Source organism: Cryptomeria japonica, chromosome 4 (genome assembly GCF_030272615.1).
Source record: "Cryptomeria japonica chromosome 4, Sugi_1.0, whole genome shotgun sequence".
In the NCBI taxonomy this organism is placed as follows: Eukaryota; Viridiplantae; Streptophyta; class Pinopsida; order Cupressales; family Cupressaceae; genus Cryptomeria; species Cryptomeria japonica.
The window spans coordinates 38,780,381-38,906,648 of NC_081408.1; the positions used below are offsets into that span (position 1 = coordinate 38,780,381).

General features: G+C 37.5%; 1 protein-coding gene across 1 annotated transcript; it reads right to left on the reverse strand.

The window, feature by feature from the left end:
- Positions 1 to 51,368: 51,368 nt before the first annotated feature.
- On the reverse strand, positions 51,369 to 105,498 carry LOC131047845 (protein RER1B). The gene is made up of 3 exons (XM_057981631.2): positions 104,691 to 105,498; positions 51,883 to 52,063; positions 51,369 to 51,750 (listed from the first exon to the last, which is right to left on the reverse strand). The coding sequence occupies exons 1-3, from the start codon at positions 105,035 to 105,037 to the stop codon at positions 51,697 to 51,699; spliced, it is 582 nt and encodes a 193-aa protein (XP_057837614.1). The 5' UTR covers positions 105,038 to 105,498; the 3' UTR covers positions 51,369 to 51,696.
- Positions 105,499 to 126,268: the final 20,770 nt, after the last annotated feature.

The following is a 126,268-nucleotide window of genomic DNA, read 5'->3' on the forward strand; positions in this document are numbered from 1 at the left end:
GAATGGCAAGCCTTGAAAACAACAATTCAACAATTTTGGTATCATCAAGTAACGAGTAACAATGCATGGCATATTTCTCATGATCATTTCAAATAACATTCAAGTTCCTATCATGTTTCTCCTTGTGCTATGTGACATTGATAGCTTACCTATTAGGGAGTTCATTATCATTCATGGTGGTAAAATTTCATGTGAAATCATACTTGGAGAGAAACATAATAGTTTATTTATTTTTTGTTTCCATGCTTGGGGAAAAAGAATAGTTTTCAATCATATCCCCTTTCTAAGTATTCACCTTTTTTTGGTTGAGTTTTATCTTTCATAATTTGATGTCATTTATTGCATATAATTATCCTTCATTTGAGTGCATGCATGTTCCTTGATTAGGACCTATTCCTTGCTTGAAATGGTACATATTTTATGAATAATCTCTCCTCAGAAGGTGTGTAATACTTCATTGTTATCCTTGTCTCTATGTTTCGGGGGCAAAGATAGTTTTTCAATCATCCCTTCTTCTAAAGGTTCACCTTTTCTTTGTTGAGTTGAATCTTTCATAATTTGATACATTATTTCTTTCATATAATTATCCTTCATGCAAGTGCACGTGTGTTCCTTGGTTAGGACCTATTCTCTATTTGAAATGATACATCTTTTATGAACAATGTCTCTTTAGTGAAAGTGTGCAATCATATACTAAAAATCCACTTTTTCCTTAGTTGAGAAGGTGTGTACTCTTAGTCTTCTTCTCCTTTCAAAGATATAATCTTTATAAATATCCCCTCTATTTTCAGAGGTGGATGTATTTGGGTATATATGTCTTCCTCCTTTGTCAATTATGCATCCCTCAAAAGGACCCCTTTACGCTTGTTGCAAGATATCTCTTTTATAAACATATTTTCCTTGCTCATAAGAGTTATGCCTCTTCAGCTTGGAGTTATGTATATCATTTCCTAAAGGATGTATCCTTGGTGATGAAGGTGTGTATCCTTGTTTCTAATTCCTTAAGACATCAACATAGGTCTATGTTGACATCTCAAGGGGAGGCATACATCACGACCTCCTTGTAACATATGTTCAACTCAAGTTGTTGATTTCCTTGCATAATTTCTTGCTTGGTTATCCCTTTCAAGTTGTGGATTTCTTTGCATAATGCCTTCCTTGGTTATCCTTTTCAAATTATGGATTTCATCTGCATAATATCTTGTGTTTCTTGGTTATCCTTTTCAAGCTGTGTATTTCCTTGCATGATGCCTTGCTTGGTTATCATTTTCAAGTTACATATTTCCTTGCATAATGCCTTGCTTAGTTATCCTTTTCAAGTTGTATATTTTATTGCATAATGCCTTGCTTGGTTATCCTTTTCAAGTTGTATATGATGTCCTCCTAAATGGCACAAGGTTAGCGAATGATAAACAACATCAAAGATGCAAAAACAGTTAGTGTTAGTCAATCAAAAACTAATCTAAAAGGCATACCAAAAGAGACACTAAAAGCATGTTAATATATCTAATAAACAAAACAAAGATTATGAGACATCTCCAACTGCCTCTTAGCATGGCCTTAGCTCCTTCTCCCGTGTTCCTCTCCTCTCCAAGTTCCAAAATAGTGTAGCTCTCAGCAGCTTTTTGCACTATGGATGCTTATGGAGGATTGAGATTGTATTACAGCTCTAAATGTGAAATGAAAAACTAATGTTATGCTATTGATGCTAAACTGATATATTTTAACCAAAATAACAAGATATTAGATGATTATGCTAAAATGCTCTCTAAAAATGACTATAGCTTAAATGCATGCAAGTTTTCAGGATCTGGATTATGAAGGAATGGGCTCTATTTATAGGAAAAATGGAGCAATGGATGGTTGGATTGAGTAATCTCAACAAGGGTCAGGATTGAATGATTTCAAATCCATGTGAGGGCTTTCAACCCAATCCCAAGATGACAAGTGTCAATGTGAGATAGGTTGAGAGGAGAGGGAATAAGCATTAAATGTCTGACATGACTTTGGGATTTTGAGTCAAGGTTGGTTGAATGAATAAACTCTTTATTCAAAGAATAAAGCTTTTATCCAATGGATAAATTCTTGTGCAAATGTGAAATGGATGAATATGGTCAAAACAATAAATGTTTGGGGAGACAAGATTGAAATAACCATAAATGGTTATGTAAGAGCCATAAATGGTCATGTAAGAGCCATTAGTGGTCTTGGAAGACTTTGGGGGTTAATTTGTTGAACACACAAAGCATTAAATGCTTTTCAAAGACTTTGGAGTCTTTGAGAAGTGACTCCATTTTGCTTAGGAATGTGACAATAATTAGGGGATGGATTAGGTTAATTAGGAAGGGGTTTAGAAGAATCTAGAAGGGGATTAGGTTTTGCAAGTGGATTTGGTGGGTGAGGAAAAATAGGATTTTATTAAAATAAAAATTCATTTATTTCAATAAATGTGTGCAAGTTGCATTTGTAGGAAAATGCAAGTGGGGGGGATAATGATTTAAATAAATGTTTAATTTAATTTATTTAAAAGAGGAATAAGGGGATTTAATTAAATAAATAGATTTTATTTATTTAATTGATTGAAATTTGATTTAATGAATTAATTAAAATAAATTGAATAATTTATTTAATTAATAGAAGAATGTTTGGGGAATGAATTAATTAAATATTAATTTAATTAATTGATGGCTAGTGGATTTTTAATCAAATAAATAGCGAATATTTATTTAATTAAGCTGGATAGATTTGTGTGACTACATTTGCCCCTCTTTGAGACGGTGCGGTTTATCGCGTCATTTCAAAGAAAGAAAAATTGGTGTGTGAAATGCCCCATAAAATGTAAATTTAGTGGATGGTATGCCTCCTCGAAAGATGGGCCGAAAAATTTTGAAAAATCGGGCGATCTCTCGAAAAAGAATGAAAATTGGCAGGGTGATAGAAGAGAAGGAGTTAAGTATATTGGTGAAAAATAAAAGAAAACGGGGATAACAAGGAGAAATGGGGGGCTTGGGAAGTTCACGGGGACCACGGCGATGAGCGGGGAGAAGTTATGGTGATGGCGAAGGGTATAAATGGGGTGAAAGGGGGGAAAACAGGATCATTTGTGACCGTGACCATTTGAAAACCAGAGCTCTGATAGTGACATTTGGAGGAGCGAGTAGCAGGGATGATGCCGATTTCAATCACCGAGCACAGATTCGAGAGAGTCTGACGGTTCCAGCGCCCAGATGACTACGGACCAGTGGTACGCAAATTCGAAAACTTAACTTTTGTGCATTTTTGATAGGTTTTTAGCTGAGTCCAAGTCAAGTCGGAGCAAGAGCGCTGAAACTGTTGTTTTGGCGTTTTTGCTCCATAAACTAGCATTTTTGTGCCGCAATGGCGCTATTGTGCTCTTGTTTGAGTGTTTTTGCTATGAATTAGCGCTATTGTATGCAAGTTTGAGCGCTATTAGTCCAGTAGCGCTATTGTAGGCTTAATTGAGCGCTATTGAGTTAAAGTAGCGCTATTGCTCAGTTGTGTTAGCGCTTTGGTAGTTGTCACGCTTTTGTATAGTTTATTGAGCGCTTCTGTCAGGGTTGCAGCGCTATTGTTGAAAACTAGCGCTTTTGTTGGTTAAATAGCGTTATTGCCTTAAGATAAAAGATGCCCCAGTTTGGACAAAGAAAATCTCCTGATGCCAACGAGTGATGGATGGCGAGGTGAAGTGGGAGTTGTTTTGAACCATAGCAGCCTGATGAGACTTAGGTCATTTGTTATAGGATAAATGCCTGTTAAAGTCTAGGTGGCCATGATTGCTTACCTGTTGAGACCCGAAGATACTTGATCAAAGTATCTGATGATAGTCTAGGTTGAAACTTAAGAAAGTTTGAAAACAAAACAACTGATGGTGATTGATGAATGTCCATGTGCAGGAGGATCTGCGCGTGTTGCAGTTACGCAAGCATCATCCTGCGACACAAGGGTTGTGGGACTGATTGACTCAGGCGGAGATTGACTATATTGTTGCGGCTGGTTTGTACGAGGTCATGCACATGCCCATGATTCGTATGAATCACGGATTGATCACAGCACTGGCGGAGCGGTGGCACAGCGAGATGTGCACCTTTCATTTGGCGCAAGGAGAGATGACCGTGACGTTAGAGGATGTGTGGCGGATCTTACGGATTCCGATCCGAGGAGAGCTGGTTACGTATGATAGATCCTGGGGGACGGTGGCAGTGCAGAGGATATTTGATGAGGATGTTTTTATTGATGATGGCTCCATTGCTTGGGAGGACATAGCGGCACTATATGAGTCACTTCCAGCAGTGTTGGCAGGGATTGTGGGAGGACTTCTGTGTCCAGATCGGCGGTCTCATGGGTTGGCGGTGGGATGGGGACAGGTTATCAAGATGATGATGACCGAGGGGACCCGATTTGCATGGGGGTCGTGCGTGCTGGCACACATGTACCAGGAGCTGCACGAGGTAGTGTACTGAGAGAGGGGTTCCTTAGCAGTGGGCATGACACTGCTACATATTTGGGCGTGGGAGCACCTACCAGTGACTCGACCAGTGAGTCTGAGATTCAGGGCCGTGGACCAGCCGTACATGTTTATGTACAGTGGTATGATGAGTCAGCCCCACTTGGGGAAGTTAGAGTGGTGGCAGCGGGCACTGGATGATTTAGATGCAGTGATATGGCGGCCATACTTGGAGTGTGAGCCATGGGATGATGATGCAGAGGCACTGCCATATGTGTTCATGACCCGATTCCTCATTGGGAGGACCTCCTACCATGTAGAGAGACAGGTGCCAGGGAGAGTGATGAGGCAGTTCGGTCAGCAACAGGGACTGCCTAGCGGATCTGGAGAGTATGCTCGAGTGATTCGAGAGAGGTATGCATGGGGTCCAGTGCTACCTTATGATCAGGCACTAGCAGAGTTTCAGACACTGCAGGCGAGGCCATGGGACCTACGACTGAGAGTCATTGATGCAGGGGTTACAGATGAGTATACGCAGTATCGGGCGGCGCACTTGATCCTACGGATTTCGGACCCAGCAGAGCCGATCCCAGCATTTGAGGATGAGAGGGGACGGAGACGGAGGAGGGCAGGAGGCCGAGGAGATGGAAGAGGTGGAGGAGGTGGAGGTGGTGGAGGAGGAGATGGAGGAGGAGGTGATGGAGGAGGAGATGGAGGAGGATTGGGGATGCGGAGGTAGCGGAGAGGGAGAGGTGGACTTCCTCTACAGATCTCACAGGGACCACTGATTCTGAGAGGAGTGCAGCTGAGTGGGAGGGGGATGGAGAGGGAGATCCCGATGGACAGAGGGGAGGGGACTACTAGAGAGGGAGGTGTAGGGGAGGCTGCTATGGACACAGGGGAGGGAGCCACTGGAGATCTGCGGGACCATATCATAGTGCGCTTGCAGATGCAGATAGAGGACTTGGAGGCAGAGGTGGCAGCTAGGGATGTGCAGCTTTTTGCACGGGAGTCAGAGCTGGCGGTGGTGCTGTGGGAGAGAGATACTGCAGTGGAGAGATTGGCGGAGCTGCAGGAGAGAGTGCGGGTTGGAGTAGGAGCACAGGGGCATACGGGGGAGGTGATGAGGGAGATGCGACAAGCACAGGCAGAGATAGACTACTGGCGGGGTTTATATGAGCAGGAGGTGTCAGTCAGTCAGCGAGCTCTTAGCTATTCGCAGATGCGGTAGGCTAGATTAGAGCAGTCGTAGAGGGTGCAGAGCAGTGGGGGTGTGATGGGTCCTTTGAGGAGGGAGAGATCAGGGGATGCAGGAGGGAGTGGTGGTTCGATGAGGCCTCCACGAAGAGATGGATCAGGTGGGGCAGGCACCAGTGGTGGAGCAGGGGGAGGTGTGGGGACAGCATCCGGCCAGAGCGGCATTTGAGAGAGCATTTTTGGCATGCATATATGTATTGTATCATTTATTATTTTGGACTGTATCTTGGATGGCTCTTGGTAGCCGATGTTGTAGACTTCATTGTACTCTGATAGATGAGATGATATATATGAGGAGATCCCCTATTTTGATGAGATGCATTTGATTTATGTATGGATGTTTATATTTGTGATGATATGCATTTGATTTATGTATGGATGTTTATGAAGGATGATGAGTGATTGCTTAGATGGATGTATGTATGTATGCATTTGATGAGATGTTTCTTTTATGCATGTTTTTATGAGGTTGGATACTGACATATGAATGCAGGTTTATATATGTATGATTTCTTTTGATTTTTGTTGGATGCAATGCTTTATATATGTAATGCCATGACGATGATGTATGCATATGATGATTTATGAAAAGGTTTTTGGTGTTTCCTATTTTGATATAATGATGAGATGATTTATGTGATGATGTTAATGCAATGGTTAAATAAATGATGTTATGTATGAATATGCATTTTGATGTTTGTTTAGATGAAATGAATAAACAAAATGTAAAGGACAAAAGGTGTATATGATAATGTTTAAATGAATGCAATATGGATAAACAAAATGTAAAGTACAAATGTTTATATGATGATGTTTAAATGAATGCAATATGGATAAACAAAATGTAAAGTACAAATGTTTATAGGATAATGTTTAAATGAATGCAATACGGATAAACAAAATGTAAAGTACAAATGTTTATATGATGATGTTTAAATGAATGCAATATGTGTAATGGATATATAAAATGGTAAGAACCAATGGGTTGTGGAAACAAATGGTTGTATGGTTCTAAATGCTTTTAAATATGATTTAAATACAAATGTCAATGGGATGATACTATAATTAATGGGTATAATAACTGTACTTTAATGCAATTAAAAAGAGGCTAATAAATGCAATGTGAATGAATCCTAAAATGAGCGTAATAAGATATTTAGTTAATGGATAAATGAATGCCCCTTTTTCACTAAATGGATGAATGAATGTATGCAATAATAAATGATAAAAGTTGATAAGATGATAATGGATAATTGACACTAAATGAATGCCTAATAAATGAGTTAAAACAATCAAAGACAAGGTGGTTTTATGAATGAATTGAATTACCTATTATGGATGCAATGATGTAAATGATTAATGAAAACTAATGTCTAAAATGAACTAGATGCAATGTTAAGTTAAAAATGACATGAATGTTCTAAATGCAAGATGCCACTAAGTGTTTAATGCAAGATGCAACTAAATGTTTAATGCAAGATGCAACTAAATGTTTTATGCAAGATGCAATTAAATGTAAGGATGATATGAGTATGAGGAATGTAAGGTTTTGTAAGAATTTGCATGATGCAATGATGATGTATCAGAGTACTCGATCGTGATTGTATCCAAGACCAGCTTAATTTTCCCATTTTGCATATAAAAGCCTATATATATATGAATGAGTGAATGGATGGGTGATATGCAACGGAATGCAATATAGAAACAGATGAGATGAAATGACGATCCATAGTGCTCTATTTTCATCATTGAGCTTTAAAATGTTGGAAGAGAATACAAGCATCTTGACATAATGATTCAAGATGACCTGAGTATTCCTTTCATGGATTTTATATAGCAAGTTAATACAAACGACTTGATATAAGGGTCAAGTCGACCAGAGTATTGCTTGCGGAACAGACAAGGATTATCTCCTTTCATGCATGACTTGGATCGTCCTCCTTGATCTTAGGCTGATCATATCCTAAGACAAGTGCATACCGTACTAAGAGATAAAAACCTTTATCCGGTTTGGAAGAGGTAGGAGGAACCAAAGGAAGAGCTTTGTACCTGCAAACAAACAGTATATACATAAAGAATAAAGAATAAGGATCCTTGGTAATGATGCATGTCCATATGGTCGAGGTATACGCTGTAGTCAGCAAGCCGTAATGATCTATGACTGTATTTTTGCCTATGATCACATAACATAGTGAACTTCCCATGTAGACACCATTAGTACATGCCCCAGAACTTCATCGGAAATAATGCACAAACGATACAAAACAATCCTAAAAAGATCCCGATACAGATAAACAACTGATTATACTCATAAATCAACCAAGCATTTGATAGCTAACCTAATTTTCTTGTCAAAGAAAACGTCCCTATTGTCTTTGTTTTGGTAAGGAAGGATGCATCCTTGTTGAAGACAGTTTTGAGTGTTGATGTTGATTGTGTGGTTTGATTGATAAATGGTCATTGTGTGAGTATTTTGTCAATGTTTGTTTTGGTATCTGCATGGATGAGTATGTACAAAGTGCTGCCATGTTTTTGTGTGATTTTCGATGTGTTTTGGATGTTTTTAGAGTTGTTGCGAGATATTTTCCAATGTTTTTGGTATTTTGTTGAGACATTTTCCAATATTTTTGGTATTTCTGATGATTGCTTGAATGAAGAACTTAATGAATCATAAGACAATGTAGAATCCACTCCCATCAATAGGTTAAGGGCATTGCCCCCAGTTTTTAGACATGACTATGAAAAAGCGGGATGCAAGACGCATGAAGTACTATCATAATTGCAGATGAATAACAAGCCATGGTTGTGGATGGATGGATGTATGGATGAAGTAGATGTGTTCGCAACAAGTTTGAAAGACAATGGAGCCATAGACTTTACGAGTGGCGCCTGTTTGCCAGGTTTTCACCATCGTACTTACCCAAGGTGCCACCGGAGTGGTTGTTCACCGTTTGGATGCATGATTTTTCTCTACTTTTCTGAATGTTTTTGTATTTTCTACAGGACATTTTTCTGAATGTTTTTGTATTTTCTGCAGGACATTTTTCTGAATGTTTTTGTATTTTCTGCAGGACATTTTTCTGAATGTTTTTGGTATTTTCCAGTATGCAGGGGAGCCTGATGCTCTGTTCATCTTAGGTATAAAACCGTTTGAGGTGTATGCTGTTGATTGGATTTGCAAGTGGTTCTACTTCTGATGTAGCCAACTAATATGCCCAGACCCGAATACAGCAGTGACAACATATGGGCCCAGCCAGTTTGATTCAAACTTGCCCTGATGTTCTCGGTTTGGTTGGTTGCGAGGATTCTCTCGTAGAACAAGATCACCTACCTCAAATGTACGAGGTCTAACTCGGTGATTGTAGCTTCTACTCATGCGATGCTGATAGGCTTTGAGGTGATTGTATGCAGCTTGTCGTTTCTCATCAAGTAACTCTAAGTCCTGAAGGCGTGAGACTCTGTATGCTTCATCATTGATGAGATTGTGCAAGGAAACCCATAAGGATGGTATCTCGACCTCAATAGGTAAGATAGCTTCAGCACCATAGACCAATGAATAAGGAGTTGCACCTGTAGGGGTTCGAATGCTATTTCGATATGCCCATAGTGCTAGATTCAGTTGAACATGCCAATCACGGTCGGCATCATTGACTGTCTTCTTTAGGATTCTCAATATGTTTTTATTGGATGCTTCGGCCTGACCATTGCCTTGTGGGTAATAGGGAGTGGAAAAGCGGTGTTGGATATGAAATTTCTCACAAAGTTCACGGACATCCTGATTTTTGAAAGGAAGACCGTTATCTGTGATGATGGACATGGGCACACCATACCGGCAGATGATGTAGTTGAGGATGAATGAGGCGATCTTCTTGTCGGTGACTCGGGTAAGTGGAACAGCTTCGATCCACTTTGTGAAATATCCGGTGGCGGTAATAATGAATTTATGGCCGTTGGATGAAGATGGATGAATCTTACCCACAAGGTCAAGGCCCCATTGACAAAAAGGCCATGGTGTTGTGATTGGTTGCAATTCCTAGGCTGGTGCATGTATCAGGTCACCGTGAACTTGATATTTCTTGCACTTTCTGACAAAGTAGTAGGAATCCTTTTCCATAGATGGCCAATACTACCCATTGCGTAGGAGTTTCTTGGCAAGTGATGGACCACTTGAATGAGTCCCGCAAATTCCCTCATGTACCTCTTCCAAAGCCTTTATTATCTCATCCTGTTCCAGACATCGAAGGAGAGTACCATCAAGACCGCGTCGGTATAGGGTTTCTGCAATAATGGTATATCGAGCCGTTTGGTGAATGAAGGTCTTTCGTTGGTTATTTGATTGGTTGGGAGGAAGGGTATGATCGCGGAGATAGGTGTAGAATTCACCATACCATGGGGATTCAGAACCGACAAGGTGACATATCATTTCAGATTCAGGGATATCATAAGCGGGGATCCAAAGCTGTTCTACCAAGAACTCATAGCGTGTTGAATTCTGTGGAAGATCTAGTAGAGATGCGATGGTAGCCATGGCGTCAGCAGCTCAATTCTGATCTCTTGGTATCTGCTCAAAAGTGATAGTAGTAAATGAGGTCTTTAGAGTGTCCACCATTTGCTTATATGGCATGAGTTTATCATCCTTGGTCTGATATTCATCGGTTGCTTGTTGAATGACCAGTTGTGAGTCGCCATATACTTGCAGTTCTTGTAATTTCCATTGTACAGCTAACTTGAGTCCTGTAATCAAGGCTTCATACTCTACGATGTTGTTGGTACATGGAAATGTGAGCCTGTAAGACTTCGGGATGCTATCACCCTGAGGTGTGATAAACAGAATGCCTGCCCCTGAGTCGTGCCTAGTGTATGAACCATCAAAATATAGTTTCCATGGTTGTGCTGTTGTGATCATGAATATCTCTTCATCTGGAAAATTGGAAATGAGAGGATGATCACCTATGAGTGGTGCATCGGCCAACTGATTTGCAATAACTTGACCTTTGGTAGCTTTACGGTCCACATACTCAATGTCAAATTCACTTAGAATCATCACCCATTTGGCCAAGCGACCTGTCAATGCTACTTTGCTAAGTAAATACTTGAGTGGATCAATCTTTGTGATGAGTTGTACCTTATGTGTCAACAGATAGTGCCTCAATTTTGTGGCTGCTAAGATCACTGTCGGGCAAGCTCGCTCAATGGGTGTGTAATTGAGTTCATAGCCAACCAATGTGCGAGAGATGTAGTATACAGCACACTCCTTCCCTGCTGTATTATGTTGTGCCAGTAGTACACCCAATGCTGTACTTGTTGCTGAGATATAGAGTAACAACGGTCTACTTGGATCCGATGGCGTCAGTAATGGTGGATTCATGAGATAGTCTTTAAGCGTCTGAAATGCTTGCTGGCATTTGGCATCCCACTGAAAGCGGATGTTCTTGTGTAGCAGGTGTGTGAATGGGTGACACTTATCAGCCAATTGTGCAATGAATCTTTGAATGGACTGAAGTCGCCCTTGTAATGTCCTTAGCTGACTGATATTCTTTGGAGGTGGCATATCCATGATTGCCTTGACCTTTGCTGGGTCGACCTCAATACCTTTTCTTGAGACAATGTATCCTAGAAGCTTCCCGGAGGTCACTCCAAAGACACATTTCTTTGGGTTGAGTCGAACACGGTATTGTTCCAGTCTATCAAAGATTTGATCTAAGATGTGGAGATGACCTTCTCTGGTGAGTGATTTGGCGAGTAAGTCATCAACATAATCTTCCATCATAGTGTGCATCATGTCATGGAAGATGGTGGTCATTGCTCTTTGATAGGTTTCTCCTGCATTCTTTAGACCGAAAGGCATTACATTCCAGCAATATGTGCCCCATGGACAGGTGAAGGCTATCTTGTGTTGGTCCTCTGGTGCGATCTTTATCTGATTGTATCCTGAAAAGCCATCCATGAGTGAAAGCATGGCATGTCCTGCGGTCAGATCCACTATGATGTCGATATTTGGTAGAGGGATGTCATCCTTAGGACAGGCCTTATTTAGATCTCTGAAGTCAGTACAAATGCGGATGCCCCTTTTTGGTTTGCCAACAGGCACAATATTGGAGATCCATTCTGCATAATCAATTGGTCTAATGAAACCAACATCTAGGAGCTTCTTGAGTTCTGTTTTGACTAGCACTGCAATTTGAGGATGCATCTTACGAAGCTTCTGCTTGATAGGTTTGGCTCCTTCTGCGATGGTGAGGTGATGCATGACTAAATCAGGATCAAGCCCAGGCATGTCTGCATATGACCATGCAAAGTTGATCTAACGCTGTTGGAAGAACTTTATGAACGTAGGCTGTTCCTCTAGAGTGAGAAGAGATGCCAGATGTATGATATGAGGATTTTCAGGAGTCCCCACATTGTATTCTTTGGTTTCCTCGATGAGAATCGTTGATCGTTCCTGTTGTTTACTATCCGGGAGAATGTCAAACCCTTCATCCTCAGGCACCTCAGAGAGGTTTTCACCATTGGATACGCTCGTTCTTTTTACTTTTGTTGGATCAAACAGTGCCACGGTGTGGTTTTCACTGGAAGATCTATGTTTTATTGTTATATTTTTGCAGCTGAAAGGTTTGGCATCCGCCCCGAAGTATGCTATTCTATTAAGTTCAATGGCGAAGCCAGCTTTGTGATCCCCGCTTGGTATGTTATCCCTTAATTCCAAAAATTCAATGATAGCCTCATCGTTTTGGAAGAAGTCAAGACATGGGGGATTCGGTTGGTTCCATTCAATGAGTTCTGGGTGGATAATGGGCATTACTTCATCGATGAGGTTAAGTTCGTTAGATGTATCAGTGAGGGTTAAGACGTTATGGTAAAGGTCGTTGATGGTACTCTCCCTGTCAGAATCAGGCGTAGGATGAGACGTAGGGTCTGTGGAAGATGTTTCCAGTTCAGGAACCCAAGTGGTCTTTATCTGTGCTTCTCCGTAAACAGGGATATCTTTGCGTGGTGGAGGCGGTGATGTGTCTTCCTCATCTGAAGTGTTAAGCTGCACGGAATCAAATTCCCACTCATGTGAGTCGGTCTCTGAATCGCTTTCTAGCATCCGATTACTATACCATACTGGGATTTCCTTTGAGTTAAATACTGCAGGTGTGATCGGTTTATGCACCTTTGTAGTGATCGGTGCTGCAGGAAGTTTGATGGGGATCAAGGAATCCAATACGGGGAGTATCGGTAGTGTTGTCTCAGTGGTTTTTGCTTGAACTGTTGAGGCCATAGATGTTGTTGCGGGTTCGGATACAGTTGCTGCTGCTAATGGTGTTGCTGGTGGTTTTACAAGTTCATTGGGTGGAATAAATGGCATTGGCGATGGTTGCGTTAGGTTTGTGAGCCTCGACGGGGCAGTTGGTATGGTGCTTGATGGTGCTTTGATGATGAAAGGTGTCTTCTTTGCAGGAGGTGTACAAAATGGTTTGTTGGGTTTTCCTTTGAATTTGAGTTTAGGAAAGACCTCTTTTTCAAAGCCTAAGCCTGTATTACCTTTGGGCTTTAATTTCGGAAGCAGAGGTTCATGTCGTCCTTGTTTGCAATATCCCAAAGCACTCTGACCGTCATACCCCATTCTTTGCATAATGAGGAGACCTTTACCATACTAATCTGTAGGAAGCGTAACTCGCGGTATATTAGTGGTGATGGGATCTTTATAGATCCATTCCGCTAGGTCCTCATCTTGTGTCTCTTCTTCTTTACTCTTTCCAAGAACGAAAGGCGTCAAAGTACATGTTGGTGTGATTAATGGTTGCTGAAGTACTTGCTGTGGTTTACCATGTGTTCTGGGAGAAGTGGGCATCTGTCCCACACAAAAGAGTTGACTCAAGTTGTATTCTCCGAGACCTTCCTCTGCTACCTTCATCTTAAGTTTTTCTTGCTTGGGCATAGTGGTGCTTGAACTGGTAAGAGAGGCAGGACTTATATATGATGTAGAGGAAATGGCTTCTCTATTATTAGGAACAGTAATCTCTGGTTGATGGTTGATATTATGACAGTAGGCAAAGGGGTTTGCATCGCCCAGGATTGTGATCTCTACACCATTATGTGGGAACTTGATACATTGATGGTAGGTAGATGGAACGGCCTACATGGCATGTATCCAAGGTCTTCCTAACAATAGATTATACGGTAGAGGAAGGTCCAGAACCTGACAAATGATGTGTTTTACCACAGGGCCCACTCGGATTAGTAGTACCACAGCTCCTTTGGATGACCGTTCCGCATCATCATAGGCTTTTATTGTGATCTTTTGATGAGGATCCACTGATTCTACTGCATAGCCCAATGCTGTGACCAACTGTAGTGTGCAAATATTTAGGCCTGCTCCATTATCGATCAAGACTCGCTTGATCCTGTGTTGGTTGATAAATCCTTCGATGTGGAGTGAGGCATTATGAGGTTGCTGGAAGGAAGAGTTGTCGCTTTCCGAAAAGGTGAGACAAGGTGATGACTTGAGACTTCCAACCATGGCTTGAAATTGGTCAGTATTCAGATTTGCAGGGACTGATGCCTCTTGGAGTGCTTGATCCAAGATAGTTTTATGAGAGGGCAATAGGCGCAAAAGCTCTAAAATGGATATAAGCGTAGGGGTTTTGTCTAATTGTTCCACAAGATTGTACTGCTTTGGGATGGAGGTGGTGCCTTGTGGAGCTGCCTTGATGGTGAGCTTGCCCCGACGTGTAACAACATTGCAATTTGAGTTGGGATTTTTGAAGGTTATGGTTGCAACTTGTTCACTGGCATCATACAGGTGATTTACAGTGTAATTATATGCAGCCTATGTATAATCAGTGGTATCAGGGCCTCGCCTAGAAGTGGAAGGACCCCTTTGATCTTGTGATGGAAGTGGATTTTTGAACATCAGATAATCATTATTTGTTGTTTTTGGGTCATGTCCTTCAATTTCAATTTCTCCTCGATCGACAAGATCTTGAATAAGATCTTTTAATCGGTGACAATTACTTGTCTTGTGTCCTCTTCCTTGATGGAATTCACAGTGTTCAGTATCTCTCCACCATGCTGGTTTGACCTGAGGCTCATAGTTTGACAGTTTAGGTAGAGTGACCAGATTTTGAGAAATGAGTTGTCGCAGCACCGTTTCAATGGGTTCCCCTAAGGGAGTGTATGTGCATTTTTGTTTTTGTTGGCGAGGTCTAGGTTCATCATGAGATGTGATGCGACCTTGATTGGAAGGAGCATTTGTGTTATTCTGAGGTGGAGGATGTTGTCCTACAAATCGAACCACAGGTTGTGCATTTTGGATAGTCCGGGCATCCACAACCCCATCATTGACGATATTCTTGTTTTTGTTCCAGAAGTTTGGTTTATTGCTATTGAAGCGTGGGCGAGGACCATCTTTTGGTTCATTAAATATTTTGATGTGCCCTTTCTTGATGAGTGCCCTTTCACATTTTAAACCCTTGGTGATCATATCATTAAAAGAGTCTGTGTCTTTGACATCCAGGTGAAATTTCATTTCTTCGTTTAAGTTGGAAATGAATATTTCCACTAGTTCTCGTTCAGGTTACTGAAGAGAACGTCTACTAGACATTTGACGCCATCGTTGCAGGAATACTGAGAATAGTTCACCTGGTTTTTGTTTGGTGTTGCACAGATCAGCCATGGTGATGTCACGTTCAATATTATGGGAGTAATGAGCTAGAAACTTCTGGATGAGTTCCTCAAATGTTCGAATGCCACCTGTTAGTCGGGAAAACCATGATGTGGTTGGTCCTCCCAAGCTTTGGGGAAAAAGGCGGATTAGGTAGGTGTCTTCATATGCCACTTCAAGACAAGCGGAATGAAATTCTCTGACATGATCGCGGGGATCCCCCTTTCCTCTATATTTTTCAAATTTGGGTGTTTCGAATCCTCGTGGAAAGGGTGGCATATAAAGGTTCCTATCAAAAGGATAGGGACATATGTCATTGAGTGAGAATTGGTTAGTCTTGACACCACTATGAAGTTGTTGGGCGAGATTCTCGACTTGTTGCCGCAACATCTCCATTTCATTTGGAGGAGGAGGTGGTGGGTTACCTCGAGGAATGTTATATCGGATGGGATCTCGACCTCTTTCCTCTTCATGGTGACTTTGTCTTTCTGATGCTTGTCTTAGTTGGGCAAGATCAAAGTCTGAGGGGAGTTTGGCTCTTTCTTGAGCGAGTTTTAAGAAGTGAGCATCCGCATTGCTCCTGAGTATTTTGTCAAACAATCTGTTAAAGAGAGGGTTATGTTGAGCCCTTTCTATTGTTGCAGGAGTGGGAGTACTTGGGTTTTCGTCATTCGCATTTCCTCCAAGTGCTTCTTGGAATTCATTGAGATTTTCCTCTTCTTCTTCTTCTATTTCGATTTCTCGTTGCCTGGACTGTGATCGGGTTTGAGCCATTTTGTTTACGAGTCTTTGTTGAAATTGCATGAAAATGATGATGAGTTTCTGATGAAATGAGAGATTGAGGATTGGTGATTTGTGTGGTATGTAGATCTCGAGCACTTTTAAGGTAGGTGTAACCGAAATTCCTTCTTTGAATTGCTTGCTTGTTTTGATAAGGTTGGATTGTGATAAGGTGTAGAGAAATCTGAGATGTGTTACAGATTGGACTACCTAGCAATGAGAGGATGCACTCATGAACTAGTTTTAACCTGCGTAGATGTGTCTCTTAGGATGAGCTTATCCTAGATGTAGAAACAATCTAAAAAGTTATGTGATTGATTTCAAGCAATATCTAAAAGAGAACTTTGGGACAAGAACCTCTTAATGTTTTGAGAGTTGGAACGGATTGATGATGGAGTGAGGATGGATGAATAAGATGATGGATGGAATGTTTTCAACTTCAATAAAAACTTTGTGTGACAAATGGGACAAACTCTATCTCTTCCCTTTCAGGTGTTGGCGGTATTTCTCGAGCTGTGTTGTAGGTGATACAGACGTTTGGGAAGAAGTTTGGATTAATCTTTCCTCCTTGGTTTTTGTGATAACTCAGAGCTCTATATTGCATAAAAGCTCTGCGGTTCAATGGTTCTGAATCAAATTCATTTTTTTTACCTTGAAGGTATAGACGCATGCGATGTAGAAAGACTCTATGTGAGACAAAGATTTGTCTATTGAGATAGAAGAATTTCCTCATTTTGATCAAAGCCTTTGAGCTTAATGGTCTTCTTTTCAAGGTGATATGACTCTTCTTCTTTCGCGGGATGTGAAGAATGGTCATAAAATGTGATTCTTTGTTGTTTGTACCTTGTTTTTGATGTGTTTTTTTGAGAAATGTTTGGTTGGATGAATACTTTATTTTGAAAGTGATTTTTGATTTTTCTTTGACAAGAAAACAAAGCAAACACACAAACACAAGATTGTAGCCTCAAAGGCACAAATGAGTATGGGTCTAGATCAACCCAATCTTTGGACTTGTATATGACCCTTCCTTTAGATGTATTTTAAGGTGTATTTCCAAAGCTTGAAGTCGGCTCAATTTGCATTTGGTCTGTAAAACGAACACACTTCAAACACTTTTTATCCCTAAGGTCAAATGGCCAGTTGTGATAAATTTAGCCCACATCTTGATATTTCTTCGACTTTGGTACTACATACCTTATGAATCCCGCCATGACGGGTAAGGATGTGATATACTAAGTCTTGCACGAGCATAACAAATAGATGATCCCTATGATGGGGGAGTCACCACTTTTATCAAGCCACAAGTGACTTTTCAAAAAGCTATGTTTCTACTCAAGGAAATATGTATGGTGAGTATCTTGGGAGCAAAACCATCTATGCTCTTGCACTAAATTATATCGCAAATATTCTCAATCAATAGAACGGGTGGGCTACTACTTAAAGGTGTTTAGTCATGTTCGATGTTTTTGGACATAAGTTCATTCTGCAGTGACTCACTTAAGAGCCTTGTAACTGGTGGTGGGGCCCATTTGTCCTTTCGGCCAGTTACACTGTAGGAACAGCTATACCCAAGGCTACAGCTTTCGCTCTCACCTGATTTCTATAGCGGCTCGAAGGATTTACCGCGCGAGGTCGTTCCCAAGAGTGATGTGTCTCTTGGCAGGCCTCTCTTAAAAAGATAAAAATTTTGAGCGTTACTAACACTTTTCTCTTGCACCTAGGACCACGAGAGCCAAGGGAGAGGATAGTGTGTGTTAGAGGTAGGACCACTCGACCGACTTTGTGCACAAGCGTGCCAAACATGAAATTCACTTGTTCTTTTTAATCCATTTTTTTGCAATATGATCTAACTATTTGGAGATGTTGCTCCAACAGTCATGGTGTTCTTTTTAACCTTCAAAGGCAATGTGTTTTGTATTCTAGAAATTGAAATCCTGGTCAACGTAATGAAAACACGTTTGCTTGAAGTAGTTCACTTTTGCAAAATTGAGACAAGTTGATTGTGAATTTTATTTGCACCAAAATTTTGAAGTGTGGATTGTAAATTTTAGGTCCGAATTGATGCAAGGAAATCAAATTTGTGTTGTTGATTTTAAGCACCAAAAGAAAATGAGTCCTAACTTGCAATGAAAGCAAATTTGAAGTTGTTGTTCTTTTTACCTTGCAATAAAGAAAGATGAATTTTCTTTTAAGCACCAAAAACAAGTTTGAGGTTCATTTTATGCACTCCAAAATAAAATGTGAGGTTTATTTTAACTTGTACAAGAAGGGAGAATGGATTCTTTTTAACCAACTTTTGTTGAAAGAAAGTAAAAAAAGAAACTTAAAGCCTCTAAACTAACTCCTTCCCCTGCACAAAACAGATTAGAACCTGCACACAATCAGTGATCAAATGTTAGTGTGGGCTTACACAAGCCTAAATTCTGATTTTGGTTACAAATTTTACAAACCCTGATCCTGAAATGCCCTGAAATTTGACTAAGTCTGAAATTTGGAGGATCTTCCAAAAACTAGATTTTGCATTTCAACTCCTAGAGGTCTGAAACCCCTCTCAAACATCCTGACAATATATATGGAATATAACTTAAAGTATAAGAAAGAGAAACGAGAAGAGGAAATGTCACTTATACTTAAATGTTATATTCCATATATATTCTGCCTCCCACAAACCTAAGAAAAATAATTTTATTGGTTACAAGGCTTTTTTTTTATAACGTTCTGTTACAATAGCGCTAGTCTGTGTGAAAATAGAAGCGCTACTTTAACACAAACGCGCTAAAAGAAAAGATTTTTACAGCAATACAAAAGCGCTAATATACATACAAAAGCGCTAATTCATGAACAAAAGTGCCAAAATACTGGCAAAAGCACTTATTGTAAGAACAAAAGCGCTAAAAGACAAAAAACAATAGCGCTAAAACGCGACAAAAGCGCTAAAGCGCGACCTGTGTGTCAAATTCAACATTCAAACATGTTAGTTAAAAAAAAAAGGATATGTTTTTGGTGCTTCGATTCACGTCGGGTTCACCAAATGATGCCCTCCTAAATGGCACAAGGTTAGCGAATGATAAACAACACCAAAGACGCAAAAACCGTTAGTGTTAGTCAATCAAAAACTAATCTAAAAGGCATACCAAAAGAGACACTAAAAGCATGCTAATATATCTAATAAACAAAACAAAGATTATGAGGCATCTCCAACTGCCTCTTAGCATGGCTTTAGCTCCTTCTCCCTTGTTCCTCTCCTCTCCAAGTTCCAAAATAGTGTAGCTCTCAGCAGCTTTTTGCACTATGGATGCTTATGGAGGATTGAGATTGTATTACAGCTCTAAATGTGAAATGAAAAACTAATGTTATGCTATTGATGCTAAACTGATATATTTTAACCAAAATAACAAGATATTAGATGATTATGCTAAAATGCTCTCTAAAAATGACTATAGCTTAAATGCATGCAAGTTTTCAGGATCTGGATTATGAAGGAATGGGCTCTATTTATAGGAAAAATGGAGCAATGGATGGTTGAGATTGAGTAATCTCAACAAGGGTCAGGATTGAATGATTTCAAATCCATGTGAGGGCTTTCAACCCAATCCCAGGATGACAAGTGTCAATGTGAGATAGGTTGAGAGGAGAGAGAATAAGCATTAAATGCCTGACATGACTTTGGGATTTTGAGTCAAGGTTGGTTGAATGAATAAACTCTTTATTCAAAGAATAAAGCTTTTATCCAATGGATAAATTCTTGTGCAAATGTGAAATGGATGAATATGGTCAAAACAATAAATGTTTGGGGAGACAAGATTGAAATAACCATAAATGGTTATGTAAGAGCCATAAATGGTCATGTAAGAGCCATTAGTGGTCTTGGAAGACTTTGGGGGTTAATTTGTTGAACACACAAAGCATTAAATGCTTTTCAAAGACTTTGGAGTCTTTGAGAAGTGACTCCATTTTGCTTAGGAATGTGACAATAATTAGGGGATGGATTAGGTTAATTAGGAAGGGGTTTAGAAGAATCTAGAAGGGGATTAGGTTTTGCAAGTGGATTTGGTGGGTGAGGAAAAATAGGATTTTATTAAAATAAAAATTCATTTATTTCAATAAATGTGTGCAAGTTGCATTTGTAGGAAAATGCAAGTGGGGGGTATAATGATTTAAATAAATGTTTAATTTAATTTATTTAAAAGAGGAATAAGGGGATTTAATTAAATAAATAGATTTTATTTATTTAATTGATTGAAATTTGATTTAATGAATTAATTAAAATAAATTGAATAATTTATTTAATTAATAGAAGAATGTTTGGGGAATGAATTAATTAAATATTAATTTAATTAATTGATGGCTAGTGGATTTTTAATCAAATAAATAGCGAATATTTATTTAATTAAGTTGGACAGATTTGTGTGACTACAGTATATTTCCTTGCATAATACCTTTCTTGGTTATCCTTTTCAAGTTGTGGATTTCAATTCATAATGTCTTGTTTGGTTATCCTTTTAAAGTTGTGGATTTCCTTGCACAATGTCTTGCTTGGTTATCCTTTTTCAATTCAAGTTGCAGGTTTTCTTGCATAATGCCTTGCTTGGATATCCTATTGCATATTTTTTCAAGATGAGTGTAACTAGCATAAAACAACATGCTAGACTATTTCGATGCTTCCTTCCTACATGGATTGCATAACATAACACTACTAGTTGTCTTGTCAGAATTCATGTTCTCTAGCCCTAGAATCCATGTTCCCTCTTTGTCACTCATGGATCACCTAGCATAACACAAATTGCTATCCTGGTGGAGTAAATTTTCTCTCCTTCCTCTCTCTCGTATGAACCCATAGCATAACACACTTTTTTAGAGTTGGATCATGGTCTTTTCTTCTTTCAACTGGTGTGTTTCCTTGTTCTTTCTATAATTCCATTTGTGTTCTTGCAATAACATGTCGAGAATGATATTGGCGATTGAGATATTTTGATTATCGACGTATCTTCAACTAGTTGACTTGGAACTTTGTGTTTTGGTACTAGCATTGTTTTCTTTTTGAAGGTTACTTGCATGGATTGATAGGATCCTATTCTTCGGGGCTTGATCACCCCTCAAATTTAGTGTTCTCCTATACCTAGCTTGTCTTGCTCTCAAATTCTCTATGTAAGGACCACCATAATTTTAAATTAACATAATTCACAAATTACACCTCAATAAGCATACTTTTATGCCATGTGTACAAATACTCAAAATAGAAACATGAAATTACATTTCAACATATGAAGTTAAATTGCATAAGCTGACATCAAGATAGACATAAGGAAACATATGCCTTTACAATAGACCACAAGGTCAAATGCAAAGAAAACATAATGTACAAACATGAAGACCACCCTGATAGGAACTCCCAACATTTGTCTTAAGAACATCATGGGCGAGAACATTGTCGAAGCTCGTTTCCACCCTACCATAAAGTAGTTACACCTCCCCAGAATCTTTCATGACACGAAAAATACCAAGCCCAGCATGAGGCAGGCTAGCAATGTGATACTAATAAGAGTAATGGAATATTGTGTAGTGTGACATGCATACATATAATACTAAAGCATGAACCCAATATACACAAATTGCATGTAAAATACATAGGAAGATAGAAGCAACACTCCTTGCTTGACTATCTAAAAATCATACCAACTTAGATTCTCATCTCAATCACAATTGATCCACAATGTACACATAACATGATTTTATCACAACATTAAGGAAGAACCAAAAGGTATATAAAAGCACCTCAAAATGTACATGATCGTTCACATAAACACAATAGCACATAAGTGCATATAAGAGTATACAAGAGCAACAATCCTTGCTCTTAAAACCTTATTAAGGATCTCATTATCAAGTAGATCTCAACTAGTCTAAATTCATTTCAAGTTCACGGTTCCATCTCAATCACATTTATTCTAAGAAGTAACATCATATCTATTTATCCCAACATTGAGACATACAAAAATTCATAAAGCATACATAAACATATAGGAACTACATAGGCATTAATAGCATACAAGTACACATGCGGCATACAAATACACATAAGCTTACAAGCGTATACAAGAACATATAAGTGCCTCAACCTATACTAGACTTTTTATCAAGAATTGAAAAGAACAACCCTCACTACTAATCTAAATGATATCCATGTCAACAATTGAAGAGTTTTTAATGGATATTTATAGCACCAATTGTTTACAAAAAGTCAATCATAATCCAAAATAATATTGTCTAAGAAGAAATATGATATTATAGTGGAAACTTATATACTAAGATCAATTTGCTAGTCTATGTTAATGAATATATACATAAAAATTATTCGTTTACCCATTTCCTCCTATGGTGAAAATATGCTTACTCAAGCCAATTCCAAAGGCTAAATGCACACTTAATTATTCAAAGTGAATGGCAAATGGTAATATTCATATGAATCAAAATAGGGTCTTTGTCAACAAATTAATTACTCAGCGTACGTTATTCTCTCCTTGTAGCATATGGCTTAACATAGGGATAAATAAACATGAATAAAATAAAAATACAGGGATCATTTTTTTTTAAACAAATTGACTAACTTTTTATTAATCCAACCTCCATTTATAGGTCTGAGAGTTGCTAAGTTGTTTTTTTTGTCTCCCATGCACCCCTATAGCATAAAGTTATTTCAATTTGAGTTTTCAAAATTTCAGGTGCTAAGGATCACTAGGATTGCAAGATATGCACAGAATGACCAGTAAAACTTCATCAAAATTTTATGCAAAATAGTGTTGGTCAAAACTTCAAGGTAGAGATTAGCAGGTTACATAAATATTTGGAAGAGAATTTAGATACCGTCATGTAATAGCATCTACAAAAGATGATGAGGAATATCTCTCTATTCTCATATCATGAAAATCAATAGGGCTATCAATAAGTTGTGTTTCAAGATATAAGTTTGGGTGATCATACAATTAAATCAAGAAGAGAAAACGAGATCAAAACCCACAATGGTAGAATATTGTGTCTTTATTCTATTCAAATTTACCTAAACATATGAAAAATAGAAACAACAACTTTTCTTAACTAACTCTTCAAGATTCTAGTGCCATCTTAACCACAATTATCTCAAGGGTTAGACATAACAGGAATTCATAAAGAAAACACAAGATAGCATCACGATACATGTAATCATACTAACTGAAACTTAATTGACTGTGCACCAAATCATTCCTTTAATATATATAAAGAGAATTTTTTTATAGATTTTAGATATAAAGACATATGTAAGTATTTGTATGTATATATTTAAATGTATTCTCATACATGTATATATATTCATACATTTACTCCAACCATTAAGTTGGATTTAAAATCAAATTTTCAGATTTAAAATAAACTCCATATTTTCCATAAAATTCTAAATAATTTAGCAGATTAACATATATAGGAATAAACGTACAAAATTTAGATTGGGTTAAATAAAGAATAACACTACAAGAAAATCAGAAAAGTAGATATACATAAAATATTTCTTGGACTTGACGATGCTTCAAATCAAATTCCCTGTCAAAAATTCATTTCTATTGCTGCTCCAAATCAGCCAATTTTCTTCTATTTATGACATCTCTCTGTTGTATGTCAATACCCGGTGGGTTCTTTAAGAATACTTAATTCACCAAGGGAGCTGCTACTATTTTACTCTTTTTAGTAGCTATATTTGGCTCAATACTTTCATGCATTAAAATCTATTTAATAAACCTATAGTTTCATATATTTAATTGTCTGCCAAAGCCGTATAAAAATTTTGTAGCTTTCTTTACCATGGCTAATAATAATTCTGAAAAAGAAAATTCACTATTAAAATCGTTCTCATTGATCTCCATGTGATAAATAAAAAATATTGTAAAAATCCGTCAAACTTTAGTTTGACTTACGATTAATAATATTCACATTCGACTAGGTTTTAAATAGCCTCCACAAAATTTCATATTCTTAATAAGCATTGAATCTTTATTAAAGAAACTTATATCCTCTACTTTAGTTTTCATAAAAGAAAAAAAAACTAAGCATGCATTGATTATTATAAGAGAACTATACTTTCCAAAAACTCACGTGGTGAGTTTAGTTTAACAAATTTACTTTAAAGAAAATTGATTATTTTTATTTTATTTTTATAATTTCTTTTTCTTAAAAAGAAACATTCTCTTATTTCAATATTAATAAATTTTAGTTTTGTTTTATTTAAAACATGCATACAATTAATAAAGCTACTTTTTCAGGCTCCAGGTTCACATGGGTTTACTGCATTATTTTTTCAGAAATGTTGGGATTTCATCTGTCATGACCTGTTGGTTGCATTGGAAGAGTCAAGAAAAAATGCATCTATTCTTAAGAACTTTAATGCAACCAATATTGCTATCATTCTCAAAGTTCAGGACCCCAAGACATTTCCAGATTTTAGACCAGTTTCTCTTTGTACTATAATATATAAGATATTCTCTAAGGTTATTTACATGAGGCTCCAGCATCTAATTACAAAGATAATCTCTTTAGAACAAGGTGGCTTTATTCTAGGAAAAGAGACTATGGAAGGAGCATTAATTGCACATGAAGTCTTACATTCTATACATGAAAACCAGTCCTCTAACTTTGTGATAAAATTAGATATGATGAAATCCTATGACAAACTCAACTGGTCATTCTTATTTAAAGTTCTTCAAAAGTTTGGTTTTTCTGCTAAATGGTGCGAATGGATTAAAGAATGTATATCAGGGGCATTATTTTCAGTCATTATTCATGGGATTCCAGTAGGGTTCTTTTCATCATCACAAGGTGTTAGACAAGGACACCCATTGTCTCCATTCTTATTCATAATTATGGTGGAAGCATTCAGTAGAATAGTTAAGCTTAAGCATGAATAAGGTCAATGGCAAGTAGTATCCATCGCAGGAACTTCCCTATCAGTCACACGTTCCTTATTTGTTGATGATACTCCTCTTTTTGGTAAGGCAAACATATAAGAGGCCAAGCAAATCAAAGCAACTTTAGACTTATACACTATGGTTTCAGGTCAAAGGATTAACTCCCAAAACTCAAAGATATATTTATTCAATGTTAATGTTGTCATTTCAAAGAAAATTGTCAAAATTTTAGGATTTTCTCTGGAAGAACTCTCATCTACTTATCTTGGTATTCCCTTCTTTGTGGGCTCTAATAAAACCAACTACTGGAAAAACATCATTGAAAGAATCAAAAATAGTATTTCAGCTTGGAAAGCTAGGTGGTTGTCCCTCTCTGGAAGGATTTTCCTTGTAAGATCTGTGTTATCAGCCATTCTAAATTATTACTTATCAGTTTTGAAGGCTCCTTCCTCTATTATCCAACAAATTGAAAAATTAATCAGAGGATTCATATGGAATGGAAATATGATAGGTGCAAAAATGATACATTTGATCTCATTTAAAAACATGTCCCTCTCTAAGGAAATGGGAGGAGTAGATCTACATGATTTGCATATAAGAAACAAAGCCTTTGGGGGTAAACTTATTTGGCAGTTATACAGTCAGCTACACAAGAAATGGTATAAAATCATGCAAGAGAAGTATTTAGATTTGGTTGATCCACTTAGAATTATCACCACTTCGAATCCCCCTAAGGGATTGGCAATATGGAACTTTATGATTTCGTCAAGAGACGTGGTTACCAACTTTGTATCCTAGGAAGTGCACAATGGGGAGAATGTCCATTTTTGGGAAGACTCATGGAATGGGTTCCAACCCTTAGTACAAAATGCTAAAATTGCAGAGGCAAGATTGTCAATTATTAATAATTGGGGGCATAAGCTGATAGATTATGTTAGTGCGGTTGAGCTCTTCTCAGGTAAGGCCATTTGGAAAGACCCAGCAGATCTCTTGGTTTTAGTGGAACACAAAAGTGTGCTACGATATATTTTTTTCAATAGGGTAGTTTATTTGTCAAGGGAAAAGGATAAGATGATATGGGCTCCTCCGAAGAATGGTAAATATATAGTAAAAGGTGGATATCATGCAATTCAGCAACTAGAGAATCAAAACTTAAAACATAGAGAATTTCTATTTTGTTGGAATAGTGTTGTCCTTCCTAAAGCGGGTTGTTTTGCATGGTTAGCATTGAGGAAAAAGATTCTAACTAGTGATAAGTTGGAGAAATTGCAAATTTCTCCACCATTTGGACGTGTTTTATGTGACAATGAAAATGAAACGGTAAACTACCTCTTCTTACAATGCTCTTTTGCCCAACAGTTTTGGTCTTTCATTATGAGTAAGCTTAATTTATCTATGTCATTGCCTTCCACTTTATGGGACTTATTTCAGTCCTGGCCAACTCTTTTCACCTCATCATTGTTTGCATGTATTTGGAAATGTACACCAGCATTAGTAATTTGGTCTATTCGGTGGGAAATAAATAAACGGATTTTCAGACAAATTGTCATCCCAGATCAAGAAGTCTTGGAAGGAATAGAAAAGTCAATTTCAGAATTAGTAAATGCATTTATCTATAAGAATGTCAAAAGTAACTCTATCTTCTCTCATTGGGATGAATTACTTATCAAGGGTTGGAAAAGATTGGTCATCCCACCTTTGTTTGATGGTAATATGTATAACAAATAGGTAATTGATAGGACTAAGGTTAAATGGCTACCACCACCCTCTAGTTATGTGAAGATCAACTTCGACGGGTCATCAAGAGGTAATCTAGGTAAATCTGGAATTGGTGTGTGTATTAGGGATCATGTGGGAGAGGTAAAAGCTATTAAAGCTTCATCTATTCCTCCAAGCACAAATAATGTAGCTGAAGCACTTGCCCTCCTGAATGGTTTAATATTAGCGAAGAAGATGGGACTAAAAAAAACATACATTGAAGGTGATTCAAGTTTAATTATTAGTGCTTGCATTAATAAAAAATCTTCTAACTGGAGGATAGACTATGTTTTAAAGAAAATATGGGCATTATTAACTACCTTCAATGAGTATCATATTGCACACATTTCCTGAGAGGGAAACAAAGCAGTGGATGTTTTAGCTAACTTGGGTTGTGATAATAATAATAATATAGACTCATCCAATTTTGAGCCTAACTTAGCTAATTTTCCACAACTGGCGGAGGTCATTGGCAATGAAAAAAATTTAACACGTGGGATGTGACTGCAAGTGTGGGAAACCACTTGATCCATCATCACAGAGGCTTTCAGAGATTTGACATCAAGAATATGCAGGTACAGAGGACCTCATCGTCTTCTTCACTTCGTCAAAGTCAGCTGCAATTCAGGGATATTGTGGCTTCAATGGAGTATGGGCCATGGAATCTCAAGGTAAATATTCAGGTGGAGAAATGGGAATATCTTTTCGAAGACCATAGGCCATTAATCCGGACAGTATAGGGGAATTACTCCCTATTTGCAGGTTTAAACTTTGCTAAGTTGTCATAAGCTCTTATCATATATGATGTGTCTCAAACCATATGATATAGTTCTTTGTGGGTTGATAGAGTAAATGTAAATCTATTTTTCGGGACTAATATGGCATCCCTTTTTGTTATTGTGGATGCAATGTAACAAAGGATATGTGTTGTTTATACTCTCATATTTGTACTTATTAGCAAGGAATGGAGGTTTTCTTGTTGGTTCTTTCTCCAAGAACCTTTGAACCAAATTATTTATTTAATTAATATTATTTAGTGGCTTGCCACTTTCAAAAAAAAAAAAAAAAAAAACTACTTTTTCTTTTATTAAAAGAAACATGCATAATATTAAATTAATATATATATTTTTAGTTTATTTTTTTTTTAATTATGTTATCATATATTAAAATAATAAAACAATATATAATTTTATTTTATTTTTATTTTTTTTCATATTTTTAAACTTAATCCATTACTTTTCTCCTTTTTTTATTTTAATACATATAAAAATTAAAAAATAATTACTTCTATTTTTACTCCTTAAAACATGCATTGTAACATGCACCAGTTGTTAATAATAACAAGCTTTATTTAATTATAAAGAAATCGATTCTTAATTTTTTTTAATAATTTCTTTCTTTTCTTTTATTTTTTAAATAGAATATTAATATATATTAGAGTTTATAATATTTAATTTGGAACCAAAATATGTGTAGTAAAATATAATTATTTAATTTAATAAAATAGTATATATATATATAAAGAAAAATAATTATATAAAATAAATAAATAAATCTTTATTTTCAAAATAAATAATTTACATAATTATGAGAAATCAATAAAAGAAGCGTTTTTTAATTTTCCTAACAACTTATTTTCAAACAAGCACATTATAAGCAAATACTTAATATACTTATTTTATTTTCCTAACAAGTCATAGTAAATTTATTTATTTATTTATTTATTTTTAAAGAAAAACATATAACAAAATATATATACTAATATTTCAATTTATTTAAATATAACAAACTAAGGAAAAAATAAGGGTTGTGACACTCTATCTCTCCATTTCTACTTTACCGAAAGTAGTAAGACCATACTTTGCTAAAGTGGGGGGCTAAATGTAGCATCGTAAATTGTACACCTTTATTAGTGTATTCAATTTCACACTCTCCTAGTAGCTATTTTAGTATTTTCCTTTCTTCTATAAATTATAGGACCTTTATTGATTTAAATTAATATTATGGGTCTTAATTCACTTTATTAAATTATCACACTCTTATTTGGGCCCTTGATTCTAGGTGTGCCCTTTATCCTTTATTATCATAATTCATACTTAATCCTACTCCAAGTTCAACTTCCAAAACATGTTTTGCATATCTATACATCATATTTTGAGCCATCAAGCTGGAATTAGATTAGAACCTCACTATCTTGTATTCCTAAAAATTCAAGAAAAAATTATCAGGACAAGGTTGCCCATACCCTCTTAGTTTGGCACTTTTTGCCCCAAATCTCGAGAGAATAATTAGTGGTCCTACATTATCCAAATCTAGCTCCATTTGAAAATACACTAAATCTAAGTTGCCCTAAAGGTGATTTAAATTGTCAAATCCCTATATAAGGCATCCTCGTCAATTCATTTCAACATCTAATCTAATTGACTATTATGGCATCCCATCACTCTAATTCAAGAGCAATTCTTCGAGAGAGAGAAAATTGAATTTAAGGAGCAGAAAACTACAACAAAGCATCTTCCAATTATGTTTTATCTATGATTTCATGATAGATTTTATGTGATTTATCATGTTGTTACATCAACACATGGAGGACTTATCCTAAGAGCATTGCATCACTAATTGAAGGTATAAGCATCTATATTCAATCATTTCAATTCTAGATTTAGCATTACCCTCAAAAGGCAAGCTTTCCAATGCAATTCAAGTTCAACTTCTATTTTAATTAGGGTTAATTCCAAACTTGGGTTTGACTTAGGAAAACCCCTATCCACAACACAATTTCCCTTCTTTTTGGTGTGTAGGTGATGGATTGGGAGCTGGGAAAGAAGAATTAGGTAGAGGAGACAAGGACAAATAGAATTGGCTTTTGCAGAAGTTCTAAAGACCTCTGAGGACCAGGGCACTCTAGATGGACCAGGACGCTTCGTGAGGACTAGGATGCCCATACCCTCCTGGTCCCAATAATGTCTAATGAGATTTTGACGAGAGATTCTATATGTCTTCCCAATCCTGAAAAGATTGTGCATATTTATTAGAAGTATTCAAATGCATAGGAGTTTGCTTGTGTTTTATTTATTTCATTTGTATTCATTTATTTTTATATTTGTTATCTAGTATTCATTGACAAATTTCTAACTTTTAGGTTTTGTAAGTTATCTAAAAAACAGAGTTGGGTTTTCATGTTGTTGAGTCTTTTCTATTCATGGTTGGTACAAGACTATAGCACATTGCACTAGTGTCCTTGACCAAGATGCTCAGACTTATACCGAATACTCTTTGTGTCTACTCTTTCAATTTCTCTAATTAGATATCTTCACCAGTTCCACTAGTTGGAGATATCTGAATGTATGTTGTGAAATTGGCTCTCAAGGGAACATAGTTCTTCCCTTTGTAGGGTCAGTTTTGCACCATTACGGGAAGGAAAAAAGAGTCACCTTTAAAATTAAAGGATATTCAACTTCCAAGACATTGGAACTCATCCATACAAGCCTTTATGGGCCAAATCAAAAAAAACCATGTAAGGTGAAAGTTACTTCGTGTTATTAAAATGATTATTAGTCTAGATTTACTTGGTCACCTTTTTGTTAGAGAGATTTAAAGCACTAGAAAAGTTTAAAATATCTAAGGGTTTAGTAGAAAATGAGATATTAAATGCCTAAGATAAGATGAAGGGGGTGATTTCACCTCAAAAGAATTTCAGGTATTTTGTGAAAGACATGGAATTAGAAGACACTTCTTAGCTCTAAGAACACCACATCAAAATAGAGTTGTGAAAAGGAAAAATAGGACAATGTGAGAAACATCAAGGAATATGCTTAATGACTCCAAATTATCATACTCGTTTTGGAGAGACACAATACATATAGCACTGTATATCTTAAATTGAGTACAAATCAAAGTTAATCATGGCAAGACTCCATACAAACTTTAGAAAGGTAGGCCTGCCATGGTTAAGTACTTTAAAATATTTGGTAGTAAGTACTACATAAGTAGAGATGAAGAAAACTTAGGGAAGTTTGATACTAGAGATGATGAAGGAATATTTATTGACTAATCCTCAAGAAGAAAATATTTCAAGTGCTACAATAATAGGTTACAATAAATAATTGAAGGAAGAAATGTTTGCATAAATGATAACATACACCATAAAGAAATAACTCAAGAAGTTGATCATGAAGAGGAATATATTTGCAAAGAAGAAGAAAAAGAAGTTGAAAATGAGAAATCTATAACACCAACAAAGGCACCCAAAACACCTTTTAAAGGTTTGTTCAAGGAAATCATTTAGAAGGCTTAGTTATTGGTGACATGGATACAGAAATGCAAATAAGGAGAAGATTGGTCACCACACTAGGACATGCACCTTTACTTTTTAAGATTGAACCCAAAGATTTTATTAAAAATCTAGCAAAGACACACATTGGTTAAGTACCATGGAAGAAGAGTTAAACCAATTTGATAAAATCAAACTCGGGTTCACTTGTCTCAAGACCTGAGGATAAAAATGTAATCAGTACCAAATGGGTTTTCAAAAATAAACTAAATGAATATGGTCAAGTGGCAAATAATAAAACAATATTGGTATGTAAAGGCTATACATAAGTAGAATGGGTTGACTTTGAAGAAACATTTTCCCCAATTGCACAATTAGATGCCATAAGGATGTTTATAGCATTTTCTTGTCACAAAATACTTCAAAGTTTACCAAATAGATGTCAAATCAGCATTTCTCAATTGTCATCTAGAAGAGGAGGTTTATATTGAACAAGCTAAAGGATTCATCTTGTCAATTAACAACAATTATGTATGCAAACTCAAGAAGGAACTTTATGGATTAAAGCAAGCTCCTAAAGCTTGGTATTCTAGATTGTATTTGCAAGGTCAAGGATTCAAAAGAGGTTTAGTAGATAACAATCTTTATTTCAAAGTTGAACATGATCATCAATTTATTGTTGTGGTATATGTAGACAATATCATCTTTGGAGCTAGCAAAAATAGAATGTGTCAAAATTTTGTTGATGCAAAAGAATTTAAAATATCTTTGTTGGGTGAACTATCATTCTTCCTAGGATTACAAATCTCTCAACTTAGCAATGGAATCTTTATTTCACAAACTAAGTATGTTAAAGAGATGCTAAAACATTTTAATGTGGAGGATTGCAATTTTGTGAGTATACCAATGATTATAGGGTGTAAGTTAAATAAGGATGATGAATCTCCTAAAGTAAACAAAACTCTCTACAAATCTATGATAGTTTTTTATATGTGACAACCTCGAGACCAAATATTCTATATATGACAGCCTCAAGACCAAATATTATGTAGGCAATTAGGATGCTAAAAAGGTTTCAAGTAGCTCCTAAAGAAACATGTGTGTACAAGCAATGAAAATAATCTTCATATACTTAAAAGAAACTTTGGATTTTGGTTAATGGTACCCAAGAGGTGAAGACTTCACCTTAATAGCATATACATATGTTGATTGGTCGGGTAGTTTAGATGATAGAAAGAGTACTAGTGGTAGTGCATTCTTCTTGGGCAACAATCATGTTTCATGGTTTAGTAAGAAACAAACTTCAATCTCTCTACCCACTATGAAGAAAAATACATAGCAATAGCTCCATGTTGTACTCAAGTTATTTGGATGCATAAAACTTTGAATATATCAAAGTGTAGAATGATCAACCGATATCTATATTTTGTGATAATACAAGTGCCATTAATATATCTACATGAATCCAATGATGCACTCAAGAACTAAACATATTCTCATCAAATACCATTTCTTGAGGGAAAAAGTTGCAGAACAAGTGAAGATGGAATATGTTACTACCAAAGAGCTAAAAGGAAGCCAAAGTGTTCAATAATGCTTCTAAATGCTAAATCTAACAAGAGACATGATGTAGAAAAATTTCTTATAGACTCTTAAACTATTGCATATTAGATAAACACATATGAAATCAGATTTAAACAAATAAAACCACAACAATAGTTAGATATACATAGGAAAACCCTTTCGAGAAAAAAACCATACTCCAAAAGCCAGACTCAATTTTACTATCAGCAACACCAACAGTTACAATACAATGCCTAGAGCCAATCCTCTTCAGGAGTAAATTCAACAGTATAGAATTGTAGAGAATATTTGGCACATCAAAGCTTCTTAGAAGATATCCAATCTATCATACAAAATACACTAAGAAGCAACATATTTATACAACTCAACACAACCAAAAAGTGCCCACGGTTTCCAAAACCAACTCAAATGCCAAAGAGGTATGTGGTGTCATAAACAACAATTTGCTAAATATGTGGCATGTTGCACATAGCAACTTACAATGCAACAATGCATAACTTATCCATAATGATCAACTTGCCATATGCAACACCTACCTCACATCACTTGTCGAAAGTGAACTCCACCATAAATATCAATTGTCCAATAATTACTCTCTATGGCTCTTCCACTAAACTAGTAGCCATCATAGTAAATACCAAAAAATTTCATAGTTCCAACATAGAAACCTATGACACTAGTCCCCTCTTTTTAGGACTTCCAAACTGAGTGCAATAAAATAAACATGTTTGGACTCTAAGTTGGAGACACCTTAATCCCAACAAGAATGGGTAGAAAATATATGTACAAATCCTCTTCCCAAAGAAACTTTTGAGTTACTTAGACAAAAGTTAGGTTTTCTACCCTATCCTTCTAAGGAGAAAAATACATAAGGGAGAGCTCTTTATTGCACCATCATACCTTTGTCATTAACGTCAAACGTAGAGAATATGAGTAAGGGGGAGTATTGGAGTAAGGGGGAGCATTATTGAAGCAGTCACCGGTGAGGACGGACCTCGAAGAGATCAGTCCAAACCGGTCAGCAAGAGTTAACACAACAGAAACACACAGATATGATGGAGGCAATGCAAAATAGATTGTTTTATTGCATGAAAAGTTAATTACATCCAACTAGTAACAAGTGGGTTACAACATGCCGACACACCGGCCTGGTAGAATAGGTCGCACAGGGACCTTGAGTCAAAATATCTATCTTCTAGGCACTATCTATCTAATTCTCCTTTATCTCCAAGTTGATTATTACATTGCCAAGCATGATTACAAATATATATATATATATATTGATCCAAAGGATCAGGTCGGCCCAAAAAGATCAAAACCCTAACGTGCAGAAATGAATGAGGTCGGCGTCCGAAAAATCCAAAGGATGAAACGCAGAAGGTCGGCCACACATCAAGAAACATCAAGATCAACCTCCAAGGCTCCGCAAGCATCAGAATGGGTTCTGGTAGATCACCAAAATAGGTCTCAGGCAACCGGTAACAACAATATGGTAACAAGAAATTGTCAAGGAAACTGGTAGCGATAACTTGCCAGAAAGTGATCCAAATGAGATGCGGTTAGAAAGAAAGCATGGTGATCAAGTCTTCAAGAAGAATCCAACTCCATAAGAAGCCAATGTACCAAAATCGGGACACACAGAAAGGAAAACTGAAACTGTAAACAAAAAATAAAAATGTTATTGGTTGATTCAAGATTGCTATGAACCGAGGATGCTCCTGCATCAGACATCCTGGGTTAAAAGAAAGTGAGCCTCTCACTTTGTCGGGGTCAAAGGAAAACCAAGGCGGTCTACCTCTGCCTGAGAAATCCAAGATGAGTCTTCCACTGGTATGTTCTTCCACTTCACAAGGTATTCTTTCTATTGACTGCTTCGGGTACTACGCCCGATCCTATTGTCCAAAATCTCTTCAATCTGATCTGGTTCCTTCTGGGGAAATTGTTTCTCCAAATCTACAATACTGTCCTTACTGAATTCTGGTTCATGGTACTCATGAAGATCTACAATGTTGAGTATAGGTGAAATACTTAGACTATTTGGTAGCTCCACTTCATATGCATTTCCAAAACAAAACTTTCTGAAGATCTTACAGGCTCCAAACTTCTTCATCTGCAACTTATTATAAGTTCCAATCGGGAATCTCTCTTTTCTCAAATATACCATCACTTCATTGCCAATCTCAAATTCTTTATGTCTCCTCTTCTCATATGCCTTCTCCTTGTATTTGTTATTCATGTCTTCCAAATGTTGTTTAACCTGAATGTGCAATGTTTCCATGTGATCTACAAATTCTTCTGCTTCTAAACTCTTCCGGTCTTCACTGCTAATGTCCCTTAATTCTTCTATTCCTTTAGGATGTACTCCGGTAACAATCTCAAAAGGTGTTTTTCCAGTACTTCTATTTACTGAATTGTTATAGGCAAACTCTGCTTGTGCAAGGATCAAATCCCAACTTCTGGTTTTATCTCCTTCTAAACATCTCAACAAGTTTCCCAAACTCCGGTTAACTACTTATGTCTGTCCATCAGTCTGTGGGTGAAAAGTAGAATTGAACTTCAAATCTATCTTCATCTTCTTCCAAATTGTTCTCCAAAAATAGCCAACAAACTTAGTGTCTATGTCTGAAACTATGCTCTTAGGTAATCCATGCAATCTTACCACTTCTTTGAAAAATAGGTCTAGTATATGCAATGCATCTGATGTCTTCTTACAAGGTATGAAATGAGCCATCTTTGAAAATCCATCCACTACCACAAATATAGAATCATTCCCTTTCGTTGTCTTAGGTAAGCCAAGTACAAAATCCATACTTATATCCTCCCAAGGTCTTACCAGTATTGTCAAAGGTTTATACAATCCCACATTTTGACTACCACCTTTTGCAACTTGACAAACTCTACAACTTTGTACATATCTTTTAACATCCTTATGAATTTGGGGCCAAAAATACTGCTCAATTACTAAGGCAATTGTTTTATCAATGCCAAGGTGTCCAACTAAACCTCCACTATGCTTCTCTTTTATCAGGTTCTCTATCATGGAACTTTTAGGTATGCACAATTGAACTCCCTTAAATAACATCTCATCCTGAATGAACTAATCCAACCATTTTCTCCTATCAACCATAACCGGTTCTCTACAGGCTTTCCAAGGTTCTGCAAAATCCGGGTCTTCATCATACAAGGTCTTCAAATCCTCAAAACCTAATACTGTCACTCTCATCTCTGTCAGCAAACTCCTTCTCCTACTCAATGCATCAGCAAATTTGTTAGATTTCCCACTTCTATGTTTCAACACAAAGATGTAACTCTGCAAGAACTCTACCCATCTCATATGTATCTGACTCAACTTACTCTGGCTTCTCAAATATTGCAAAGCTTGATGATCTGTATACAACACAAACTCCTTAGGCAACAAGTAATGTCTCCATTTCTTCAAGGCTTGAATTATGGCATAAAATTTATGATCATATACTGAATATCTCTTCCGTGCATCATTCAATTTCTCACTGAAATATGTTATTGCTCTCCCTTCTTGGCTCAAAACTCCTCCTATTATTGTTCCACTTTCATCACAATCTACTTGAAATACCTTATTGAAATCCGGTAAAACCAACACAGGTTGCTCAGTCACTTTTTGTTTAAACAACTCAAAAATTTTGTTTGCTCTGATGGTCCACTTGAATTCCTTCCTATCTCCCCTCATGGTCTCAGCCATAGGATTACAAACTGAACTAAAATTTTTAATAAACTTCAAGTAAAAACTAGCCAAACCGTGAAATTTTGTTTACCTCTCCAATGCTTTCTGGTGTATGCCACAACAATGGATTTCACTTTCTCCTGGACCATCTTCAAACGATCCTCAGATATCACAAAGTGCAAATAGACTAACTCATCCTTCATGAAAGTGCACTTCTTGATATTGATCAGTAACTTTTCTTCTCTCAACCTCTACAAAACTTATCTTAACTGTAACAAATATTCCTCTTTTGTTTTATTGAAAATCGGAATGGCATCCAAGTATACAATAACAAACTTGCATAAGAATTTCTTCAAAACCTCATTCATCAACCTCATGAAAGTACTCGGTGCATTAGTCAGTCCAAAAGGCATCACCAACCATTCATATAATCTTTGATTGGTCTTAAATGCAGTCTTCCATTCATCACCTTCTCTGATCCTGATCTGATGATATCCACTCTTCAAATCTATCTTTGTAAAGTACTTTTCTCCACTCAAACAATCCATTATGTCATCCATCCTAGGCAAGGGAAACCAGTATTTCACTATGATCTTGTTTATTGCTCTTGAATCAGTACACATCCTCCATTCTCCATTCTTCTTAGGTGCCAATATTGTTGGTACTGCACAAGGGCTCATACTTTCCCTAATCAAACCTTTCTTCAATAGCTCCTGCACTTGTCTATTCAGTTCTTCATTCTCTATCAGTGTTAACCGGTGTGCAGCTTTGTTGGGCAAACTGGCTTCAGGAACTAAGTCCAAGCAATGACTAATACTTCTAACAGGTGGCAGTCCATCAGGTACATTATCTGAGATGATGTCCTCATATTCTGTCAACAAATCTCTTATCTCTATCGGGTGTTCTCTTTTTGGTTCCAGTCTCTCAGTCCTCTTAGGAATTAAGGAAAAACACACATTCTCATGTCTCAATCCATCTATGAACTTCCTTCCATTTACAAGACAAATTCTGGTATTTGTACAGACTTCATTCTTCAAAGGTTCCTCCAAAGGCAACAAGGTTTGCTTCATCACATTGGCCACAATAGTGTAAGTATTCTTCCTTCCATCATGTATTGCCTATCTATCAAACTGCCAAGGTCTTCCCAACAAAAGATGACGAATGTCCATAGGCATAATATCACACAAAACTTCATCATGATAATTCCCAATTTTCAATTTTACTAAGCACTATTCACTTACTGAAAACTTATGTTCATCCTGAATCTATGCTATCTGGTAAGGCTTGGGGTGTTCCAATCTCTCCAATTTCAACTTATTCACCATCTCTTCTGAAACAAGATTATCTAAACTACCACTATCAATAACAACTTTACAACACTTATCAGATACCTTACATCTGGTCTTGAACAGGTTCTTCCTCTGTAAGGGTTCTTTATCTTCTCCGGTATGAAACAAAGCTCTCCTCATCATCAATAGTTCTCCATCTTCCGGTTTATTGTTCGATCTGGTGGGGTTCTCTTCCGCCATTGTCGCTCTTCCGATAGTCTCTAACTTCTTACATTCAAATGCACGGTGTCCTTCTCCTCCACATTTAGAATAGGTTCCTTTGAATGTCCTTTTGTCTTGCCTTCCAAAGTTCTCATTCAGGTAACCATCTGGTTCTCTCCTCTAGTAGAAACTTATATCATGCTTTTGGTTTGAATTTCCTTCTTTGCTTACTTCCTTATCCTTGTTCTGATCTATACTGGTTCCTCTTCCTCTGGTGTATCCTCTTCCTCCTTGAAATCTTCCTCTGATAAACCTTCCACCTCTACCTCTCTATCTCTGCTCATGCCTTTTATTCAGTTTCTCTTCAGCCTTTATTGCATACCAATAAGCCTCTTCAACACTCTCTAATTTGATCATACTGAGTTCATCTTGTATAGACATCTGCAATCCATTCAAATATCTTGCAATTTGTTCAATTTCATCATCAACATATCTGGATTTGATGTTCAACTTGTAAAATCTTTTGGTGTACTCTTTCACACTGGATTCCTTCTATTCGGATTCTGCAACTTCTGAAACAGATCTACTTGATAATTTGTTGGAAAAAACTTTGATTTTAACTTAGCAATCATCCTATCCCATGTCTTAATCATTTCTTTACCTCTTCTTTTCCTATCAACTTGCAAGTGCTCCCACCAAAGAGATGCATGACCCTTCAACCGGGTATAGGCATACTTCACCTTCCTCTCTTCTGCAATATTTTCAAAGTCAAAATATTTCTCCATCTCTGAGATCCAATCCAACAATTCATCTGAATCTAACTTCCCATCATATTCCAGTGGGGTAAAATGAGGTTTAGTATTCTCCCTACTCAAAACCCTTAAAAACCTTTCCTCCTCCAAATCAACTGTCGATAGGTTTACTTGTTTTGTCGGGGCTTCTTCTCCTTCATCTTCGCTCACATCCTCAACATGTCGGCCTCTTCTTTGGGCTATCTCCACAGCTTCTAACTGGGCTTCTATTCCTCGCAACATCTCCATTACAGCAGGGTCTGCATTCCCACGCGCTCCACCATTCCTAGTTCCTCTTCGCACCATCGATTCATGCTAGTCCTCTACAATTGTAGGTCGGATCCACAATCCGCTACCCTACAACAAAATTCAGGACACACAACCTCCAGAACGAACTTCACTCTGATACCACTTGAAGCAGTCATCGGCAAGGAGGGACCTCGAAGAGATCAGTCCAAACCGGTCAACAAGAGTTAACACAACGGAAATGCAAAACATATTGTTTTATTGCATAAAAATTTAATTACATCCAACCGGTAACAACCGGGTTACAACATGTCGGCACACCGGCCTGGTAGATCTAACTTCTAAGCATTATCTATTTGATTCTCCTTTACCTCCGAGTTGATTATTACATTGAAAAGCATGATTACAAATATATATCGATCCAAAGGATCAAGTCGGCCCAAAAGGATTAAAACCCTAACGTGTAGAAATGAATGAGGTCAACCTCCGGAAAATCCAAAGGATGAAACACAGAAGGTCAGCCACACATCAAGAAACATCGAGATCAACATCCAAGGCTCTGCAAGCATCGAAATGGGTTATGGTAGATCACTAGAATAGGTCTCAGACAACCGGTAACAAGAAACTGTCAAGGAAACCGGTAGCGATATCTTGCCGGAAAGTGATCCAAATGAGATGCGGTTAGAAAGAAATCACGGTGATCAAGTCTTCAAGAAGAATCCAACTCCACAAGAAGCCAGTGTGCCAAAACCGAGACACACAGAAAGGAAACTTGAAACTGCAAATAGAAAAGAAAAATATTTTTGGTTGATGCAAGATTGCTATGAACCGGGGATGCTCCTGCATCAATTATAGTAAGGGGGCCATTGTATATTCAAGATAATTTCCTTGAGAGATTGCCATCAATGACAAAGGGGGAGATTGTTGAAATAATTTGTCATTGATGTCATATCACGTTGACAGAAATGATGATTTAGATTATGAGCCATCAAGATGTTGAAGATATTAATGTAATAAATAGCATTGATTATATGCAACATAAACAAATACATTATGAAGGCAATGATTGTAATTGATATTGCAATCACCATAAGATAGTAGTATAAGTAAAGGAGCAACAATGAGGGGTATCGTATGTGCTTTAAGGTGAAAAAAAAATTAATATGGTGGTTGACTAAGTTAATAAGTTTATGTTAATAAAACATTAATATGTGGTTAACTAATATGAAAAATAACTCATGAGTTGTGATTCATTTTGAAGTGGTGCAATTTGTAAGGAATGCAATTTTCTTTTTTAAAAAGAATATTTCAAGTGGTTAAATTTAAAAAGAGAATAGATACGGTTTTTGTAAGTGAAGGGATGCACTAATATTTGAAAGGATAATGAATAAAAGCAACAACTAACAAATAAGAAGACATAACTTCTAAGCATTAACTATTGGAAATGGAGGAGAAGAGTGTGTTTTGTGTTGCAAAGACAATCAAGCATATACTCTAAGGGCCATTAATGAGAAGACAAAATGATGAGAAAGGTATAAAGAGTTTCATAGCAGATTTATATAAGGAGATTGTGATCGTATTCTTGGCAGATTTATGATTAATTTATAGCATAATTAAAAAATAAATTATTGTAGATTGAAGAAGAGAGATGTAACTCTTGTGACTAAATTTGGAATGAGGGGTTAGTGCCTCTAGAATTTCTAGCAAATAGATTAATACAAGCAATATTTTTGTCATGATTTTCTCCCGCAAGGGTTTCCACGTAAACCTTGTTGTTCTCATGTTGCTTATAGTTTTCTCATATGTGCCAATTTAAATTCAAAGCATAATTGAATTGAATAAGTTTTAGAAAAGGTTAAAAGGAATATTACTATATTAATTCACCCCCTCCCCCCTCTCAATATAGTTGTGTGCTCATTATATTTTCTTCTAGGTTGGGTCAAAAAATAAACCTTGTTCAAATCTTTTGCATAGGCTTCTAGATCTATTCTTCGTATTTTTCAAAAAAATATCCAAATGATTAAAATTATGTACTCCAGTGAGTAGACAAATCAATATTTTCACTAGATTTTTAACCTTTTTAATTTTATTGTCCCACTAAGTGTATCAAAAATTATTGTTTAACAAAAAAAATTGATGAAGAATTGCTTACTAGCTTCTTTTACTCCAACAACTCCTAGTAACATGTGAAACTTTACAAATACAAATTAGCTATTTCAAATTCACATCCAAAGTAGTTTATTCCCTCCTATTCTATTTATACCTAACTATGATTCAGAAAAGCAACATGTTGAAATCAAATAAAATAAAGTAAATAAGGCAATACACCATAATAGTTTAACCCTTTCACTTATTATTCACAAAAATATTGCACATAATTTGTCAATTCATAAAATAAATTTACAACGCAATTCAAATTATATAAAAGGAAAAGCTAACTTCATAACATCATGACAAATCTATTCTATACATAAACCATAATAGATGAAGAGCACAAATAGTCATAACAATCTATATTGAATTAATTCAAGAGTTTGCATGACTACATGTTATTAAAGTCTTGTTGAGATATGAAGTAACAAATTATGATTAATTTGAAGGTGGAAGATTTTTTTACTCAATGGAAGTGCCCCTCTTCTAACCCCTTTTTGAAAAATCTTTGGTCTTTTTTATTGCCTTTTGTGTCTTGGCAGGTGTGGAAAGAAAGAAACAATCAAATTTTTAGAAATGTGACTTGTTCTTCTAAGATTGTTTTTGAGAAAGTTTGCAAAGCTGTTAGAGAGAACTCGAACCTGTCTATTGGTGGTGTTGGACCTACTTCCTCATCCTATGTCAAGGAGGAGGATAAGATAATGGCTAGGAAATGGGATCTTCAAGTTGATATCAGTAACTTCAGAGTTAAAAAGAGTAGGGATGGTATTGTCTGGTGCTACCCTCTGGATGGATGGATGAAAATTAACTTTGATGGTGCAGCTAAGGGGAACCCTGGTAGGGCAGGATGTGGGGGTGTTATAAGAGACTCTAATGGGACTTGTGTGGCTTCTATTGCTTCTCCGCTAGGGATTCAATCCAATCACATAGCACAGGCCATGGGAGTTTTGGAAATCCTCAAAATTGCTAGACAATTAAATATTAATAAAGTTTGGATTGAACGGGATTCATTAAATATTATTAGATGTCTCAAAAGATTGGATAAGCCTTCTTGGAATATTAAGAATATCATTCTTAATTCTCTTAAGATTATTGATGACTTTGAGGAATGTATTATAACTCATGTTTTTAGAGAAGCCAGCAGGTGTGCGGACTTCTTTGCTAACTTTGGAGTTAGTTCTATTGCCTCTTTTTTCGTGGCAAAATGAAGGATCATTACCTTTTGAGGTGAAGGGGCTCTTATTATTTGATCGAATTAATGGTACCAATTCCCCCCTATCTAATAATGATTACACTTAATGAGAGCAGGAATAGAAATTATTATTCCGATAGGGGGAAACTTTTAGGCGAGATGATCTGGCTCTTTTCGCACACTTTCTGGCTGGTTTTATCCGCCGAGTCTCTTATCATTCATTTACCCTATAAACTATCAAGGTTTTCAGTGTGTGATTGTGACTGATATCTTTGGGCTGATCATCACCATGGGTGGCAATATCAACAGGACTGAACCCCAGAGTTGCTAGGCTTGGAAGAAGGAAAGGTAAATTTGGAGGAGGCTGCAGAAGGGAGGAGTGGCTTGTTTCATGGAGAAGTTGCACAGAAAGAAGGATTAGGCCTCCAAAGCCTTTGTTAAGGGTTGGTCTACGAAGAAAGTCAAGATGTTCGGCCAAACTTTCAAATTGGATGAGGAGCTAATTGCCGAGGTGACGGGTATGTCTATGGAAGGCGCGAAGTTCTTTAGGGATCGGAAGTTGTCTAACAGTGTCGTGAAGACCTTCCCGAAGTCTGATGTGGAGAGGAATAACCTAGTAAAGTCAAACAAATCTTACTTTACCCATCTTCAAGTTAAACTTTTTTGGAGGAAAATGCTTCGGGCAATTATGGAGTATGTCACTATCAATGGTAGGTTTACAAAAATCTATAGCTTTGTCCTTTTATTTATGTCCCTTATTATCTTGCATGTTCTCTGAATGATAATGTGGTGGATTTCATTAAAAATCCTAAAGCTAGCCCTCTTGCCCATCAAGGCCTTATCCTCATGATTTATGAGTTCTGTAAGGTTAGGGCTAAGGAAATTCAAAATAATTCAGGGGATGATAAGGAGTATGAACCAAGTGCTGACAATGGGGAGTCTGATTCTGAGGAGGAGAATGCAAGTTCACTTCCTAGATCGAGGGATAATTCCATGGATCATATGTCTGATCCTGAGGACGAGGTTAAGTTTTCTCCGAATGAGTATGATGAATAGGATTCAGAGCCGATGGATTTAGACTCAAAGGACTTACAGGGAAAGTCGGATACCCCGATTGATATATTGGGCACTGCAAGGAGCTTTGTGGTTGATCTTTACTGTTTCAACAGGTGGACATTCCATGAAATTAAGACTCTTAACTTAAAACTTAGAGCCACAAACACCAAAATTGAAGAGGGGGCGCTTAAGCAGCACAAAGATAGGCAGATGGCGAACAATAAGTGGGTGGCTCAGGATACTAATGAGTATGCTACTTGGACTGTGGGGGAGAAAAATATGATGTTAGAAATTTTAAAGAAGAATGGTTAGGCAGTGGAACTGTTAAAGAGCAAAAATGGTCAGAAGAACAACGAGATCAGCTAGAAGATTATGCAAGTTGAGGAAAGGATGAAGAAAATTATGGAGAACAGTGTTGCTATGATGAAAGTTTATGCGATCAACATGAATGCTTTGGTTTCCAGGCTATAGAGTATTCATAATGAGAAGAATGTTGTGGATCTAGAAAATGATGTTGGGGCCTCGAGCTCGAAGTTGACTCCCTGCACTACTAGGAGAACCAGGCAGAGCACTAAACTGGTGGAAGAGTCTCTTCCACAGGACCTGCTAGACCTTAAGGAAGCTACCAAGGCTATGCTGCTGCTTGAGAAGGAGGCCTCCCAGGCTTTAGACATTTTTAAGTAGGTGGTCTATGTTGTTGTTTTTGCCAGCATCTCGTTGGCCTTTTGTTGGTCATTTGGTTGCGGTTGGGCTTTTCGCTCTTGGCTTGCAGCTAGTTCTGTTTCTAAGTCCTAGGTTCTCTTAAGTTTCTTTAATGATTTATCTTTTATTCTGTGATGTAAGCGGTTTTGGGTCCCCTCAAACCCTATTTTTGCTTAATCAAAAACAAATTATGATTTATTCAAGAGTTTGCATGACATGTTATTAAAGTCTTGTTGAGTTATGAAGTAACAAATTGTGGGGTCTTTTTTGTTCTCTGATTGGATAGGATTCCTTGCCTATCTAATTGTGTTTGTTTCTAACTGCCTTTGGGTTGTTGTCCTTTTGCCAACATTATTTCTCTTGATGTTGCTCATTTTTTGCTGATAGTTTTTTACCATGTTAAGGGTCAACGCCCTAGTTAGTGTTGCTTTACTAATCAAAAATAAATTATGACTAATAGATTAACTACAAATGAAAAATTTTAAGAAATCTTTTTAAGAGTGAGGCTCTTGTAGAAAATGTCTACAAATCAAATCCTAATTTGTGTATATGAGCGACATACTCTTATTTTCAACATTAAAAATAAAATCTAAACTTAGAATTTGTGGTGATGTTTTGGCATGTTGAGGACAAAACCAATTTAGATCCTTCTAGCTAATATAGATCTTCCACTAGAATGGAATATGTGCATATGACTTTTGAACTTTAATGGAGTGGGTTTGTATTGTGAATTGCAGGTACACATTTTTGCATGTTTTATATTCCTTTTGTATTCTCTTGAATGATCACATGTCATCTAATCTTGATAGGGCATTACATCTATGGGTGGTGCATCTTTCTTTTATTTTCTATGATCATTTCCTATCTTCTTTGATTTGTTGGTTCCTTGATGTTGATCAATGGTCATCATTGAATCCTAATAAAAATTTCCTAGCAATCTTATGAAGTTTATGTGATTTTCAATCACATGATAGATCATCTTAATCTTGTAGTGAAATGTAATGCTAGCATCCACACTCTTGGATCATGGTATGTCTCCAATATCATATCAAACCCATTTGTTGTTAAACCTTCCAATAGCACTAGCTTACTCTAACAACTCTTTAAAGAATTACTAGAACCAAGACAAAGTTATTTGATAATGATGACATAGCCAGCCAAATCGACGCATTGGGAGGGGAGGGAAATATCGTTTGGTCGCTTTCACAGTCTACGGAGCCAGACTTTTGAGAAATGGAGAGATGGCTCGACGATAGGCCTCTACTATTCGCCCTATTATTCTATTATTGCTCGATTCTATACGTAACATGCCCAGGGGTCATTTCAAGGTACAAATTCATACCAGCATCATTCTACGGTTATATCAATTTACCTTTTCATTAACACATATGCATCATTGATTAAAAAATGATCTATTCCTATTGTTTAGAGGCATCTACAAAACCTAACAAAGGGTAAAACTAGCATGTGTAAAATTTAAGTAAACCAAATAGTCAATGCAACATTATTCTTTATCCTATAGAAAATCATAGGAGCTAATCGTGAACATGCAACATACATTACATAAACGAAAAATTAGAGTCAAATGAAACACATCACAACCATAAGGAAAGCAGTCCCCTAGAGGAAAATAAGGTGTTAGACGTATTATAGAAGATCAAATAGAAACAGGAGTTGCGCAACAAATATGGCAAAAAAAGACGAATTAAGAACAAGAGAAAAAGAAATAGCAAATGCTTATATTATTATCTCCGTGGAGACACTATCAAGTGGTGCAAATGTTCCAGCATATGTCTTTATTGAATCTTTTTGTCAATTCAAGGAGGTGGCTCCATCGATAGATATTACATTTTCTTAACCATAACCTCTTACTTGGGTAGCCATGTGGTGGTAGTGTTCTTAGCATGAAATATGTGGTTTTGAAATATCATTTTCTAATACTTCTCTTGCTTTATTGATAATGAGTGATTTTATTCTGCAAAAGGATCATTAAAATCCTTGTATATAACAAGACCTTCATGCTTAGATATTTCACTTGATGTAATCCTTGTATATTACAAGACCTTCATGCTTAGATATTTCACTTGATGTTATTTCAACCTTTTATGTTTATAATCTCTAAGATGAAAAGATACTTAAGTCTTCCTCATATTTTCCCTCAGTTGTTCTTCTAAGGGAAGCTTTTACAAAACGTATGTGTTATCTTTTTGCTTGTATGAGAATTTTTTAGGTGACTTCATGTGTATCTAGTGTAAAATAATTCAAATCTAATATTTGCTTATAATAAGCTCTATTAATTTTGACCTTTCCATTGTGCACAAACTTTACTCATTGATGTAAAACTAAAGGAAATCATTTACATTGTTATATCCACAGAGTACCTAGTAACACATTAAATCTTTCCAAAGATGGAATCATATAGCACAAAACTAGCTCTTTAGGACCAACTTTTAAATTGAAAATGATAAATCTAAAGGTTTCAATCAAAGTGCTATTACTCATCTTTAATCACATTCTAAATTGTGGAACATGGTACTTAATATGACTATAAAATAAAATCTCTTTAATGCATATATTAAGTTGGTATGTAGGATCAATGAGGCACAAAGTAGAGAAACTACATCAAATATTTTCAATGATATAAAATAGACCATTATAATTATTTTGTAGGAATTCCTCGTCTACAAATGTAATCAATATAGTAACATAAGATAAGAGAATGTATATTGAAAGCATATATATCCACAAATGGACATAAGAATCAACATATTAATCTTTCATGACTTCCTATCAACGTGTATGACCATAACAAGAGATCATGTCCATGAGGTACATTGATGTTATTAAAATGGCTAGGAAATGGATTAGCATAAATCTTAGAATTTTGATTAATTTACATCCTTCATATGAATGATATTATCAATTAAATATTGTGCCTTACATTTTAAAGCCATGCAACCTTGATTGTGATAGCCATTAACTCTATTTATTTTTCTATTAGATTCAAATAATAGGTTACCCCCTATTTGAATCTAATAAAAAAATAAGTAGAATAGTAATTAAATTAGAGCTCAAGAAACTTTAGAACACATTGTCCAAAGGCTCTTGTAATTTAGTAAACTTCCTTAAAGTATGAGGCTTTAAAGATCGCACATCAAAAGTATTAATAAGGTGGTGTATACAATTTTTTTTGTCTTGAGAATCAATTGGTAGTTGAAAATTTATAAGACTTTTGGAACATTGAAAGGAAAGATGTGAAAGAACCATAAGGGTGAGACATACTAAAGCCCATTGGATCCAATCAATTTCGATTCAATATTCTTCATGTGAGTGCACTATCTATACAAAAAAGCAAAGTTATTCATGAACACTTCATTGAGAAGTGGCAACAACCCCATGATAAAAATGGTCTAGAATTCATCATTAAAGAAGTGGTGGATTAATTCGCAACATGGGAACTAAAATATGATAACATACTTATGTATCTTTCAGTTGGTTCTTATGTACACTCAAATAAACCAACAATTGTAATCTTCATGTCTATATTAACTTTGAAGTATTTAACAAATAATTTAGCTAGTTCCAAATAAGAACAGTTACATCCTTGAAGCAAAGAGAAGAACTACTCAATAACATAAGCTTTAAAGTATGTCAGTACAACGTACCAAACGCTTTATCTTCATACACATGGTCTAAATATGCAAAAGAAAAAAGTCTCAAATGTTTATCATGGTCATTTTTGTCATTGCAAAATTCAAATTAGTGTGTCATAAAACCACTAGGCAATAGATGAGTAACAATCTCAAAAGCAAGTTATGTATTATTTGCTTCTATACATTCATCTTAACCTTGTCCATCAACTTTATACTCCACCCTATATAGCTCTTGAATAAGTACATCCACTCAATATCAAAATCTTTAAAGTGTGTTTAAAAGCCTAAGCCAAATGCAAGTTATGTGCTTCCACACATTCATCTTTACCTTGTCCATCAAATTTACACTCCACCCTATGTAGCTTTTGAACAAGTGCATCCACCCAATATCAAAATCTTTAATGTGTGTGTAAAAGCCTAAGCCAACATTTTATCTTCATACATGGTCTAAACATGCAAAGCTAAAAATCTTAAATGTGTATTAGAGACCCTTGTCATGGCACATTTCAAATCAAGTTGCTACAAGACAAATAGGTGAAGACGAGTAACAATCTTCTATTGAAACAATGTATTTTGTGCTTCTCAATATTCATCGATAGCCTTGGCCATTAACTTATCTAGCTTTTGAATACATTTGTCCAAGGTAGAGTTGGGAATGGTGGTTGTAGGGACAAAAGAAATAAGTAAGTAATAAAATAAGAGATAAGATGTAGACATGACCACAATAGGAGTGGAATTAGGTGTGAAAGAAGTGGAAGAGGATGTGGAAAGGTATATGGAGCTAGGAATGGAATGTAAGATGGCAATAATAAAAGTAGGCGAATGTACTAAAAGGTTTAGTAAAAGAGGCAACCTTGGGAACATATCTAGTTATAGCTCTATTAAGGATAGTATAAAAGGTGGGTGATATTGTAGTAGTATGAGAGGAAGGAAAAACGTATGTATCAAGCAAAAGATGAGAAGTAGATATAAGAACCTATATCATAAGGGGAGAAATGAGAGGGAGGAAATCAAAGGATATATCATGTTTACAATATTTAGAGGAGAAATGGGAGTATGAAGAGGATGCACCATTTGAAAAACTAGGAAAAAGCCTAGCACCAATGCCTTAAGCACTTGCAAGCTTAGTAAATAGTAAAGCATGAAAAGCTCAAACCAATCTTTTAGGACCAACCACCTCAACAAGAATAGCAAGCTCATGTGCAAAATGTGTTGCTCCAGTTATCCTCAATGACCATGCTCAATAGTTGTAGAAACATAATAGTGCTCACAAGAACATCATTAAAAACACTTCTATGTAAATTGGATGATTTCAAGAGTGAAGTGAGGGCTTCTCCTTAAGGATAACTAAGGATGTGGATGAAATCTTGGAGTGCAAACAACTCATATCTCTAAAAGCCAAATAATATAAAAGGAACATGATGTATGATATAAAACAAATAAATAAATATTAAGTAAACACAAAAGCAACGAGCACTAAAATTTGAGAATAAATTGATATCAAAAAGTGAAAAATAAAGGTTGTGGGTAAAGTGGTTGAAAAGATTGCGCCATAAAGAACAAGACCCTAAAATAAAGTAAACCCATGAAGCACAAATAAAAAGGAGTCCAAATGAGAATTAAAAAACAAATATGCAAACGAAAAAAATAAAATAAAATAAGAAACCCTCATGAAGGATAAACCCTTGATCATATGAGAAAGATTAGCCAAAAAGTGGAAAGGAAGAATCGCCCCATAAATAAATCATTTAGGACAAATAAATAAAGGATTTAACAAACAACTAACCTACATAAAAATGCTAGGATTGGAAATAATAAACACTAAAATTAAATTAAATAAATTGCAATGCTATATTCAAGGATTGAAAAGTGATACTAAAAATGTCAAGTATTGATTTACCACAATATTAGATTTTAAGGATCTAGTCAAATCAAGACCAAACTTTGTAAACGAATTGTGTTTTGCTCTATTTCATATATGTGCTTGTAAACTTTATCTCCACAACTGGAGAAGAGAACTAGCATGTGAATCTAAATCAATACCTACAAAAGAATAAACTAGAAAAAAACTAGATGTTAGAATTAGCTCACCTCAATCCTATAACAAATGAGTGTGAATAAGGACTAATGGTGTTGGTGTTCAAAACACCTCTTGAAAATGTGGAATTGTGAAGGTCGTGTTATTCTTAGTCAAGCCTCCACAATGATTAATTCAATGGTTTTGAAACAACAATTGCATATAGCAAGCATGCAATATACCTTAAATGATTGTGTACCCATGTAACACACTAATATTATTACATTATTTTATAATTATATTCTCAAGATGTCTTGATAAAACTTGATCACTTCAAATGATTAAATAAATACCTTTAATGCAACAAAGAACAAATATTAACACAAATGTTTGATAAGTTGTGACAACATGTGAATTTGAAATTAAATTTAGAAAGTTTGAGATTTAAATCTGACTAGAAATGACTTCAATCAAGTCCACACCCACCAATTTGTTCCAATGTGATGAATAGGGAACCTAAGGATCCAAATCAATCTCTAGGGACGAAGAGGTTATGGAATTAGGATATGGTGATGACATATATGAATCTACACAAGAATATGCCACTTGTAGAATAGTTGTATTTAAGAAACTAATCAAAGTAGGCCCAATAAGGGTAAAGAACATTGGTATAGAATTTTTACCATTACAGTATTAAATAGCGTTATTTAATGGACTTCAAGGATATTTGATGTTTTTCTTAAAATACCTTAAAGGAATAACACCCAAAAAATGTTAAGAAATAGCATTTATCAGATCCAACCAAAAATTAAAACATGGAATTGGCCCAATCAATAGTTAGTTAATATAATCTGAAGGCTATAGTATCTGACTAAAGGCAGAAACTAATAATGGGACCTGGGCGAATATAAGAGTAAACACCAGTACTATTCAATTTCCTACCAAGTTCAAAGTTTCAAGGCTTCAATAATATTATGGTCAGTCACAAAACCTCACAATAAACTATATCACACAATTGGGTTATCGATGTCAACTAGTTCACAAAGCAGGAGGAAATTTTGACATTATTTTCATACGGTAACATAAAATGTACAAGATTTTGCATTATCCACATATGTACTTTGGTAAATAAAATGGCTATACAAGAACATGGATCCACTTGAAACTTTAATAAATGGATCTTTTCAAATCAAAATAAACACTCTGCGAGTAAAAGATAACAGGCAAAAGAAAAGGTACACACACTTCAACAAGACCATCAACTAAACTCCCAAGGGCATTGCACTGTTAGGTTGCACAAAGTCAAATCTGATAAAAAAATCCTAGGGAATAAACCCCCATCCAATAAGAATATTCGTGCAAAAAAATAGCCAACAGTTGAAAAAAAGACATCATTTGTTTTAATGGTCATATTTTAGAAAACTTCGCAAGGCTAATTCAGACATCAATTTTCCTGCTAAATACTTGGCTTCTTTCAACTAGTAATCCAATTCTTGTATAATCAACAAAGCTGGAAAATGCAATGAAGACAAGACAATATTAAACAACACTCTCCACTTAACATAGAATTTTTCTTAGCTTGGACATATGTTTTTCAAAGCTTATAGAGAACCTAGATTCAGAATTATCTATTAGTGGATGCTAGATTCAGAATTACCTAATGGTCAGTCCTCTTCCAAGCTGTATACTGAAGTTTATTCAGAACAAATCTCAACAATATTAAGACTCAGGCAACAATAATAGAGATTCTCAACTAATGGAAAACGAATCAGAACTACCTGCACCCCAAGATTACATTACCTGCCGTATGTTGAGCTGAAAAAAGTACAAATAACTTTTAAGATCATCTTTCAACTATCACACTTCCTAATTAGAAACTACACACCTTATAGCAAGGCTCAATTTACTTCCGATCAATACCCTAGGCAATTTATACAGAAGTAATATGCATTTTTGCATAAAGAACATACAAGAATACCCAGAGTTTGGATATTGACAATCATTCTCTAGAAGTACTTGCCTTGTCACCAGCTGGTTTCTTTCCCGAATATCTCTGAAGAAGAAAATTAGAGAGATCACATTTAGATAGTGTTATACAAAGAATGGTTACAAAATATAAAACAAAAAGTCAGTCAGTGATTTCAAAGATTGGTTATGACTAACTCAAAGACAAACAGAATCTTACTCGTTTTCCTAGAGAAAATGGAACATATTTGTACTTGATCATGTGCATTATTTGGCGTTTCATTGTAAGAACAAAGAGCACAACCCAATAACACAATAATATGGGCCAAAATACAGGGACGTCAAATACCGAAAAAAAGGTCATCAGAAACGCAATACAGAATGCCTTTGTAATGGAATACCTGCAACATCAGAACATAAAAAGATTAAATTATATTATTTTCATTTTAATATCATGTATACACACTCCAAAACCATGGGAAGATATGCAGGAACCTTAGAAAGAAATCACAAGGAGCGCATTGTAGAATGTACAAGAGATGATCAGACATCAGTAAAAATATGGCAACAGACATCCAAAGCGAGAGGATGGTAGGCTAAAACCATTTACATTAAATAAAACATTTATATTGCTGATTATTGATCATTAAGATGAGATATGCTTAATAATTGAACTCACATTTCATCAAAAAGTTAAAACAGATTTCCATTTGTTTTATTACCTGAATAATAAAATTAACAAACTTTTACTTGAGAAAAACTTTTGAGACAATTTTAGATTATCTACAGATCCAACCTCAGGAAAAGTATAATTAGCACCTTATTGTGTCAATGGAAACAAACATTCCTTAGATCAATAGTAGGAAAGTTAACATTTTTTAAACCTAAAATATATTAAATATTAAATTAGCAGTAAATAAAATTTACAATCAGCCATGGTATGAATCAAAGGTGAGGCCAACTGGATATCACAACATCTCAGCTCCAGGATATTGGTTCTGTGCTAGCTACAAGGCATAGAAGTTCTTCATTGTCTTAGCAGGCTCAATCCATCACATACATCCACATAGTGCCCTCCAACGCTTAATGCACTCACTATGTCTATCCATCTATCTCACAACAGCAAGTTGTTACTAGGTTAATCTTTGTATATAATGCCTTATGTAATGTCCAGAACCTTAAAATGAACAGAGGATCTTTGCAAGAAACTATGGTCCTAACTCCTAAGTATGCAATGAAGCCAAATAATATAAACAAAAAACTTACAAGCACTCACACATTCATCAAAAATCATAATTGTCTGTGGATGAGGAAACAGTGGTTGTGATCAACTTGTGAACCACTACCACAATGGTATCATCTCTTTAGGAAGATTAAGTCTGCCCCCTACAGTCAGCCTTAACCATTGGTACTCCAAACACCTAGACTCACACTCTTATATGCTTCCACATAAAATGGAAAGAACCAGTTTAGTAGTCAGTGTGCTTCTTTTTGACTCATCGATGAGACCTTGCAGATCCCAAACACCTGGCAAATAAATGCAACCTCTAACTGTAAGCACATATCTTGCTTAACCCATAAGGCATCCATGTACCAAGCAAAAAGAAGTGTTTCTACAGGTCAACGTGCATCTTTCTGACTGATGAAAATGGATCAGAAAATAAGATACACACTATGGATCCATGACAAAGTAGAACAACTTGTGGAACACTTCTAATGAAAACAGTAGGTGTTTTCAGGCAGAAAATGGAGAATACTATGGAGATTGTGCCAAACTGCCAGTTTCAAGAGGGGCAATTACACAACTACCAGTTCTGAAATGCAGTGATTTCACATCCACCACTCTGTACCAAGCACCACTTTCATCAAGCATCCAAAAAATGGCCCATTGCATTTTGAATTCTACAATTTGAGACCACATGGCATCATTTCACATTATGTTCCAACTTGTAAAAGCGTAAATACACATTGTAAATTCATTTTAGCATAGATAAAGCAAACATTTAGCTAAGGGAATTCCAAGAGGATTTATCTATTCCAATTTCCAAGTGAACAAGTTGGCTGTAATAGGCAAAACAGAACTGATAGAGAGGGTGTTAAAGAGTTGCTGTGAGTGATCTTAGGGACTGAAGCTTGATGTCTCAGGTTGGTTGTGCACCTAGAAAGCCTAAAATTGTATTTTTCATTGGAGATAGTGGATAAGGAGGTCATTTTTGCCTCACTTTTGCTGGACTTATCTCCCTGAATTTGGGTTCTCCAACATAAAAATTCCTCGTGCCTTTTAATTGTCTTGTTGTTTAGTCTCAGTTTTCTCTCTCGTTCAGATTTATTTGATTGCCTAACGAGTACAATACGTATTCCTTCAATCTACATGTTGGTGATGATTGTATAGTATAATCATTGTAGCTTACACATCAAATGGATACTCTTGTCATTTCATGCCCCACTTTTATTACCCATTGATTACAACCAATCTGAGAAAAATGGGCACTCATGCTTAAAATATTCGTCTTGTTGCCATGTTGCTTCCCCCTTTCATGCTTCCCAAATTGCAAAACCAAAAGATTGGCTAAGTATAAAAATTGTCAGAGATTTGAATAGGTTCTATAATCGGCATCCTCTCCCAACAAGGTTTTCAGAGCCCTGTTGGTTCTCCAAAATGTTCTCAAGACCCCATCAAGGCTTGACATTTGTTTCCTAACTCCAAAGCAAGCATCTTGAGTTTCGATGGTTTCAAATGGTTCGAGAATGTCCCCAGGAACCCAAAAAAGCTTTGAGAGCTGACAAGTTTTGCTGAGTGCTGACAACGAAAAGGAGGAAGAAAAGCAACTAAGTATCACAGTTGTGTCGGCAAATTTCAAAGGTTTTGAAACATCTATCAGAAGCCGACGAGGTTCTAACAACTGCATCAGAGTTCAACAAGGTTCTATCACCAACAATTTTCGCTGACAAGCATTCAGGAGAAAATATAAGGCATGAAAATTGACTGTGTTAGTTTTTGGCATTTCATAAAGGTTCTAGAACTTGCTTTGGCTCTGAACTAGGTTGTCACAACCTTGTCAGAGTCTGACGAGGTTCTCAAAACCAATTAGTTTGCTGACACCAAATGCCAACAAAGTAAAGCAATGAAAGGCCACTCCAGAAGACGTGATTTTCATGCAAAGGCATTATTTCTTCCACCTACAACTCTACACCTCCATTGGCATGCCTACAATGCTCACCAGCCAAAAAATCCAATTGTACTCCTAAAATTAATTGTTTTATGCTTGGCCATGCTTTATTTAATGCTACAGATCCCCCCTTTCTGACAATGCCATTCCACAAGCTATGTTTTCAACGGATTTCTTGGATGAATTTGATCTACTAACAAGCCATTAATGTAAGAATGTTCCTTATCCCTCAAATGATCATATCAGATGTACACATTTCTGCAATTCATTAGATAGCATGGCATCTAGGCTTTTCTCTGCTACACGGATCTCTGACAGTTTTAGCACCTCTTCCAGAATGAAAGTCCTGCAACTCTCATTCTAAGAAGGCTCCTCAGTTTGAAAACCAGAGTGCACAGAAAAAGAGTTCCTCAATCAATGCCTCTGTAAATTACATTGTTTTCACCTCCTCTCACCTTCTACATGTTGTGTAATTTCTTTTTACCTTCATATGTGAAAGATTTCACTACTTTCTAGATATGCATGTTCTGTATAAATAATTTGCAAGACTTTTTTCTCTCCTAGTATCTGTCAAATCCCTTACCTCCATGTAATCTGTGGGAACTGATAAATAAGAAACCCCACTAAGACTTGGCGAATCATTGCACTATTCCTTGCTGCATTCCTTCTTTCCCTTTTACCCTTGTCAATTGTTAGATTAGGGTTAGATTTTAGTTTAGTCAATGTTGGTTTGAGCCAACACATTGCATCTAGGCTTAGAAAGGAACCAGCCTTCTTTCGAGGTCTGATCTCAATAGCAAGGTCCCACACCTCAAGATCATTCCCACTGTATCCTTGGATTGGTGAAGCCCAAATTTAACAAGGGTGCAAATCAAAGTGATAACAGGTACTAGAGCAAGTTTTTTCCTTTGGTAGAAGTTGTTGCGAGAGGAGAAATCTACGGAGTTGCGATTTTTGAAATGAAGAGGACTAAGTCTGCTATACACTAGTGAGTTTTCAAAGAACGGCTGTCCAAATGGACAAGGATGTGCAAATTGAAGAGGTGATGATAAAATACATCAAAGGCCTTCATAGCCATCTTCAAATGCTCATATTTCTCTTCAAGTTGATAGACATAGATGAGGTATGTGCGCATAACTCCCTACCTTGAGGAAGATAATCCTTCATCCTCTCCAAAAACAGAACAAGCCAAGGCCAAGACAAAGAACATAAGTGCTACAAGCATCAAAGCAACACTTGTATAGCATTGTGACCATTGTGATGTTTATGATCAAGCATTTTGACCTACCAGAAGCACCCATATTAGAAAAGTAAAAAGCTATACTGTCAACCCACATGCGATAAGTTTTTTTGGGGGATTGGCATAAATGAGAACAGCCATCCACACACACATAATAAAAAATAATGATAGTAACAATGAGTATAAAAATTTTAGTAATGAATTAAAAGTTAAGAAGAGCACTAGAAGGTCAGACAAATGGAGAGAATCCCTAGAAGGCTTCCAAAATTTGAATTTTGATGATGCTTCTTGTGGGAACCCATGCCCAAGTCCCAAAAGGACTAACTAGAAAAGGAGAAGGCATGGATTCCCATGGAGGATTCTATGGATCTTATATTTATTGCCCAAGTAGTCAGTGAAACCTGCTTAGGGTTAAACTGCAAATTAGGAATATTAATCTTAACCCATATAACAAGGGAGACTATTTTTCAGAGCCAATATTATTATTCAACGTCTGCTTACGATATTCCAAAAAACAATTATTACAGAATGGCACGTCACATGCATTTTGTTTCCAAAATAATTTCCCTTCAAACTTTAGTAGCAGATTTTATAAATGTTGTAGTGAAGCTGAAAAATTAATCTCCCATAGCAATATTTTACTGCCAAAAGCTCCTATTACTATCCACGGAACTGCTGATAAAATATAGGAAGCCCTCTCTCCCCCACAAGATTGTTGGATAATATTCTTAGATACATGACAAATCATCTCCCATCGGAGCATTTAACTGCCAAAAACTCCCAATTCTCTCACCAGCATTGCTAAGAAAACCTTGTGAACACCCATGGGAGCATGAATTAGATACTTGGATCAAAGAAAAATGCAGTAACACTCACAATATCTCTGCTTTCTCCAAGTAGTTGTGAGGTAATGATAATGGGGGACAATCATAAGAACTTAACCTATTTTCAAATCCCCCGCTCCAATAAGGTAGCCAACAACTCTAGTCAACATGGTGATCGCCCCTATTGAGTAAAAGCCAAAAACCACTAGCTTGCATAGAATAATTAAAATTGATTGGACAGCACATTGATTGATTGGGTTCACTTATGCTCTTCTCTCTATATATAAGTACTATTTGGAATGAGGTTTGACATTGAAAGACATTTGGAAATCAAAAAATTAAATAGATCTAGCACGCTTAGAATTTTGGAATTAAGTTGAGTTTTCTGGAGAAGCAAAGGATCAATTTGGTGATTTAACCATCCTATGGAATCCTACTCAGATAATTCTTCTTTAAATCAAATTGCATACCATGTTCTCAGCGTAGATTCACCACCAAAATTTACAACTTTCTATGGCCCATAGGAAATGAGTCCAAGAAGGGAGAGTCACAGCGTTACCGGGAGATGTGGTTACTTGGAGATGCTGGAGGTTGGTACTGGTACTGGTACGGCTAAATTTCAAAAATAGAAGATGCGGGTACTTAGAGATGAAAAAAAAAATTTAATATAATTTAATGATTTCTAGAAAATATCATGACATTGAACTTTGAAAACAAGAATAGCGGTAAAGTTTAACCTTAAATTTAAAAATTGAACATAAATTGAAATTAACATTGCTTATACTGTTGGTACCATAGCCAATCTAAATGGCTTGTGCATCCACGTCTCCGGTACTGGAGACGTCTCTGGTAGGAGACGCGTCTCCTAGTAACCTAGAGGAAGACTCTTTAAAAGCCGAAAAGAAGCAAAATAGTTAGCAGGGTTAAACAATAGATTGTTGGTAGCTATGTCACAATGTTTATGTTCATGTTCGAAATCAACGAGGATAAAATTGGATTAAGTTCAGCGACTATGAAGTTGTAATGTCCCCTTGTTGAAATTGAATTTATTGATAAATAATAATAATAAATTAAAATATAAAAGAATAAAATAAAATTTAATATAATTAAAATTTAGTTAAGTTTAATGAATGGTCAAAAAGCATGAAACGAAAAGTTGTGACTCTCTCGAACATGAGATATAAAAGGGAGCGAAGAGAACTTCATTTGGGGAGAAAAGGGATGAAGGAAGAAAGAAGGGAGCAAAGGAACTAAGGAAGCATTAATGGGAAGAAGATAAGGAAGTGACTCTTTGAAAGGAGCAGCAATGACGAAGGGTTGTGACCTTTTCGAAGGGTGGTAATTGCGAAAGGTTGTGACCATTATGAACAGGTGTGACTCTCCCTCACATTGGAGAATATAAAGGGGAGAAGTTTTAGGAGCATACCTAAATGAGAATTATAAAAATATCAAGAAGAATGATATGAACATTTATCAAAGAGATCAGAACACAAATACAAATCTGCAAACAATAATCAAGCAAGCATAGAAGGAAAAGATGAGGAAACATTAAATCAATAACCAGAGAATCAGACCTGATGGAATAAAAAGGATTCTCACACACACATATATATAAGTATAGGCAGCAGAACGGATTGATATAAACAGTAAACCTGTGCATTTACAAGGTGCTTGGGCAAAAATATAGGAATATCCCAAAAGGGGGCATTACAGAAGTTCATCATGATAAAATTCACCTAATATAAATTTGAATCCTTTTTTAATAAAGAAATGAATCCAGTTGTCAATATAGGTAGACATTGTCAAATAGTTTTGAACATATGGCAATAAGATTTTTCTTTATGAATGATATATGATCAAGTTGTTAATGCTACTTTTGGTTGTATGACTCTGAAATTGAGTCATTTGAAATCTTAATTTAATTTTTTGCATTTAATGATGTTGGATATTGACATGATCCACTCGTTGAGATTTTCATAAGGTATTTAATATTTTGTGATAAGCTAACACCAATGCAAGTGTTTGATTAGTGATCAGCCATAAAGACCATGTTAGGTTCATTGTCGAGCCATTCTTTACAACTTGGTCAAATAATCAAGTTGTAAAGGTATGACTGTTAGTGTAGGTTTTTTATTTTCCTTATGTTAGGGGGTATTTATTTTTCCTACACATATATTATTTAAGCTTGCTTAGGTTAATAGGAGTGGTTTATATGAGGACACGTGGCGAAATACTTCAGCTACATGTGTAACTCTCCACCTCACATGGGTAGTTGAGTTACACACCCTCTTTTGGCTTGTTGTGCCACCTCTCATAACCACTATTTTGTCATTTCCTAGGTGGGTTATGGGATAGTTGGGTTTCACACCCTCTTTTGGCCTTATGTGCCAACTTTCTCAACTCCTTTTTTGTCTTCATGTAAGGAGGTTATGCCACATGTTTTGGCATTTACCAAGAAAGTAAAACCTCCCACTTTTTATGGGGAATAGGAGTTAATGCACCCCTTGGATGTATATGCGTATATTTTTCTATATAATAAGCACTATACTCTCACCTTCACTAGTTAAGTTAGTGGAGTGATAGCTCGGTGAGAGTCTTCTCCAAATTCTACTCTTTGTCTCTATTTCTCTCTCATATTGAAATTATCTTTATTCAGCTATTTTGATCTTCGATCATCCGTCGTGTGAGGAGTTGCATGTGATCTACGACTGACATCAGATCTTGGCTCGATTCTCGCTTCTCGCAGAATCTCACATGGTATCAGAGCTTATTGTCTGGTATAGCTCATTGCTTTTTTTTGATTTATTTGAGAGATTGAGACTTTTATATAGCTAATATTTTCCTTAAAAACTAAGTATGCTCTTCTCCTGCATTCTCGTGTGATCTGGAGAATTAAAACAGTTTAAAGGAAAATAGCTTCTAGTTAAATCTGGTTTACATGTATGTGTTCTTGTAAGATCTGGGTGATTGCAGTTTTGTGGTAATATTGGAAGCTTAATAAGAATTTCCAGAGTGTCCATAAGGCTTGACAAAGTCAAAAGTGACTTTTACTTCACCAAAATCAGAGTAAATTTTTTTTACTGGAGTTGTTTTCATTTCGGCTTTAGTGTTCCAACTTCTGTTCACTTTCACAAAAAACGATTTCTGAGTTTTCTTCCCAACATCGAAAAACTTCTGGGTTTCGGATGGTATTTCTAGAAAATTAATAAATTTTGCAAAAATCGAGCTTGAATAGGGCCTAAGCCGTTTTTCTATCAGGGAAATTCAGCAACCTTTCTTAAAAGTTGCACAACTTTTGCCTCGAGTGTCAAATTTTTGCAAACAAATACTTAACGGAAAACTGGAAATGAGCACTCTCCATTATTGCAGATCTAATTGAAATTTTTTGCCTTTTTCTATCAAATATTAAAGGTTGTATCAACTGCTTATTTTTCTCTTCAACTGGTCATATCTTTCTCCTCACAACTCTATTTTTCAAAAACTAATAGTTGTTGGAAAAGTATTGAGATAAATTAAGCAGTTATAAGGCTAATTTGTTTCAGATCTTATCTCAAATTATTTGTATTTAAAATCTCTATTGGTTTCTTAAAAGAATTGTAATCTGATAAAAAGCCTTGTAAATGCACTAATTATAAAGTGCCAACCTTGTAATATTTGGGGGGGTGATTTTTGAGACTAGTGAAAAGGGGGGGTGTCTCTTGTGCCTTCTTTCTTGCACTTTTCCTAATTCTTTGCAATCTTCTTTTCTACTATCATGGATGCATCTATAGTTCCACTTTTAACACCATATAATTATTTTGAATGGAAATCTAAGATGATAACATATCTGAAAAGACATGGATATCATCGTGTTACTATGGGACTTGAAATTGAACCTCAAGATGATGCAGAAAAGATTAAATGGTTTAATAAATGTGATGAAGCTTTTGGTACTCTATGTATGTCAGTCTCTCCAGACCTTCTTTTTCACATTGAATCTGCCACTACACCAAATGCAGTGTGGACCACTTTGGAAAACCTCTTTGGTAAGCAGGATGAGCTAAGAGGTCATCAGTTAGAGAATGAACTCATAGGGTTGAATCCAACCAATTTTGATACTATACAAGACTTCTTCACTAAACTTAAGTTTGTAAAATTGCAATTGGAACGGTGTGGAGCTAAGAAAGATGATAAGCAACTGATCTTGAGTATTCTTTCTAAGCTTGGTTCTAACTATTCAGTGTTTGTTTCTACATTCTATGCTACAAAATGTGCCCTAGGTACCTGTTGTGACGTTTTCACACATCGCCCCATTGCAAATGGGGACCCTGTTGACGTGTATTTTGTACACAATCATACACAGAATAAAATACCTAAAGGCATCTTATCCTCTCTTGAGAAAATAGTCTCTAACTGCTGAAGATTCGCGTAAAGGATCAGTTAGGTAGACTCCAAGGTTCTTTTAGTGGGGTCTCCACGTGTGGACAAGCTTTTTTAGTGGTATGATGTGATTTGCTGTTTCCTTCAAGGCGTCTTACGGATTCAATAGTTCGAAGGTTTTACTAATCTAAAAGGAACTTTCAAAAAAAAGGAAAAAGGACAGGGTTTGAGAGGTCTAATCTAGTCTAACCCTATGAACGACTTAGCATGAATGAGATTTGGCAAGACTCAACCAATTTCAATTTTGCCATAAGATAACAACTCAACTGAAATTAGTGCGATCTTCTAAGGTAATAATGATGTTCAATGCATCAAAGATCAAGGACACTACTACGAAGGTACATATCCTAGATACGAAAATGCTTGAAGGTTAAGGACTCAAGGTGTTTTCCAGTCGACCACGCAAGGCGTTCTTACAATCAGCAAGAAGCTAGTGGTTTGGATTGCGAATCCTACCAAATATCAAATCTCACACTTAGTCTTTCTAATTAACAAACTACTTTGATTGAGCGTGATTCAAGTACATCCAACAACCATGAAGATAACTCAAGGAACTTGCAACAAAACACCATAACTTCAATATTTTATTGATTTCCAAGTCATCATATACAACAATTGCTTGAACTTCTCTCTTCAAGACTCAATCTTGCTACAACATAAAAATTGCTTACAACTCTATTCTCTATTTCTCTATTGACTATTCTGATATAAATGAAATGAAAAATGGGGGTATAAATAGCATCCCCAGTTACAATGAAAGGTCCAGATTGAAAGTAAATCAATGGACAAGATCATGACACCTAAACCCTAATTAGGGTTTGTTACAAATGACCTCCTTTTTACTGAACAATATTAAATACATAGCCAAATATTAAATTTGGCACAAAAATCTAGGAGGTATCAGCCAATGAGAATTAAGATGTCATGTCATCTGTAACAACCTTTCATCTAGAATCTTATTCCCCTTCCAATTTTCTTTTTTAGCATATGCAATGAATTTTGTCACAATTCCTTCGATTTCTGTGCTTGGAATCTCGGGAAGATTCTTGATACTCTCTTCTAAGTGGATAACCTGATCAAATGCATCTAGAAGAGCTGTGTCCCAGGTAGGTTCAAGTTCCTTAGTTCTATCAATTAGGAGCATGGTGGCATACATCTGATCATACTGCTCATCTGTAACATCTGCGTCCTTGCGAAAGATGATCTTGATTCTATCTTCAAATTCTTGTAAATCCACATCTGTCTCGACCTCGATCCTTCTGCCAAGAATGGTACGAAGTACCTCAAATACTCTGTCCTGGATCGGATTGATCACCTCCTCAACTTGACCACATCTAACACTGATGTCCTCAAAGAGAACACTCTTTATATGGAGTAAGGTTGACCACTGAAACAAACTGTGAGAATCGCCTTCCAAGATCTTCTCTTGTGCTAAAATTCTTCTGGATGTATGTCTTATAACTTTCAAGACAGGAATGACAACGTCCTTGGTGTGGGCAAATGCAGCTACTGTTGCCATCAGTCTGTGGATTATCTCAAGGACTTGGATAGCCTGGTGGGTGATCTTCGACATCCTTGTAATAAACTCAATGGCCACCGTGTGAGATCTATCCATCCAATTACATGTACGCTGGACCATATTCCTGAATCTTTCCGCTTCATTGATTGATTGAAGGGGCAATGCCTGCAATGGTGATCTAACTGGATCCTGACGTCCCAAAGGTTCATTGATGAGACTGAAATATGTTCTCCATGCACCGACCTCTTTCTCAAGCTTTCTATTCTTTTCTACTTCTTCTCTGAACTTGTCCTTCAATGCCTCAAATGTGTCGGTGGCATCATCTAAAGTCTGCTCTGCTGTGGATGGTCCTAACTCAATAGTCTGTATATCATAGTCCTCCGCTAGGATCTCACCCTCATATTTGTCTGCTGCCGGTGTAGCTACCTGCAGTTTTCTAGATCCAGTCTCATCTCGAATCATCTTGGACATCTTTGTAGCCTTCTTCTTCTCTGTTGTCATATGTGAACGTCCAACAAGGCTCTCTAGATCGATTGCACTGTCTTCGTCCTCAATTACGATCACCTTAGTCAATCTTTCCTTCAACCAATCTGGGATATTTGATCTTGTCTCTTGAACTTGAATTTCTTTGTGCACTACTTCTTCTTGTCTGGGAGGAGATGTTACTTCATTATCTTCTTCTAAATCATAGTCTTGGAGAGATCCATCGGATGAAACATGCTGTGCCTGTTCTCCCTCCTGCCTGTCATTCTGTACCATCGATTCCATGGATTCTTCCACTCGAACTGTTTTATCTTCTGGCCTGGAAGAAATACCTGGTGTCTGATCTTTGTTGGCACCTTGCTTTTTCTTGGAAGGTTCTTTCTTTTCTGATCTTTCCTTTCTCTTTGAACCTCTCGAATGGAGATTGCCCTCACTGGCACATCGAAGGTTACCTTCACCTGAATTCCTAGGATTAGGATTGCCTTCACTAACGCTGGCTCCACCTTCGGCTGGTTTCTCTTCCAAAGTAAAAGACATGGCTATGCCTTGTTCTCTCAACTTCTGGTGCTGAACATCTACCCATCTGCGAGTACAAGACAAGACTGGTGCCATCAATCCATCTAAATCCACGGCCTCGGGCTCATTCCAATTCAAACTTATTGTCTTGCTTTCTCTATCATATGAAGATTGGATGTGCCTGCCGTTGTCCTGAGCTTGGTCGGCTACTCTGTAAATCTTACATTTCCTGATGAAATCCAGAGGCAATCTAGAATGTATCTTACGTTTCACTTCGAGATCATCTAGGAGATTCATCATAAAATCTTCAATCTGGTACTCATGTCTAAATCTTCTACCGACTGTCTCCTCTAAATGTCCATGAGGATCAAAACTATTCCTCCAAGCAAAAGATGAAAAAGGATACAAGGCTAACTCCCTCTCTGCATCATCCATGGCTGAGACACTGGGACATACCTCAACCGAATTACCCAAAATAATAGGTACCTGAACTCCATTCTGATGTCTGTGTCTGAATGCCTTCACATATGCTGCCAACTGCCTTGTTACTTCAAGTAACACAATCCTGTCTGTCGGGTATCTTGGCAACATGTATGGAGGTAAAGGACATCCATACACTCTAATGTAAGTGAACTTAGGAAACTGAATGAACCAAGCACCGTACCTCTTGATTAACCCCTGGGCATCCTGAGATAATCTGTTGTGAATCCCTCCTTGCAACGTCCTGGTGATGTTCATCGTGAAAGTATCATTGATTAACTTGTAGTTCTTCCCTGGTGGATGATGCAAGTAGGTATAGGATTCACAAACTCTGACCTCGCCGGGTCCTCTTCCAATCACTCCTCTGTGAGGTAGTCCTGCGTACTCAACGCTCCTGATTAAGGCATAGATGACATATGAACTCATGTGGAAGGACTTAGTGGCCCTGAGTCTTCTCAACTGTACGTCTAAGCAATGGCTAATTATCCTAGCCCAATGTATTGTACCCTTTCCTTGAACAATCACCTGGATGAAGTAAAACATCCATTTCTCAAAATAGAAGGCATGAGGTGCTCCTGTAACTCTGTTGAGCATGGTGATCAAATCTCTGTACTCCTCTTGGAAATCAATCCTGTGTGGTGTGTTCGGTACTTTGCTCAGACGGGGACGACTCTTAAGTAGCCAGTTCTTGTTGATTATGCTTAGGCAAGCATCTGGATCATCATCGTACACTGATCTGGCTCCTTCAATGCTCTTGTATATCATGTCCCTGTGCTCTGGAAGATGAAAGGCTTCACTTATGGCCTCCTCTGAAAGGTACGCCAAAATGTTTCCCTCATTGGACACAATTGTCCTGGACTGTGGATTGTAATGACGGGCACACTCGATCATCAACTCGTGGCACTGAATAGCTGGAGGAAAACCGGCCGCCTTAATGATGCCACTTTCTATTATTCTCCGGGCGACAGGTGATGGCTTGCCGATGTAAGGGACCTCTCGGAACTTCTTCGTGCTAAAGTTCCCCAAGCTTGTATCTCCAATGTTGCTCCACTTGGACACGATCTTAGTCTCCACTTCTTCGGTCTTCTGATCTTCTTTCATGAGGGCCGAGCGACTGGTGGATGCTCCCGCCTTTGGGGTCGCCATACCTACACAACATTTCACTATAAGAAATAGATTTTTGAAACAAATAACGTAGATAAGAGAGATAGATTTTAGGAAACCTCATGATAAGTCCCTAGAGTTATCATTTCCTAAAATACAACGATTGAGCTGAGAGAAATTCAAGAATCAAAATTTCAAAAATTGAAATATGACGATGAATGAATAAAACAATAATAATTAAATCGCCATACCTCGATAGAGAGCTAACTCTAGAATGCAAAAACAAATTCGCCTAGGCAAAATTTGAGGTATAAGATAATCTTCAATATGGTTCCCTCAAAATATACTTCGCCACCTCTGGATAGAATGTGATCTTCACTTATCGCCTTGGACGTGGTCTCAAATGGATCTTCAAATTCGCACAAATAAATCTCCAAGTCTTTAGCAAATTCGCCTTAGGCGTGATCTTCAAATTCGCACCACCTTTGGTTTGGAATCGCACCACCTTTGATAGCTAAGCGCGCCACCCTTGGATGAATGAAATTCGCACCACCTTTGGCCTTCAACGCAATTCGCACTCTACACAAGATGATACTAGCGCCACCTTTGGTTTGAAATCGCACCACCTTTGAACACACTTCGCACTATATTCGCCTCTTCTTGATTCGCATGAAGGAAGGTAAAAATGATTATGTAAAAATGAACGTTTCACTCCCCTTATAAATAGCGCTCATACCCTTTCACCTCTTAGGCCGACTTTGACAAATAAAACCATTTTTAAATGATTTGCAATAAAATAACAAGGCCGACTTGCCTAATTGGGCGCTTCAAACCGATTTTTATATTAATTAAATAATTAATTATAAATGCCTTGCGTTTTTTTTTTAAATGAGAATTTCGATTTTTAATAAAGGCAAAATATAATTAATAAAAGATAACGCCATATTAAATGCTAAATAAAAATGGATTTTCAATTTTTTAATCGATTTAGCATTTAAGGAAATTTAAATTTGTTTGTTTGGCGCCAAAATTGGAAAACAAAGGGACGTACCTCATCGCTCTGGTCCCTTGGAGAGGGACAGGAGCGATTCACTATCTTTGGCATGATTCTTGCATTTCTTACGTCCAACTCCTTCATCTCCACGTTAAAAATCGATCACCTTGATGGTCCTTCGAATTTGATCGCCTTGTGTGCGCATATGGGTGTCCTTTAAGTGCATATCGCCCTGGTCCTTGTCCAAAGGACTGGAGCGATCTTCTTGTTTTCATGTCCATCTCGCATTCACCTTGCGTTCTTTGACCTTCGAAATATCATTGCTTGTGTCCTTTGCGCTTATTTCCACTTGCTTTTGCAAGGTACTTTCGATGTTATAAGGATCATCGCCCTTGTCCCTTGAAGAGGGACAGGAGCGATCCACATGTTTTCCTTGGCCTTGTCAACTTTGTACTTCGATCTTCATGGTAATGTCCTTCAAACGTCGTCCTTCACCTTACCTAACCTTGCTTCGCTTTGATCTTTGAAGGGACGGGAGTGTTTTAATAGCATCGCCTTGGTCCTTGTCCAAAGGACAGGAGCGATCTTGATTTTTTCACGTTCAACATGCATTTTGACCTTCGATCCTTCATTGTGATGTTTTCCAAACGCCTTCCTTTGTCTTGCTTAACCTCGCCTTGTTTCGATTTTGGAGGAATATGAGCGCTTTTGATAGGATCGCCCTGGTCCTTGTCCAAAGGACAGGAGCGATGTGGGGCCTTTACACCATTTGGCGATGTTTGGACGTTCAACTCTCTTGTTTATCACCTTGTTGTCATACCATGGACCCTCCAGAACATTGCAATGTTTTGTCCTTACGTAAATTTTGCATAAAATGGGCAATGCATCTAACATCGCCCTGGTCCCTTCCTGAGGGACAGGAGCGAAGTTCATCATTATATGCTTGTTCTTGTTTGTACCAACTTGCAATCAACTTCATTGCGTGAAATGACGTCCTTTCGACCTTCTTGGTTGCTCGAAACTTTGTTCGCCTTTTGAAATCTACGCCATTATGTAGATATCGCTCTGGTCCCTTACCAAAGGACAGGAGCGATCTAGGTCTTTAGAGTACAAATCCTTCCATGTGATGACCTTTGTAACGTTTGCGCCTGGTGGAAATGCCTTGAAATGTCCTCGCCACCTTTTGTCCTGGCTTGGATCGGTCTTGAACCTTGGAGGGACGACCTTGAACTTGAGAGGGACGTATCTTCACCCTTGTATCGCCCTGGTCCCTTGGAGAGGGACAGGAGCGATTTTTCCCCTGTGGCTTTCATCTTACTTTGCCATGCTCTAAGTTTATATTCAACGGACTCGTCCTTCTTCCCTCCATTCGTTCATGCCTTGACATCATTTGTAACTTTGCAAGAAGAGCAATTATATCAAAAATCGCTCTGGTCCCTTCCTGAGGGACAGGAGCGAACTAGGCATTTAGCACTGTTATGGACGTTCAAAAATCTTCAATTTATATTCAATGCGTTCATCCCATGTTCTCCTTCGTTTTTGAACGTAAACTTGTCTTGACCCTTGTCTGGTTTTTGCAAAATGGAGGGAATCGCTCTGGTCCCTGGGAGAGGGACGAGAGCTACAAGGTACCTCGCCCTGGTCCCTTGGAGAGGGACAGGAGCGATTTGGTCAATATAGGTCATTTTCCTTCATTTTTTGCATCTCAAATTATATTCATTTGGCAAAGTATCTTCCTTCGGACGTCCTCCAGTTGCTGAGCTATCAAAATCTTGCATGGGCATGGCGAAATTTGAATTGTAGCTCCGGTCCTTCACTGAGGGACAGGAGCGATTTTCCTTCTGGAGACCTTTCTGTGCTCATGAAAATCTTCAATTTATATTCAATGAAAAGATCTCGTCGTTCTTCATCACTTCAAACGTAAAATTTGTCTGGGCTCTGCAAGGACAATGAGATATTTGAAATTGAGCTCCCGTCCTTCACTGAGGGACAGGAGCGATTTTGCTCCTACAGGCCAAAATAACAAGATTTTTCACATTTTAACACTTCACGAGGCGAAAACAAATCAATTCCAATGCCCAGGATCAAACTTCAAAAAGTCAAAATTTGGTCAAAATATTCAATCAGACAAAAATTCACATTGACGGTCATCCTTTAGACAAGTTTAAGCTCTGCATGAACATTCCAATTGAAAATTAGACCATTTTGGCGAATTCATTGCATTCAAAAATTTGCTTCTAGGAAAGAAGCTCAAAAAGCTCTCAAAAGCGACTGGATTTTGGCTTGAAAAGGCAAAATTTAAAACCCTAAGGCTTAGCCCTAAATCCAGACAACTAACGGACTAACAAAACCCTAAAAACGAAAGCGAAAACGAACAAAAACAAGCAAAAAAGAGGGGGTCCCCATTTGCGATGGGGCGATGTGTGAAATGGTCACAACATCTGGCGACACCACTGAGAAATGTTGCAAAACATTTGGGAATCAATCCTTCTAAAGGAAGACTCAGAAAACCTCCCTCAACAAAACCAGGAGTTAAGAAACACTTACAAGAAGAGACCATCATATTGAGACAAAGTATCAAATCCACAGTTACCCATGTGTGTGCAAATGCGTTAATTCCCCTCAACAAGACAATCATGATCTTCAGGTTCCCCTGTGATAAGCTACATGGTTCGTCTAAACTCCAAAAGCATCCTGGATAGAGCCTCGCTGCCAGTCAGACGTCCATAGTCCCGACGAGGTTATCGCCGCAAGCTCACGAACATTGCTCCATTGCCAGTCAGGCGTCTATAGCCCCGATGGAGTTACTCGCATATTCCCTTTAGCCAATTTGATATTTCCTTTTAGCTCATTTTGATTTTTTCTCATCTTTTCAACTTTTCTTTTGATACTGCTTTTCAGTTCTGTCAATTCTTTGGCTTGTGAGTAACGAAACTCACTAGGGTTTGAGGGTTGCGGTGGCGCTGAAGCTAGACTTTAGATTTTTCACTGATCACAGCTTCGCCTGTAAACCATAATGACTCGGAGATTATAAGTGTGTGAAAATATAATAACTGAAGGACAAAAATACGTGAGTTCAATAAGCTAATCTACTTCAATGCAAATATGTCCTGACTCAAAGCTTCATTAAAAGAAACTCCCTTAGTAATTCCAAAAGACCTCATGATTTTCCAAATGCATCCAACAATCTAGCAGGAAGTCAGAGCGTAATATAACAAAATCACCCAATGCCAAATGGATACCCCTCAGGACAAAACAACTAACCTAAAAGCAAAAGCACCTAAACTAAGAAAAAAACAAAAGGCAAACCAACGCGAGAAAAACAAACAAACGGAAAACGACGAAAGCAAACTAAACTAGCTATGTACAAGGGAAGGCCTTGGCATTTTAGGATTGGAAATAGTGTTTGAGATATCTCCCATTGACAGGCAACGGAATGTCCTCTCCAGTTAAAGTCTGCAACCTAAATGCATTTTCTCCCAATATCTCTGAAATTTGATAAGGACCTTTCCAAAGCTTATCAAACTTATCATGTTCTCCTCTTTTCTCATGAGCTTTGTCCCAATATAGGACGAGATCCGAAATTCGGAACGCCTTGACTCTTGCTTGTCGATCAAACCATCTCTTCACCACTCCTTGATGTTTAGCAAAGGTCTCTAGTGCTTGATCTCGTTTCTCTTCTAAATTCATCAACTGTGTCAACCTGGCCTGCACTGCATCAGTGTCTTCCATGTACTCCTGAATGAATCTCAAGGTTGGAATCCTGAGTTGCATGGGGAAGACTGGGTCTTGGCCATAGACTAGGAAATAAGGCGAAATGCCTAATGCGTTCTTTGTTCTGATTCTGTCTGCCCATAAAGCAAATCTCAGCTGGGTGTGCCATTCTCTTGGACTTCTCTCTAATAATTTCTTGATTACGCTGAGCAAATTTTTGTTTGTAGATTCTGCTAATCCATTACCCTGAGGATAATAATTTGATGAAAACTTGAGGGTTATCCCGTACTCAAAAGCCCAATTTGAGAATCTCAATGATGTGAATGCCGATCCATTGTCGCAAACCAACGCATAAGGGCATCCAAACCTTGTGATTATGTTCTCCTCTAGAAACTTGATTACAACTTCAGTAGAACAAACCTTAAGTGCCTGTGCCTCTGACCATCTGGTACAATAATCAGTAGCTGTAATGATGTACTTGTGTTGTGCTGAGGATGCGGGGTTGATGACACCAATAAAGTCCATTCCCCATTTCGCAAATGGTCTGGCTTCGATCACGGGATTCAGTGGCATGGCAGGATTTCTCTCTCTTATAGCTGCGACTTGGCATGTGTGGCAAGTCTTAATGTGATTGAACGTATCTTTAAAAAGCGTAGGCCAGTAATATCCTGCTCTTAGGATCTGGTGAGCTGTGGCGAGGTTGGCTCCATGTCCGGTTCCAAACTTGGAATGGAAATGTTCAATTATCTGCTTTGCTTCGTCTTTGCCAACACACCTCAGGTATACTCCTTCATAATTTTTCCGGTATAGAACAGATCCTTGAAGCACGTAATGTTGACACTTTAACCTTAATGCTCTCTTTTGTGTAGGTGTCATCTGAGCAGGACATCTGTGATTAAGCAAATATGTCACAATGTCTTTGTACCATTCATCAGGTGTGACATCTTCTAATTCATAAATTTGTTGGACTAATCCTGGCCCATCTATCGCTAATGTCTGTGCCAAAGCTTGTCCTCGGACAAGTTTCATGGGTTGTATCTCAATATCAAATTCTTGGATAATGGCGACCCACTTTCCTCTTCTCTCTCCTAATTCATTTTGCATGAGAAGAGTCTTGACTGCCGCATCAGGCACTATTGCATAAATCTTGGCTCTCAGGAGGTAATGTCTGAATTTTTTAACTGCCTTTACTAATGCGTATGCTTGCTTTTCAACATTTGGATATCTTAATTCTGCGTCTTTCAACGGGGTGCTCATGAAAGCAATGGGATTTTCATCCCTCTCTTCACTTCTTTGGGTGAGAATGGCGGCACAAGTGTATTCGGAGGCGAAGGAATATAAATAAAATGGTTTGAGATAATCAGGACTAATCAAGACTGGCGCCTCCATAATTGCGGTCTTTATTTCTTCAAATGCTCTTCTGGCTTGTGGAGTCCACTCGACCTTTGCATCTTTCTTTAACATTTCATTCAATGGCCTGACAATCTCGGCAAATCCGGTAATGAATTTTCGGACGAAGTTGATTTTGCCGAAAAATGATTTGAGCTCTTTCTTGCTTGCTGGCAAATTGATAGTAGATATGGCCTTCACCCTTTCAGGATCAATAGATATTCCTTTCTCTGAAATGACATGTCCTAAAAGCTTTCCTTCTGTGACTCCAAATATGCATTTCTTCGGATTAAGGGAGACACCGTATCTTCTACATCTTTGGAAAACTCTTCTCAAATCTTCCACATGATCTCCTCTCTGCCTAGAGAAAACTGTGATATCATCCATATATATAATAATGCTTTTACCAATTAAATCTCTGAAAGCGATATCCATAGCTCTCTGGAATGTGGCCCCGGCGTTTATGAGTCCAAAAGGCATTCTCTTATAGGCAAATGTTCCCCATTTGGTGGTGAAAGCAGTCTTTATTCGATCTTCAGGTTCGACTAGGACTTGATTGTATCCTGAATATCCGTCTAGGAAGGACATCATTTGTGATCCATTGACGATCTGCAGTACTTCATCTAATGATGGAAGCGGATAGTTATCTTTCTCTGATGCTCTGTTGAGATTTCTGAAATCAACACACAATCTGATCTCTCCATTTTTCTTTCTAACCGGCACCAGGTTGGCGACCCACGTCGAATGTCTTACTGGGAAGATGATTTTAGCTGTGAGTAACTTTTTCACTTCTTGGTATATCAGCGGTTCTAACAAAGGATTGACGGGTCTTTGTCTTTGCCTGAATGGCTTGCTTCCTGGTTTCAACGGGATTGTGTGAGTGATAACCGCAGTGTCGTAGGTCTTGAGATCTTCATAGCTCCATGCGATGACATCTGGGAAGTCCTTCATGTTCTTCAGGATTCCATCCTTTTCAGTCGCTGTGCAGGACTTTCCAATGAAAACATTTTTAACTTGTGTCTCGTCACCTAGATTGATCACGTCACACATATTGCCTTCTACACTGTGATTCTTCTTTTCTTTCAACTTGTCAGGATCAAAAATCCTTTCTAATTCGACCATTCCTTTCGGAATAGTGTTTGTTTTTAAGTTCAGGACTCCTTCGGCATCGAACTCGGCTTCACCCACTTCATCTTCATCTATGATCTGTGTTAAGAAGACGTCTGTGCTGGTTAGGAAGTCTAGAATGTGCTTGTCGTCTTCGAAAACCTGGAAATTGGTGATGTTATCTGGGACTGAAGGAACTGATATTAACTCGATGGTAAACTTCTTTAACCCTTCCATCGCTAATGGAATCAATGAGCTCGCAGCCTGTGCAAGTGAATTGGCCACTTGATTCTGATGTCTATAAATTGAATTGATATTGAAAGCTTCGAAACTTTCAGTTAAATCCCAGACTCGATTCCTATACTTAGTTAGCCTTTTGTCATGGCAAACATATTGCTTCCTGATTTGCCTTACTGCGATTTCTGAGTCTCCATATACTTGCAGTATCTTTGCCCCCTTTTGGATGGCTAGCAGTAATCCATGAACCAAAGATTCATATTCCGCTACGTTGTTGGTGCAAGGGAACTGCAATCTGTGAGCGGCAAAGTATGTTTCTCCCTTAGGACCAATTAATTCATATCCGGCTCCGGATCCTTGTTTGGACTTAGATCCGTCGAATCTTAATGTCCATATTTGACTTTCTTGATTGTTTGCTTCTGGACTTTCATGACTTTCATTTGTTGTATCGGATGAAACTTCATCTTCCACCAAACTCTCGGTGTCTGTAGAGCTCTCATTCTCTGAATCCTGAATTTCTTCTATAGTTGGTGTCTGTGGGACCCTTTTGTATACTTGTTCCAGTGCGGTCTGGCATAAAGCACAAGATAATTCCGAGTGGACGGCATTGTGAATTCTACACCAATTCGGAAGGAGCAACTCTCGAACAGATGCTCTATTGCCAAGTTGTACACTTTGCTGGATGTTTCTTTGTACAAACCTTCTGAAGTTTTCAAACATCCCTTCGTCTTCTTGGTCGGATCCTTGATCGCTTTCAATGACGATCTCAGTTGACTCTATGACCTCTTGTTGGGTATTTTCATCTTGTATATCTTGTATCATCAAGATCTCCTCTACTTTTGGTTTATATGTTCCTAGGTCGGATTCTAAAAATAGAACTTCGTTGTCTTCTCCATATTCAGTTATCATCAATCTCAACCTTGGGGTGCTATCAATTTTAATCTGGTTCGGGACTCCTCTCCATGGTAGCCACATGTGTGCGAAATCGGTCGATACATATCCATTCAATTTTCGGGACCAATCTCGACTCAGGAGCATTCCATATGAATCTGGAATATCCACTACTGATATATCTATAAAATTCTGGATCCTTGGATCTGCGGCCAATTGCATGTGAATGTTGTTCAATTCTCCCATGACTGGAACTTCTGTCTTGTCAAGCTGAGTGACTTTTCTCTTGGTAGGTGCGGGAGTTATTCCCAGTCTTTGACAAACGGCTAAGGGCATGACATTGCTTGAGGCTCCGGAATCATAAAGGCAATTGTGTAATAATTTTCCAAATATTCTGACTGATAGTAGGAACGGGGCCGGTTCGTCCTTTCCTTGAGAAGGCACTGAATTTTCTTCACTTGGTTCTTGATGTTTAACTTGATTAATCTTCGAGTAATCTTCCTTCGCTAGGCTCTCCTCTTTCGAGTGACTGGCTTGGTTTGCAGATTTTCCTTTTTTAACCACATCTTTCTTGATTGCAACCTCCTTTTCGGGAAGAACCAAGTTAGTAGTGAGGTTCTCTTTGACTATAGGCTGAGTTTTCTTGGTTTCGCCTCTTTTGAGTAATACTTTTCCTTCTAACATATCTTCCTTTTTAGCTGGGAAGGTTATAGTTTGAACCATGCACTCATTTTGCCCGGGTTGTTCTTGAGAATCGGCTTCCTCTTGAGTCACATTGATAGTGGCTTGAACATTTGACCTCGTTGCACTAGGTTCATTCAAACTACTGATCACTGTCTCTTTAATTTCAGACACTTTGAGCAACTCGTAGAGTGGTAAACTTACTTTGACTTTCTTGAGTTCATCTAACACCAAGGCGGCCAATCTTTTCATTTCATTTCCCGCAGGAGGTGAAATATTTCTTCTTTGTCTGTATTCTTGAGTGTTTTGTGGATATTCAGGGACGTTGCTGGCTTGAGGATCTGGCGGAGTTGAAAAATTGTTTGGAGGAATCGATGTTGTTAATGGTTCGGGATTTCTCTGATTCCTGTGATAAACTCTTTGGTTTGCACCTCCTGACGCTTGGTGGAATACTTCCTTGATTCCTTCTACTAAAACACTGTCGTTCAATGGTGGGAAATAGTATTCTGAATCTTCTACAGGTCCATTTGCAGATGCTGGCGGAAACTGAGATCCTGGTGGTAACATCGGTCCATTGGCCGATTCTGGAGGAAATCTCCCATTTTGTTCTTGACTAATTTCTTCTTGTGAATATCTGCAGGTTTCAACGATCATAGCTTGACCATACTGCGTGGTTGGAACAATTTCGTACCCTGTGGTGGGAGGATTTTCAGGCGGATTGGTAGTACGCATCTCTTGTTGGAAAATGTCGGCCGCAATCTTGAACTCAGGATACTGCAACTCGGAATGTTGGTTCGTGTTGTGGAGTCTGCACCAACTAGACAAGGCTGCTTCGGCTAAAAACACTTTGCCCGAAGAGGGGTTCTCTTGACTTTGCGCATTTGGTGGATTGTCCAAAGGCGTCACCACATTTCCATTGTTTGGAGCTGTATTCCATGGTCTTCTTTGGAAACCTTGATTGTTATTTCCTTGATAATTGTTTCTGAATCCTTGATTATTATTGCCTTGGAAATTCTGGTTGTTCGCGTGTTGGCCGTGGTTGGCCCTCTGCATGCTCTGGAGTTGATTATTCTGGTTCCTCAAATGGGTGACCTCAGTTGATAACTTCTTGACTTGCTCAATCAGCTCTTTCATTTCATCTTTCTCTTCTTGTGTCCTTGACGAATTTGTAGCATTTTGCAGGTACACAGGTTGAGCGGGTGGGGCTTGAGAAATTGGAGCTCCTGGGTGGAGGACCAACTGATTCGCCGGCTGTACGTTGGGATATGTCGCTTGCGGAATTGGATTCATGACTGGAGTTTGGTTGGCCAAAGCCGTGCCAACTGCCTGCATCTGGTTAGGTGCTGCGACGGATCCCATGTGTAGTAGTGGTCCAGTGATGTTTTGTCCCATGTGCTTACTTACTTCAATGGCTCTTGTATATGCCGCATTTAGATCATTCGGAGTTGGATGTGTCCTTACGAACATGGCTGTGAGATGATCTAAGGCTCCATAGTAAATTTCCCTTGGATCTGCAATAAGATAAGGAGGACGTAGCATTGTGTATGCTCGGTGAAATCTGTCATTGAAGGAGGTAATAGGTTCATGTTCTCTCCTTCGAACCTCAACAAACTGTCTGTATAACTCTGCTGGTGTAGTTGGGATGCCAAACTTTGCAATGAATGCGTCTTTCATCGCGTCCCAAGTCCTGATGGACCCTGTAGGCAAATGAATAAACCAAAAGTATGCCTCTTCTCCCAATGAGTAGGGAAAAAGCCTACATGCCACATCTCCATATTCAATTTGTCTGTTACGAAGAAGGTCCTCGAACATCTTGATGTGATCTTCTGCTGTGCGATGGAAATCACTAACATTGAACTTGGAACAAAAGTGTTCTGGATTCTTCGGCATATCATGATAAACTGCAAATTCCAACGGTGATGGATTGTTGACTAGCCATGTCGCACCATTGAGTACATGAGGAGGAGGAGGTGGTGGTGGAGCACGATGAGCCATTGTATTTCTTGAAACTGAACTTGATGAACTAGCTTGGCTCTTTGTTTGTGAAATTGCTTGGATACTAAATTGGATCGCCGCTTGGACTTGTTCTTGGAGAACTCGTGATGACTCAGGAGATCCTTCCAATCTTAGTTCGAACTCTTTGGGAGTGTCCTCTCTTTTAACTCGCTTTGCTTTGGAAGTAAACTGAAGTTCACTTAGATCCTTGATGCCTGGTGTGGACCTCAACAATCTTTGATGTTTCTCGGGCGAGAAAGAACCAATGCGATCCAGCGTGAAGTCTTGCAAGGATTATTGTGGATTCCTCTGATTGCGAAGATTCCTAGCTATGACCCTTTGATGTTCTTCGGCTATATCTTCCTCTTGCTCTAAGATGATTCTGACTCTGTTATATTCGACCTGGCTTCTCCTTGCGTTCCAAGCTACTTGATTCAATTGGGAAATGATGTCTTCTTGGGTATTGCCTACTTGCAAATTGGGTTGCACCACTTGATTCCGTCCTTCATCTGGCAACACCATCGCACTTCATGATCATGTTTGCAATATCTTTTCAAAATCTTCGGACTTCGAACTTTGAAACTAAAGAAGCCCTCCTTCTAGCGCCAATTCTGTTGACGTGTATTTTGTACACAATCATACACAGAATAAAATACCTAAAGGCATCTTATCCTCTCTTGAGAAAATAGTCTCTAACTGCTGAAGATTCGCGTAAAGGATCAGTTAGGTAGACTCCAAGGTTCTTTTAGTGGGGTCTCCACGTGTGGACAAGCTTTTTTAGTGGTATGATGTGATTTGCTGTTTCCTTCAAGGCGTCTTACGGATTCAATAGTTCGAAGGTTTTACTAATCTAAAAGGAACTTTCAAAAAAAAGGAAAAAGGACAGGGTTTGAGAGGTCTAATCTAGTCTAACCCTATGAACGACTTAGCATGAATGAGATTTGGCAAGACTCAACCAATTTCAATTTTGCCATAAGATAACAACTCAACTGAAATTAGTGCGATCTTCTAAGGTAATAATGATGTTCAATGCATCAAAGATCAAGGACACTACTACGAAGGTACATATCCTAGATACGAAAATGCTTGAAGGTTAAGGACTCAAGGTGTTTTCCAGTCGACCACGCAAGGCGTTCTTACAATCAGCAAGAAGCTAGTGGTTTGGATTGCGAATCCTACCAAATATCAAATCTCACACTTAGTCTTTCTAATTAACAAACTACTTTGATTGAGCGTGATTCAAGTACATCCAACAACCATGAAGATAACTCAAGGAACTTGCAACAAAACACCATAACTTCAATATTTTATTGATTTCCAAGTCATCATATACAACAATTGCTTGAACTTCTCTCTTCAAGACTCAATCTTGCTACAACATAAAAATTGCTTACAACTCTATTCTCTATTTCTCTATTGACTATTCTGATATAAATGAAATGAAAAATGGGGGTATAAATAGCATCCCCAGTTACAATGAAAGGTCCAGATTGAAAGTAAATCAATGGACAAGATCATGACACCTAAACCCTAATTAGGGTTTGTTACAAATGACCTCCTTTTTACTGAACAATATTAAATACATAGCCAAATATTAAATTTGGCACAAAAATCTAGGAGGTATCAGCCAATGAGAATTAAGATGTCATGTCATCTGTAACAACCTTTCATCTAGAATCTTATTCCCCTTCCAATTTTCTTTTTTAGCATATGCAATGAATTTTGTCACAATTCCTTCGATTTCTGTGCTTGGAATCTCGGGAAGATTCTTGATACTCTCTTCTAAGTGGATAACCTGATCAAATGCATCTAGAAGAGCTGTGTCCCAGGTAGGTTCAAGTTCCTTAGTTCTATCAATTAGGAGCATGGTGGCATACATCTGATCATACTGCTCATCTGTAACATCTGCGTCCTTGCGAAAGATGATCTTGATTCTATCTTCAAATTCTTGTAAATCCACATCTGTCTCGACCTCGATCCTTCTGCCAAGAATGGTACGAAGTACCTCAAATACTCTGTCCTGGATCGGATTGATCACCTCCTCAACTTGACCACATCTAACACTGATGTCCTCAAAGAGAACACTCTTTATATGGAGTAAGGTTGACCACTGAAACAAACTGTGAGAATCGCCTTCCAAGATCTTCTCTTGTGCTAAAATTCTTCTGGATGTATGTCTTATAACTTTCAAGACAGGAATGACAACGTCCTTGGTGTGGGCAAATGCAGCTACTGTTGCCATCAGTCTGTGGATTATCTCAAGGACTTGGATAGCCTGGTGGGTGATCTTCGACATCCTTGTAATAAACTCAATGGCCACCGTGTGAGATCTATCCATCCAATTACATGTACGCTGGACCATATTCCTGAATCTTTCCGCTTCATTGATTGATTGAAGGGGCAATGCCTGCAATGGTGATCTAACTGGATCCTGACGTCCCAAAGGTTCATTGATGAGACTGAAATATGTTCTCCATGCACCGACCTCTTTCTCAAGCTTTCTATTCTTTTCTACTTCTTCTCTGAACTTGTCCTTCAATGCCTCAAATGTGTCGGTGGCATCATCTAAAGTCTGCTCTGCTGTGGATGGTCCTAACTCAATAGTCTGTATATCATAGTCCTCCGCTAGGATCTCACCCTCATATTTGTCTGCTGCCGGTGTAGCTACCTGCAGTTTTCTAGATCCAGTCTCATCTCGAATCATCTTGGACATCTTTGTAGCCTTCTTCTTCTCTGTTGTCATATGTGAACGTCCAACAAGGCTCTCTAGATCGATTGCACTGTCTTCGTCCTCAATTACGATCACCTTAGTCAATCTTTCCTTCAACCAATCTGGGATATTTGATCTTGTCTCTTGAACTTGAATTTCTTTGTGCACTACTTCTTCTTGTCTGGGAGGAGATGTTACTTCATTATCTTCTTCTAAATCATAGTCTTGGAGAGATCCATCGGATGAAACATGCTGTGCCTGTTCTCCCTCCTGCCTGTCATTCTGTACCATCGATTCCATGGATTCTTCCACTCGAACTGTTTTATCTTCTGGCCTGGAAGAAATACCTGGTGTCTGATCTTTGTTGGCACCTTGCTTTTTCTTGGAAGGTTCTTTCTTTTCTGATCTTTCCTTTCTCTTTGAACCTCTCGAATGGAGATTGCCCTCACTGGCACATCGAAGGTTACCTTCACCTGAATTCCTAGGATTAGGATTGCCTTCACTAACGCTGGCTCCACCTTCGGCTGGTTTCTCTTCCAAAGTAAAAGACATGGCTATGCCTTGTTCTCTCAACTTCTGGTGCTGAACATCTACCCATCTGCGAGTACAAGACAAGACTGGTGCCATCAATCCATCTAAATCCACGGCCTCGGGCTCATTCCAATTCAAACTTATTGTCTTGCTTTCTCTATCATATGAAGATTGGATGTGCCTGCCGTTGTCCTGAGCTTGGTCGGCTACTCTGTAAATCTTACATTTCCTGATGAAATCCAGAGGCAATCTAGAATGTATCTTACGTTTCACTTCGAGATCATCTAGGAGATTCATCATAAAATCTTCAATCTGGTACTCATGTCTAAATCTTCTACCGACTGTCTCCTCTAAATGTCCATGAGGATCAAAACTATTCCTCCAAGCAAAAGATGAAAAAGGATACAAGGCTAACTCCCTCTCTGCATCATCCATGGCTGAGACACTGGGACATACCTCAACCGAATTACCCAAAATAATAGGTACCTGAACTCCATTCTGATGTCTGTGTCTGAATGCCTTCACATATGCTGCCAACTGCCTTGTTACTTCAAGTAACACAATCCTGTCTGTCGGGTATCTTGGCAACATGTATGGAGGTAAAGGACATCCATACACTCTAATGTAAGTGAACTTAGGAAACTGAATGAACCAAGCACCGTACCTCTTGATTAACCCCTGGGCATCCTGAGATAATCTGTTGTGAATCCCTCCTTGCAACGTCCTGGTGATGTTCATCGTGAAAGTATCATTGATTAACTTGTAGTTCTTCCCTGGTGGATGATGCAAGTAGGTATAGGATTCACAAACTCTGACCTCGCCGGGTCCTCTTCCAATCACTCCTCTGTGAGGTAGTCCTGCGTACTCAACGCTCCTGATTAAGGCATAGATGACATATGAACTCATGTGGAAGGACTTAGTGGCCCTGAGTCTTCTCAACTGTACGTCTAAGCAATGGCTAATTATCCTAGCCCAATGTATTGTACCCTTTCCTTGAACAATCACCTGGATGAAGTAAAACATCCATTTCTCAAAATAGAAGGCATGAGGTGCTCCTGTAACTCTGTTGAGCATGGTGATCAAATCTCTGTACTCCTCTTGGAAATCAATCCTGTGTGGTGTGTTCGGTACTTTGCTCAGACGGGGACGACTCTTAAGTAGCCAGTTCTTGTTGATTATGCTTAGGCAAGCATCTGGATCATCATCGTACACTGATCTGGCTCCTTCAATGCTCTTGTATATCATGTCCCTGTGCTCTGGAAGATGAAAGGCTTCACTTATGGCCTCCTCTGAAAGGTACGCCAAAATGTTTCCCTCATTGGACACAATTGTCCTGGACTGTGGATTGTAATGACGGGCACACTCGATCATCAACTCGTGGCACTGAATAGCTGGAGGAAAACCGGCCGCCTTAATGATGCCACTTTCTATTATTCTCCGGGCGACAGGTGATGGCTTGCCGATGTAAGGGACCTCTCGGAACTTCTTCGTGCTAAAGTTCCCCAAGCTTGTATCTCCAATGTTGCTCCACTTGGACACGATCTTAGTCTCCACTTCTTCGGTCTTCTGATCTTCTTTCATGAGGGCCGAGCGACTGGTGGATGCTCCCGCCTTTGGGGTCGCCATACCTACACAACATTTCACTATAAGAAATAGATTTTTGAAACAAATAACGTAGATAAGAGAGATAGATTTTAGGAAACCTCATGATAAGTCCCTAGAGTTATCATTTCCTAAAATACAACGATTGAGCTGAGAGAAATTCAAGAATCAAAATTTCAAAAATTGAAATATGACGATGAATGAATAAAACAATAATAATTAAATCGCCATACCTCGATAGAGAGCTAACTCTAGAATGCAAAAACAAATTCGCCTAGGCAAAATTTGAGGTATAAGATAATCTTCAATATGGTTCCCTCAAAATATACTTCGCCACCTCTGGATAGAATGTGATCTTCACTTATCGCCTTGGACGTGGTCTCAAATGGATCTTCAAATTCGCACAAATAAATCTCCAAGTCTTTAGCAAATTCGCCTTAGGCGTGATCTTCAAATTCGCACCACCTTTGGTTTGGAATCGCACCACCTTTGATAGCTAAGCGCGCCACCCTTGGATGAATGAAATTCGCACCACCTTTGGCCTTCAACGCAATTCGCACTCTACACAAGATGATACTAGCGCCACCTTTGGTTTGAAATCGCACCACCTTTGAACACACTTCGCACTATATTCGCCTCTTCTTGATTCGCATGAAGGAAGGTAAAAATGATTATGTAAAAATGAACGTTTCACTCCCCTTATAAATAGCGCTCATACCCTTTCACCTCTTAGGCCGACTTTGACAAATAAAACCATTTTTAAATGATTTGCAATAAAATAACAAGGCCGACTTGCCTAATTGGGCGCTTCAAACCGATTTTTATATTAATTAAATAATTAATTATAAATGCCTTGCGTTTTTTTTTTAAATGAGAATTTCGATTTTTAATAAAGGCAAAATATAATTAATAAAAGATAACGCCATATTAAATGCTAAATAAAAATGGATTTTCAATTTTTTAATCGATTTAGCATTTAAGGAAATTTAAATTTGTTTGTTTGGCGCCAAAATTGGAAAACAAAGGGACGTACCTCATCGCTCTGGTCCCTTGGAGAGGGACAGGAGCGATTCACTATCTTTGGCATGATTCTTGCATTTCTTACGTCCAACTCCTTCATCTCCACGTTAAAAATCGATCACCTTGATGGTCCTTCGAATTTGATCGCCTTGTGTGCGCATATGGGTGTCCTTTAAGTGCATATCGCCCTGGTCCTTGTCCAAAGGACTGGAGCGATCTTCTTGTTTTCATGTCCATCTCGCATTCACCTTGCGTTCTTTGACCTTCGAAATATCATTGCTTGTGTCCTTTGCGCTTATTTCCACTTGCTTTTGCAAGGTACTTTCGATGTTATAAGGATCATCGCCCTTGTCCCTTGAAGAGGGACAGGAGCGATCCACATGTTTTCCTTGGCCTTGTCAACTTTGTACTTCGATCTTCATGGTAATGTCCTTCAAACGTCGTCCTTCACCTTACCTAACCTTGCTTCGCTTTGATCTTTGAAGGGACGGGAGTGTTTTAATAGCATCGCCTTGGTCCTTGTCCAAAGGACAGGAGCGATCTTGATTTTTTCACGTTCAACATGCATTTTGACCTTCGATCCTTCATTGTGATGTTTTCCAAACGCCTTCCTTTGTCTTGCTTAACCTCGCCTTGTTTCGATTTTGGAGGAATATGAGCGCTTTTGATAGGATCGCCCTGGTCCTTGTCCAAAGGACAGGAGCGATGTGGGGCCTTTACACCATTTGGCGATGTTTGGACGTTCAACTCTCTTGTTTATCACCTTGTTGTCATACCATGGACCCTCCAGAACATTGCAATGTTTTGTCCTTACGTAAATTTTGCATAAAATGGGCAATGCATCTAACATCGCCCTGGTCCCTTCCTGAGGGACAGGAGCGAAGTTCATCATTATATGCTTGTTCTTGTTTGTACCAACTTGCAATCAACTTCATTGCGTGAAATGACGTCCTTTCGACCTTCTTGGTTGCTCGAAACTTTGTTCGCCTTTTGAAATCTACGCCATTATGTAGATATCGCTCTGGTCCCTTACCAAAGGACAGGAGCGATCTAGGTCTTTAGAGTACAAATCCTTCCATGTGATGACCTTTGTAACGTTTGCGCCTGGTGGAAATGCCTTGAAATGTCCTCGCCACCTTTTGTCCTGGCTTGGATCGGTCTTGAACCTTGGAGGGACGACCTTGAACTTGAGAGGGACGTATCTTCACCCTTGTATCGCCCTGGTCCCTTGGAGAGGGACAGGAGCGATTTTTCCCCTGTGGCTTTCATCTTACTTTGCCATGCTCTAAGTTTATATTCAACGGACTCGTCCTTCTTCCCTCCATTCGTTCATGCCTTGACATCATTTGTAACTTTGCAAGAAGAGCAATTATATCAAAAATCGCTCTGGTCCCTTCCTGAGGGACAGGAGCGAACTAGGCATTTAGCACTGTTATGGACGTTCAAAAATCTTCAATTTATATTCAATGCGTTCATCCCATGTTCTCCTTCGTTTTTGAACGTAAACTTGTCTTGACCCTTGTCTGGTTTTTGCAAAATGGAGGGAATCGCTCTGGTCCCTGGGAGAGGGACGAGAGCTACAAGGTACCTCGCCCTGGTCCCTTGGAGAGGGACAGGAGCGATTTGGTCAATATAGGTCATTTTCCTTCATTTTTTGCATCTCAAATTATATTCATTTGGCAAAGTATCTTCCTTCGGACGTCCTCCAGTTGCTGAGCTATCAAAATCTTGCATGGGCATGGCGAAATTTGAATTGTAGCTCCGGTCCTTCACTGAGGGACAGGAGCGATTTTCCTTCTGGAGACCTTTCTGTGCTCATGAAAATCTTCAATTTATATTCAATGAAAAGATCTCGTCGTTCTTCATCACTTCAAACGTAAAATTTGTCTGGGCTCTGCAAGGACAATGAGATATTTGAAATTGAGCTCCCGTCCTTCACTGAGGGACAGGAGCGATTTTGCTCCTACAGGCCAAAATAACAAGATTTTTCACATTTTAACACTTCACGAGGCGAAAACAAATCAATTCCAATGCCCAGGATCAAACTTCAAAAAGTCAAAATTTGGTCAAAATATTCAATCAGACAAAAATTCACATTGACGGTCATCCTTTAGACAAGTTTAAGCTCTGCATGAACATTCCAATTGAAAATTAGACCATTTTGGCGAATTCATTGCATTCAAAAATTTGCTTCTAGGAAAGAAGCTCAAAAAGCTCTCAAAAGCGACTGGATTTTGGCTTGAAAAGGCAAAATTTAAAACCCTAAGGCTTAGCCCTAAATCCAGACAACTAACGGACTAACAAAACCCTAAAAACGAAAGCGAAAACGAACAAAAACAAGCAAAAAAGAGGGGGTCCCCATTTGCGATGGGGCGATGTGTGAAATGGTCACAACAGACCCCTACTTTTCGCTTTCTAGGATTAGTCCTCTTAGCTTAGTTCTAGGTTAGTGTTGAGTCTTTCGCTATGAACCTTTGCATTGAAGAGGTATAGTGAGTCAAGAGGTCAGAAGTTGATCAAGTTTGTCTCTTTAAGATGAACCAAGGTTCGACACTTCCTTTACCCAGCCAAGATTTTATCACTTCCACTTCTCCCAACACTACCCGTGGGTGCCCAAGCCCGATCACTCTCATTTCCATTCCTTGCCTTCGCCATCACCATTCCACCCTTCCATCCTTTCGTCTCTCTCTTCATTCCATAACCCTCCATCGTGACGGCTTTCCACTTCCCCTTTCCTACCATCACCATTTCACCCTACCCTTTCCACTTCCATATCCCTTACCTTCTATCTCTTTTTATCTTTTATCACCTTCACTTAACATATTCATCTACTACCCTTCACCTACATTTAGCCCTGCCACTACACCTCTTAACCTCCATCTTACACCCTCACCTCCCTTCACATAACCCTCCATCTTGACGGCTTTCCACTTCCCCTTTCCTACCATCACCATTTCACCCTACCCTTTCCACTTCCATATCCCTTACCTTCTATCTCTTTTTATCTTTTATCACCTTCACCTAACATATTCATCTACTACCCTTCACCTACATTTAGCCCTACCACTACACCTCTTAACCTCCATCTTACACCCTCACCTCCCTTCACTAACTTCCTTTCCACTTTACCCCTACCCCTATTCTATTCTAACATCTCCCTTCCCCTCATACCTTCTATCTCACACTCCCTTTAGCCTACCATCCACACTACCTACCCCTTTACCCCTTTATTCCACTAAAATCACTTATTCTAACCCACATCCCATAAGTCTCACTTCCTTTATTTCCCTAAGCCTACCTCTACCCCTACCCCTAACCTTCTTACCCATCTATTCCACCTTCCTTCCCCTAGTCTAAACCTCATCCCATTATAACCTACACCCCTCTACCCTTTCATTACCCCCTCATACCTCCCATTACATTTTACTCCCTAACCTTCCCTAACTCTATCCACTACCTCTTATACCTCCTAACCCGACGCATCTCCTACTTCCATCATTTATATCCCCTATGTCCCCCTTTCCTCCAACATCCCATTTCCCCTCTTTCTCCACGTAGCAGCTTCCCTTACCACTTCCCTCACATTCCTCTCATCACCTTTTTGGGCCCCACTTTAAACTCAAAATGGAGAATTGAATTAACTTTTTATTGAAGACTCTTGTTGGGACCCACCAACCACTGGTTTGGGGAATTTAAATGTTTTTTTTGTCTTTGATATTAAACGGGCCCCACCAGAATTTTTGGAATGAAAGAAAAGTTCTTTTTTTAAATAGAATTTTTAAAAGGGAGAGCATCCACCTCACTCTACCCTTCCACCTTATTCCCCCGTGGCACTTCCTTACAACATCACCCCATCCTCTTTGCCACCACATCCTCTTTGTTGTTACACCTTTCATCCCTTCTCACATTCGTGGCATGTTTTGGACTTCACTAAGATTCAGCGGTAAAAAATATAAAGCAATTCACTTCAAAGTTGATTCAAAACTTCTAGGTTTGTACCTACAGATCCACCTTGAAGGGAGATATTAATCACTGATTGGCTCCAAAGGAGAGAAGATCTTCAAGCAAAAATGAGGTGAATTATAAGGGATAAGCTGTGTAAGAAGAAATTCAAGCAGGCTGGTTCCTAATCACGGGAAAATTTGTCAGATCTTCAGGAAGAGATCAGGCCTCATTCACTCTTGGTTTAAATGCAATTTCCAGTGGATTAATTTCTCTGAGTTTAGACCACAATCAGATCTAAGTATTATTTCATACTCAGAAATATGATTAATGTACATGATAATTAATTCCAGTTTTGTGTCTTTGCAGGTATGGTTGTAAACAAATAATGGAGCACAAGGAATATAAGATGATGATAAACCAAGAATGGGGAATCCTCCACATGAGGGAAGAGATCTGATCTGTGCATCTCCGCATGAAGAATGCACTCAGATAGAATTAATCCTGCAAATGCAGAAAGTCCTAAAATCAGACCAAAGCTTATGAAAATCAGGCCTGATTCAATTGTGCAAGCAAGTGAATTTGATTGATCAATCATCTGCTACAAAAGAACCTCTGATGGCCGATTCAGTGAAGAAGGTTTTGACAACGAAAGATGAAGTTTTGACTGATGTAATGACCGATTTGCCTTAGGGATTAAAATTTGATGAACTTAGTTTCTAAATCTGGATGAAGCTTTGGAAAGCAAATGGATTTCAAAGGTCTTCTTGAGGTTAATCTGATATGGATGACTAAGACTTAGGATCTGAGTTGATGGAATGAGTTTCGTCAAGTGAAGAAACTGTCCAGTATTCCCAATTTGAAGCGAAATCCCTCCTAAGGCCTTCTTTAAAAGGTTGATTTGATATTTTTCACATTGGAGTGACAAAGACTTGTTTGAACGAGTTATTGATCATGAACAATGAGGAAAGTGAGCAAAGAGAGAAATTTCGCTCCTGACCCTTCCAAAGGTACAGGAGCGAATTTTCTTAGAACACCACCTTGCTCCTTACTTGGATCCAAACTCACGCTTTCAGGACTTGATTGAAAGAAATTTGAGTTATGTGTGCCTTTAGAAGTGAACTCAAACCAAGTTGAATGATGAAGTCGGGAGAATTTAAACAATATTGTCAATTTCGCTCCTGACCCTTCCAAAGGTACAGGAGCGAATTTTTCTTAGAGCCCTCCATTGCTTCTAAGTTGGACCAAAATCCTTGCTCCTATGGCGTGATTGAAGAGGAAATGATGTGTGCATGCCTTGAAATTGAATTGAAACAAGTTTGAATAGCAAAACATGAGGAATCTGAGCCAAGAAGCGAAATTTCGCTCCTGACCCCTCCAAAGGTACAAGAGCGAAATCCTTGAAAGGTCCTAATTTCTCACTCAAGCAATTGAACAAATCTTATTAGGGAACAAACTGACTTGATCATGATGGAAGAAGGATTCAAAAGCTAAGTTCAAGGTGAAGTATTGAGGAATGGTGAAGGAATTGAATCAAAAGAAGAATTTCGCTCATGTCCCTCTCTAAGGGTCTAGAGCGAAATCTCTTGGAAGGACCTCCTATCTCACCTAAAGCTCTAAGAGGATCTTGTTTTAAGCAAAGTTGGGAGTAGATCGACTTGAGCACGATAAGAAGAGAATCTGGAAAATCAGGTCTAACGCAAAGTGAAAAGATTTGAGTGTGAAGTGAGCAAAGAGAGAAATTTCGCTCCTGACCCTTCCAAAGGTACAGGAGCGAATTATCCTAAGGGTCTTGTCCCTCTCTAAGATACCAGAGCGAAATTGTTTTCAAGGACATGTACCTCTTGAAGGTACAAGAGCGAAGTTTGTTGAGAGTAAAGTGCTTTGTGATAAACCAAAAAGATCAAGAGAAGACTAAGTGCAAGTCAACCTAGAAACATTTGATGCATTAATAAACCAGTCTCACTTTAGCGGCAAAAGCAAATTCGAATTTTTAAATAGAAGTCGGCCAGCACTAAGAGGGATAATTTACAATTTTGTTTACACTAGATCAAGTCGGCCTTGCATCCCAAAGACATGTCTCTACCCTAGGCCACATATATAAAGGATTTCATTAGATCATTCTAACATCAAAACAAAACAGCATCTTTTCCATCAGCGAATTTTGTAAGCAGCTCCAGCGCCAACAGTCGGCGAAAAGAATTCAATCATTAGCAAGGCGAATTTACCAAAGAAGCAATAATATCATTCTCACAAAGGCAAATCAGACTTTGAAGGTGTAGACCTGATGATCAAGGAAGACAAATCTCATCATTAGACAGCTCAAATTCACCCTTAGACAATAAGAATACTTCATGGACAGTGAATTCACTTATCGAAAGGAGGAATCTCCCCTATAGAAACACATATCAGACCTGCAAATGTAGAATAAGAAATCAAGTCAAAGTAGGAGTGTATATAGGTTATATATCATGTGAGATTGATACCCATTTGTTTGTTTTGCAGGAAGCAAGGAAAGAAATCAAATGGACCAGGTTAGAGGAAGATTGGAGTAAGGATCTAAAGGAAGAGATCATGCAATCACCCTGAGGCAAGCAAGCAAGGATGGAAGAAGGACCCAGCTACATCAATAATTCTTATCATCATCATTACATTAAGCAACTGAATAATGTTAGTATCAAGAGATATCTCTCAACATCCCTTCATGATGATAAATCAACTCAAGTCTACAAAGCGCAAGATTGAGGTGGCATCCTAGTCACTACTTCACCAATTCAAGGGTTCCACATCAACATGTCTAGATACAATGTACCTGACTCACCAGTGATGACACAAACTCCAAGGCACCTACCCCCATTATCCATTGGTCGAATATTCCAGAGAAGACATGTGTCCAAATAATGCAATTATTTCAATGGCCAAAATTGAGTTTGTTATAACAAACCCTAATTAGGGTTTTCATTGTAAAATCTCGGCTATTGATCTCAAATTGATCTGAGCCATTGAATTGTATTGAGAGCATTATAAAAGGCTCAAGCTCTTCATTTTGTAAAGGCTAATAGTGAGTCAATAGTTGATGGTAGGTGAATAGTTAGCTAGTAGTGAATAGTCAGTTGATAGAATAGCAATTAGAGTAGAATAGCAAGAGAAGGCAAAGATTGTTGCCAAGATGCTGTTGTAAAAGACTTGTAAAACTTCATTGAAGAAATGGTGAAATCTATGGGTCGATTCAACAATTTGCATGGTCTTTATACTTCTCAGATTTGATTTCATGTTATTAGATGAGTGGAAGAAATGTGTTTGATTGATGGTGAAATTTGTATATCCATACTACTAGCAGTTTGTTGATTGTAGACTTGCCTTGTGTAGTCAACTGGAATCATTCAGTTACACCAGACCTATGTTGCAAAAAAGCTAGAACCTACACAAAAATGTATACTAGTTGTAGAGAAAGCACCCTCGTGCGCAGAAAAACCAGATTGGACAGATAAAAATCCACGATTTGACAAAAATTATGCAAAAAAAAAAACGAAAGGAAATCCGACTAAACAAAGTTGCATGATTTTCATACTTCACAAGCAGACTTGTCGTTGAATACGTCGTGGGCAAAAAGAAATGGCGACACGCAATTGTCAGAGGTAGTCATCGCGAAAAAACAAAGAAAAAACCTTGAAAATGTGTGCAGGAAGCCAAAAAACACAAACGATTTTTGCTTAAGAAAATCATTCGTGATTTTTCACAAATTGTTTTTACACAACATCACAAAAATTCACAATCTTCAATTTCGTAAACCCTTGAATTTTCTAAGAAACCCTTAATTTTGTTTGTAAAAAATCGAAAAAAACTTTTGAAAACTAATGTTTCAGGATCACCACGAATTTTATTGATAAAAAATTCGTCAAAAATTTCCCCTTGCTCTAATACCACAAAATGGTAAATTGATTATTTACAATGAAAATGAAAGGCTCCATAAATAACAAATTACAAGACGATGTTTCTAAAACAAAAACAATCGTGAACTAAGAAATGAAAAGTTTCTAATATTACAAACATGACCATTAAATATAACAATAATTACTTTAATAATTAATACCTACTCATATATATACCCTTAACTTGGTGATTAAAAGAGAAGTCAGCCAAGTCAAAACACAAATAACTCTTCTATGGGCAATCATGTGAATCTAACTTGTTAAATGAGGAGTAAGTAGGCCCTCTTTGGGTTTTATTTTAGGCTTTATGTAGGTTGGCCCTACAGCAAGGTAAATTTAATTTAATTTAAATGCTGAACAAGTCAGCTATCATGGAAAATGCTGAGTTCATCCTCCTAAATAAGCTCAATCGCCTAGGGTTTATTATTTATAGGGACAGTTATGTGCTTTGTTTTGGTAAGGACATGACAGTCCACCCTTCCCAAGATTGCTTGTCCTCAAGCAATGTCAACTTTATCTGAATCCTAGTCCTTGGAGATTTGTCGTCCCTAGATCTTTCATGGGATGTGATCAGCTTCTACTACGCAACTCTAATATTGATTCAACTTGCAATTTTGAATTGAGATATGTTGTCTTTACTCCCAGGTGAGTTGTCTCAATAATTCTCAACAATGATATTAAGATGAGGATTAGAAGTATGACACGCATCTATGGCCTTAAATGCAATGTTCTTTCCTAAATAAAATCATCTCTTTTGGTTCGCTTTTGTTATTGTCAAAAATAGGAATCTCAGGATGATAGGAATATGCTTATAGTAATCATAGATATTCATGGAGTAGACATGTTGGAAAACACATTAGGTATGAGCCAAACACGGAGCAAACACATAAAAACACAAAGCATACACATGGATATATGTAAACACGGAGCATACACGCAAAGGCACATTGTTAGATCCCTTCTTATTGACTAGAATGCATCCATATATTTACCCTAGTACTCCAAACACATTAGGGTTTGGGGAAGGAAACATGATAGGTCCACCCAAAGCCATTCCCACAGTAAACCCAAGATGGTAAAATCATCCAATCATATCAACTCGCCTCTTATTCCACAAGCGGCAAGAACATCCAACTATGATCAATTCCATCCCTTGGGGTAATCATTATTCCACAAGCAGCGGGAACATCCAACTATGACCAATTCCATCCCTTGGGGTAATCATTATTCCACAAGCAGCAGGAGCGTCCAACTATGACCAGCTCCATCCTTTGGGTAATCATTTTTCCACAAGCGACAGGAATGTCCAACTATGACCAGCTCCATCCCTTGGGGTAATCATTTTTCCACAAGCAGCAAGAACATCCAGCTATGACTAGTTCTGTCCCTTGGGGTAATCATTTTTCCACAAGCAGCATGGACGTTATCATTTTTCAACAAGCAGCAAGGGCGTTAATCATTTTTCCACAAGCAGCATGGACATCCAACTATGACCAGTTCCATCCCCTAGGGTGATCATTATTCCACAAGTGGCAGGAACATCCAACTATGACTAGTTCCATCCCCTGGGTTGATCATTACTCCACAAGTGGCAGGAACATCCAACTATGACTAGTTTTCCATCCCTTGGGTAGTCATTTTCCCGCAAGCGGCAAGAACTTCCAACTATGACTAGTTCCATCCCTTGGGGTAATCATTTTTCCACAAGCAGAAAAAATGTCCAACTATGACCAGTTCCATCCCTTGAGTTTTTCATTTTCCCACAAGTGGCAAGAATGTCCAACTATGACCAGTTCCATCCGTTAGGGTAATCATTTTTCCACAAGCGGCAGGAACCTTCAACTATGACCAGTTCCATCCCTTGGGTTAATCATTATTCCACAATTTACAATAAATCTTTTCCACAAATCTGCTAGAAAGTCTTCCCCAAATCTGCTGTAAAGTCTTCTATAATCTGATCATAAGACTGTCATAAAGTTCTGTGATCTGTTTTGGTGAGGACGTGACAAGAAGAAACATCATCATCAAATACATCTATTTATCTACTTATTACTCCTTGTGGAGTGTGGACTGTATCTCTACAGCCTGACAAGAAAAGCCCTCAAAAACTGAAAATTGAAGAATGAAAAGCTGAAACCCTCTATTTTTCGCAATGAATTTGTAAACAAAAACCCAACTCAGGCAGACTACCAGAATATTTACCAAAGGCATTAAACTGCTGTAGAACTGAAGAAAATTGACAATAGTACAGAAAATAATATCTAATATAAATTGGGGCAGATTTCTGAGTATCCAAATTCAACAAATTTAATTTTAGCAGTAATTATTTGATCAGCCAGTTAAAACCAGGAATTTTTATTAATAATTAATTGTGCAAATATAACTGCAAGTTAAATTTTATTACTCAAAAAAAGGAAAATCTAAAAGGGACATTACAATTGGCCTGTAAATCCTGCAAAATGGTAGTGGAAATGAAAATTGCTGGCCCACTCTTCTGGAATTTTCCCATGTTGAGTTTCTTGAGATTGAAACCTTGACCTACTTTCTTTTGATGGTTGTTTGATTCATTTACTTGCTTATTCTCATTCTATGCAAATATAACATTAATTCAAGCATTTGAGCAAGCATTCAAGAGATTTGTTCATAAGATAAAGTAGGAAAAGAATTCACTCGCATACAACCTAGAGAGTTGATAAACTTCTTCCATTTTCCCACAAGTTGGAAGTGTCACATGTTGGTGGTTGCATAAGAGGGGTGTGAAGGCCCATTGATAAACCTTGTGGGCATGTATGCAAATATGTATACAATTGAATAATGGATGTATGGTTCAGATAGAAGCCTGTAGCTATAACAAACATCGATTTATAGGCCTTAGTAAGTTGATTTTAGTAGTATAGATTCATAGAACATTAGACTGGCACGTAAATAAATGGTAAATGATAAATCCGTGTTAGTGAATTGCCCTACAAATATCCATCAGATACGGATCACTGAGGTTTGTGTCACTTTGGATAAATGAAACTGTTGGCCCAAAAAGCTGTTTTCACTGGCCAGGTGATCTATTTACTTACATGCTGATGTAAAAGAATTCTAATGTGGCTATGGTGTAACAATTATGACCTGAATGTTTATAAATCTTAAGAACGTGCTTCCATGCATAATCCACACCATTGTTAAAGATAACATATAAGATTTACCAAGCAAGACATGCTTCTGCTAGAAGAGGGGTCCCATGGAAGGAGCAATTGCTGCTACTCTTGTGCTACAGGAGATTGCACGCTACATGTTCCATTAAAAAAGTGCAATAAACACAATCTTTTCCACAAAATCCTTACTGTTGACTGCTTGAATTTTAAAAATAAAATTCACAGCAAGGTATAGTGGTGGGGAGCCAAGAGTTTTCAGCACCAGCTTGAAACATATTAAGAAATGTTTTCATCAAATGGCATCTTCCTGTAACCTATATTTTTCCCTCTGTTTTAAAAAGTTTAGTTATGGGCAATGATGCATTATCTAGCCAAAAAAATCTAATATGCAACAGAACAATTTACAAGCAAAATGGTGCAATATTTTCTTAGTCACGTCTACAAATAAAATTATTCACCTCTCATTGACTCCACCAGTTTACTTTGTCGCCTTACTCCTAACTTTAGCTTATATCGTATTACAATTTTCTACATATATGATCCTCTCACACTCCAACAAGCCATGTTTTTAATTAAAAAAACATTTCCTCAAATCAAAATAGCATACCTAATAATGTCCACAAATAACATCAGTGTAACAGGGAAGTCTATAACAAAAAAACTCTAGACCACACAAATTTTACAACAACAAAAAAAAAACAGAAATTGAGATCACAATTAGACCCAATCAGTGCAGACATTTTATTGGAAAATACTAAGAACTTAACAAGGCTTCCAGAAAGAAATTAAGTGTAATGTCCCCACTTTGAAATATAATTTAATAATAAATAATAATAATAAAATTAAAATAGAATTAAATTAACTATTGAAACGATGGCGAGCGAAGGTGGCGAATTCGGCAGAGGCAGCGGCAGCAGCAGGCTCCTAACCGGCGAGCACGTTGTTGTGGCTCCAATCCAAGGTAAGGGAGGTCAGGGGAAGATTAGATCATGGAGCGACGAAGCTGACGAAGCCTTTCCTATCGAAGCAATGACGAGCCACACTGCCAGCAAGCGACCAGCTCTTGAGCCATCAGCAAGTAAAGATCAGATCCCAGGCCGGCCATGGAAGGTGGATTTACCTAATCCCGTGCAGAGAAGATATAAGGATCTAAGACCACAGAGGAAAATAGATATTAGTCATCCCTACACAAATACTAACCTCGGGCCAATAAACTTGCAAGCATGGAAGAAGAATGGCTTTTCATGGAGCAATGATGGTTGGTTTCATTATTATTGGATCGAGTGGGGCAAAATGAACCCTGGCGAAGATACCAACCATCGGTTTATCCAGACATTCACAAACCGGTAAGGAAAATCTCAAGACCCACTGTTACTTTGGATGATAACAAGATCAATTTGGCTAGGTCAAATCTTCAAGATTGCTGTTTTTTTACTAAATGGGGTGGAGGTAAATGGTTAAGGGGAAATTTTGAGAAATGGTGTAGATCGCAATGGGGGGAGGATATTAACTTCAATATTCTTCCGAATGATTACTATCTGATTGAATTTATGAAAAAAGAGGACATATGGAATGCTAAAAATAAAGGTCCTTATACTTTGGATGGGATTGGAGTGCATATTATTGATTGGATACCTAATTTCAATCCCCGGTTTCATACCTTACCAGAAAGCACAATCTGGTTAAAGCTATACAACTGCCCATCGAACTATTGGAACGTTGAGATTATTAAAGACATCTGCAAAGAGCTTGGCACTTTTGTATATGTCGATGACATTTTGGAGGATAGGGTTTGGGGTAGTTTTATCAGGATATGCATTAATACCGGCCAAATTTCCAGAATCCCTGAAGAAGTCAAAATTATTGGTGCCGGCAAGGTATGGATTCAAAGGATCGACAAAGAAGATCAGTTGCATCTTTGCCCCAAATGCCTCTCAAGGGAACATATTGGTCTTGAATGTGAAGTTTCGGCCTCTATCTTAAGAAGTTATGCTTGTATGCAAACTAAGTCGGCTGATGTGAAGTCATATAAGGAAAATACAGAAATACTGGGAACAAATGATGTAGAACAATCCTCAGCGGCCAGTATGAAGGAGGTGGAAATTAATAATCTTGTTGATAATTCTCCCCTCGTTGTATCTAGCCAGCAACAAATCCATACTAACAACAGTGATAGTGCTCAAGCTCTACTGAATCTATTGGAAGATGCTAAATCCCTTCAAAATGAAATTACAACAGAGCTCGCAGCTTCTCTTTCCTCAGAATCCACTAAGGTCGGTGAATTTAGGGTGACGGAGGATGAGAATATTCCCCCTCTGCCAGTTGATCCAAACGCCTCTGGTGTTTTGGGCAAGAAAGGCATCACCACTGACCTGGAAGAAGGAGAAATTGTTTCCTCTGCCTCGGAATGGGAAGAAGATTTTGAACCAGTTGCCAACCTTATAATGGATAATACTGCGAAAGGTTTTGGGAAGACTGCTTCATATATTAACGCTCCAAACTTTAAACCAAAGGGCAAAAGGGGGCGCAAATCAAGGAAAACAATGCTGAAAATTGCAGGTGCGACTAGTGGGCAATCCAAACTTAATTTAGGGAAGGGGACCCCCCTTCCCCAGGATCAATGAGGCTACTATCCTGGAATGTCAACGGCCTTAATGCCCCTGACAAATGGCACTTAATTAAGCGCCAGATTGATGAGACTAAGGGAGATATTGGGGTATTACAGGAAACTAAATGGAGTCAGGCTGAGATAGAAAAAAAAAATGAAAACATGGAAACAATGGAAAGGTCTATTGAGGCAATCCAAGGGGGCCTCTGGTGGTATGGGAATAATCTGGAATCCTATGAATGTTAAAATCACACTCCTTGGAGAAGATAAATATTGGCAACATTGTCTGGTCACTAGTTTATGCAAAAATGAGAGTTTCAATCTCTTTAATGTCTACGGACCCTCTGCTGCTAATGACAAACGAGAACTTTGGGCACTTCTATCAAACAGATTCCAAAATATTTCTAAGGGCAGCTGTGTGTTTGCAGGCGACTTCAATGCTATCCTAGCAAGTAATGAAAAGAAGGGTGGTATTCAAAGGATTGGTACGGTTCAGAAAGACTTCTAGGAATTTGTAGAAAAGAATCAGCTATTGGATGTTGCCCCGAAGAATGGAACCTTCACATGGACAAATTGGAGAACCAGTTTCACTAACATTGCAGAACGTCTAGACTAGTTTCTGGTGGCCGGTGATTGGCTTGAACAAAATCTTATCCTTGAATCAACTATTCTACCCCTTGTAGGATCAGACCATTTCCCTATTTGCCTAAATGTGTCTATAGGACAATCCGAGGGTGGCAACCCTTTCCGGTTTGAGATGATGTGGCTCAGAGTGTCGGAACTACATGAATTGATAGCAGCATGGTGGAATGAGCCGGTACTAGGAAATAACTCGAGGTTGTTCAAGCTAAATAAGAAGCTCAAGTATATTAAGATCAAAATCAAAGAGTGGAACTTGAGTCAATTCCAAAACATCCATAAGGTGAAACTCAGGGTCACGGCAGAGCTGGAGGAAATAACCAATTCTGTCATAAAGACAGGCATGAATGAAGAACTTTTCAAAAGGAAGAGCTCTCTTAATGCTGAACTAAATGAAATTCTTTGGCATGAAGAAATTCACTGGAGGCAGAAATCTAGGGAACTTTGGCTCAAGGATGGGGATAGAAATACCAAGTTCTTCCACAGATCTGTTATTGCCAACCGAAACAAGAACGGAATATTGGAGATTGTGAGGCCGGATGGTAGTATTGCCAGGGACTATGAGGATATTGCCCGGGAAGCAGCAAGACATTTTGAATCTTTGTTGAATGGTAAATGCCAGAGTGGTCAGGAAGCAAGAAACGGAATTCTAGACTCAATCCCTTCTATAATCACTAAAAGACACAATAAAGAGCTCTTCAAACCCATTGACTAAGATGAAGTCAGGAAAGTTACCTTCCAGCTGAATCATGATAAGACTCCAGGCCCTGATGGTTTTCTTGTGGCCTTCTTTCAGCATTTTTGGGACATTATTGCCCAGGACCTACACCTAGCGGTAGAAGAATCCAGAAAAAGAATGACTATGCTGGGAGCTATTAATCACACCTTTCTAGCTTTAGTCCTGAAAAAGAAGAACCCTCAGCAAATGGGTGATTTTAGACCAGTTTCATTATGCAATTCAGTCTACAAAATAGTAACAAAGATCATTGCCAACAGAATGAAACCTCTTCTAAAACATATTATTTCAGATGAAAGAGTGGCTTTGCCCCTGGACGCTCTATTGTTGAAGGCATCATCACTGCTCATGAAACACTCCACACTGCAAGGAAAACTAAAGATTCTTGTATGATTTTAAAGTTGGATATTATGAAAGCATATGATACAGTGGACAGGGAATTTCTTGTAGACCCTGGACGCTCTATTGTTGAAGGCATCATCACTGCTCATGAAACACTCCACACTGCAAGGAAAACTAAAGATTCTTGTATGATTTTAAAGTTGGATATTATGAAAGCATATGATACAGTGGACAGGGAATTTCTTGTAGAAGTATTGAGGAAATTTGGCTTCTGCAATGAATGGATCACATGGGTCAAGAATTCTCTATCAACACCCAAATTCTCAGTTTTGGTTAATGGTTCATCTCATGGTTTCTTCCCTTCAACGAGAGGTATTCACCAAGGGGATCCTATGTCGCCATTTTTGTTTATAATTATGGCTGAAGCCTTAGGTCGGTTGATTAAATCTCTTCACCATAATGGTCGCTAGCTGGGTGTCAATGTGGCTACAGGAGTTGAACATTCAACCCACTTGCAATTTGCTGATGATACTATTCTATTTGGAGTCTCTAGTAGAAGAGAGGCAAGGACTATAAATACTTGCCTAGATGACTATTGGCATCAGGGCAAAAAACCAATTGGAACAAGTCAGAAGTTTTCTTTATCAACACTTTGCCGAATATGCAAGGTGTTCTATCAAGGATCCTCAATTTAAGAGTTGCAAACTTTTCAAGTAAATTCCTTGGGACTCCTCTTTTCATTGGCAGTAATAAGATTTGCTATTGGACGCATCTTATTGAGAAATGTAAATCTAGGCTTGAAAATTGGAAGGGGAAGTGGTTATCATCTGCCGGTAAGCTTACTATGATAAAATCAGTCCTCTCTGCCATACTGGTTTTTTCCATGGCTTGCTTGAGACTACCGGCTGCCATAGAAGATGAGTTAATTACTATAATGAGGAATTTCCTTTGGAATGGGTCGAATGACAAAGGGAAATTTCCCCTAATTGCCTAGAATAAAATAAGTCAACCAAAAAATGCTGGGGGTGCTGGAATTCGACAGATTTCTATTATGAATTTGGCTATGGGAGCAAAATTGGTATGGGAAATTTGTAGAGGTGGTAATCAGAAGTGGGTAAGAATCCTAAAACACAAATATCTGGACTCACTTGAGCCTAAAAGGATTCTCACAGTTATCAACCCACCCAGGGGTTCGACCATTTGGAATTTTACTCTAGAATGCAGAGAAATCATAAGCGATCAGGTCACTTGGGATGTCAGAAATGGGAGGAATGCATCCTTCTGGCTGGATTCTCGGAGTGGCGAAGAAGCCTTGTGTCATAACCCCGCTCTTCAATCTATAATGAGAGAAACATGCCGGCTTTGGGGACACAAAATCTGTGATTATGGTCATTCAGTTAAGGAGAATGGTATTGACAGGTGGGTGTGGAATTCTCTGGACCCCTTGGACTTAGTCCAAAATCGGAAAGACATTTTTGCCGGTATTCTAAGGAATCGAATCATTCATCCATCCTCGGATGAGGACATCATTAGGTGGTGTGGCTCGTCTGATGGTAAGTATAAGGTATGTTTTGGCTATATATTGAAAGAAGTTGTTGTAGATAAGAAGGATTGACCGGTTAATCTGTTTTGGCACAAACATCTACTTCCTAAAGCAGGATCCTTTGCTTGGATGGCTTTTCAGAGGAAGATTCTAACCAGTGAAAGACTCCTTAAATTGGGTATTAATGGACCTAGTAGATGTGTATTATGTCGAAATCAAGAGGAGACAATTGATCACCTTCTGCTTCACTGCAAATTCTCCAGCAACTGTTGGTGGCATTTTATGGGTAAATTAAATCTTGCATGCCCTTTTCCGAAAGGTTTGGATGATTGGTTTCTACTATGGCCTAAATCAAAATGCAAGGCATTATTTGGGGACTTATTTGTCATCCTACCCTCACTGCTGATTTGGGAAATTTGGAAAGAGAGGAATCGTAGAATTTTCTAGGATAAAGATATGGGCCAGATTGCCCTCTGTGGGAAAATTGAGAATCACCTGGTTGAGCTCCTGAATGAATCAGCTAAGTCCAAATCACTGAAAAAGAATCTATACACTGACTGGGATTGGAAGCTAAAGCTTGCATTCCCAAATTTGATCATCCCCCCGCTTTTTGGAAGTGGTAACCCTGAGATACCGGTTAATCCAAGATTGGGTGTTAAATGGGAAATCCTAGATCCAGGATGGCATAAGATTAACTTCGATGGTGCCTCTATAGGGAATCCAGGGCGGAGTGGAATTGGATGTATTATTAGAGATTCTGAAGGTATCTGTATTAAGGAAATCTCTGAAGATATCGGTATGGCCACTAACAATGAGGCTGAATTCCGAGCAGCATTAAGAGGTTTGCAATTGGGAATTGAGTTGGGGATAAAAAGAATCCATTTGGAGGGTGATTCATTAAATGTTATCAATGTTGTTCGTAGTAACCAAACCCCTAGTTGGCATCGTAACCTATGGCTTCGACCGATGGTAGATTTGCTTGAGACCATTAAAGAATTTCAGATTAGCCATATCTATAGAGAAGGTAATATGGAAGCAGACAGACTATCTAAGATGGCAATTGTAGATGGAGGCCTTGATCCGGGGCTTACGGCTAGGGCATAGATAAATTTTGATTATAGCAATTTATATGGTTAAAGTGTTGCAACCTATCATGGCAGATGAATGATCCGGCTTTGTTTCCCCAATGGTCTTGGTTTCTACTGGTTTGTAGTACTTACTGGGAGATGAACTCTTACTGGGTGTGGGTTTTTCTTTGATTGTGGTATCCTTCTGGTTCCTACCGGTACGGGTATCCCACCTGGCTGCGCGGTCTCTACCGGTTGGCGATGTTGTCATATGCATAGGTCTCTTGCACTTGTCTCTTACCAGTATTTATTACGTTCCGGTAATATGGTATTTATTACGTTCCGGTAATATGGTCTTACCAGGGTCATTTACTCCAATGTCGGAATAGATGTTGTCAAAAAGATAATCTACCAAAATTTTGATAAGCGGCTGCAATCGGTTCTCTCCTCAAGTCACCCTGTGCGGATGGAGGCCCTGATCCGGACATACGGTTATGGCACATCTGTATTTGATTATGGTGGTTAATATGGTTTAAGTGATGCAACCTATCTTGGTCTAAGAATGAAACGGCTTTGTTTCCCCGATGGTCTTGGCCTCTACCGGTTTGTAGTACTTACCAGGGGTGAATTCTTACCGGGTGTGGGCTTTTTCTTCGATTGTGGTTTCCTTCTGGCTCTTACCGGTAGGGGTATCCCCCCCGGGCTGCGAGGTCTAACGGTTGGCTATGTTGTCAGTTGCATAGGTCTCTTGCATTTGTCTCCTACCGGTAATCCTCGATTGATGGGTATTTCATGGCTCCCGTTTGCTTCAGGCATGGATCAATGGTTCTGATAATATGATCTTATCGGGGTCATTAACCCCAGTTCCGGTGTAGATGTTGTCAGAAAGGTAATCCAATGCCCATAAATACTATTGGATATGATAAAGTCGGACGGCGGCAGACATCAAAGAGGCAATAAATTGCAAATAAAGGTAACATGCTTAATATGTGTTTTGTTTGTGCGAAGTAATTTAGCACAATTTAGCCAGCTGCTCGAGCTCCTCAACCTTTATGAGCTGACGAGATAAATAAAGGAAGGCCTGCTTAATTTAAGCATATCCATCTCTTCCCCTTTCTTGCTCTATTGTTTATACAATGGATACACCGATTTTGTTGGAGGCAACATGCCGTCAGATGGCATTTCTAGGCAAAATTTCTGATAAGCGCCTGCAATCAGTTCTTTCCTCAAACCACCCTTTGATTCTGCATTGTGTAAAAAGAATTTTGGGGAAGGAATTCTTAAATGCTTAGCACAGATATAGAGCCAATGCAGACATTCTGGCTTTCTTTTTAGCGATGCTGCTCTACATGGGGACTAGCAAGCAAAGGGCGAAGCTGCTCACTCAAATGGTGTTCGAGCAACGCTTCCTTGGGGAAATTGACGTCATACTAGATAATGCCGACGGCAATCTCAGAATGCCCTTTCCCCAAAATTATTATATGAGTTTGGGAAATGGTGTGGAGGTGAGGAAAGAGGTGATAGTAACCTCTCTTGATTTCAAAGCCTTGGAGGCCTCCTGGCCTAACATTAACAGAAATATCGAGTTCCTTTTCAAGGTTGCCGGAATACTGCCCGGCTTCACGGCTGCCTAGAGAAGAACCTATATTCGGGATGAAGGGCTTTCGGGCAGAGGAGACATTGGTATTTTGGCCAATAGTGACATAGACGATGGCAACTCTTGGGGTCTTTGGTCGTGGTGAAGAGCGGTTTCCAGACGATGTCCGCCACCCCTGGGAAAAAGCGGAATCGTTGGCTCATGCTGCTTGCGGGAATGATTGCCCGGTAATATTGGATGTTGCTGCTGCTCCTGCTCTCAGTGATGAGGACCCAGATTCAAGCTCTGAAGAATCTTGAAATATTGTGACCTCCTCGGCTCTGTGTGTCGGTTCTCTTTGTTATTCCATTTCTCAAGTTCTTTGTACTGTTAAGAAGATTGTAGGCCTTTGGCCAAATTAGGCATAGTAACAGCCAGCATTTTGTTCTCATCCGGTTGATTTTGTCTAGCAATGTAGGATCCTCGCCAGCTCAGCTGGCTTTTGGTCGTTGTTTGGAGCAATGGTAGGGGGTTTTCTTCCTGGTTCTTTCCCCCTGCGGCTCTTTCTGAACCAGGTTTGTATTTTTCAAATTTTGATTAATACAAGGTTGCTGCCCTGCAGTTATTAATCTATTAAAAAAAATAATAATAAAATTAAAATACAAAAGAATTAAAATTAAAATTAAATTAAAATATAATTAAATTTGATTAATGTTAATGAATGGTCAAAAGGCATGAAATGATAAGTTGTGGCTCCCCCAAATATGAGGTATAAAAGGGAGAAGAGAACTCATTTGAAGGGGGTATAATTTAGGAATCAGAAGTGCAGATCTGATTGTGAAAGGTTGTGTCCCTTTCAAAGGGCAAAAATAATGAAGAGATGCACTCTTTCAAAAGGTGCTAATGGTGAAAGGGTGTGTCTCTTGCCAAAGGGAATACATGATGAAGAGGTGTGACCTCTCCCTCACAATAGAACACCTTCGATCAGATCAGATCAGAACTGTTATTAAGTTACGGGCAGTAACATCCTTGTTCTTGGTGATATGCATGGGGATGAACGGTGAAGGAGAGAAAAAGGCAGTGATAAGGAATATCAATCTGCAGGCTTCAGATCGATCATTCATTGGCAAGTAATTATTTACAAACAGCAGATTGGTATGCTGTATCTGCTCATTATGAATTAAAGGATTAATTATGCTGACTGACAAATATTAATTCTGGTAAAAATGACAATAAATATACATATGATTATACAAATAAAAATGATAATAAATATGCATATGATTAAATAAATAGAGTAAGACCATAATATAAGATATATATAAATATATATCTGGCTAATAATAATAAATTCAGTATTATACAAGAAATGATTAAATATACATACATATCAAAGCACATATATTCATAATTAGTGAAAGATGTTATATTAATGACAGAGTCTTTAATCTTTCGCTAATGCCTTTGGAAGGATAGGTTGGTTTGTGTAGGGAGAGGCAGAGTAATTCCATCCCAAATTAGGTGAGCCCCAAGAGGTGGTATTGACCGGTGTTCATGAAACCCTTGGGCCTACTTGTGGAGGTGGTTTCCAAGCACCCTATGACTGTAATTCCCCATCCTCCATTAGGGTTAGGAAAGAAATAAGGATGTGTCTAATATAATAATTATTTACGAACAATTAATTGTCTCTAGCTTAATAATCTGTACTAAGGCATAATAATGTATAATGATGCTTGTTAAACAGGCAGCCTCCTAGTAGGGGACATTACATTAAGTACAACAAAAGACTAAATCAATACATTGAGTCACTTGATATTATATAAAACAGAGACTGGCCCTAGTGTTCAGCAAAGAATCTGCAGGGCACAAAAGATCCAATCACCTCTCAGCCCACTCAATGTTATAGGCCAAGGAGCGGCCCAATACATCTGCCAAAGAAATTTTGACAAACAAAGAACTCAGCAAACAAATTTGCATAGAACAATAGTAGAATCACCATTGGGACAGCTATATATTAGAAAAGAAGTACCCCAAAATTTCAGCGAAGGAAGTATAGTTAATAATGTTGAATAAAAGTTTAAATCACCTTGCAGGCTACTGAACAAAATAGAAAAAATAATTGGCCCAAAACTTTAGCAAAGGAATTGGAACAGAAGATTAAATCAATTTCACTGCCTAGAGTTGGCAGAAAGGTTAATCTCTTTTTGCACACAATTTCTTTCTCCAAGTTTGTTTTCATAAATGTTATGGATTGCATATACAACAAAAGATGGAATCAATTTTCGTTGCATACAGTGGACCGAGCATTTGATTTAACCATTTGTTCTACAAATTTTCCATCTCCGATTTGGTAACTTTTGTTGATTCCGCGCATAACAAAAGATTAAGTCAACTTTCATTGCATGGAGTGAATGGGAAGGAAATTCCGTTTTTTATTGTAGTAAATTTATTCCTCAAACCTGTTTTTATGACTACTAAAGTTTGGCTTTAGTACAAAAGATTAAATCAACTATCATTGCATAAGAATGGACCGAAAGTTAGGTAATCTTCTGTTATATGCAAAATATTTCCCCAGGTTAGATTTCATGACTAATATGGACTGTGCATATGCCAATAGATTAAATCAACTTTCAATACAGAGTGGGAGCCAAACTGTAGATTTAGTTTTCCTTTTTGTTATAGACTGCGTGCAAAAAAGTGGACTAAATCAAATTTCACTGCATAGAGTCCGCCAAAGGTAGACTTGATCCTTTGTAGAGATACAAGATCCTTCCTTAAGCCTGTTTCCATAACTAGTATGGATTAAGGCAGCTTGAAGCATCAAATGGTTGACCTGAACAACTTTATAAAAGGATAAGGTGTAGTAAAAACCAGAATTTGAATTCGGGAAGCCTGCGAACGAAGGGCCTGAACTCATCGGAACCCTTGGTTGGCAAAGAGACCCCATCCATCCCTTCGATTTCAGGATCAACTTGAGGAGACAGAAACCCTATCAGCAAATTGAGCACATAAATCCCTAATCCATAAGACACAATGTAAAACCCCTGCACGTAATAAACCCTCAAAATGTATATAATCGCAGCAACAGAAGTGCCGAGCCATCTGCGTAAAGGGTGCGGGGTCGATTTATCCAAATAGTACTGAAATCTCCTTGAAAAATTGCTCCTCCATCTGGCAAGCGGCACGGATTGCCCTCCATCGCCTGTAAACCCTTCCATTACCCTCAATGAAGCTTTAATTTATCCTAGTTGGGGATTTCGACCCTTGTTTTACTTGTAATATTAGCGTTTTCATGCAGATTTATAAGGCCATACCGTACTAAACAGCTCTGTAATGCGAATAAGCTCTACAATTGTTTGTAGCTCGAAAGTCAGCAACTATTGCTCGAATTGAGCTCTGAAAACGGCAATATTTTCACAGTAGAAAATGCATGGGGTAAATCTGATACGACGATCTGAAGTCAGATTGGCATTGATTGTTTTTGGTTCACGATAGTTGTCGATATGAAAATGTTTTAAGCAGCAGCGAATAGTTGCAAATGTTAGGACAAAAATTTCTTGAGAATTCACATGGCCTTCGGAAACGGCTTTTGGATAACAGGTGGTTTGCGGAAACGAGAGATAATCATTTTGCCTTATACGATTTATTTTATGGGTTTTCCTGTCGTGCACAAATCAATTTGAGTTATTTTGACCGGCACAATAGGGAGAGTATCATTAAATCCAACTTCAATTAGAGAAAGGCTTGACCGGGGAGGGGGGCGGGAGATATTATGTATAGAGACACAAATTTATAATTAAAAATAAGATAGTTTAATTTGGTTTATAATTTTGATTAAGGTTCATTTTGGTTTAGTGTTAGGTTTACAATAGATTTTTTATTTAGGTTTAGAGTTGGGCTTTAATTTGGCTTAATATCCAATTAGGATTAGGTTAGGGTTAGGTTTATAGTTCAAATTTGTTGAGGGTTAGGGCTTGATTTGGTTTAGGATTTGGGTTCAATTGTTTGAGTGCAAGTTTAATTTGGTTTTTTTTTTAAGGTTAGAGTCTGATTTGATTTAAAAATAATAATAATATAATTATAATAATAAATTATTTAAATTGGGGATGAACCCGCAGTGTGACAGTAAGTCACGAACCCTATTGACAGTCACGGTAAGTCACGTCATTGCAACAGAGGACAGAAGAAGGTAGGCAGAGGAGTCGGATTGGAGTGATGAGGAAACTATGACTGAGGATAGCGAGTAGGAGATAAGGAGAGGAGGAGAAGGTTGGTGCAATGGAATGATAAGGAGATACCTACGTGTAGGCAATGGAGAGATAAGGTGACCCCTGCACGTGATGAATGGAGAGATAAGGAGATAACTACGCACAAGGATGGAGAGATAAGGAGACACTTGTGCGTGGTGGGAGAGAGATAAGGTTTCACTTGCACGAGGTAGAGGAGATATAAGGGTGAGTTGCCATGCACGTGCAACGGAGTGATAAGGTGGAGATGTGATGCGCGCGCAATGGCAAAATACATCTTTGAGGATGAGGTCCCTCAAAAATGTGGCTTCACTAGTTCATAGCTCCAGTCAAAAGCATTAATGACTTCAATCCCTTACCAATCAAAAATAATAATAATTTATTTAATTATGTTAAAAGTATATCTTTATATTTGGGGGTGACCCATGTAGTACAACGGTTAAAACACTTGCTTGGTGATACTGCCACCAAGGTTCAAATCACCGATGGGCTGCTATGCTTGCAAGCTTGGTACTTTCACTGGGCTAGTGTGCTTGCAGATTTGAACAAAATTAGTGCTTGGCACCTTTAAAAAGTACCTCTTACCAATAAAAAAAAAGTATATCTTTATATTTAAACCAAATTGAACTCTAACCTTAACACAAAAAAAAATAAGTTAAACTATACACTCAAGCAACTAAACCCAAATCATAAACCAAATCAATTCCCAACCCTAAACAAATTTGAACTATAAAATTGAACCATAGTCCGATCCTAATTAAATATTAAACTAAATTAAAACCTAACTCTAAACCTAAACCAAAAATCTATTATAAACCTAACACTAAACCAAAATGAGTCCTAATCCTAAACCAAATCAAACCATAATCAAATTATAAACCAAATTAAACTAAATTTCTTTAAAACCAGATTGAACATTGGGAATCCAATTCTTCTTAAAGAACGTAATAAATATATTTTCAAATCAATATTACTTTACTTTTAAAATATGTAACCCCATGATTTCTAAGGAAATAGATGCATTTTGTAAAAAGTCAAATTTAGTTTATTAAAGTAAAAAATATATTTATTATTAGCTTTATAATTAAATATGCATACATAAATAAAAGCATTTTTGTGTATAATTTTTTATTAAAATAATAATATTTAGTTAAAAATATTTTCAAGATGATTTTATAAGGAAAATTTTTAAATTGCTATTCAAAATTATTTAAGATAATTTTGTTAAAAAAAAAAATTATTTTTTTTGTTAATGGGTCAATGGAGTTTAACATGGAAGGAAAAGACTAGAAGCTAAATGACTACCATCAAAAGAAGGGTTGTATACACTAAACTTTGACAACACTTCTAGGGGAAACCATGGAGTCTATGGCACTAGGTGTAGATATAGCAATGGATTGGAATGAGATGGTGATTAGGAAAGCAAAAAAAAAAACTAACTCATGGCACAAACAATGGGGAATGTCTATCCAGCCCATAGAATGCACCAAACATCTATTATAATGTATTTATAAACTATAAAAGATAGTGATGTCTTGGTGCATTGTAAGCGTTGGATAGTCATTGCCAGAATAATGAGGCAAAATTAGCATTGGGTCTTTAGTTATGTCGAGATTTAAAATTGAAGAGAGTAGTTGTTGAAGGGTATTCACAAACTATTGTGAATGCAGTTAGGGTAGGAGAAATTCATAATTTGAAGTTTAAAACACTATTAAGTGAAGCATTGGTGATCCTCAAAAAATCTTGAAGGGTTAAAAAAAAATCACATTTTTCAAAAGGCTAATTGTGAGGTGGGTGCTTTGGCAAATTTAGCAATTGAAGCATTAGATGACATGAGGTGGCATTCTAATGATGACAAGTGTTATCGATGGACACTCTTCTCAATCTAGTAAATGGAGATGGTGAAGCATATGATATTATTGTTGGTAGAAGAAAATATTTATGAAGATTATGACAATAGGAAGGCTTTTGTATTTGGGTTGAATTTATATATTTGTTGTGGAAAATTGGATGGTATGGATACTCTTATAATTTTAACCTACAACAAGTGGAAAATGTCTTTTTTGGGAGAAATTTTGAAGAAGAGATTACAACAGGTATTCCAAATGTAGAGTGGGCTAGATCCATTTGTCTTTGAATAGGTGCTTGGGGAGGATTTCATGTTATGCTTGAATAGATATGGGGTTAACACCAATATCCCCTCCATGTTCATGGCATCCTTACTAGATTTGGGTGAAGAGAATGAGGACATCAAATAGTTGACGAAGGCTTTGGTGGAAGAGGAATTTGCAAGAGGTTTTGAGGAATCATTGATGGTGTCAAGAAGCGGTGTCAGGATTTTCTATCAGATGACTTCCATAGAGTAAATAATGTAGGGGACAAGGTGGCATGGAAGCCTTTCATCATAGTTGAGCAGTCAAAGAAGATAGGTGCTCAGTGGAGGAAATTTACAATGGGTGTTCAATTTTTAAAGTAGATGATGTGGTCGAAGGAGTGTGCTTGGATGAGGACTTCATCAAACACTACTACGAAAGAGACAAAAAAGGATAGTATGTATGTTTTTATGTTTTTAAGTATGTAAATAAGGACAATTAGAAGATGTGATGCAAGTCGGGGACTTTGATTATACCCTAGTTGATATATTGCTCCAAGCATATAGGTTGAGCTTAAATGTTCAAATTGTTATGTTAAATTTACTATTTTAAGCAAGGAGTCCTCAAGGTTGCATTTACTATTGTCATTTTATGATATCCTTAATCCATCAATGAGAACCAATCAAAGATATGCTCCATGGACTGTCGTTGCCCCAGTTGATCAAGGACAAAACCAATGGAATCATGAAATGTTAAGTTTTGTCTTGTCGGGAGGCAGAAGTTCTCAAGACCTTTCTCTTCCTTGAACCCTGGAATAGCAGAATTATGAGATTCCTAGTCCTCAAACCCTTTGTCTTCCTTGAACATAGAATCCCAGAATCTCTAGATTCCCAATTCTCAATCCCTTTCTCTTTCTTGAACCCCAAAATCATCGAATCCTAGAATTCCCAGTTCTCAAGCCTTTATCTTCCTTGAACCCAGAATCCCAGAAATCCAAATTCTTGAGCCTTTATTTTCCTTGAACCCAAAATCCCAGAATTCCCAATTCTCAAGCCCTTTCCTTCCTTGAACCCCAAAATCCTAAAATCCCGAGATTCCTAGTTCTCAAGCACATTCTCTTCCTTGAACCCCAGAATCTCGAAATCTCGAAATTCCCACTTCTCAAGCCTTTCTCTTCCTTCAACCCAGAAACTCAAAATCTTGAAATTCCCAGTTCTCAAGCCCTTTTTCTTCCTTGAACATTAGAATCGAGAGAATCCCAGTTCTCAAGCCCTTTTCCTTCTTTGATCCCAAAATCCCAAAATTCCTAGTTCTCAAGTCCTTTCCTTCCTTGAGCCCCAAAAATCCCGAAACCCAGGTTCCAAGACTCAACTCCCCTTGCACTTGGGCCCGACGTTCGACCTCTAGTGATATCAACACTTCTAGATGGCATGATCAACACCCAAGGCTCTTAATGCTCCACCAACTCATGTGACTTGTATATGTTCATTCGTGGAGCTACAAGGGTGGATTGAATGATTTTTGCAAGATTGCCATCAAGTGGAGTCCAAAGCCATGCATATTTATGATTACTTGATGGTCTTCATGTTAGGTCTGTCTACCCTGATTTTGGAATGTCAGACAATCCACCTTTTAGAAGTACTTTTCTTCTTGGGATTGGCTTGTCGAGATATGGCCAAGTTTCTTGCATGCAAACCATGTTAGGTCTATGCACCTCCTTGTCGTCCCTGACTAACTTTCCTCTATGCACGTTAGGGTCAAGGCTTCCTCTCTTTGACCATTGGTCTCTCCTTTGCAACTAGTTTAATATATATAGGTTGTTAGGCCTCATTGTAAAGGGTTCTCCCCTTGTTGGCTTGAGCTACTCTCTAGTCCTTCACTTCTCTTGAAGACTTGTATATTTCTTACATTTCTGCAACTGTAAGTTTGACCATTAGCCTTAGAATGAAGTGAAATCATAATTCTGGTCTCCCTTCAACTTATGCATGTTGTGTATGTTTTCTTACCTTCATTGTAAGTATATGTTTTGTGGCTTTCTCTCATGTATATGTTGTGTTAAATTTATTTTTTTGGGTGTGGCTTGTGGGAAACCTTCTCCCCTTTTAACATTCACCAAATTCTAACCTCCATACATGTGTTTGGGGTTATTCGTGCAATTGAATTTATGCATCTCATGGGTATTTTGATTGATTCTTTGTCCGAGAGAGAAACATCTCTTATCCCAGTGCATCACCTCCTTTCATTTTAGCATTTCTTCCTTCCCTTTTCCTCTATAAGCTATTAGGATAGACTTAGAAGTCAAATTTGGAGTTTTGAGTTGGTTCAACACCTACACTTAGATTGAAAAGGAAGTTAGCCTTTGCCAGAGATTCAACCCCATTGCGCAAGGTCCCACACTTTAGGATTGCTTTCATATTAAACGGGGATGTTGAGTTGATAGCTCGGCAAGGGTGCAAAATTTTGTGACAATATTTTCTAATTAAAAATATATATATATTTTTTAATATCATTAGATTTCCACAATCCATTAGTATGTATATGAGCTTCTGGATTTGATTGTGTGAGCTTTTTTTCATCATTTTTTTGAATCGCACTCTATGATCCATCATTAGGATGAAAGTAGAGAGCACTCTCTGACCTTTTGAGAAACTCTAGCTCTGCAACTTTCTTTGCAAGCTTGATCCTAAGTGCTTCCATTTGCTTGGATTTGAACCACAATTCCCTCATGTGAAGGGTGTTAATCAATATCAGTAGATTTCCATAATCCATTAGTATGTCTATGAACATATGGATTTGATTGTGTGAGCTTTTTTGCATCAACATTTCGAATCACACTCTGTGATCCATCATCAGGATGAAAGTAGAGTGACTGCACTCTACTTTCATCTTAATGATGGATCATACAGTGTGATCTGATACATTGATGCAAAAAAGCTCACACAATCAAATCCAGAAGCTCGTAGACATGTATATTTATTTTAATATTCTAAATTAATATGTATTTCTATAACAAATATTATGCAATAATATATACTAATATTAAATTATTATTTTATAATTTACTAATAATTTAATTTTGAAGTGCCATATATTGAATTATATATTAGATGTTAATTTTATACATTAATATAATACATACTTTAATATAATATAATATAATATTTAGTAAAAATAATCTAATTATACGATATATTGTATTATTTATTAAAAATAATCTAATTATATGATATATTAAATTATTAAAATAAATAGTGTAAATTATTAAAAAAACTAAAATGTAGTATTATAATATGATAGTTTATCATATAATATATTATTAAATTATAAATTAAGAGTCATATAATCTAAATATTATACTCTTTAGATGTTATTGTAAGGAAATATAATATAGTATTCTAATTTATAATATTAATCTTGTAATATTTGTTATAAAAAACACATTAATTTAAGGAGTATATTATTATGTACTTGTTAAATATTAATTAGTATAAGTTTGTTTTTGCTAGATAAGCTCAACATTAGGGAGTTGGACCTCATACATTAACTAGTAAATATTCAAATTTACAAATAGTACTTGATGATGACTCCAAGGAAGTGTGATAGTTTGAAGTCATGATATCATATTATATCCCCATTAACAAGGTATATTGTCTATAACCTAGGAAACCAAAAGGATCCACTAAAATCCAAGCACAAAACTTTAAGGCTTTGCAACACATTTGGTGTGAGAGTGAATACACGTATTAAAAGAAGCCCACCTCTTTCTATTCTTTTTCTTTTTTACACTCTCCAGATTTCATTAGCATCGCCATCATCCATAGCCATATCCATGGCCCCTAAGATACTATTTTTTTCACTCTTTTGAGTTAAAGCCTCTAAATCCTTTGATTGTTCTATTAATTATTCTTTCATCTTAAAGTTTTTGAAATTTAGAGCCTTAATATGATCCTCTTGATAGGAGGAGATCTTTCAACAATTATATGAGAAGGTTGCACTTCACTAGCTAAAACATTTTGACTACCATTCAAGGAAGACATCCTTTAAGAGGATTCTTTATGAACTACTATCAAGGAGTTTCTCTTCACAAAAGAAACAAAATTTTCTAAACAAAATTTTCTTTCTCCACAAAGTAATGGTGGAGGGAAATGTAGCCTCGAATTTGCTTTTATGAGTGGTGCAATGTATAATGATGTAACTCATGCTAAAACATCAATGACATCAAAATGGTAATCCATCATAATCAATATTCTATTTCTAGCATCAGTTCTTTTAATTCCAAGCTCAACCAAGATGTGGGCATATGTATTATGGAGAAAATTGGAAAAAACCTTATTGACATCTAAAATTTTTCCCTTAAGAGTTTCCAATTCTTTTGAGGTAGGCATCAAACCAAAATTGAAGAGATAAATTTGATAGGTGAGCCCAAACAAGAGTGGTGTTGTAAGAATTAGAAGCAAGATTAAAGGAGGGATGTCGAGGTTTAAGAATGATTATATGACTATATTATCATTGCAATCCTAGAGAAAATCATGGAGAATTGTATTGTGATCCATAATATTATAAAAAATTGCAACAAAATATCCATAAGAATATGGATAAATTTGCAAATCATCTTGTAAGATGGGGCACCAAGTATCAATGATCCATTTGTGGAGTTTAGAGAGGCTTAACCCTAATCCTTTGAACTTGCCAATCAAACCATTTTTCCATAAAAAAGCCTCATTATTGGCCACTTCCCTGTTAATCTTGTTTATAAAATCCACTACAGGAGAGACATTTGCACATGGTAGAGGGAATCTCCTGGACAGAAGCACTAGTGTTGTGAGTAATTTATCCAAATTTTATTTCTTTGTACTCATTTGGATTCAGATTGAGGTCTGGAAAGGAAAGAACCATAGGTTTGATAGCTTCTAAACTTGAAATCCTGGAAATGATAATGTCCATCCTAACAGACAAATCCTCAGTCACCATGGTTGACCAATGAGAGCCACAACATTGCCATCCAAAGTTGAAACATTTGAAGATCTCACAAAAGGCCCATTAAAGGGAGAAGGTGGTGTGGTAGTGGTAGCCTCTTTTCAAGCAAAAATCATGACATTAGCCTCATGATTAGGAAAGCATGAGGAGCCACCGTATGTGCAAAGAGACCCATGCCAACTTTCACTAACAAGAACCCTAGTGAAATCTATAGAGACAAAAATTAAACAGGATATAGAGATTTTTAGAGGTCTTGCACCATGGACAAATGACTAATCTAGCAATTTTGACTTTATTCCTTTTTATTTCAATATTTCAAAAGTATTATAAGTGAAATGCAATAAAATAGTTAGTCAAGATTAGTCATCAACATAAAATTAAACCATTTAAAAGCATTATCAAGGAAGATTAGTAAATAAGAAGCTAAGAAATAAACAAAATGAAATGAATATGAAACTTCCCCATGATGCTCCCTTGCATTAGCTCTTCCTTGTTCTCCTCTCCAAGATCTTGCTGCTATGTGGAGTATGCCCTTAGTTTGAGCATTGGCACAATAGGATGTCAGATGGAGGATGGGAGATGATTAATTATGTCAAGTGTTGAATGAGGATGCAAATGAAGTATTAGAGGCTAAATAGAAATTCCAACTAGTGGAATGACTAAAGCATAATACAAAGGGCTTCCTACAAAACATTCAAATTCTAAGTAATAATGCATTGATAACTCTTGTGTGTGTGACCCTCGACAATGGAGGAATAAGCCCTATTTATAGAGAAAATGGGCAAATGAAGGGTTGAGATTGAGTTGATCAAGGAAGGGTTAGGATTTCTTTAGGAAGTGATGATCCTCAATCCATGTACTCTCCTTCGAGCCAATCGCATGTTGACAAGTGTCAACAAGGGAAGGCTTGAGAGGAGAGAGACAAAGCATTAAATGCTTGAAGAAACATGATGGTTACCATGGGTAGTTAAGTTAATGGATAAAGCTTTTATCCAAGGGGTAAAGGAATGTGAAAGGGTTAAAGGGAACTAGATTGGTCAAAGCCTTTAAGGCTTGAGGGGATTTGAGGGTTACCGTGATGGCTGGGTTGAGGAATAAGCCTTTAACTAAGGGTTGGGGAATGTACAAGGGTTAAAGGTGGGTTAGGTTGGTCAAAGCCCCATGTGGGTTAACTTGTGGAAGGGAAAAGGCTTTTAATGCTTTGTAAGAGTCTTAGATATTTTGAGAAGTGATTATTCACTAATCCCTTAGTTTAGGAATGTGCAAACACTTAGAGGGTTATTAGGCTAATAATAGGGGTTTAGACATTATTAGAAGAAGGGTTAGTGTGCAACTTGCATTTTCTAGAAAGTGCAAGTGGGTGAGAGATTTAGGAATTTAAGTAAATATTTATTTATTTAAAATGTTATGGATGGGATTTAAATAAATGCTAATTTATTTAAATGCAAGAGGGGGGTTAATTAAACAAATATGCTTTATTTATTTATTTAATTGTTCGAATTTGGTTAAGTGAATTAAATCAAATAAATTGAATAATTTATTTAATTAATAGGAGAAGAGGGTTAAGATGAATTAATTAAATATTAATTTAGTTAATAATTTAAAAAGGAGAAAGGATTAATTAAATGTGAATTTAATTAATAATTTGATGAATGATAATCAAGTGGACATAAATAGGTGTCTACAATAAGTATATTATTATTAGTACTAAAATATATTACTTTATAATATTAGTGTTGGTGCTTCCAACTGATGGTTCCAAGAATCCTTTATGAGAAGCCAACCTCAATCTTCGAGGTTTGGATTAGTGGACCTACTAACAAAACAGTAACTAGGGATAAGGAGCTAGATACTCTCTCTTCACTTTAGGCTCTCTAGGACCTAGGTGGGTGTCCCTTTTAGCAGTACTTATGTGTCTTCAATTTCCTTTTAGTATTGCAACAAATGTGTTCTTATGCTATTGAGTGAAACAAAGAAACTTTGAATTAGTAGGACATGGATTGTATCCTCATACACAACATTCTGAATCACTACAAGAACTGGTTTGTCATGGTACTCAAAAGTAAAATTCATAAAATGAAAAATTTATTGAAAAATTAAACATATTCCTCCTATAATGTCATAGTTAGCAATAAATTTGTATAACCAATGTCTCATTCACTGGGCTAGATGAACCATTATTACAATTTTAGCATCATAAAATTGCACCCCTTGCAATTTTTGACCACATATGGGTCTTCTTCTTTGTGTTTGTTCCCCTTGGCCCGATTGAAGACCTAATTACGCTCTTGCACATTACAAACACCAAAAATATTGACTTTGCACTTGTTTAGCACCTCGATCTTGGCCTAAAAAAGGGCAGGACCAAGGCGTGGTGCCATTGTCCTCCCTAAAATAGGGCCCCTTTAAACCCGCTCTCCCATTTCAAATTTGAGCGGGATTCATCTCTCCATGTCGATAAAATTAATCAATTATCTAGGTAGACATGTATATAAAGAGGATTTCCCCTCTCATTTGAACAACACATGATATCCATAAGAATTGAGAAGCATTCAAGCACACAAGAGATCAAGCATTCAAGCATTCAAGAACAATTGAGCATTTTTAGTCTTCCTTCAAGCCTCGGAGAAACAATAGAGTTAAGATTCAAGCATTTAAGTGGAGATCTACATCTTATTTCATGAAACCCTAATTCCATGTGGATGCAAGCAAAACTTCACAAGGAGGTATAATCACTGCATTTTTCATTCAATTCAACATCTCCCTCAAAAGGAGAATCCTTCGTTTCAATCATTTCAATTATATTATTTCAATTTCATGGTTAATTCCAAAACTAGGGTTTGACCTAAGGCAAACCCCTATTCTCAACCTATTTCCATTTTTTTTGGGTGTAGGAATCAGGTGTGTAGTTTTTCTTCTTAGGTTAATCTTTATTTGCAGAGACGGAAAAACCTTTTTGGTGTGTAAAATTTGGAGGACCAAGAGGGGGCGTCGCAGTCCTAGCTTTTCAAGGCATTTTCACAGGGTAGATCTGAATCAACTTATACTGCTAAATTCCATATGCATGATGAAATCCCATATCCACAACTCGCTATTTTGCTTAGTTTGCCTTTAATTTTTAGCATTTTACCCTAAAACAACACTTCAACTCACAAAAGAGGGGAAAACATTTCATAATCAATTAATCCACTTAGCATTCAATCCTTATCTAATTTGTGGTTGAATCTAGTGGATTCCTCTCCTCTTTTGAATGTAAAGGTCATCTCTCCCCCAAAAGTGAAAGTTTGATTTGGTGATTTCTCCTTCTATGCTGCAAATTGCCAAATCAATTTTTCCCATTTACAACAATATAGGATATACAAAACCCTGCAACATCCTTTGACTAATCATTATTAATACCTGATATCAATCATAACATGAATGAATTTCCCAATTATGACTCGGTACTTGTTCTCTACATAGAATCCCTTTGACTGGAATACGCAATTTAATCCTCCACTTTAGAAGAAGATCAGATCCATTCAAACTCAACAACAAAATGTAGAAACATAAACCAAAAATCCTTCATTCATTGATTTATATAAGGTTCTAGATGACAAGTAAAAAGAACAACATGGAAATCATTGAATTTGATTGCAAGACGCTTGTGTAACTGCAAACTACTTATGCATATCCATTGCAAAGAGATTGAAAGTGGAATATGGAGCTAGTTACAGTACTATATTGCAGAACTGTGAACTTTTATGTAAAAAATCCACCCTTGGTGAAATAAAATTCCTATATTAGACTTCTGTTTTTCTCTATCCTTTTCTCTCTAACTCTATCTAACCTCGACACAAGGTCAAGTGAAAAATTGAGGATGCAACAAGCTTTGGGCCTTTTACGACTTAAAAATTTAGGTAACCGCTTGATAGGAAAAAGATAAAATAACTTTTTGAGCTTCCTAACAAGGACAAACATTCTCCTATCTTCATTCATACATGGTAGTTGTTGTAGATGATCTAGAATCCTCACTTTCTTCATTTGAGATCCCTTATCAAGCTAGAAAGTATGATATCCTTGCAGACCTATTAAATACACATGGACAAAGAGTTGCTCACAAAATATTTTCAAAAGATATGCATTTATCAAAAAAGATAAAAGTCAATATCTTCTGAAAATGTCATGGATTTGTCACCTATCCAATAAATATGTTCCTTTGGATTTAATACATTGACAGAAAGAAAAGAAACAATATTTTCAAAAAAGGTGGGAAACTACAAATTTAAAATTCAAAATTTTAGAAACAGAAAGGAGAGGGATTAGAAAAATTCAAATCCATATTGTTTGAACTCGTGTAGCCTTCTAATATGTTGTTGATAGCTGTCATCACTTATCTATGATCTTGCAACCTCCATTCTAGTCATGTCCCACTGTCAAATCTTGATAGTACAATCACGTGTGACTATAATTCCCATGTATTTGTGCTTCATCTGTAAAAATATTTATCAATATTGGGTCCAAAGTTGCCCCTATTTTCATCTTTCATTTTGTCTTTGATCTTAATACCTTTCTTCCTTCTGCACTGCTCCTTTCTCTATCAAATAAGGTTGGCATGCGGCTTGTAACAAAACATTAGAATCTCCCGAGTTAAATATTTATTCTCAGTGTATACATCTTATGGATAATGAAATTTTGCTTCATTATCTCAAACCTTGATCTAAACTGAACCAAAATATCATATAGATAGGGAGGAAGAGGCCTAATCAAAACAACTTCTAACACTAAAATTGTCTTACTCGTGTAAAATAGTGAGAATGCTAAAAAAAAATTCCACTTCAAATGTTCCTCAAGGAATCCTAACATCTCTCTATGTTCATCCCAAGCAGTATCGACATAGTCCAAGATTGTGCTAATCTTTGTCTCTAGCAAATATTGTATCACCTCAATTGTTGCCCTCTTTTCCATCCTTAAGGCAATTGTCTTTAGAATCTTAATATTATTATTCAATCTTGTCATGTCTATCTTGGCCTCAACCAAATCTCTTCTCAGTCTCATTACCTCATCAAAGGAATGTTCTATTTTACCAAGAGGTTTATATGTTGGTCCTGCCTACAATTGTTCCTGCAATGACTGCACCTCATCCCTTAGGATATGAACTTCCTCATTTTCCTTCATTGCAACCTTGTGGGAAAAATTTGCTACATTTAAAGTCATGACTATGGCGTCTATAGAAATTGTATGTCACTCTCTTGACTAGGAGACTTCCAAATAGTTGATCCATTTCATGAATCAGGGTTGGTCTTCTTGTAACCGGGTGCAGACACCAAATGACCAATTGATCAAGGTGATCATCAAAAATTTCTCTAGAGAGCACCTTATGTTGGCATTTTGGCACTAAGTTGTCATTGATGTCAACCAGCATGATGGAGATCCACATAAGGGTGAGCATAAAGAATGAAGGTCTACCGGTAAAGTACAAACCAGTTCGAAGGATGGTTTCTTGTTTATGATGAAGAGGCAGAATGTTACAGGTTGTCTCACACCACCGGAGGTGAAGATGTGAAACCGGTATAGGATGCTATACCGGTTAACAGAAGAAGAACACTCTACTGGCAAAGGGTTTTACCGGTATGTGTTTGTCAGATCGACCGTGTGTTGGTAGGCCGTCTCTTGATCGGTGTGATGCCATATGGAACTGAGGTGGCAAGTGTGTTGTGGTTGATGAAGCCTCATCAACAAGGTTGATGATAATCACCATTAATGAAGGAGCCACAAATTATGGGATTGCATCAAACTGATTGCAGATCAAGGAAGAAGGAATGATAGAGGAAGATCAAGGAGCAGTAGACACCTGAATCAATGCAAAGGAAATCCGATTTAGGATGTTCTCATAAAGGAAACTTTTGGAATACTTTATGTGTCGTCTGACTTGATGGCAGAAGATCTAATTTGTGATTGCCACTTTGAGGCAAATGTGCATTGGATAATGGAAACTATGTGCAGGAGTAGTCTTCAAGGATAGGTGATTGATCCAAGATAGGGGGATTGGATCTCATGAAGATTGTGTCAGAAAAAGGAAACCCTTATCACTCAGGTTTTTGAATTGCATTTTGGTGAGAAATCACTAGATAAGTGATGAGAGCTCCAAACAGAAAAGTTGTTGATGCTGTGAAGATTTAGAAGTGAAGAGAAGTGAGAATGAGAGAGGAGAAAAACTTTTGAAGTGGTCCTGAGCAAGGTGCAGTGTGAGTGAGCAAGCAAACCAACGAGAGGATTCTACTGGCAATATCACAGTCTGGCAGTTGAACCTAACAGGCAAGGTGTGGCAGAGCAGGCACCATCCTAGTGTGACACAGTGTGTTGAGAGACTGTGTGTGAAAGGGAGAGTAAGATAACAAAAAGTTATTTGATTCTAGAGTTGCATAATTCATTTGCAACAAGAAGCCTCAATTGTATTCAAATAGTATTTCAATATACATCGCCAAGTTGAAGCTTGGTGCAGGGGTTGGTGCTCCTTGGGTTGGTGCCCAAAATCTTTGTAAGTCGGTGTTTTACCTGTGAGGCTGGATTGGAGCAGTAGTCTCCAGCAACTCTTCTCACCAAGGTTTTTGCCATATTGGGTTTTCCTTGTAAATCTGGTGTTGTGAATCTCTTGTGTGTGAATGATCTCTTTGTTTTTCTCTCTTGTATTACCAGTATGACTATTTAGTGGTTAAGTAAATAGTTGATTGTCTGAAGTTAGATCGGTAAAAAGGAAGATTGAGAAACCACTGATTCACCCCCCTCTCAACGGCATTCTGTGTTCAACACCTTATTTATTTGTTATGGATCTATTATATCCAAATTAGAATCATGCCTTATCCTTAAGGCATCAAATGCTACTGCAGAAGAGATATCCCATCACTCTAAGAGAAGCACACCACTTTTCTTCACAATCTACTTTCCCATTTTAGGGGTCATGGTGGCCATTTTTTCCTTGGTAGCTCTTAGGAGTCCATCCTTCAACCTCAACCTTTCATCCTCTCTTAAGCTATCAAGCCCAATTCCTTTCCTTCTTTCCAATTCATCTATCAAGTTTCTTATTACAAACTGTTGAAACTACATTGTGTTGATGAACTCGTCATCATCCATGAATTGTTCACAAGCGTTCAAACTTATGTCTCCACCAAGGTCATCCCCAAGCTTAAAAGAATCAAGTACCCACATTTGAGAGGGGTCTTGAATTTAGACACCCAAATCGATGTCAAACCTATCAGGAGTTATAAGTGCCTCTCCTTGAAATTCAAAGCCCTCCTAATTTTGAAATGAAATATATCTCCCTAGAGATAGTGTACAACATGCAGTGGGGTGACAACTCTTGGGTTTTTTAGAACTTGGTGATGTGAGCTTCCTGAGGATGAAGCAATCATTGGTTTCTTCGTTGTGGCTTATGTAAGCAATCTATATGAAGGGAGATGCTTTGATGCTATTTGGGCAAAGGTAGAAATAGATGAAGGCTCCTCAGGGCCAAGAGGAGGAGATGATGGAGGGGAGGTAGGACCAATAGGGGAATCAATTGATTGAGGTTAACTGAGCCTTTCCTCCTCTACTACTTGAACTGGTGGGACAACATCCAATCTAGTCCTCGCATGGGGAAGAGGGATCCTATCAACATCCAGATAACTAGCAATGATGGCTTTCATCCTTACCTCTAGAACCAACAACATCTGCCAAGTTGGAGAGTAAGTGCTATCTTACCTCTTCTTCTTGTGTTCTTCATATTGAATTTTATACCATTTCTCCTTTCTTTTTAAAACATTATTGTAATCCTTGATATTTTTGATAAGATCCTCTTCATCATGCCATTCATAATTTTGAGGCTTTACCTTTCCAAGGCTTTGAATAAACAACTTAAAGTCATAGTATCTATATTGAGCTTGGGGAAGGCGATACTTATTTAGCAAAGAATACAAAATTTCATATGCATTTCTATTGGTAAAGTGATACATCCCTATCACAACTTGTAATGGGAGCAATGGTCCCTTTTTGTGAGCCCCTCTAATTAGGGACTTCTCTGCTTCAGCCAATTGGTGCATAATCTCCAAGAAAGCAACTCTATCCTGAATAGTAATAAACAAAATCCTAGGAGTCACAGGACTACCAAAAACCCTTATAATTGTGTGGTCCTTGAAGTAGAACCATGATCCCCAGTTATGTGGGATTTCCAATTCAAGTGTTAAGTCTTTAGGCCTTAAGAAATTCTTCACCTCTTTACTTAGACCCCACCTTACCTCTCCTTAGAGGTGGTGTAGGAGCACCCATGGTGTAAGGAAAATATATGGTCAAAGTCATTATTTGAAATATAATTGATATTTTAAGGTCATTTATAATGTATTTGAATCCATTTGGAATGATTTGTAAGGCTTGGAAGCCTAAAAATGTAAGCAAGTCCCGATTATGTCCTAGTTGTCCATATAGGCCCTTATAGGTCAAGATGGTCAAAATTGTATAAAAGGCCATGAGAAGGCTATCAAGTATGTAAAAGGTATTAAATAGATTATTTGGACATTTTTAGGGGTATTTTACAAAGTGTGGAGTCATTTTTCTAAAGTGTCACAAAAGTTGTCAAAAAGATGAAAAGTTGTTAGATAAAATGAAACAATGCAAAAATGCACTACAAGTTGTAAAAAGAAAGATGAAAGGTCATAAGGGTAGTTGGATGGTTTATAAATATAAAAAAAAATGCATTAAAGGAATTTATTTTATCGTTCAAAAGGATATAGAGAAGGAGGAGAAAGTTTTGGAACAATTGGATGTGTTTGAATCTTGCATTTCTTGTGTTAAGTCTATGTTTCTAGGCCTTGTATAGTCATGTACGGCCTGGAAACTTTGTAATATAGCAATGGTTAGATAGAAGGGTGAATTCTCTTTCTCATGCTTTTTGTTTGAGTCAATTTCATAAAGAAATGAAGAAGATATGGACGTTTTGGTGAAAGTGGTTGTTTGCAACTTCTAGGTTTCCCGAGAACAGTCATGTTGCAGCGTTTGGTACAAATGCATATGGAAGAGTTAAGACCTATAATTGGATTAATTGGAAAGATATGTTAATAACCTTTCATTTTATTTTGTTTTGAGTCATTTTAATGCAGATTTGTGAAAGTTGTGAAGGTTTTGGTGGAAACCGGTTTTAAGCTGTCTTAAATGGAGTTGTTGGAAAGGGTTTGTAGTTATCTCATGATTTCACCATTGAAAAACTAATGGCTTGCATATTATGAAAGTAGACTCAGAGGGTTTTCATTTGAGTATTGTCTTGTTTTCTTTTTGTTAAGTATTTATTGAGATATTTGATGCCCTAGCAGGCTAAATGGTGATTTTTTCTGAGTTGTTTATGACAGTAAATATAGGTCTTAGTACAGGGGGGCATAACTCAAAAATGAACCGTTGGATTGTTCTCAATTTTTGATATGGCTTTGGAAATCTAGTTTTCTATAGCCTCACTGAAGCGATCTTCCAAATATGCTCGGGTTTGAAAGCTATTAATGTCTGTGCGAAGGTATAGAAAACTATCATGTGAATGACAATCACTTTGATGATAGTGAATTGGATTCTTTCAATGAACAATGAAGTTTAATGGTTTGCAAAGGTATAAATGATTGGATATGTTTGAGACAACATCAATGAACCCCTATAGCATGCATGAATGTATGACTATTGAGATGCGATATATTACCTTGAAATCAGTATGGTATATGAGTTCGATGGTTTAGTACCTTGATAAAGAGTGTTGGATGAACTTGAAATGGATTTGGGTGAAAGTAATACGATAATATGAGGAATTTTAATATGTCTATGCCTCTGATATTGAAGATATTACATTGAAGTTTGAACTCCATGGTTGATTTGGGGTTCTTAGTTGGTTTTTCATGATGCTCTGCATCAAGAGGATACTCAAAAACTTTCTAAGAAACAAATTTCATTTGTTTGGAAGTTAGCAGTCTCTCTTCTCTTGTCAAGCTCTTAGGCCTAAAAGAAGCCAGCTTGTTTCTATACAATCCTGATTGATTTTATATTCTATTTTCAACTCCTCTGGATTGATGGGCTAATCCATGTCAGGGTTTATCACAAACACTTCATCAATGACCTCCTTGGTGATGGTTGTCAGCCTACCTCCCCCTTTGGCCAAGACTTCTTTGATTTTTGGTCTGTAATTATTATCAATAGCAGCCACCACTTCAATATCCACATACACATTTAGAACACCAATCCAATCACGCAAGATTGTAATTCTATATATTAGAAACAAGGATTTGTTCCTTTTTCTTAATGTATCCCCTTCTGCATAGGCTAAAATCCCAAGGTGGGATTAAAGCATCCCTACATCCGGCATAATGGTCAGTGATGAATTCATCAGGTCTTGCCCCTAGCCTAGACCTCTTCTATGTTTCGATGGACCAGGGAGCTATGAAATTATTTCTTTTGAGAATTTCCTCTTGCCCAAGCCAGAGGATTAAACCATCATTAAAGTCAAGGTTTATGTGAATGAATACACGATAGCTAGGGTTTCTTAATAAAACCTAGAATGATTCTCTCTAAGACTTTGAATGATCAAATGGGCTTATAGAAATGAAAAATAGTCATATAGAAAGCAATAACTAATGCAACAAATGCACTTTTGGCCTACACAAAGAACCCTAGAACATAAATCCTAACAGTAATATCATGAACTTGCAAGAGAAATAAAGCATTTTTAGAACATAGTAAGTGCATAATTAAATCGAAATGAAGGTAATATAATCAAAATTTTGGATTGCAATGGGAATTTGGGCACATTAACTGCAGGCACGTAAGTTGGTTTGATGGTGGGAGGTGGTCGTTGAAATTCATATTTGAACATTGGGGCCCCAATAGAAAGATCATTATCAATTGGTGGCGAATGGGAAACAAGCACATGGAGACCTTTATTATTTTTTATTCGACACTGCTTACAAAAGTCTTTCGACGTTGCAGAGTTAACCTTTCGAAGCACATCCAGTTAATCACGCAACCGCACGAAGATTATGACCATCGATCTCATAAAAGAGTCATTTATTATCATACTAAAGCGGTGAGTAATTTGGACCCATGCCCTTGCCACATCATACTTCCCTCCACATGTCACTCATTCATTAGTCCAATGGTATGTCGTCATCATTTGTAGGGCCCACATGCCACATACGCAGATGAAGTTTTGGAGTTAGCTTCCACGATCGACTTTGGTTAATTGCACAACTTTGCAATGATCTGGACCATTAAATGCACAAAAAGTAATCGATTGAAACTACGACATATATTGTGAAGACGACAGGCCCACCTCTCTCATGTGTCCACTTACATCCAACAAGAAAAAGCTTATTGGTCCACCTAGAATAAGTCATATTTTCTGTGGGGCCCATGTGCCAAGTGAGCGGGCTGGGTTGTGGAGTTGAGATGAGTGAGCATTTCAAGCTAACTGCGCAACCACGCAATCATTTGAGTCATTGATCTTACAGAAGGTGCACGACATGGTGACAACCTAGAAAAACAAGGTGATTGGATGACTAGCAAAAAGGGGTTGGTCATGAAGGCGATGTGATAGCCATAAGTTACACCTACCGATAACAGGTTACTAAACGTCACCGCAAAATTAAAACAAAAAGAATGGAAACAAGCAATTGCCCTCAGGGTTTAAAGTTTAAGGCTTTTAAACCTTGAACTAACAGAACATATAGAAAGGCCACAAACCCCAGGCGGAGCTCTTCTAGTACACAAGACAAAAAAAATTTAGGGTACATCCCAACAATTAGTTTATGAATATATAGTATTATCTTAATAATAACATATAACAAGAGACGCAATGCGTCAAGTTCTTGCCAATAGTTAGAGTGGAAGGTAGAGATATTTAGATGGAGATGGTGATAGAGAATGAAAGGGAGATATAAAAAAAGGAAGGAAAAGAGAGAGAGATGTGTTAACTTATCAAGAGTGTGAACCAAAATGTTGATGTTAAAAAGTTCACACAATAAAATCCAAAAGCAACTAAGATATTAGCATGGATTGTGGAAATTTGTTAATATTAATAAATATAATGTTATACTTAAAAGGAATCTAAAAATTTAAATTTAAAAGGTTTAAAATATTTTTTTTAATAAATTACTTATTATGGTGATTGCTTGGTTATTATGTTACTCCCATCGACTTACCTACCACTAAATTTTAAATGAGCAAAATGAATTTAGAAGAAATTAATCCATGAAAATTCCTTTTTTAAAATATGAACATAAAATACAAATAAATTCCCCCTAGATAATATGGAGCGAGTTTTCAATTTTAACAACTAGATTTAATTTTTCAAATAAATTTTCCATCCAAAGATTAATCATTTAAATATACTTAATTTTATAAAGAAAAATATTTTTTTAATATTTTATTTATATTTTATAATCAAATTATTTAAATACTATCGTATTACAATTAAATTAAATTAATTAGCTACATTGCCTCTAATTACATCCTGTAAACTATATTTCCATATATGATATGCTTATTTGTTAAGAAAGAAAAAATTACTATATATTTTAATAGGCAAAATCTTTATAATTTTAAAATATATTTTTTAATTTATATAAATGATGAGAACTATTTGCTCAACCAAAATATACAACATGACTTTTTTTCTTCTCATTTTTTATATATTTCTTCTTAACTTCATCTATAAAAAAATGCCATGAATGACCTCTTCTTGCCTATTCCTTTTATTAGAAGTTGGCCTTGGTTGTGTTTGGTCATGATTCTTGTCACTTGTTTATTACTTTTGTGTTGTGCTCCACTTTCGCTTTACTGTGGGGTGAAGTGTTGTGTGGTAATTTTCTTTTGATTGAATCAGTTGTACAGTTGCATCCATCATACATGTACCTGAATGTCAGTGCATTTACATGAAATAAAACAGTCAATAAATATTTTAATTGTAGAATTTAGTGATTTTTTTTTAAAAATTGAATCTTTACATACTCAAACTAATAGAAACAAAGAAAAATGACAAAAATTAATCATTTAAAATATAAAATAAATATAAACCATTAAAGAAATTGTCCAATAAATTAAATTCATTGTACTAATTGGTTAAACTAATAAAAAAAAAAGATTGAATGAATGC

Bases quoted from the DNA above. Each gene is read 5' to 3' on its own strand.
- LOC131047845 (XM_057981631.2), bottom strand. From the start codon at position 105,037: ATGGAAGGGTTTACAGGCGATGGAGGGCAATCCGTGCCGCTTGCCAGA. The intron at 52,064-104,690 runs GTTTTTACTACA...CTGATGTTGCAG, and splicing joins CTTCCCGAATTCAAATTCTG to GTATTCCATTACAAAGGCAT. The intron at 51,751-51,882 runs GTAAGATTCTGT...TTTCTTCTTCAG, and splicing joins CATTTTCTCTAGGAAAACGA to AGATATTCGGGAAAGAAACC.